The 112,908-nt window shown below is 53.6% G+C and overlaps 2 protein-coding genes across 3 annotated transcripts; both read left to right on the top strand.

Annotated features, from left to right (window-relative positions):
* Nucleotides 1-450: 450 nt before the first annotated feature.
* Nucleotides 451-44,984, top strand: QSOX1 (quiescin sulfhydryl oxidase 1). 2 transcript variants are annotated; one of them, XM_066261277.1, is made up of 13 exons: nt 454-806; nt 9,002-9,102; nt 23,063-23,108; nt 23,579-23,681; nt 25,851-25,941; nt 28,701-28,846; nt 30,321-30,455; nt 32,303-32,432; nt 35,605-35,727; nt 36,489-36,636; nt 40,999-41,178; nt 43,114-43,388; nt 44,181-44,984. In XM_066261277.1, exons 1-13 carry the CDS (start codon nt 542-544, stop codon nt 44,187-44,189), a joined length of 1,752 nt encoding a protein of 583 aa, XP_066117374.1. In that variant the 5' UTR covers nt 454-541; the 3' UTR covers nt 44,190-44,984. The 2 variants fall into 2 exon arrangements, with proteins under 2 accessions (XP_066117373.1, XP_066117374.1); XM_066261276.1 differs by having other exon boundaries at nt 451-806; nt 43,114-44,984.
* A 20,138-nt stretch (nt 44,985-65,122) lies between these two features.
* LHX4 (LIM homeobox 4) lies at nt 65,123-107,568 on the top strand. Its single transcript, XM_066261278.1, has 6 exons — nt 65,123-65,327; nt 82,456-82,627; nt 96,931-97,133; nt 101,586-101,740; nt 102,112-102,283; nt 104,286-107,568. Exons 1-6 carry the CDS (start codon nt 65,252-65,254, stop codon nt 104,678-104,680), a joined length of 1,173 nt encoding a protein of 390 aa, XP_066117375.1. The 5' UTR covers nt 65,123-65,251; the 3' UTR covers nt 104,681-107,568.
* The last annotated feature ends 5,340 nt before the right edge of the window (nt 107,569-112,908 follow it).

Consider the following 112,908-nt stretch of genomic DNA (forward strand, 5'->3'; position numbering starts at 1 on the left):
GCCTCAGGGGATGTGGCCACATCTGATCGTCGTGGGAGTCCTGATGGTCAAAGCCTCAGAGACTAACCTACCCACCAGCGTCTTTTCTCCCACCTGCTTTTAATTTACACGTCTTATCCCGTATTCCAACTCATTTCCGGTTGGACACAGGGGCCACCAGAGAAGTCAAATGAGCTCCCCAAGTCCCGAGCAACTACAGGAAAGCTGGTCCCGACCTCTGCCTGCGGACATCCCACTCCTTCCATTTAAGGGGTGTGGGGGCTCCAGGGCCTGGGCTGCACTACCGCCCCACAGGCCGGCCGGTGGCAGCGCCACTCTGACGCTTTGGACGAACCGCGAAGGGGGCGCTCTCGGTCCAGCCTGGGATCGGGCGCACAGGCCCCGCCCCCGCCCACTCCCTCGCCCATTGGCCAGCCCGCAGGGAGCCGGGGTGGGCGGGCGCGCTGGCTCCTCCCCACAGACAGAGGCTAGAGGTGCGGCGGTGTCGCCGCCAACCAACTCAACCGAAACTTGTGCGCAGTGGTGGGCGCAGCCGCGGAGGATGGGGTGGTGCAGCGGCTGCTCTGGGCCGCCGCCGTCCCTGCTGCTGCTGCTGCTGCTGTTGCTGGCGGTGCCCGGCGTTGGCGCGGCCCCGCGCTCGGCGCTCTACTCGCCCTCCGACCCGCTGACGCTGCTTGGGGCGGACACGGTGCGCGGCGCCGTTCTGGGCTCCCGCAGCGCTTGGGCCGTGGAGTTCTTCGCCTCTTGGTGCGGCCACTGTATCGCCTTCGCCCCAACGTGGAAGGCGCTGGCCAACGACATCAAAGGTGAGAAGCCGGGGGAAGACGGGAAGGCCCGCATCTCTCGCCCCACCCGAGCCGACCCCTCCCCACCCACCTGCCCCGCGGATGGCCCCTCCCATCCGTCCGGCCCGCTTCCCACTGCCCGCTTCCCTCGACCCATCACCTCCGCCCACCTCTTCCTCTCTGCCCCTCCCACTTCCCCTTTTCCACATCCCTCAACTCCATTTTTGCTCCTTCTCTACTGTCTTTGCTCTTGGTCCCTGTTCTGAGCTTCTCTCCCCTCCTCGCGGCCTGGGTCCCCAGACCTGCTCTGCCTTCCCCTCTGCTCCCCTGCCGGCTTTCTGTCCCCAGCTCAGAGACAGGGTCTCCTTTGTTCCATCTCGGCTGACACCTAGAGTTTACAATAGTCCAGCCTTGTGGCAGTCCCCTTCCTCTTGCTCAGGGACCCGTACCGCCTTCCTGCCAGGTTCCCCAGCTACTGGGGCATCAGTGCTGAGGAGAACAGGAACCAACACTCGCTCTGCCCCCTGCCCCCTGCCCCCACCTTGCCCACCCCCATGGCTAGTTGATCCAGCTGGTACGCAGACGTTCTTTCTCAGCTTTACCTTTGAGGCAGAGTTTTTCTGTCTCAGTTCTAGTCCCGCTGCATCTGCTGTCTCAGGCTCCTTAGTTTCCCATTCACGGGTCTCCTTAGTTTCCCATTCACGGGTTTAACCACTCTAACCGTATTGCTTGGATTCCAAGAGCCCCATCAGTTGTGAGATGCACCATTCATTTACTAACAGCCTGAGGGGTAGACGGATAAGAAAACCCACCCCTAAATGTAGTGAGTGAAAGGTGTCCCCTACTACACAAATGTTAAAATTTTTGAAAACTTAAGGCTTCTTAGTAAATATGGTAATAACAGTGAGTAGCATTTCCTGAATGCTACTATATGTCAGACACCTTTCTGAGTAAGTGCTTGACATACATCATCTCAGTTTCCTTTCCACTATTTAAAGGCCCCTGTGGTGTCACACACCTGTCTAGCCCACGCAGTAATTATTTGGGGGGGCACAAGGTAGTGATTTGCTTCTGATTTTCTGCCTCTGAATGTGCCTTCCTGACTGTGGTGCTAGGGCCTAGCAGGGCTCCTGATCTGAAATGGTCAATGAATGAGGACTGTGGGCATCTTAGGAAATGGGTGGCTTTCTTGGAGAGAGGAGAATTGGAACCCTGTTTCTCTGCTGTGCCACTGGTATTTTTGGATAAACTCAACTGTTTGTGGTCAAATAGCTCATTTGTAGATGCTAGTTTTCAAACTCGGGCTACCTCTTCTCGTGAGTAGCTTGTAGAGTTGTTACCGAAGTAGCCATATAGTCCTGGAAAGTTATTTTTAAAATAAATCAATAAACCATTTCATCTCCAATAGCCTTATAGACACTTGTCTGCATGCCTCTCTGGTCCCATCACCTGAATGTGCCATTTCTCAGCAGCTCTTCACACTATTTTAGTGATGTCAACACATCCTTTCAGGGCAGGAGGGAGAAAGAATGTGGAATGTGGAATTGGAACACCTAAGGGGACATCCAATGTTTAGGGAACTTTGTGGGCCTGAACATCATAAAAATCCTAGTATCATTTTCTGCTTTGAGGCTATGAGAGGTGTTGCCTGACCTGTGGTGGGGTAGTGAATAGACTGTCAGCCTCGAACACAGTTTGCTGATTCAAAACCCTGGACTTGCCCTGTCAAGGCACATACATGTAAGAAGCAATCAATGAACAACTAAAATGAAGCAACTACAATCTCACTTCCTCTCTATCTCTCTCCCTCTCTTTATGAAATCAATAAATAAAATCTTTTTTTTAAATGAGGTTTTAATGGCTGCAGATGGACTCAACATAGAAGATTCTTATATCTTGAGAGTGCTTAGTTTCCAGCTGACTCACATGTTTGGCCTCTTGCAACCCAGAGTTTTCCAATGAATTGCACAGCCAGATACTGGCCCCGCCCATTTCTGGATGAGGGTTGCCATTTGCAAAAGGGGTCTTTTCCCCAGTGCATGGAGTGACAGTCCCTAAAAAAAAAAGTAAAAAGAAAGCAAAAGGTAACCTCAGAAAGGAAAATGGGAGCATCAGAGTTAGTGGAGATGAACCATAGTCAGAGACACGTGAGAGGTAGGTGGGAAGTGGGGATCTCCCATGCGCAACCCCCCACTCCACTCCAGGGGGTGTTTCCGAGGGAGGCCCTGCTGAGAAGCCAGGTTGCTCTCCTGTCTTTGTTCTCAGGTTCCTTGAGAAAGTTTGTGGGCCAGCCAAGGGCTGCTCCCATGCCACCCTGGGCCATGGGAGCATGGTCCCTGCCCCCTGCCGATGGTATGGGTACCTTAGGAAGGAGCAGCAAGACTGTGGAAGGTTGTGGGGGGACAGAAGAATTTCCCAATCCTGCCCAGCTGGCCTTAGGCATTTAATTGGACTGGCTAGGGCTCATTTCTTCAGGGACTTGTGGGGTAGGTTCTCTGGGGCAGTGGTTGCCATGGGGCAGAGCACTCGTTTCCAAGGACCTGGCTCACCTTTCTCTAGTCCAGAGCAGTCCGTTTGCCTCACTGTCTCTGTGGGAAATCGACTGTGTTCATTTTAGAACTTCATTACTCTTTACCAGCTAATCAATCATCAGATACTTGTTGAATGACCTCTGTATGCAAAGCATTGTTTACATTGCAATTGTGGGAAATGGGCTTCACAAAGCAGGAAAATTGGCAGCAGCCAGAAGCTGTGTTTGAAAAGGGTCAAAGGAGCAGCTCAGTCATTTTTTGTTGCAGGATTTCAAGGAAGGGGAAAGTCACAGGTGGCTATCTGGTCAGCAAAAGCCTTCATTCAAGCAGTATATATTACACACTCCCTTAATTCCAGGTACTTTGCTAAGGGCCTTTACAGGCCACTGTTATATATGATCTTTATGAGAAAATATCTGAGCAATAGATTGTGTGTGTGTATTTTTTTACAGAAAAGTGATTTGCCCAGGATTACAGGAATGCTAGAGGAGGTCCTTGAACCCAGCTCCTTCTGACTTTCCAGAACCTGGGCAGGTGGAGAGTTGGGTGGAGGAGGAAGGGCCTCCAGGTGGGATACAGCCAGTGCAGACCATGGAGATGAGATTTGTAAGGCACAGGTGTCTGAGTGACAGTGAGCGGTGGTAGTTAGCCTCCCTTTCTCTTCCAGGGCCTAGAGCACCTGAGTGCTTGTACCCCTGAGATGCCTAGTGCAGAGCCTGGCATAGCTAGGAGCCTGCTGAACACTCATGCAGGCCAGTGACATGAGCCTCCCAGGGCTTGTATGGATGTGAGTGACTGAGCCTTCTGTTGGCACTGTGGTTCCTCTTGACTCAGACCCGGGTGTCAGCGAGGTGTGAAGGGTAGGGAAGGAATTTTGTTCATCCTGTGACCTCACTGCCTATAAGCAACAAGGAGGAAGAGGCGAGTGGTGACCTCAGAGTACTGGCTAATTCCCTGTGTCAGGACAGTTCCCAGAGACTTTGGTGGGGCTTTAGTTCTGACCGCTCGGCTTGACTGGTTCTTGGTGAGTCTGGCCCCTGCCTCATGGCCATTTTTCTTGCCAGGTGTGTATCATGCATCATCTGCATGGATGTCAGAGGTGGAAAGAACGTGAAAAAACTTGACCCATGAGGAAACTGAGGCCAGTTAACAGCTCTGAGCAAGTCTCATGGCTCTGGGTCCAGTGCCTCTTCCTGGATTTGTGAGTGGGGGCGGGGATGCTGCTTGTGACTCCAGAAATAGTCCAGCACCCCCTTACCACAGGGAGTCCCTCGGCCCCCCCCCAATGTCCACAGCTGTCCTGGACACATTTGCCTCCCTACCCTTCCCCTCTCCATTTGCTCTTTCACTCTGTTAGCAGGGAAATTACTTGGCCAAGGCAGTAATTACATAAGGAAATTTTTTTCTCCGCAAGGGCAGGACTGTACTGATCTATAGGTGTTAGGCCTGCAGGTATTTAAGTCACCTGACACCTTTTTGAAAAAGCCTCACTGACTGGGTGCTAGCCCTCTGACACAGGTGTTCGCAGTGGAGCAGCCAGCTGGGATCACCAGAGATGAACAGTCAGGCCCACGTGATTCGTGCAGGCCGGACCTTTATGTCATTATGGCTCATTAAGGTATTAACATTGATAGTCCTGAAAAACATTCCTCAGCCAGGACACTCCTGCACCTGACTGGCCCCAGCCTCTGCCCCCACCTCCCCCTGGGCCCGGGCAGGTCGGAAGAGGCCCTGCTTCCATTTCTTGGAGGTACAGGGAGTCAGGCTTAAAGGGAAGGAGGCATAGAGCACTCAGGAGCAAGAGGCTGGGATCCCAGGCATTACCTCTCCTTACTACCAACACCCCAGCTCCCTGCGTCTACTGGTAGGGAAGCCAACAGAGCAGCTCTCTCTCCTGTCTGGGGCCCTCTTGAGCAGATGGGCTCACATTGTGGGTTCAGCTCCAAGATTCACCATTGATTGGTTGTGTGCCTTGGGCACTGTATTCTAATCTCTGTTTTACAGGTGAGGAAATTAGGTCCCCAGATAAGTACCTTACTTTTCTCATAGGGTAGTTATGAGCATTAACTAGACTAGATCATTAAAATACATGGTAAACTCCTCTGCCCCCCGGGCGGTATAATATCATCCTCATTTAAGTAAGAGCCAAGTCTGTGATATTGACCTTGTGAGTTACAGAGACTGGTATGGAGCCAGTAGACAAAGCTGTTTCTACCATCTCTCTCCTGGAAGGTTGTGAGCGAAAATAGTAAGGTACTGTCCACACCTGTGAGAAGCCTGTCAGTCCCTGTTTGTTTGTAAAGTGGGGAAATGATGGCCACCTCCAGTGGCAGTGGTGGAGTGTCCCCTGGGTGCTCACTGAATGCTACCTTTCCCTTCTCTCTCCTCGTCTCTCCAGAGTCTTTGTGCCCCATTGGGCATCAGGCACTGACCTGGCCTAAGGGATGGTGACTTAGGTTCTTGTGGAGGGCAGAGCAGTTGCGGCCTGCAGCCCTTGGTCGTCCTGTGGGGGCCCTCACTGGTGGAACGCTAGTCTCCTCAAACAAGATGACCAGAGCCTTAGAGGCAGAACAGGAGCCAAGCTGCTTGTAGTCAGGTGGCCAAAGGGGGTGACCTGTGCTTCCCATGCTTTCCCGGGCCTTGCTTGGGCAGGAAAACTATAGAATAAAGGCCTGACTCTGTTTCCTGTGATCCAGGGCAAAACCTGGTACCTGGGTGGCGATTCTCTGCCGCATTTGCAGGTGATGGGCGTTGACCTCACCCCCTACCTGGACCTGGGGATACACTGAGGCCAAGAGCAGCGGCCCCAGCACCAGAGCCACTGAGAGCCACTCCTGGCCAGGGTCGGCTGTGTAGTCGGTCAGCAGTCCCCGAACACCTACCATGTGCTGGATAATGGGCAGGCTAGGCCGTGCAGCTGCAAAGGTGAAAAGGCAGTTAGGATGGACAGGCTTGTAACCATGTGGTAGAAATGCAGAGAGGGCCTTGAGCCTTGGGTCTGTAGGCAGCTCTCTTCCTGGGGGGGAACTGTGTTCAAACTGAGGTGTTTCTGACAAATGAGTTTGTGTGTGGAGGGGGTTGCTATAGTAGTGGGCTGGAGGCAGGAGAAAGTGACAGAGACTTGTGCTCTGGGGAAAGTGGCAGGTAGGCTGGGTGGGCAGGGGCCAGATGGAGAATGGCTTGTGGCCGTAGGTTTTCTTCTGAAGGCCATCGGGGCCACCAGACGATATTGAGTAGAGGGTGACACAGTCCCATTCACAGAAAGGGTCCTTGGGTGGCTGGGTGGGCTGGTGAGAGCAGATACTAGGAGAGGAGCGGCCTGGGAAACCTGCCCTCGGGGAACCTGCGGGAGGGTAGCTTAGTGGGGAGGTGAGTGAAGAACATAGTCCACCCAAGCCCACCCGCACTCCCTCCCACTTAGGAGGGAGGGGAGACAGGATTTGGAGGCCAGTTGGGACTAGCGGATAGGTGTGGGCTGACTGCCCAACTCTGCCCCTATCGGGCGGTGCCCACGCTGGGAGGGCGGCGGTTGACAGGGTAGAGCGACTGTCTGGGAGAGCCAGATGGATGCTGTCCTGAGCATGTGCAGTTTGTGCAGCCGAAGGGGGCGTGCCAGCTTGCAGATGTTTGGCTGACCCAAACTGCTGCCCTCGTGTGCCAGGGGAGCCAAGTGAGCTCCCCAAAAGAGCAAGATGGGGAAATGGCACGGTAGGATGTGGCCCACCTGTCTGTCCCAACCACATCCCTCCATCTCCTATCCCTCTTCCCTCTCCTCTACCCCCACTGACTCCCGATCTTGCCAGGATTCCAGAAGCTTCAGTGCCAAGAGTGGAGTGCCAGCAAAGGGAGAGGGGATGGAGGGCCCGGAAGAGAGAGGGTGTCGCCTCAGGCCTGCTCCACAGCCCTAGGCCCCTCCTCTGTGTCGCTACAGGAAGGACCAGCTCAGTTGCCGCACATCTTTCCTTTGAGGGATGGGGCAGAGGTGGTCTGGGAGGAGTCCTGCCTCTTTCTGCTCTGTCTTTTCCCGTGGAAGTGAGGGTAACACTCCTTTCTTTTTTTTTTTTTTTTTTTTTGCATTTTTCTGAAGCTGGAAACAGGGAGAGACAGTCAGACAGACTCCCGCATGCGCCCGACCAGGATCCACCCGGCACGCCCACCAGGGGCGACGCTCTGTCCACCAGGGGGCGATGCTCTGCCCATCCTGGGCGTCGCCATGTTGCGACCCTCCTGGGTGTCGCCATGTTGCGACCAGAGCCACTCTAGCGCCTGGGGCAGAGGCCACAGAGCCATCCCCAGCGCCCGGGCCATCTTTGCTCCAATGGAGCCTTGGCTGCGGGAGGGGAAGAGAGAGACAGAGAGGAAGGCGCGGCGGAGGGGTGGAGAAGCAAATGGGCGCTTCTCCTATGTGCCCTGGCCGGGAATCGAACCCGGGTCCTCCGCACGCTAGGCCGACGCTCTACCGCTGAGCCAACCGGCCAGGGCCTAACACTCCTTTCTTGAGCATGAAAGGTCATTGGGAGCTTTGACGCCTTCCAAAATAGATTTTTCAGATGTTGTAAGGAACAGGTTTGAGGTGAGGTAAGAGGTCCTGGCAAAGCCAGGGCTGTGGGAGGCAGCCCCGGCCCCTCCAGGCAGGCGCCCACACTGGCTTCTGCTGACCCCCAGTAGGGCCTGCTCTCCAGCCAGCTGATCTCCAGCGGGTCCCTCACCACCTGCTGCCTCTGAGTTGCTCACACAGTTCCCTGTCCACTCACCATCAAGGTTTCCCTTAATTCCCACCTTTCTGGCCAGGCCCATGCTTAGTCCCCAGAGCTGGTCTCCTGTGCCCAAACCCTTTAGAGCTCTGATACGTGGCATGACACCAGCCCTTCGCCACCTCACTGTCCCTGTGGTTGGTGTATAGGTATCCTGCCTGCCAGCTGGAGTGGCCTCAGTAACATGGAACTTTGGTGGGTGTTTAAGGGGCACCTTGACCTTGAATCAGCGCCTGGGAGGCCTGCCTAGTAGATGAGTTTGCTCTGTTTCCCAGATCCTGGCTGTGGCCCAGAGTGGTGCCATTGTTCTGTCTGCCAATAGGTTGCAAGGACATGTAGGCTGGGGCCTGACTCTGGGGCGCTGGTGCTCTCCATCCAGACTCCGGCCCCAGGGCTCTTTCCTGTGGCTCTCAGATTCCAGGCGCCTCCCCTTCCTCCTGGGACTGCCTGCCTCCATCTCTGGTTGGGGAGCCAGGCCCCAGCTCCCTGTGCTCTGCCCACCCAGGCTTGGCTAAGCGCCAGTTCCTCGGCTGCAGAGGCTGTCCCTGGGGGTCCCCTGGGAAGTCCCCGACTTCCCGAGGCGCTCCCTCTGCCTCACTGGGCCTGCTCCTCTCCAGAGGCCAGCAGGGACCGAGCGACGTTGGGGCTCTTCCCTGGATGACCATCTCTCTTCAGCAACTTCCCTATTCGGGCGAGCACAGATGCCGTACAAGACAGCATTGCTTGTGCTATTCAGCTGTGTTCCTGTCACCAGCGGAATGCAGAATAATGAGTAGATCAGAGGTTCTTTCTCGAGGAGGGGAGACCTTTCTCATAAGAGCTTTGGGGCAGTGTGGTGGGGCTTGGTGGGGGTGGGTATTGCAGTGTTGCATGGGGGAGGTGAGCAGAAGTGTCAGCCCCTCCTCCTTACCTGGGTGTCTTGTCCTTTCAGACTGGAGGCCGGCTCTGAACCTTGGTGCACTGGACTGTGCTGACGAGGCCAATAGCGCCGTCTGCAGAGACTTCAACATCCCTGGCTTCCCAACCGTGCGGGTGTGTGACCAGGAGGGGGGCGGGCTGGGGCGGGGGGCATGCTGCCAGCTGCTGCCCATCTGCCTGCTCTGTGGGCTTCACTGGTGCTCCTGGTCAGGTGCAGTCCCAGCCCGGAAGCACTGTCCTTTTGCTCAATGAGACAGGTGTTATGGAGGCGGAAAGGGATGAGAGTTGGGAGGCAGAAAAGAAGGAAGTTCGCTCAGTCCAGCAAATTCTCCCTTTTATAAGGGGAGAGGGCTGTGTGTGGGTGTGTTGGGGTGGGCAGATTTCAGCTCCCAGCTCCAAGGGGCCTCTTCCCAATTCCTCCTCCTCTTGACTTCCTGGCTTTAGATGTCTGACTTAACCCTATAAAACCCTGGTCCAGGCTCTGGCTCGTCCATGGCAGGACCAGACTCAGGTGGCTCAGTGGTCCCCCAGAAAAGGACCCTGGAGACCTGGGCAAGCCTCACCGTCATCAGGCAGGTGCCTTGAACCCAGGGAGCTCAGAAGCGGCTGTCAGGATGGCCTCACCCCACGTCACAATGCTAGGGTGCCTCAGGCGGAGCGGATCCCCATCACTCAGAGGGCTGGTGACATACCCAATGCACGAGGGCTCTGTCACCATTATCACAGCTCTGGCTAAAAGTAGCAAGGGCTTGGCCTACCACCCTGCCCACTGTGGGGCATGACAGCATAATTAACATCTGAACAACTTCCAAGGCGCTCCAGTGGGCGGCCGGCCGGGAAGCACAGAGTGGCAGGGCTGCCCGGATCTACTTACACCCTCCCCAGGTTCAGGCCAAGGGGCCCCAAACCCGAACCTCTGTCTGACTCCAGCTTTAAATAATTAGCCTCCTCCCACTAAAATGCCATCTAGAAAAAGTGGTTTCCTTTAAAGCCACTAATAATAATCACGAAATGCCTCTGAAAGCTGAAAGGCCACACATTGTCCCCAGAACAAGCTATCTCTGTGCTCAGGGGCTTTGAATTCCAAGCAGAATCGTGAGCCCTATCTCAACCTCATTATTCCAGAAGAATTACTGGAAAGCCAAGCTCCAGGCTCCAACAAGGGCCAGCTCCAACTCCACGGGACCTTTCTATTCCTCACGCACAGTGAGGCCTGTGGTTGAGGGTTTCCACGGCCCTGGAGAGCTCCCATCCGCGCTGCTGTCACCACTTAGGGTCAGGGCTCTGGCCCAGTTCAGCTGAGGCCGGGCTGGTCCAGGAACAGTGTGGTGAGCCAGCAGCTCTGGCCCTGTCATTTAAAGGTGGCAGTGGAGCGATTGTTTCTAAGTCACCTCTTTCAAGTTAAAAGACCTCCCTGGCAGGACCATTTTCCTATTCTTGGTCCCAAGATATGTAACTGAAAACATTTAAAAGATTTACTCCACAGGGCGAGATCGGGCGCTGTGCTCCTTGCTGAGCCGGGTGAGCAGCCCTGAGTGGGAGCGGTGGGAAACCAATGTGGCAGCAGGGGGTCCTTGCTTACAGGCTCTTTCCTCCTGGGGTTGGTTGGGAGTGGGGGTGCTCAGAACAGGTGTCCAGCCCCTTTCCAGCCCCCAGGAAAGGGACTGGCATGGGTACTGTGGCCAGGTCAGGACATCCTGTGGAGGTTCTATGGGGCCAGGCACGTGGGGCTTTCTGTTTCTGCCTGGGAGAGGCTTGGGGCTCAGTGGGCGTGAGAGAGACGGCAAAGCAGTCGGGTCATCCTCAGCCTACCCAAGTCACGCAGCGCACGCAGCACACGCAGCGCATGCAGCCCAGATGCCTCCGGTGACTAATCATCTCCTTACCCGCCCAGCTGACTGTGGGAGGGGAGCAGGGAGGGCCCTGAGCTGGTCTCCTTGACCTTCCCCTGCCTCCAGGGCAGTGCCTGGGTAGGCCAGGCCGGTTGTTATCTGTCCATTTCTTAAGAGCCCAAGAGACAATGGTGTGATCTCCCTGCCTCTCCTGGGAGCCTGCCGGTCAGTTTCAGCAGGGAGAGTGCCTGGTGGCCTGTCCTTGGGACTCTAGCCCAGGGCGCAAGTGGTGGGTCTAGCCCAAACTACTGGTGGGTCTCTGTCTAAGGCCCTGTGCAGAGGCTTTTAAACATTGTGTGACGTACAGTAAGGAGTACGTATTTACTACAGTGAGACCCAGAATTTGGTTTATCACAAATGTTTTGTAAAACAGTATTCTTACTAAGAGCTGTGCGCACTGATGCTTTCTGTTTTACTAATTTTTTAAAGTGACATGACTCACTAAATTGATTTTACTACTGACTGCTAGATTGCTTCTAGTGTTCGGAAGACACTGCTCCAACAGGGTCTCTGTCAACTGCTCTAGTTGACAGAGATTCTGGCCCATTGAGAGCCCCGTGCACCTGTGGGCAGTGTGCCTGCATGCCCTAGAAAGAGGTACAAGCCCTAGAGGTCGGCCAGGCTGCCCTGTCTGCCGCCACCTGGGGACTGGAGCCTGTCCTCACTCCTACCCTTAAAGGCTGTGAGAACGCTAAGATAAGGACACATTGAATAGGGCAAGGAGAGAATTGCTGGTGTGCTGGGGAAAGGCCCACACAAGAGTCTGGCCACCCCCAGTGACATATGTCATAGTCCCTTTTCTCTACCTCCTGCCCTTTGTCACCCTGAGCAAACAGTGAGCCGTCACCAGCCCAGCCTGTTTAACAAATACCTGGTCCTGCAGGGCGGGTCGACTGTGTCAGGGCCCAGCAGACAGAGCTGAGCCCAGCGAGGAGAAAACAAAAGGGACTGGTTTGTAGCAGGTTCTGGGTGGTGCTTGGAGACCTAGAGGCTGGAATTTCTGGGGGGAAGGGCTTTGCCATGAGCCAAGTTTGTGTGGTGCCTCATTGTGGTCAAAGGCCTGGCTGGGATCAAGGTTACAGGGAGTAGCAGTACGAGGGTGTGAGAGCACAGTCTCCCTCTTTGCAAGATTCTTAGTTGATAATTGATATACATTCAGATTTCAGCTCCACTGCTTACTGAATGTAACTTGGGAAGTGGCTTAATAGTGCCCCAGCCGCAGGCCTCAGTTTCCCTGTCGGTAAAAGTGCAGTGATAATATCTACCTGTTGAGTAAACAAGTGTGTTAGGCTTGCTGGCTTGTGCTTTGCCTGATTGGTGCATGAGCACAGGGCAGCACCACATGTGTATAGTCCCTGGAAAACTGCAGGTGCTTGCCCTCAGGGCAGCAGATTGTAGATGCGGGTTGCCTGCCACCATTGTGTGGGGCCATTTTTTGCTATTGTTTGCTGGAGAAGGGTTCCTCCCTCCCTGGCCTGTTTGCTTGTCAGCCCAGAGAGAGAGAGAGGTGGTCTTCCCTGCCTTCTTGCTTGTCTGCTGTTGCAAGACTCTAATAAATGGAATGGCCCCACAGTTCCTTTAGCGAAGGGGTCCCCAAACTACAGCCCATGGGCTGTATGCGGCCCCCTGAGGCCATTTATCCGGCCCCCGCCACACTTCCAGAAGGGGCACCTCTTTCATTGGTAGGAGGAACATAGTTCCCATTGAAATACTGGTCAGTTTGTTGATTTAAATTTACTTGTTCTTTATTTTAAATATTATATTTGTTCCTGTTCTGTTTTTTTATTTTAAAATAAGATATATGCAGTGTGCATAGGGATTTGTTCATAGTTTTTTTTATAGTCTGGCCTTCCAACGGTCTGAGGGATAGTGAACTGGCCCCCTATGTAAATAGTTTGGAGACCCCTGCTTTAGTGTCTGCCCCAGAACAGTGCGACCAGTAATTGTCTAGGTCCTGAGTGAGAACGGTGCAGAATGAAGAAATAAACTCAGAAGAAGGATGGAATCAGGAGGCCTCTGCAACACCAATAGCACGTCGCCACCCGCAAACCACTTTATTTATAGGGCAGGGCAGAGCAAAGTCATTAGCAAATCAAAGAGATCTCGGATACAAAGTCACATTTCTAAGGCAACCCAAGAATTCTCCCAAGTACAGCAAACCCTCCACCCTGCATAACATCTTAACTTCACAAAACGAAGGGTAAACATAGCTAACTTGGAGGTGTGGAGAAGGGCATGTAAATTACCTTTGCCAACTTAAACAAACAGTCAGAGATTGTGGGGAAGAATTTAGTCTTTAGCAACTTAATCAGGCAAGTGAGGTGGGGGGATGGGACGAGTACAAATACTCAGCTTCACAGCTAACATGGAGGTGTGGGGCAAAAACTTAGCCTTTAGCTTAAGCCTTAAACTGCGAAGGCTTTGCCAGCTTGCAGTCTCCCATAAGCATTTGCCCGAATCCAATCGGGACCCAAATGGTCATGCCCACCAGCCTTACACCACTTAATGGGATTGTTGCCAAGTATGAAATGAGATCTTATGTGTGGATGTGCTGGGACACTGTGTGGTGTTAACTTACTGTTCACTAAGTATTAGTTATCTTGCATCCTGTAAGTCCAGTAGCCATGGCCACCATCATGGCCGCCTGGCCCGTGCAGGTTCGCATTTCATTTGGACAGACGGTAATGAAACAACAGAGCCAAGAACTGCTGGGCTATTAACTTTAATCCTAGCTTGCACCTGGTGGGCAAGAAATACACAGTGGGAAAACACTTCCTTTTCCATTCAGGGCTCCCAAAGCCACTGATTTATCCAAATTTCCTAGAATCAAAGGTTTGTACCTCACCAGCCTTATTCACCTCTGTTCCCCATCTCCTTCTCTCTGCACAAACTGGTTTCTCCCTCAGCATTCCGCCATCTTGGCTGCTTTTCCTCCATGTGGCGTTTCTCTGTTCTCCTCTCTAATGCTAATCTCAGGAACTGAGAGAGAACAAGCTCCCGGTCTGTCCCATTTTATAGTGTAGAAATCAAAACCTTTAATCCAATATACAAACAAGGAAGGAGGTCTCTGATACAAAGTCACTTAGGGTGGGAAAACCTTAGTCTTAAAACTAAGCCTTAGGGTATAATGACCCTGCCTGCTTACAGCCTGTCCCCCACACCCAATGCAAACTATAAGTGAACAAACCTATACATCATATTTACAAACCTATTTGACCAACATTCCACCCCTTTTGTTCGCTTCACAATCTAAAGCACAGGTATACCTGCACAAGGAAATTAGGCACAGTACACAAATTACAACAACATGACAAATCATACAATTTCAACAATTACAAAGGTACATTTCACCAGTCTCTGAGCACTTTGCCAGAAGCACAAATTGTCCTTGGCCTTCTTTCTAGCCATGGGAAAACTTCCCTGGGCAGGGGATAGCCTCCAGCTAAGCCGTCCCCCACCCCCATCAGGGTATTCCCATTGTCCAAAATCTGTAAGTCCATTCATCAAAGGAGCCAGTGCCCACTCCAATCATAGTCCAGGAATCAGTCCACGCACATGGGGCCTCAGCCACCCCCCTCATCCCTGCCGTCCTGGCAGGTCTTACACTATCCCAAGGAGGAGCACGTGGCAATGGCAGTTAGCATTTCCATCTCTGCTCTAGAGAGCATGATGACATCCACCCCTGTGTCCCAAAATCGCAGGCCTACCAGGGTGTAGTAGGTACTCCTTGATGCTGGGCTCTCACCTTCTGGAGACTGCGGATCGCAACTCCAGCCCAATTCTCCTCATCCTCCAAAGAGGAACTGAAAACACCAGCTCCCGCTGCCAGGCTTAAGCCCTGGGCTGCCACCGCCTTCTGCTCCACAGAGCTTGCAGCCCCAGCCCCAGCCTCCTGCCGCTGCTGGCTCTCTACAATGTCCAGGGCAAGCTGCAACTCACGAATCTCTGATTCCTTCTCCAGTGGCTGCTCCATTTCTAGGCGAATCTTGCAAACCTGGTCAGCCTCCTCCTCTAGTGCTCCTCCAGCTCCAGGGTCAGCATCTGTTTCTCCCACATTTGCTCCATTTCCTTCCACTGCTCAGTTTGCAGGTCCTGGGCAGCCTCTTCCACAGAGCTCTCGGTTTCCTCACACATGGCTGTAAAAGTCAGCCAGCCTACAGCCCCCAAAAGGACAGACATGGGGAACCATAACATCAGCCAGTCCTCAACTACTCCACCGCTCAAAGGTGGTGGTGGCTCCATACTGAATTCCGAATCCTGCCACAGACTACGCCAAATGTAAAGCCAGTAGCCACAGCCACCATCACAGTTGCCTGGCCTGTGCAGGTTCGCATTTCATTCGGACAGACGGTAATGAAACAACGGAGCCAAGAACTGCTGGGCCATTAGCTTTAATCCTAGCTTGCACCCAGCGGGCAAGAAATACACACAGTGGGAAAACACTTCCCTTTCCATTCAGGGCTCCCAAAGCCACTGATCCGAATTTCCTAGAATCAAAGGTTTGTACCTCACCAGCCTTATTCACCTCTGTTCCCCATCTCCCTCTCTCTGCGCACAAACTCTGCACAAACTGGCTTCTCCCTCAGCATTCTGCCATCTTGGCTGCTTTTCCTCCATGTGGCCTTTCTCTGCTCTCCTCTCTAACGCTAATCTCAGGAACCGAGAGAGAGCAAGCTCCCAGTCTGCCCCATTTTATAGTGTAGAAATCAAAACCTTTAATCCAATATACAAACAAGGAAGGAGGTCTCTGATACAAAGTCACTTAGGGTGGGAAAGCCTTAATCTTAAAACTAAGCCTTAGGATATAACAACCCTGCCTGCTTACAGCCTGTTCCCCACACCCAATGCAAACTATAAGCGAGCAAACCTATACATCATATTTACAAACCTATTTGACCAACATGTCTCATTGCTCCTGGGGCTTATGGTGGCTTCTCTGTGAGCACTATGTTTGAGGAAGCCTGTCCACCAGCAGAAGCTGTTGAGTGAGTGTTTGCTGGGTACACAGCACTGTGCTCACCATTGTGGCAGAGTCTAAACTTGTAGATGTGGCCAGAAACATGAGAGAGGTCCAACACGAAGGCCCTGTCCACTGGGCCTCAGCTCACCAGCCAGCTGACAGGCTCTCCCTTGAGGGTCAGCAGACTTCATGGAGAAGGGGAACTTTTTCTTGGTGCCTGTAAGGCCAGTGGCCATGGCCATGCAAATTCGCATTGAATTCAGGCAGAGGGTAAAGAAACTGTGGAGCTGGAAAACGGTGAGCCATACCAGTTTATTGGAGGCTTGTAAAGACAGAGAAACCAAAAGAATGGGAAAAAAAACCCAAAGGAAAACCTGCTTTTCACAGCAGAGGGCAAGGGATCAGGAAACTAACCACACCATGCCACCTACTCCCTGCTCCTGGCGAGTCTCTAGCATTCTACCAGACTGTTCGAGTGGTGGCCATCACCCATTCTAATAGGGTATGGTTTCCTGGGTTGTCATGGCAGTTCTGAAGATGCTGCCTCAAGGAGGAGTGCCTGGTAGTGGCAGCTACTTTCTCCATCTGTTCTGGAGAGCATGATGCCATCCACCCCCTATGTCCCACAACTGCAGCAACCAGGCTACCAGCAGCTCAGTGGGTTTCTGCCTGAATTGTGCCCCCAACTCCATCAACTCTGCCTGGGTGTAAGGCCGGACCACAGAGTGCTCCACTACCTGGAGAGGAGGCTTTGCCTGCCTCTGAGGGACTCTTTGCTGTTGGGTCTTTACCCTCTGGGTGACCAGTGGTCAGGCTCTGAGTCCGCAGATGGCAGTTGCAGCTTGAACTTGCCCCTCAGAACACTCAGAAATGCCAGCTCTCGCTGGCTCAGAGCCAGTTTGTCAGCACGGCTCCTTTTTCAGTGACCAGTTCAGCTCCAGCGGCTGCTGGCTCTTGGCCTGAAGCTGAGACTCGAGCTCTTGGATTTGCATTTGTGTCTTTACCAGCTGTCAGTGCCAGTGTTCTGCTTCCAGGACAAATTGCAACTCGTGAACTTGTAATTCCTTCTCCAGCGACCATTCCAGTTCCAGGCACTGTTGATGCTCAGCCTGCATCTCACAGTGCAGCTCTTGAACTGATCAGCCTCCTCCAGTGACCATTCCGGTTCCAGGCACTGTTGGTACTCAGCCTGCATCACACACTACAGCTCTTGAACTGGTCTCCTCCAGCGACCATTCCAGTTCCAGGTGCTGTTAGTGCTCAGCCTGCATCTCACAGTGCAGCTCTTGAACTGATCAGCCTCCTCCAGTGACCATTCCAGTTCCAGGCGCTGTTGGTATTTAGCCTGCATCACACACTACAGCTCTTGAACTGGTCAGCTTCCTTCTCCAGAGACTGTTCCAGTTCCAGGAGCTGTTGGTGCTCAGCCTGCATCTCACACTGCAGCTCTCTGACCTGGTTGGCCTTTCTCTCCAGCACTCACTCTAGTTCAGGGGTCTCAAACTCGCAACCCGCCCACCAATTTTGTGCGGCCCGCAGACTAATCAAACTTCGTGGATCAGTCTGCGGGCCGCATGCGGCCTGTGGGCCGCGAGTTTGAGACCCCTGATCTAGTTCAAGCTGTTGTTGCCGCTCGATCTGCACACACCCTGGAGCTTTCGACCTGGGCAGCTTCTCGTACAGAGCTCTTGGTTTCTTCTTGCAAGGCTGTAAAAAGCACCCAGCCCATGGCCTCCAAAAGGAGAGCCAAGGGGAACCACATGCTGGAGAACAATGACCACTCTTACTGCACCCTTCAAGGGTGGTGGCGGCTCCATACCAGTCTGATCCAAATCTTGCTGGCTGTGCCAGATGTAAGGCTGGTGGCCATGCCTGTGCAGATTCACATCGAATTCAGGCAGACGGTAAAGGAACTGTGGAGCTGGAAAACAGTGAGCCATACCTGTTTATTGGAGGGTCACAGACACAGGCAAGCCAAAAGAAGAAAGGGAGAGAAATGGAGGAAAACCTGCTTTTCTCAGTAGAGGGCAAGGAATCAGGACATGAACCTCACCTTGCAGTGGCAGGAGCGTGATCTGCTCTGATCTGACCTCCCCTGAGGGGAAGCACAACCTCACAATAGTTCTGTCACATGCTCATGCACCAGTCACACCAAGTACTTAAAGCCAGTAAACTGGCGAGCAAGCCTAACACAGCCATTTCCCACATAGTGCCAGCAAACGTAGGGAGTTTGGCGAGGAGAGCAGGAGTGGGCACTGGGTAGGAGGTGAGCGGCAAGGCCCTGTGGGGAGAAAATGTGTGTGGACAGACTGGTCTGGCCGGAGCGGAGGCTCCAGCGCAGGGCTGAGGCCGTGCTGGGAAGTGGACAGCTGAGTCATGGCAGGTCCTGGCAGTGAAGGCTGGGAATGTGAACACTTGGTGGGACACAGAGGCCCTGGGCCATTACCTCATGTGGCTCTTGCTAGAGGGTAAGATGTCAGGGAAGGGGCAGGACTTGGAAAGATGTCACTGCGTCTGTCTGGGAGAAGGAGACAGGCCTTCTTCCTGCTGTGTCCTCCTCTGACTGCCCACATGTGGGAATGGTCACGCTCACAGAGCCTTGTGGGCTCACCGTGAGAGACTCGGGAACTGGGTCACTTTTCGTAAAGCTTGTTCTAAAAGCTCGGAGTCCGTGCCATTGATGGTCACCACTGGAAAGTGTGCTTTCTGTTTGGCCCGGAGGGCAGCTGCTCCTGGTTAGGTTGGTAAAGCTCTGCCCGATGCCAGCTGGGGACACGGGGGTTCTCCAGGGCTCTGAGGTCAAGGAAGACAGGAAGGAAAGGGACCGGGTGCTGACCACTCCCAGAGGAGAGAAAACTCGCTGCTGAAGTCCTAATTGCCTGTTTCCAAGGCACTGTGGTGGTTCCCTTGGGTAGGGCACACACCTCCCACAGCTGACTTAATAAGAGGACAAAAATGTGCCCTGACTAGATTGGACTGTGATTTTTACATGAGCTTCCAAGATGATCAAAGAACAGAGATTCTCGGTTTAACTGAACAGATACCTTTTGAGTACTTCCATGTCCCAGACACTGTGCCAGGCACTGTGGGGCTGGCAGAGGTGAGCAAGCGCTGGCTCTCCTGCCCTCCCAGTCGGGGAGGGGGTCGGGGGTCGGGGAGGGTTCAGGCTAAGTCCACTGTGGCTGAGGTGTAGGGAATGGGGGCAGCAGGAGGTGAGGTTGAAGTCAGATCCTGGCAGGCCTCGAATGTGGGGAGCTTGGACATGATTTACTGGCAGTGGGAGTTGTGGAAGGGAAGAGCTTTGCAGAATGACGTGATCAGACCAGAATTTTGCCTTAGAAAAGTGAGGAAGATGGTGGGACTGTGAAACGACTGAGCATTTAAGATTTCCGAGGGCATGAATTGGGGATAGGGAAGGACCATTATGCGGGCCAGGAGCTCGGCGGCCGGCCCTGGGCTACACGAGGCAGCTGGTCTCGAGGGCTGTAGCAGGGGTGTCGCAAGGATTAGGTCCACAGAACTTGTCCATGGCTGATGCGGGGCTGTGGGAGAGGTCACTGTTGGTTTGGGTGACAGCAAGGAGGACAGTCACTGGGTGAGATAAGAACTCAGGTGGAGAAACAGGTTGGGGGAGGGGCGACTCAGTCTTAGAAAGAGGGGTGTTGCCCCCGACACTGGGGAGGGCACCAGGGAGAAACAGCAGTCTAGGGACCAGCGAGGACCCGAGACAGTGGGATCAATCAGATGGCAAAGCTGTAGGTGACATTGACAAGGGAGGCAGACAATAGGCCTGTTTGTCCCTTCTCTCCTTTAGTCATTTATTCGGAAGCACAGGTGGTGCTCCTCCTTTATGACAGTGCCTCCTGGGCTGTTCAAACAGAAGAGTGTCATCATCGGACGAGTGGCCGTAGGGGAGGCTGCGGGCGGGAGAGGAGTCAAGGTCGAGTCTGGGACAAGGGCGAAAGGCAGGCCGGGAAGGTGGCCAAGCAACCTGGTCCGTGTCAGGCCAACCTAAGGAGGGTGGCGACCTGAAGGCAAAGAGTGTCAGGAAAATGTGCCCCAAAAGAAGAGCGAACCCTGGCCATTGGGGGAGGCAGGCAGCGACAGCATCAGACCTGGCAAAGGGAGCAGGATGGCCATGGGCTGGCCACAGAGGACGTCAGCTGGGTGGCAGAGGACACGCCACTGCGGGCTGGTTCTGGGCATGAAGAGAGGAGGAGCATTGGGGGAAGGAAGCAGAGTCTGTTTGGAGCATTGGGTTGCGCAGGGACTGGGCATTGCGAGAACTGGGGAAGGAAGGATGGCCACTCTGTTTCATTCCCTTCCTTTCCAGTCCTTTCTTTTTCTTCTTTTTTTGTATTTTTCCATAGTGAGAAGCAGGGGACGGGGGGAGGGAAGGCAGTCAGACAGACTCCCACATGTGCCCGACCAGGATTCACCTGGCATGCCCACCAGGGGACAGTGCTCTGCCCATCTGAGGCATTGCTCCATTGGTACCAGATCCATTCCAGCGCCTGAGGCGGAAGCCATGGAGCCATTCTCAGTGCCGGGGCCAACTTTGCTCCAATGGAGCCTTGGCTGCGGGAGGGGAAGAGAGAGACAGAGAGGAAGGAGAGGGGGAGGGGTGGAGAAGCAGGTGGGCACTTCTCCTGTGTGCCCTGAGTGGTAGTGGAACCCAGGACTTCCACACGCTGGGCCGATGCTCTACGACTGAGCCAGCCAGCCAGGGCCTCCAGTCCTTTCTTTAAGAAAACAACAAGCCTGACCTGTAGTGGTAGTGATAAAACGTTGACCTGGAATGATGAAGTCACTGGTTCGAAACCCTGGGCTTGCCCACTCAAGGCACATACGACAAGCAGTCAATGAATAACTAAAGTGGGGCAACTATGAGTTGATACTTCTTGCTCCCCTCCCCTGTGTAAAATCAATAAATAAAATCTTTAAAAATACAAAACAAAACACTCTTGAGTAGGAGGATAGGCATCTCTTTGTAGGCGTAGGGGAGAAACTGGCAGAAAAGGAGAAAGAGGAAAGAGATTGATAGGAAAAAGGTCATAAAGAGTGCGAGGTGCAGGAGCGAGAGGCAGGCGGCGACTTGGTTCCAGAAGTTGGTGGGAGCTTCGTGAGCAGAAGGGAAGGCTGGGTGAGAGCACAGGTGACTGGAGGGAGGTGAGCACCTTCCCTGTAGCCCTGCCCCTGGGGGTGGGTGGGTGGAGTTCCGGCATGCCCCTGGGCCACTCCTGCTCACTGAGGCTCTTGTATACTCCATGCTGCCCATGGCTGGGGCCTTCAGAGGGTCCCGGGAGCCTGCCTTTTTCATTTCTTTCTTTTTTTGAGGTGACATTGGTTTGTAATAGTATATAAGTTTCAGGTAGACAGCATTATAATTGAAGCTGCCTTCTGACTGAGGTTAAGTCCTGGGTAACCTGACGGTTGATGGAAGAGCTATTGTGTTACTTTGCTGTAACTGAAACTGACAGCTGTGGCCATGGGAAAGCCACACGGTATAAGGCTTCATGCCATCAGGAGTGTTTTATGCCCATGGCATGTGTCAGGTCTGTTGTGCCTGTATGTAGACGGAGCGCCATCTTCGCGGGTAACTACAGCTATAAGGATCTTCCTCTGGGTTTTTGGTGACCATCCAAACCACAAAAGAGGTGCATTTTTAATTTTGTTTCTGAGAAACAGTTTCAGTCCATAACTGCCTTCACATGCTTTTTCTGTTTGATCGCGTGTCGACCTCATGGTTTTGAACCTGGAACCACAGTGTCCCAGGTTGATGCTCTATCCACTGCACTACCATTAGTCAGGCTAAATATGTAGATATATGTGGCATATATTTGTGGATGGTTTTCACCCCCAGTGAAAGTTGATATTAATGCTCTAAAAAGAGAATCAAGTGACGAGCAGCATTAGGTCCAGGGGAGGTCCCAGGGAGCAGGAGAAGGTTGCATCTTTGTTCCTCAGGTGAGAGATGGGGGCAGGTGGCCCCAGGATTTGAGTTTTCTGCCAACAGATTGCTGGAACAAACAAGTGCCAGGTGATCCGTATTTCCTAGTGTTTAAGAAGTAGGCACAAGGGGAGGTGATGCCACCGCCACCGCTGTTGATGCAGTTAACATTTAGTGTCCCCTTACTGTTTGTCCCAGGCGCCATGCTGAGCACTTTAGATGTATTATCATTGACTCTTCACAGCAGTTCTTTAAGATGGATGTGTCATCATCATTTTAAAGATGAGAAGGTTCAGAGAGGTTAATGATTGCCCAAGGTCACACAGCCAGGGTGTCGCAGAGCCAGGTCATGAACCCATGCCTGGCAGACCCTATGGCCTGCACTTAGCCACCAGCTTGAGACAAGACCAAGTGGCCACGCTGTGGGAGGCAGAAGTCAGAGGTGGTTACCAGTGGCCCCAAGGTCAGGGGCTTCAGGAGTCCTCCTCCAGCCTGTAGGCGCTTCTCCAGGCTGTTAAGTGGCTGTCTGGTAGGACGCCTGGATCTGTTCCCACCGGCATGGGAGGGCGAGGCCAGAGCGCTGGCAGCTCTCTCGCCATTTCGTCAGGAGCCCAGATCCTGGGGAGCTGCCCTCCGTCCTGTCTGTCCTCTTACCCAAGGAGTGACAGGCGGCCTGGAGTGTCATTAGGTGGAAAGGGGCAAAGCAATGAGTTGAATTGGTCTCCCTGTAATGACTTCATTTATTCAGAGGCTCAGGCGCCTTTTAATAGGGTGGCATGTAGAGCCTCTGGTGAGCCAGGCTAGTTCTCAGGGCACAGAGATAGCAGCCTCCAAGCCCCTTTTCCAAGATGCGGGACACGGACAGATCACCTCAGAGGGCGGCTAACATTTCCCAGGGAGTGGTGGTGTATGAAAGGACTTCACTTTAGTTTTTCAGGTGGGTCTGCAAGGAAAAATAGCAGTGGTCTTTGTATTCATTCATGCAGTTACTGTCTTCCAGCCGCTCTGGGCTGGCTCTGGGACTTGGCCGACACCGCCCACCTGTGAAGTGTGAGCCACTGCACCAGCCGCCCTGGGCGCCTCAGACTGCGGGCTTGGGGCCAGGGTGCGAGGACAGTGGGGAGGATCTAGCTCTAGGAGCAGAGCCCTCCCCGTCCTGGTTTCCCCCATGGAGAAACTGAGGCCCACCCAAGTTCAGCGCCATGCCCAGAGCCGCCGCATCATGCTGTCCGTGGTGCGTTTGCTGACCTTTGCCTGTGTGTTTGTTTCCAGTTCTTTACAGCCTTTTCCAAGAATGGCCCGGGAGCACCATTGCCAGGTGGGTGTCCTGGCATGCTGTCCTCTGTGCGTGGTCAGCATCTTCCTCTCCCTGCTTCCCTCTTTTACCCGGGGTTCTACGGTGGTGAGTGCCCAGCTGAGAGCCGAATCTGTGTCTTCCCAGCTGTCCCGGAGCCGGGCTGGGACACGCCTTTTGGAAGACGAGGCTGATGAGCCCTTCCATTTTGGTGCATCCAGGGTTCTGGGAGGCACGTGGGTCGCCATGTTCCCAGAATTGCCCTTTATGTCAGGGGTTGGCATCCAGAGGCGCTGGTCAGACAGCCCCAGGTCTGAGGCACTCCTGCCCCCCGGGGGAGGGGTCCCCTGGTGTAGGTCAGGGCCGTGAGTGCGGAGGAGGACTGACATTCCCTGAACTATCAGCCCCGGGCCCTTTGTCTATGGGTGAATGGATGGGGCGCTGGATTCCTTCTGCTCCCCTTACGCCCTTCCCGTGTCCATCTTCATTCACAGTGGCCGGGGCTGATGTGCGGACGCTGCGAGAGAGGCTCATTGACGCACTGCAGTCCCATACGACCACGTGGCCCCCCGCCTGTCCCCCACTGGAGCCGGCCAGGTACTGGGGCCTGGGGCGGGCTTGGTGTGGTGTGAGCCTAGAGGCGAGAGGGTGGTAGGGACAGCAGGGCAGGGGACCCAGGCCAGTTCTTCCCTTTGCCTCCGGGACAGCTATCTCAGTGGGCCAGAGTTCTTCCTGTTGCTGAAGGTCCTGCCTAGGAGCCCTGTCTTCCTGGGGCTGACTAGCAGGTGCAAGGACCCATCCTGCCAGGCGGGAAGGAAAAGGGGCAGTCAGAACCTGCTGCTGCTGCTCACACATGTGCCCAGAGATGTTTGGGGATACAGCAGAATTTCATGTGATGTAACCTAGAGGGCGACCGGGAGAGTGGACGTGGGGAGGGAAGAGGGATCAAGGACTATTTAGAGGAGAAGGTGGCGGGGGCTGAGAAGAGAAAAGCCCCATCGTGTAACCTGAAGGTGGTCAGTTTATTTGAGCAATGGCTGTGATGGGGGGTGGGGAATGTGACTGCTCCCTGTGTTGCAGAGCGTCAGGCATGGTGGCTGGTGTCCTGTACCTCCCTGCCAGGCAGGCTTCCGGGATTGCCTCTTTTCTAAGAAAATGAGGTGCTGGAAATGCACCATGAGGGATGTGAAGAAATGAGAGACAGAGACACGGGCATTTAGCAGTGGAAGAACCGAGGAGGAGGGTGCAGGTTGGCCTGGCTATTTCCTGGGACCCAAACCACACCAAGACTACATGCTGGGTCCAGGGTCTCCAGGCAGCCCTTTGGCAGATAGAGGATTAAGAAAAATGGTAAAAGAGTCATGTGAGTCGAATTCATAGGTGCTGTTTTCTTTTTTTCTTTTTTTTAAGTGAGAGGAGGGGAGATAGTGAGACAGACTCCTGCATGCACCCCAACCGGTCCACCCGGCAACCCCCATCTGGGGCTGATGCTTGAACCAGCTGAGCTACAGGCTGAGAGAGGAGAAGAGAGAGAGAAGGGGGAGAGTGAGGGGAAGAGAAGCAGATGGTCGCTTCTCCTGTTTGCCCTGACTGGGGGATCGAATCCGGGACATCTACACGCTAGCTGATGCACTATCCACTGAGCCAACTGGCCAGGGTTAATAGGTGCAGTTTTCAATGTGCATGTCTGCCCCTCTGTGGGAGAGTTAGGGCAGGATACCATGCAACATGGGGCCAGTGCTGGAGCTCAGCCCAGTGACAGACAGCACAGAGGGATATGCCGGGGGAGGGGGGGAGGGGCGGGGCAGGGAGTGCAGCCCTCTGACTGGGGTACACTCTGGCCCCCACCTCTCTGGTGTATCTGTGCTGTCAGTGAGCTGGGCTCCAACCGTAGCCCCACATTGTGCCTTCTGTCTAGAGGTGATCACCACCATGTCACTGGACACAGTAGAGGGAACTAGGTTGTCAGGTTGGGGATAAAAGGAAGATGTAGTCCCCCAATTCTGTCTCACCTGCTGGGCTCTTACACATGTGTGGTCATGTTCTGCTTTTAAGTAGAGTAAGGAGACAAATCATTTTTGTGTTATGGAGTTATTTTCTGTTGAAACTTCAAAGTATGAAAACAATTGGTAGCTTAATTCTCTGACTTGGGGGCATAATAAAATTTGCCACCTTATTACTTTCTACCTAAGCTCCACTTCTCTGTGTCTTCATGTTACACTAAGGAGGTTGGGTTAAATAGCTTCTACAGGCTTCTGTATCCAGGGCGTTCTGATTCTTAAATTCCTTTTTTATGCCTACTCTAGGAGAGGAAAAAGCAAATCTCCCAGTTGGTAGGGACTTACCACAGAGCAAGGCTTGTATCTGGTGGGTACTAATCACCTGTCTCTTACGGGACCATCAGAATCCATATTTGCTAAGCCTGGGCCTTACTCAGAACATAGAGACAACTGGTCTCTAAGTGTCGCTTCCTAGTCCTCCCCAAACCACCTCCTGCTCACTCCTGACTCGTAAAGAGACAGGGTGGCAAAGCAAGTCAGCCAGGTGGGTGAGATGAGGAACCAGGGTTAGGTAAGGGGCACAGGCCTTTGAGACTAAGGGTTCTGTTTAGTCCCACTGGAGGGTAGGCACGGGGTGACTTCCATGAAGCCTTGAGTAGAAGGGGTTTGTGTGGCTGTACTTGTAATACGGTGTCAGCTGGTGTCACCAGCAGTCTTGCTTCATTCCCACCGACTGCAGAGTGACTGTCGGCCTTGTCTGTTGCAGGCTGGAGGAGATTAATGGGTTTTTTGCAAGAAACAATGAAGACTACCTGGCCCTGATCTTTGAAAAGGAAGGTTCCTACCTGGGTAGAGAGGTGAGCTGCTCTCAGGGTCCTTGTAACTCCCAGATAGGCCTTGGGAGATGGCCCACTGAGTTCCGAAGGAGGGCTGTCCCTGCAAATTGTAGAGTCTCTGTCCAGGCATGGGCCCAGGTCTGGACTGGGACCCTGGGAAGGTTTGGCACTCCTCAGCAAAGCTCTGTGCACTGCCAAACCCAGCACTGGCCTGACCCCTGCTGGGCAAAACAGGAGGTGCAGGAGCTGGATCTTTCTGTTTTAAAACCTTTGTATATTTCTCTCTCTTTTTAAATTGAAGTGTAGTTATGCAGTATTATATTAGTTTCAGGTATACAACATAGTAATTTGACATTTGCAGACATTTTGAAACAATCACCGCAGTTTAAGTCTAGTTACCATCTGTCACTAGACAAAGTTAATACGCTGTTACTGACTTTGCTGTACCTTACATGTCCTGTGTCTGTTTTTCCCATCCAAGTACTAACCAGGCCTGACCCTGCTTAGCTTCCGAGATCAGACGAGATCGGGCACGTTCAGGGTGGTATGGCCGTAGACTCCTGTGTCTGTTTTTATCTCCTTCATCGAAACCGAATTTGATAAGACCAGCTGCTTATTGAGCATTGGATTAGATTGCTGGCTCACATGGTCGCTAATCTTCACAATTAATAATGGTGATCATATAACAGTGACTCCGTAGAGCAGGGCTTTGAACCAGCTCTGCCTCCAGGGCCCGTGTCATTGCCACTCTGACCACCTTCTCGTACCTGTAGAATTGAAGTAAAAAAAAGAAAAGAAAAATGGCAGGGAGATAACATCAGAGATCATCTAATCTTTTATGAGGAAATAGGGGCCCTTACCAGGTGAGACAGGTAACACAACCAGGCAGGTTTGGAGTTCCACTCCATCGCTTACGTGGTATGTCACGATCAAGTTACTCGACTTTTCTGAGTCTCATATCCCTGTCCGTAGAGCAGCGAGCATTGTCTTTCTTCGGAGTATTGTTGGGACAGTCAAATAAGGCAGCTGGATGGGCGGCTAGCCCAGAGCTGGTGCTGTATAGAGGGCCCAGTCCCCTGGCCTAACGCAGAGAGTTGTCCTTGGCGCCGCCGGCTCGCAACCTTCTCCAGGCCATGTGGGGGCTTCTCCCGGGTTTGGAGCTGGAAGGGCCGGTGCCTGGGAGAAGTCTAGAGGCAGCGCAAGGGGACAGGAGACAGGAGACATGAGAGTGGGGATGAAATTAAACACCACTGCTGGCTCCAAGTGGCTTTACTGAAGCCCAGCAAGCACAGTGGACAGCCCTGTGCTGTGTCCAGGGCCCTTAGCCCTGGGAGGGGAAACAGGGAGATGGGGAAGGGGCATGGAGCTTGCTGAGGGGTGCCTGACCCTCCGGGTCGAGTCCAGGACTGGGGTCATGTCTGTCACATAGAAGTGATGGATAAATGCTCATTGGAATCAGTTCTCCTCCTCTCTCCCACGTCCCCTGAGGGAGCAGGGACAAGGGCTCCTCTAGACTGTGTCCATGAAGAGGTTCTCAGGGATGATTATTAGTTTGAGAGGCAGGAGGGCACAATGCCAAGGGCCCAGGGCCCAGGCTCTAGAGCCAGATTGAACCAGGAGTTCGAGTTACATAGCCTAGCTCTGGTGCTCACCAGCTGTGTGGCCTGGAAACAGGATTTCACCTCTGAGCCTCGGTTTCTTCACCTAGAGTAGGAATTTTTTTTCTTCATATTTTTCCTAAGTGAGAAGTGAGGGGAAGCAGTCAGACAGACTCTTGCATATGCCTGACCGGGGTCCACCTGGCATGCCCACCAGGGGGCAATGCTCTGACCATCTGGGGCATTGGAATCAGAGCCATTCTAGCACCTGAGGCAGAGGCCATGGAGCCATCCTCAGCACCTGGGCCAACTTTGCTCCAATGGAGCCTTGGCTGTGGGAGGGGAAGAGAGAGACAGAGAGGAAGGAGAGGGGGAGGGGTGGAGAAGCAGATGGGTGCTTCTCCTGTGTGCCCTGGCCGGGAATTGAACCCGGGACTTCCACATGCCGGGCCAACACTCTACCACTGAGCCAACCGGCCAGGGCTGAGTAGTTTTATTTTTTAAATGAATTCTTTGTACCTGCTGTTTGCTAGTCATCATTATGTACACTTTTATAAAATTAACCCGTTCAATCCTCTGAGGTCGGTATTGTTGTTACAATTCTGCAAGTAAGGAATTGAGTCAGGGAAAGGTTTATGCTGGTGGGGCCAGGATGAAAGCCTGGCAACTTGCGCCTCCTCGCCTGGTCTCCTCACAATGGTTCCTGTTTCATAGTGTTATTTTGAAGGTTAAATGAAGCAGTCTGTATACAGCACACAATACATACTCCATACATGTTACCTAATATTCTTTTCTCCCTATTTCTTTCTAAAAATAAAATCGTCATGACTCAATATGTTTTTCTAATTTGGAATATATATAGATAGGAAACCTTACAAATACAGTGTGAAATGCACCCACATTTTATTGTGCCACTTACAGAATGCTTGCATTGGAAAGACGATGACAATAAATTGGGACAGTCCTGGAAGCTGGGTGGTGCACACAGTTCCAAGGCCCCTCCTCTGGGAGTGCGTGGCCCTTGTCCCTGTGGGGTAGATGTGGTCAGTGGCCCAAGACTTTCACTCATCAAACAGTCTCTCCTTTGACAGGTTTAGGGAGGGTGGAGGCCGCCCCCCAGGCGCCTGTCCAGAGCCCCCTCTGCCCGATGGCTTGCCCCCAGATGTCTGACTGTCTCTGCAGGTGATTCTGGACGTGTCTCAGCGTGAAGGCATTGCGGTGCGCAGGGTCCTGAACACGGAGGGTGACGTGGTGAGCAAGTTTGATGTCACTGACTTCCCATCTTGCTACCTGCTGTTTCGGAATGGCTCTGCCTCCCGGGTCCCCGTGTAAGTGCAGCGTCCCTCTGCCCCCGTGTCCTCCCTCACTGTGCCCGTCCTCTCTCCCTGCCTAGAGAACATGCCCGCCTTTCACAGGGGCTGGCAAGTTCCTTCTCCTGCAAGTCTCCTGAGGGGCCGTGGGCAGGCAGGTGTCTGCCTGTGGAGTGTAGGACCATGTGGCTGCAGCCAGGAGAAGGGCCCGGGATGCTGGCCAGACCCTGGCTCGGGTCCTGCCTCGGCCCCCGGCGCTTGGGCACCATCCCCACCGCAGCCCTGGCCTTCCCCGCTGCCCCTGTTCAGACAGACGCATTGGCAGGCTGCAGGCCTGGCTCGCACTCAAATATGCCTGAATCTCCCTCCCTTTGGTTTTCTAATTGCAGAAAAGTTCATTAGGAGCCAGACAATAGCCAGTTCTAAAATGCCAAGAGAAAACAATCAGGCCAGCCGCAGCCCCTGTCAGGCTCCCGCTGCTGAATGGCCCGTTAAATGGCGCCAGATGGTGCCTCTGTGCCCTCCCTGGGCAGATGATGGATGTCGGCCTGGCCCTGCGGCAGGAGCCCGGGGGCTGGGCGCTCAAGGCTTGCTGGAGGTGCCCAGTGAGCTGTCCCTCTGGGCCATCACTGCTGCCCTGCTCTGAGCTGGGAAGGGCAGCCACTTGCCCCAGCCAGCCCAGTCAGCAGGTGGCCTGAGCCAGGCCTGTCAGAGCCTTCTGCTGGGGGAAGGAAGTACAGTGGCCACAAGGGGACAGTAAGGACTCACTTTCTGCGCAGGCCCAGACAGCTCTGGTCCTGGTGGGGAGAGGCGGCATTGTTTCCTTAGGGGGAGTTGGTGGAGGGGAAAATTGTTTGTGACGACGCTGCTCCTAAGCCATCTGCTTGTAGATAAACATCGGGCCAGGACAGCGGAGTGGAAAGCCATGCTTCCCGGTGCCAGCTCCCCCGGGGGTCCCCTCACACTGCGCTGGGCCTCACCTCCCTCCCCGGGGCCCTGCCCAGGAGACACCCCTGCCCTCGGCAACTCCTCTACCAGGAGAGGGAAAGGAATCTGAAGGATTTGAGAATTTTAGTGCTTTGGGGTTGTTGCTATTTTTTTAAAAAAACCACACATTAAACTCCCTTGACCTCCTTGGGGAGTAACGTCCCCTCTGGTCCCTCCAAGCAAGCTTGTGAGTGCAGCTGGCGCTGTCCCCAGAGGTGCTCTGACCCCTCACCTCTCCAGGCCAGGTTAGCTGCTTTTCCAGACAAGATTCTGACGTCAGACTGGAGCCCTGAGGCTTTGCAGAGCAGGGGCAGTATGAGAAGGGGTAAAGTGAGGCACGGGTGCCCTGGTTTTGACCTCGCTGAGGATAAGACCGATCACATTCAAATGTTTCTTACTTAACATTTCTGTCCCACGAGCCGCTGCCCGCTCCCGACGTGGCTCAGCTGTGAGGTCTGCTCCGTGATGCTCACGGCCTGTCCTCTGCGGCTCTCTCCCCGCGCAGGCTCATGGAATCCAGGTCCTTCTACACCACGTACCTGCAGAGGTTTTCCGGGGCCACCCGGCAAGCTGCCCAGACCACGGCTGCGCCAACCACCGCTAACACGGTAGCTCCCACCATGTGGAAAGTCGCAGACCAGTAAGACTACACTCAGTTTTCCTTACCCCTTCCCCACCCCAGTCTGTGAGCCTTTTCTCTGCTCACAGACGCCCCCTACATACCGCACACTGTTCCCTGTCATGGACTGGGCACAGATCATCCTGAGCCCTGATCCCCCAAGGGGTCCTTTGGGGGGGCCCCCCCTGGAGGCCGAGCCCAGGAGTGCTGTAGATGTATAGGAGCAACAGATTTCCTTGTATCCTTCCTGATGGAATGAATACTTCCCAATGTCCACATTCTTTAAGCTTAACTCTATCAAAAACAAGGAGAATCAGCTTAGAAAGATCATCTGTGGTCCCCACACCAGCTTCCCACCCCAGCAGTGGTTTCTTCAGCAGATAGTTTCGGGTGCCTGCTACGTGCTAGGCATTGTGAATATGGATTGTGCACACAGTCCCTTTACACCCCTTCTAGGAAGGCACCCAGCTTTACTTCGGCGTCTCTGGTGTCGGGGAGCTCACTACCAGTTGAGGTAGCCTGCATCTTTGTGTGCACAGTTGTAAGCATGAGAAAGCTACTCTATGCTCTATAGCTCCAAGTCTCTGAGACTGCTCTTGTGGTAGAATTCCTGTTTTTGGGGTGAGGTGACAGCCATTAATCTTTTGTGCAGGTACCCAGGGCATAGCCTGTGAGAGCTCAGAACTGCATTAGGAAGATGACCTCCATGGGCGGTGTCTGATTTTCAGAAGGAATTTGCATCACAACCTTAGAGACTTTAAGGGTAGAAAGTGCTAATGGAGAGATTTTTAGTAAATCAGAGGAGAAGTAAAGAGAGTAAGAGGTTTGAACAGTCATTATGATCATTCAAACTAGGATTATTCAAAGCATTCAGATGATAATAGCTGACAGTGGCCTCATAGGCCAAACTCTGGGCTGGGCACTGTCTGTACATTATCTCTTAGTCATTAGGCCACTCCTTCAGGCAGAACACAAGAATGTAGAGGTAGACTGAGGCCCGGGGACACCACAGCGGAGCAGGGAGTAAAGAGCTGGTGGTCACGGTGCCCACCCATTAGCTGACCTTGTGACTCCCTACAACTGTAGGAGGTGGGACGACCGAGGCCCAGAGCAGTTGGGGTGGCCCAGCCCCCGCCCGAGGTGGCTCCCTGTAGAGCTGAGGCCAGAGCTTGAGCTCGGGTCTCTGGAGGCGGCTAGAGAAGCAGCCAGCACTCCAGGAGTCCGCCCGTCAGAGCCCTGAGCCCAGAACCCAAGTGAGCATCGGTGCGCAGGGTACAGCAGCCCGCCCGGAGCCTGCAGCCTTCCCCCAGGCTGCATCAGCACAGATGTAAGTTGGAGGTCTGACACCTGTGAGGACAGGAGGACATCAGTCCCCAAGTAATACACACGCCACCCCCGCCCCTTCACCCCGCTGTGTCCAGCCTTCCAGAGAAGTGGTGGCTGGGTGCTCCTGCTGGTCTGTCTGTCCCCAGGGGTCTTCGTTCAGAACTGAGAGTAAAACTCAGCCTTGCCCTAGTGGCCTAATGAAATAAAACACGTTTAATGAGTCACAGGAGAGGCTGGCCCTGGACCCACAGAGGGGGATCCTCTGCTCCATGCCAGGAGCTGCTGGGGTTGCAGATTTGGACTCTTATTTAATCCTCTCGGCCTCCTCCTACCTGTGAGCTCTTTTTGTCATCCCCGTCTTACAGATGAGGAATTGAGGCTCGCAGAAGCTAAGCAATGTACTCAAGGTCACAGTTACTGACAGAACCAGGAGCCATTTACGGGACCCTGGTTCCGACAGCGGGGGCCTCCTCGGCCCTCCCTTTAGCCCAGCTGGCCCCATGGCTAATGCTCCATCTCTCTGCCTCCCTCTGCATCTTCAGCTCCAAGATCTACATGGCTGACCTGGAGTCCGCGCTGCACTACATCCTGCGGGTGGAAGTGGGCAAGTTCTCTGTCCTGGAGGGGCAGCGCCTGGTGGCCCTGAGAAGGTTTATGGCAGTCCTGGCGCAGGTGAGCAGGGCGCTGACCTCCGCTGCCCATTGGCCACATGGTGGGTCAGCACCAGCCCCGCTGCTCGCTCGGGAACTCTACTCTGGCTGGACATCTGGCCCCACGGCTGTTCCTGGCCACGTGGGCGGTGGCCCTGCAACCTCAGCCATGGCCCACGCCAGCCTGCACTGCGGGGACAGCCCTGGGCTGGGGTGTGGGCCAGATGTCCTGCGGATTTCCCAGCTGCTTCAGTGGCCGTGGCCGAAGTCATCCACCCCTTACTGAGCGTGGAGTATGGTGTCTTCCTGCCATGGTCACTGGGAAAGCAGGGTCCGTGGTTGCCACGGAAGGGAAGAAGCCTTTTATGAGTCTCCTCTGTGCCTCCCAGACACCGAGTGGAGTCCAGCCCAGGTCCCGGGCCCCAGCCTGGCCTTCCTTGCCCCTTTGTAGTTTCCTGCCCACGAGGCCGCGCTGTATAGTGCAGCTGCTACAAGCTGAGGGCCTGTGAGGGTGTGTGTCAGGCGGCTCCTCTCCCTTACTCACTGCAGGAGGGTGAGAGTAACCCCAGTTAAGGGCCCAGGCTCCTTGAAGGCCTCGCCTTCTGGCTGCTGGAATCCCAGGCAGGAGGAGGACAGGTGGGGATTTGAGCTAAGCTCTTGGGCCCCAGAACTGTGCCCTCTGCCATGCGCCTTGCTCCTCTGAAGCTAAGAAGTGGGCTGCCTTTCCCCCCTGCCTTGCCCCTGCCCCTGCCCCTGCCCCGCCTCCCTGTGCCCTCCTCTCTGGGTCCAGATCTGCGTGGTGCTCTGGCCACCAGGGGCCGCTGAGTCAGATCTGGGCTCCGGTCCCCTGACTGCTGACTCAGCCACCCGCAGACCCAGGCACTGGGTCTGAACTTATGGGCGCAGGTCTTTGGGCAGCTGGGGCTGTCGCCTGTGAGGGTGACCTGCGCCTGTCCCTCGGGAACTGTCTGCCAGTCTGCTCCCTCTGTCCCCCCTCACCAGCCTGGCCTTCCAGCTCACTTGGCGTAGTCACATGCACATGCGATTACACTGAGGACCCAGGAGGTAGCCAGGGCTCTCCAGTCTAAGACAAGACAGCCCTCAGCCCGTGCTGATAAGAAAGGCCTTTCCCCAGAGGCACTGTGAGCCACTTGGTCCCCAAGTCACCCAGAGAATGGGAGGAAGAGTCCTCGAGTGGTTCTGCAGACTGCCCTGCCTGACACAGGCCCGCCTCCCAGAGGGCTCAGTGGGCAGTGCTCTGGGGGAGGTGAGGAGGACACCCCACCCCCAGCTCGTCCAGTACGCAGGAATCATCCAGGGAAATTGTTCCTGTGAGCTGCTCACAGCCACTTTCCGTGTGGCCCGCGGCGTGACTGTCTGCCCAGCATGAGCAGGGGAAGAAAGGGGCCCAGGAGGTGCTGGGGTCGGGCAGAGGCTGCAGCCACTCCCCCTCCAGGACTCTGGCTGAGCCTCTGCCCTCAGCAGGGGCTGGATATGAGTTTGAGGTGAAGGAGCCCTCCCTGCCAGAAGCCAGGGCCCTCAGAGAGGATGGGGCTGGGCTCAGGCCAGAGGGAAGCCTGGCCCATGCAGGACCAGGAGCAGAGGGCCCGCTGGGGCCACCCTCGCACCTCCTGGAGACTGCGGAGTAGTGCCGCCCCCACCTCTTTTGGGCATCTTCTTCCTCAGTAGTTATCACAATAGCAGCTCCATTTCTGGAACTCTGACGGGGTGCCAGCCTCTTCCAAGTGCCCTTTGTGTATTAGCTTATTTGTATTTCTCATAGCCAAGCCCCCGGGGTGGGCCTCCTGTCACAGAGAGGAAATGGAGGCCCAGAGGAGTAAAGCACCTTGTCCCAGCCGGGGGTGGTCGAGCTGAGACAGGCACCCACGTGTTGTCTAACCTAGGTCCTCACCCAGTGCATGCATGGGGTACTGAGAGCCTGAAGGGTGGTGGTGCTCACTGCACCTCAGCCCCGACGGTCTGCCCTGCCTGTGCCCGTGGGAGGTATTCTGCGTGTCCTGAGGGTGCCCCCCTCCGGCCTTGCCCCCTGAGCAGGGAGCTCCTGCTCTCTCACAAGCGGTTGGCAGGACTCACCACTGGGTGGCGTGTGGTTATAGGGTTTCCCTGCTCCCAGCAGGGAGGGTGACTCCCTGTAGCCCAGAGCCCCTTAATTCATCCTTCCTCCTGACACCATGGCCTTCGAGGACGAGGTTCCCAGCCGGGATGACGGGCGAAGGTCAGAGGGAGGTACTGACTTGAAGCTGTAAATCTGTGTTGGGAGCCCAGAGGCCCGTGTGAGCTGACCAAGAGGGCGCGTGTCGGAGCCCAGGTTCTTTCTGGCCACTTCTCACTCCGGGGACATGTCCAGACCTAGAGGTTTGATAAGATTAGGGAATGGTCTTTACAGAGGACTGGATCGGTCAGCAGGATTTTTCTGTCTAGTGATAGTTCCCATCTGCAGAATCTTTCTTCTCTAAGCTGCTTTTCTGTGCTCGAATTCTCCTCTGCAGGTTCCTCGGTGCTGTCCTCCTGCCCTGCTCAGGCCCCCCCCCCCCCCCCCCCCCCCCGCCACACGTGCACACACACAGATCTGTCCTCCTCCCTGGAGTCCTTGTGGTTTTAAAGTGCTGATACTAATCAGATTTGAGCTGACTTATTGTCAGAGCAGCTTTCCGTGTTCCTCAGAGACTGCTGGGAGTTACCATCAAGATTGGGATCTTGGCTCTAAGCCCACGGGCTGCCTTGTCATGACTGGCAGCCTGTGGAATACAAATAGCAAATGGAAGGCCGTTTGCCCCTCGCCCCGCCTGCCGGCCCGCCAGCCAGCAAGTTAGCTGCTCTGTCAGAGACCACCTGAGGGGAGGCCCGTGGGGGCCAGGGCTCCTAGCAGCCCGGTGCCCATGGTGGCATGTGGACAGGGGTCTGTGCAGGAGCCTTTGTCTTGCAGGAGCCTTGGCCTCGAGAAGAGGAGGCCTTCTGGGTGCAGCCGCACCCCCAGCCTCTCTCCTCTCCCCAGCTGTGCCCCGTGCCTCACTGGGTGCCCCAGAGCGCTGGTGGTGGGGGGCCACATCTGTGTCTTAGGCAGGGTGCTTCCCCGCCTTGGCCCACTTCACTGCCCCCCCCCCCCAGGGACTAGGGGCCTCATGGGGGGGGGGGCGGGTTCTCATCTGCACCTTGCACTTGTGTCTCCCTAGTACTTCCCCGGCCAGCCCTTAGTCCAGAATTTCCTGCACTCCATGAATGAGTGGCTCAGACAGCAGCAGAGGAAGAAAATCCCCTACGGCTTCTTTCAGACTGCCCTGGAGAGCAGGCAGGAGGTGAGTCCGGGCAGTGGCGGAAGGGCCCTCCGTGTCTGTGACTGTGGAGTGGGAGTGATGCCACCTCTAACCTCCTCCACCAGTGTGCGTCCAGGGAGGAGCCAGGGACCTGGTGGGATCCTTCCATTCATAGGAAGTTACTGTGTATTGAGCATTCTATAAGCATAACTTACTTAATCCCCCAACATTAGTTCAAAGTGGATATTATTCCCATTTAGCAGTTGAAGAAACTGAGGTTAAGTAACTTGTCTAAGCCCATGCTGGTTGGGCTGGGATCTAAAACCGATTATGAGACAGCAGTTGGGACAGTTTTTAACTACTGTCCTCTGTGGCCTCCAAGCACTTCTGCTGCTGGCTCAGGGTGGGTTCTCTGCGCCTCTCCAGGGCGCCTTTCTGGGCCCCTGCTCATGCTGCTGTGTGCAGAGGAGCCCCTGGCAGCCAGCAGGAGGAAAAGCCACACAGATTTGTGGGATGTCAAAGCTGGAAGGAACCTCCAAGATCAGCCCCCCTCGTTGAACAGATGGAGAAGATGAGGCTAGCATGGGGCCGTGACTTGCTCTGCGTCACAGGTTTCCAGACCTGAGCCTCCTTTGGTGGGTGTAGCCTGAGGCAGGAATTCACTGTGCTAGCCTTATCCACTGAGAGGACCTCATTTGCGTCAGGGCCAACTGCGGACCTTTGAGTCCCCTGGGAGTTTCTCTTCTTGCCTCCCAGCCTCTGTCTTCTCTGTATATGCACTCACGTTCGTCTGTGTCCTGTAGGGAGCTGTGATCACCAAGAAGGTGAACTGGGTCGGCTGCCAGGGGAGTGAGCCTCACTTTCGGGGCTTTCCTTGCTCCCTGTGGGTCCTCTTCCACTTCCTGACGGTGCAGGCGACACGGCAAAGTGTGGACCAGTCACAAGAAGCAGGTGAGTCCAGGGCTTGCACACCTGTTCTGCCTCCATTGGCTCCTGCTGCAGCCTGATAGGGGATCTGTGTTTGCAGCTGGCTGCACATAACCAGAACAGCCCGCATGGGACCAGGGGGAAGGACCTGGAAAAGCCACCAGTCCAGCCCCTGCCCTGCCAGCTCAGGTGTGAGGCTTCTCCCTGGCTTTCTCAGAGCCATGAGCTTGCTTTGTTTTCAGTCTTCATGAAAAATGAGTGGTTCCTTTTTTTTCCCTGAAGTTAGAAGCGGGGAGGCAGACAGACAGACTCCTGCATATGCCTGACTGGGATCCACCTTGCATGCCCACCAGGGGGCAATGCTCTGCCCATCTGGGGCATTGCTCCGTTGCAACCAGAGCCATTCTGGCACCTGAGGCAGAGGCCATGGAGCCATCCTCAGTGCCCAGGCCATCTTTGCTCCAATGGAAGCCTTGACTGCGGGAGGGGAAGAGAGATAAGAGAGAACAGGAGAGGGGGAAGGGTGGAGAAGCAGATGGGTACTTCTGTGTGCCCTGGTCAGGATTCAAACCCAGGACTTCCACATGCCAGGCTGATGCTCTACCACTGAGCCAGCCAGTCAGGGCTGAGTGGTTCCATATTTTATACTCCGATAAAGGAAAGAACTGTATCTATTTCAGTTTTCACGGCCAATACCATGTACTTTGAACAATTTTATTGTTTCCCACTGAAAAATCATTTTCTAGGGGAAGCTGGGGAAACACCTTGCCCCTCCTGCCTCGTTCCCTCCCCAGCTGTGCGGCTGTGCTCCATGACCCGCACTGCCTCACCCCTCCACGTAAGGACCGGTGGGCATCCGGTTCCGTCCATACTTACCCAGGGACCAGGGCTGTATCCGGCCAGGGCTTAGCTGAAGGAGGCAGAGGCGGAGAAGAGTCCTATTCTTGGTGGGCTGTGGGACAGGTGGGCAGGCAGAGTGTGCCCAGGGCAGGAGCCAAGGGGGCAAGAAAGATGTTCGGAAAGACAGGAAGTGCTAGGTCTTTGGGAAGCACTGATTCAGGCAGAAACTCAAATAGTGTTCTGACTAGGAGATAAAGGCAGGGGGTGTTTATGAGAAGGGAAGGGGAACAGTTAACATCAGTAGGAGGAAGGCATTTCTATTGGTATGGATAAACTCACAGAGTGACGCTAATTCTAAATAATGTTTTTAATTTTCAGGCTGGTAGCCATTAGTCCAGTGGTCGTAATCTCTGCTTTTGTTGTCATCTTTGCAAACAGTTGTTTGGGACATAATAATGTTGCTTTAGGCCCATTCCAAAGATTTGAGACATAGTAAGACAGGCAATGGAGATCCCCTGGGATGGCATCTCCAACTCCATTTTATTTTATTTATTTTTCCAACTCCATTTTAAATTGGCTCCGTTATTCTTTCTTACAGTGGGAGTTGTTGAGAGAACAGGAGTTGAGCTAGGCAGGAAGAGCATCCCATCCCCGGCAGAGAGTGGGAATTAGCAGAGCTGCAGGGTGCGGGACAGCTAGCCAGGCACTGTGTCAGCCAGCGTTGACATTGACAGAGCGTCTCCAAAGCACCAGGCCCTACCGTAGCGGGGCGGGGGGGGTACCCCATACGAGATGAGAAGTCCCTGCCTCAAGGGGACAACATTCCTGGCAGAAAACGACAGTAAACAGACAGAGAGACCATTTCAGTTATGATGATGGAAGCTGTGAAGAGGACAGAGCCAAGTGGGGTACATGAGGTCCTAGAGTGGGGTGCTGTGTTTCGACAAGGAGCTGGGGAGATGACCCGGTGCTGACACCTGAATGAGAGGGAAGCAGCTGTGGGACATCTGGGAAGAACTTCCAAACAGAATTAGGTTGCGAGAGCCGCCGCAACCAAGACCACATACTGGGGGGCTTACACAACAGGTGCATTTTCTCACAGTTCTGGAGGCTGAGAGTCCAAGATGCAGGTGTTGGCAGTGCTGGTTCCTGCTGAGGCCTCTCCTTGGTTTGCAGATGGCCACCTTCTCCCTGGGTCTTCACATGGTCTTCACTGCATGCGTGATTGTCCAGGTTTCCTCTTCCAAGGACACACCCTAATGACTTCTTTTTAACTTAATCGCCTCTTTAAAGATCCTTTGTCTAAACACAGCCACATTCTGAAGCCCTGGGGGTTAGGGCTTCAACATATGAATTTTAGAGGATGCAAGTGAGCCCGTCACAGGTCAAGGGCGAGCAGTGCAGAGAACAGTCTGGCACGTGTGCGGCACCATAAGGAGGCCCGTGTGGCGCTGCCTGGGAGCGGGGAGGCAGGAGAGGAGAGGGACAGGCGGTTTGGACTGTGGCCTCAGCATGATGAGTAAGCAGGGCATGGTGCAAACGACAAATGCTTCAGAAAGGTGCCTGGTGGAGGGTGGGCTGCAGCAGGGGATTGTGGAGGCAGTGCAGCCAGCGTGGAATTTGTGGAACTGGTTAGTCTCGGAGAGGAGAGGTGGTGGAGGCCCAGACCAGAGCTGGGGGTGCGCATGTGGGGTGGGTGTTCAGATTGGGAATGTTTTGAAGGTAAAGGGGATGGGACTCAGCAATGGACTGGATGAAGAATGTGCATGATCTGGGACTCATGGTGGTCCCGTCCCTGGAGCTTTTGGGCCTGAATATTTGGCAGGTGATGGTCCTATGAGCCGAGGAGGAGGAAGGCTGGGTGCGGGGGGCGCAGACTAGGGGAAAGGGTCTTAATGGTCTGTGCCCCTTGGACATCTGGAGGAGAGTGTGACAGTGGAGTTTGGAGCTCTGGGGGAGGTCCAGGATAGTGGGGCACACCTGTGGTCATTGGCATGTAGATGACAGATAAAGCCAAAGGGCTGGGTGAGCCCGTTAGTGGGTGGGCAGAGAAGGGAGCTGAGGCCTGAGCTCCGGGCTCTGCATTGTCTGGACCTCTGGGAGCGGACCAGCGCTGACAGAGGCGACTAACAAGGAGCAGCCATTGCAATTTCAAGAGGGGAGTCCACGTAGAGTGTTTCCAGGAGATGTCAACCGAGCAGGTGCCGCTGTGTTGCTGGAACGGGAGCCCCCTGGCAAGAGCTGTGTCTGTGGGTTTGGGGCGAGACAGACCTGGCTGGATTGGGTTGGAGACAGAGGAGTGGGGAAGAAACTAGACGTTGGGGAGTTCACTGTAGCGTAACGGGTCCGAGGAGGGGTTTCATTATTGTCGTCGTTTTCAGCGGTCAGAGTGGTCTCAGTAAGGGAGGTTGATAGTGTGATAACAGAAGAAAACACAGTAATAAAATTTTAAAGGAGGGGAGAGGGTGGGGTACAGGGCATGAGGGCGGACAGAGGAGGTGAGGACAGCTGCAGAGCAGGGGCAGGTGAGCAGCTGGGGTAGAGCTGAGGGGCAAGGCACAGGTGGGGGTGGGCATGGTGGCATGGACAGAGCACAGCAGGCCAATGTCCCAGTGGATGCAGGGGTGGGACTAGAGTGGCATTTGAAGGGCTGAGGGATTTGCAGCAGGAAGGGGAGTTTGGAAGCCAAGCATCAGGCCACTTCCCTGTCTGTGGCCCTCGGGTGTGTGGAGTGAGAGACAGAGGGTTTAAGAGCGGCGGGGCGAGGGGGCAGCCCAGAGCCCAGAGCAGCAGGGAGGGGACTACTCGGACTGTGCTGATGCCAGTCCAGAGGGCCCTGTGGGAGGGCGTTGGGGGAGGGGAGGTGGACACACACTAGGGGACATGCAGGATTCCTGATGCTGTGCCCAAGGGAGGAGTCCCGACAGGGAGCAGGTCGGAACAGGAAGCCTAATGCAGGTGGGACCACGCTGGGCACGGGGGCTAAGTGGTGGGCACTGTGGTCCCCACCTCCCTCTCTAGCCATTTCTCAAGGAGTCTGATTGTCCTGTTGACATGTTTGGACATTAGCAAGTGACAAGGGCCTGGCTGGGTGGCAGAGGTAAGAAATTGGGTTTAGCCTAACCTGTGGTGGCTCAGTGGATAAAGCATCAACCTGGAAACACTGAGGTCGCCGGTTCTAGGCCCTGGGTTTCCCGGGTCACGGCACATATGGGAGTTGATGCTTCCTGCTCCTCCCCCCTTCCCTCTCTCTCTCTCTCTCTCTCTCTCTCTCTCCTCTCTAAAAGGAATTTTTTTTAAAAAAGGAAGTTTAAAAAAAAGAAATTGGGTTTAGGAGTTTGGGGTTAGGAGGAGAGGGAGTCAGCTCTAAATTGACCCTTGGAAGGTGAAGTAGGCCGGGAGACCCTGGGCCCCTCAGTGGATGGGCTGGGGTGGGGGTCCCTGTGCAGAGGTGACTATGGTGAGCCCGTGGAGGGGAGGGTGGGGGGCTGGCAAGGGCATTCTGGCTGGAGGGCCCCTGTTAGCAGTGTCCCCTCTGCCCCGCAGCCAAGGCCCAGGAGGTCCTGCAGGCCATCCGTGGCTACGTGCGCTTCTTCTTTGGCTGCCGGGAGTGTGCCAGCCACTTTGAGCAGATGGCCGCCGCCTCCATGCACCGCGTGGGGAGCCGAGAAAGTGCTGTGCTCTGGCTCTGGTCTAGCCACAACAAGGTCAATGCTCGCCTCGCAGGTAAGGGAGGGCCGCCTCCAAGGCCGGGGTTCACCTATAGAGGGGGGATGAGGTGGGGTACTTCGGAGATGGGGCACTCGTCCCCTAGGTAACACCCCATGTGTCACAGTGTTTCATAGCACGTAGAGCCTTTCACATGCTCTATCAGCCCTGCTGATGGATATCAGTATCATTAGGCCCATTTTCCAGATGAGGAAACTGAGGTTTTGATACTTGAAGAGCCTGGTTTTCTGATGCTCTTGCTCTTTTTCCCCTGTACTGGGGCCCCTCCCTCTGGCCTGTCGGGGTCCCTTTCTGCCTCCCTGTTCTGCTCTCTGGCTATTGGCCCCTTACTCAACCCACAGGGAGGAGAGAGCCAGGCTTTTCTACTCATAGGAGGGCTCTACTGATAGCATGTTCTGGAAAAGAACGACCAGGTCTTTCCTAGGAGTACCAGGGACTTGATCCCACAGCGGGAGGCCTTGTCTTCTAGTTTCCTCATTGACAGTGTTTCTCTTCCCCGGGCACCGCACTCCGATGGGTCCAACCGGCAAAACAATAATCTCCAGGGATGAGCAGAGCCGGCAGGTGGGGAGGGGCCCTCTGTGGACGGGAGCTTGGGCCTATGTGGGGGGAGAGAGGAGTGTGTGTGGCTGGGACAGACGTCCCAGCAGTGTGGGGGTGGGATGGGGGGTTAAAGGGGCCGAATGGAGCAGGTGGTGGTGCCAGAGGCTGCACTTGGTCTGGGTCTCCTGGGGCCTCCTGGTGGACTTTGAAAAGGAGACATGTGCCTCTCTCTCTTCCCACCTCCCCTCCCCACCCTGCCCTCCCACCAAATGCTCCGTCTGACCCTCTAGCCCTGTGACCTCCGCAGGCTCCCAGCTTGCCTCCGGGCCCAGCTGCCACTGATAGGCCAGGAGCTGGCGGGCCAGGAGCCAGGGCCTCTGTCTGAGGACCAAGGAGGGCTGTACCCTGCCCTCTCTCATGGGGGCCTTTCAGATCAAACTAATCACAGTGATGGGAGGTACAAGCTGCGTGCTCACTGACCCTTAGAAATGCTTGTCGCTCCCTCCCCAAAATAACCTAATCTGACTTCTACATCACTTGCTGTTGCCTCATTCTGGCCAGTAACTTTCTTTCCCTATTAAACCCTTTAGGAGGGGTGCCTCCCACATGAGAGATGGGCTGACTGGCATTCCCTGGCGACACTGGGCGAGGGGCTAGTGGCAGGCCCTCTGGGGCTCAGCCTGGGTTTGCCATGGTCATGGCCCTGCTTGGGGTCCCTGCCTCCTGGCGGGCACGACCACTTCCTGACTCTCCCTCGAGTTCCTACCCTGTCCAGGCCACCAGGTCTTCCATGCCCACCCCTTGGAGCCCACCTGGGGAGGAAACTCCCCTAACTCCTACCCACCCCGAAGGGCTGCAGTGGGCTTGCCTGGGGAATTACTGGGTGCCACATACTCTTGTTTCAAAAGACATTTCCCCTGTAATGACAAAAGCCATATATCTCCATGGTGTAAAACTTGGAAGATAACAGAAAAAGGCCAAGAAGACAAATACCAGCAGACCATCCAGAGACTGCAAGACAGGTCCTTCTGAGTCTTCTCACCCTTCCATGCCTGGTCTGGGGCTGCAGGCTGGAGAGATGTTGGCCGAGGGAGACAGTGGGTTCCTGTGGGGAAGCGACTGGAAGGGAGCTGTTTGCTTTCCCTTGGGACCCTGAGTGCTGGGGTTGGGGTTGGGGTTGGGCAGGACTACCCCTCACCTTGAGTGGCACCATGTGGGCGCTGGGCCAGGCCCCGTGCTAGCTAGTTCATCGCCTGCCTCGGCTCAGACCCGCCCCTTCCACGGTGAGCCCTTCTGCAGATGAAGCTGGCGTTCTGAATGGAAGAAGAACGTCTGGGCTTCTGGGTGGGTTCCATGTCCCAGCTAACCTGTGTCTACTTCTCTTCCCAGGGGCCCCCAGCGAGGACCCCCAATTCCCCAAGGTGCAGTGGCCGCCTCGCGAACTCTGTTCTTCCTGCCACAATGAACTCCGGGGGACACCTGTGTGGGACCTGGGCAGCATCCTCAGCTTTTTCAAGACCCACTTCTCCAGGAACAACGTCATCGTGGACCCCCCTTCGGCTGGGGCGGGCTCCCGGAAGGGCGCGCCATGGATGGCGGCCATCCCGCAGCCAGAGCTGGCAGCCGGAAATTCTACTCGGGGCCCTGCAGCGGCTGAGAGCATGGTAGGCCCAGGGACAGAGTTCTCCAGGACTGTCGTCCTGGATGTTCCGGCGGAGAGACTTGGGCCAAGCCGCCCCCCGGAGATGCAGGCTGGCCCCGGTGTGACCGGAGCAGAGCTAGGCCAGGGGCCTCCTGAGTACATGGCAGAGGTTCAGAGGGATGAGCTGGAGCAGCCAAAAGGGCAGCGACCTTTGAGGAAGCGAGACACAGGGGCCAAGCAGCCGGCAGCATTCCCGGCTGAGAAGAACCCCCGTGGGGGCCCTTTGGGGCTGATAAGGGTGGGCCGCAGCTCCAAACAGCTGGCCAACATCCCTGACGGGAAGCCAGAGGCTGGGGTCCCACGAGGCCGAGGCCAGTGGCTGCAGGTGCTGGAAGGGGACTTCTCCCACCTGGACGTCAGCCTCTGTGTGGTGCTCTACTCCCTGTCCTTCATGGGCCTGCTGGCCGTGTACACCTACTTCCGGGCCAGGGTGAGGGCCCTGAAGGGCCACGCCAGCCACCCCGCAGCCTGAACCCTCCCCCTTGGGAGGGCGGCAGGAAGGGAGCTGCTATCCGTGGGGCTCTTCCAGCCCCTTGCCCCCCTCCCCTCCCCTTGCTTCCTGTCCAGAGAAGTCCAGGAAAACCAGCGAACCCTCCTTGGTCCCTGTAGGGAGTGTTACAGAGACCTGAAGCCATGCACAGGGTCCCAGTTCATCAGACAACACGGCGGGGCGGGGGGGGGGGGGGATGGAGCAGCCTTGGGCAATGACAGGCTCTGTCCCTGGCCTCTCAGCACTGAATTCCTCTTTTTTCAGCTAATCTGAAGTCCTGCCTCACTCTTGCTGAAGCTTCAATGTCTCCTGCTTGGTCTTGGCCCCAAATTGGGGGCAAATGAGCCACAGTTTCCAAGGCTTCCAATCAGAGGAAGGTCCCCGGGCTGAGTGGGCTGGATCAGAACTCCTCACCACGTCCCAGGGCCCATCCATCCCTCTCCCTTCTGGACACGAAGAGGCCTTCACACCGGACTGCCTCTGGCTCTCTGCGGCCTGCGTCTCCGGCCCCTCAGTCCTCCTGGGTGGCGGGGAGCTCTAGGGTAGGGACTGGGAGCTTGTGGAAGTCCTGCTGGCCTCTCAGGTGACATTTATGGGAGGAACACCTCAGGCTGGTCCTTTCCAAACCTGTGCTACAAGAAGCGTACAGGTGCTGGATGGGTGATGGTCACTGGGCTCGGCGGGGTTGAGTGGCTGGCTGGGCAGGGCCTGGTGAAGAGGCAGTGTGGAATCTAGGTTAGGGCTAGAGGCTAGGACCTGCGGTGCCTTACTCTGGGCTCAGCTAGGAGAAGTCAAGTGAAAAGATGGTCGCTTCAGGTGTGCTTTGGCTTTTCTCCCTGTGCTCACCCCTCTGGGAGCGGGGTCTTTGTTGATTTGGTCTGCAAAATAGATGCTAATATTTGAACACGCAGTCTGCTGCAGTGAGTGGGGGGTCATCTCCCTCGAGCGCCCACCTCCTGCCATGAGGTGAAGGGGCCCAAGGGAAGGTGACACTGTACACGTGCTCGATTTTCATTCTGCCCCCTGCTTGTGAGGGCCGTGGAATAAATTATTTTTGTTAAGGCAGCACCCATGTGTCCTGTAACTTGCGACTTGGAGACCTAGTGCCTAGGTCTGGACAGAGTGTGCAAAATCTATTCAGCCAGACGCGATCTCCCCTGGCTCACAGAGCTCCTGGCCTGCAGGGGACAAGGGACCCGGGTCACAGCCCGTGGGAAGGGGCCTCCCATGGGCACCAGGGCGGGCCTTGGTGGGGGGCAGCCCCGCCGCTCCCCCGGGCACCTGCCAGCTGCTCTCAGCTCTGCGGAGGCTGGCCTGTTGTCCTGCGTCTCCAGCTCCTTTGGGAGAACAGGGCTTGTTTGTAAGGGGCCAGGCTGGCTGCTCAGCAGGGAGGAGTCAGCCAGATTAGAGGGCCTGCCCCTAATCCGGGCGGCCAGGTTTTACAAGGATCAGAGCAGCTGATAATGAACCTCATTAAGGGGGAGCAGGAGCCGCAATCCGATTTGGGGTTTTCTCTTTGACATCACTCTGCTCAGATGGTCTGGCTCTGGATGGAGCAGGTAGGGTGCCAAGCATGCCCCCCCTGCTAGGGCAGCTAGGGCGGGGCTCGAGTGGGGGATGGCAGCGGTCAATCCCCCTCCCTGCCATTGTCAGCCCCGTTACCTCCATTACCTTGGTGTGACCTCTGGTGGATCCCAGCCGTAGCTGCTCTGCAGGCCTCTCATCTGTCCGAGGGTTCCTGTCTGTGTCCCTGTGGAAGGAGGCTACCACGGGCCAAGACTACTGAGTACACCTGCCCCCCAGCCCCGTGCTGACACAATGCCAAGTGCAGAGGACTCCCAGCTCCAGAGCTGCAGTGACCCTGTTTTCTAAAACCAAGGTCAGGTATTCAGAGTTAGGGCCCAGCACAGGGTGGGTCTCCGCCTTCACAGAGGCCCATCTTCCTGCCCGTTCCAGCCCCTCTGATTGATAAACAAGGGGTGGGCCTCCTCCTTAGCAGGCCCTGCTGCCTTTCACCTTGATTTCCCCGGGGCTCTCGGCAGCATCGATAAACCGCTTCGCCCACCAGCTGGTCCCCTCCCCCATCCGTCTGCCAGGCCCGAGCTGGGGCTTCTGTGCCTTGAACGCTCCAGCCACCTCCATTCAGGGTGGTTCTCTGCACCCTGAGAGAGCGCCCACCCAGGAGAGGCCTCAGGGAGGCCCACACAGTGGATGCCTCAGCCTGAGGCCTCAGCCTGGGGCCAGAGGGAGAAACCTCATCTGCCTGGGATGCTCCCTGTGGGGGTGCAGGGCCTGTGTCCTAGGGGAGGAGGCCGGGCACTGGGCTTTGAAGGGAGTGTTAGCAGGGAGAGTGAGAAAAAGGGCATCCCAGGCATAGGAGCATGCTCATGTCACCGAGTCCAGCATAGGAAAACGGTGAATACAAGAAAATCAAAGCAAAAACTAAAATATATATTTAAAGGCGTTTTTCAAAGTTGCACTAGCCTAGAAGCTGGGAAAAGCAGAGAAGAGCCGTGTTCCCCCCCTGCTGTAGTGGAGCCTGTACTCTGGAGGAAAGTGAGAACTGAGAGCTAGCGGTAAGTGGTGGTGGCCTCTCTGGGACCCCAAGGAGCAGGGCCGTGTAAGGACCACAGCCTGAGGGGTGCCTACCTCCAGAGGTCTCCTCCAGGCAGGGGAGCCCCCAGAGAGGTGGCCCGCCTCTGGCCTGGCTTCCCCAACAGCCTCGGCACGGGGCGGCGGTGGGGGGGCCCAGGAGCAGCCCCGCCCCCCGGCTGCGGGGTGAGGAGTGGGCCCCTGGGGACCCAGACAGCCCTGGCGCTGGAGGAAAGTCCCAGCAGTTGAAGGAGCAGACCTGGTTCCTACCCCTGGCTGCCCGCTCACCAGCTGGTTCTAACACGTGGGTGCACCATCAACCTCTCAGGCCTCAGTGTCCTCACCTGTGGGTGCAGGCTGTAGACTCCGTGGCTGCCTTTCCCTCGCCTGCCTTGCTCTCAGCTCAGTGAGAGGCTGTGCCTTCAGGGCCTTCCAGAAAGGACTGCTGACTAAAGGGAACTGCAGCCTCTGTGACCTGTGTCTCCACAGGACAGCTGTGGAGGGGAAGGCTCACTCAGGCTGCAGCCCATGAAGAGCATGCTGGAGGCCTCCCGGGCCCCAGCATGACCTCCCTCTCCCCGAGACTGCCTCCCTGAGTCTCTTCCAGGTCCCAGGGAAGCTGCCAGTGGCCTGCCCCGTCCCAAGCATCTCCTTTCCGCCACCCCCTCCCATTTTGGGGCCACCCTCCTATGAAGACCCCTTCCCCTCCCATATTGAGGCCACCCTCCTATGAAGACCCCTTCCTTCCCATTTTGGAGCCACCCTCCTATGAGGACAAGGACTGATCTCCCCCACTCACACATTCACACTCACACATACTCCATTTTAACAACTAAACCAAATTCCAAGAACAATTTAATTTTTACCCCCAGCCCCCTTGTGCCTGGCTTGCTTCCTGCTACGTCCTGTGTCTGAACCACCTGGGCCCTAGCTTCTCCCCAGTGTCCAGCCTGGCCCGGCTGTCCCTGGCACATGCTTGCTCCCTTCCTTGCTGCCCTGGGGGACCATTCCCACCCCAGAGAGACGACAACTGCCCATCTCATTCCTCCCGCTCCACCCCCGGCCTTTGCCCTCCAACCCGGCCCCAGCAGTGCAGTCTCCTAGTAGACAGAGGCCCCATGCATATGGGATCTCAGTTCCTGGAGCCTCGGCGACTGGCCGTCTGTTAATCACAGAGCAGGTCTCCTTTGCAAGCCTGGGGCCCGGCCCTGGAGGACAGCGTGCCCAGGAGTGGGGTTTGATGGCCCCCAGGAAGGTCTCAGAAGTTCCCAGGTGGGTGGTCCAGGCTCTACTCACCACGCTGGCCCTTCCCCGCAAGGTTCACCCACCTCTGCCCGGGGTGTGTGTGCAGGCGTAGGTCACAGACAGTGAGGGAAGAGTATGGAAGTCCCAAGGCCATGGTGGGGGACCCTCTGCCAACCTGAGGTATTTTCTCCTGCAGTTCCTCTGAGCCCCCTGAGGACAGGGACAGCCAGGCAACCCTGGCAAGTACTTCTCTGCACCTGAATGTCTTCGTCTGTGGAGGTAATACAGACGAAAGGTGTGGTTAATAGCACCTGGCACATAGTAGGAGTTCACCATCTGTTGTTATTAATACCCTTAGCCTTCTCCTAATAGCCAAGGGCCAGGGTTGGGATAGGGGTGGACTTCAGAGACCCAAGCAGCCAACGCTCCTGGGGTTATTGTGAGTCCTACCCAACAGATGGCAGATGACTGCATATTGGAAGTGGCTTGGCATCGGGGGAGACAGGGTACCCTTCCTTGAAGGGACTTAGTATTATTCCTCAAAAGCAAAACCACTATGCTTTCAAAGTCCCTTATTCATCTGAGTCCTTTTGCATACTTTGTTCTTTTAAAATAATTAGTTTCGCTCATTGTTTTCAGTAGGCAACACATGCTTAGGCATTCAAAAATTAAAAAGGACAGAGTGAATTGTCTTTCTCCCTGCGTCTCCCGGCCAATCAGGTCCCCTCCCGGGCAGCCAGGGGCACTGCTGGTTCCCCGAGTGTCCTTTCAGACAAGTTCTGTGCAAGTAAGACACATACTCTAAACACCATTTGGCACGGTGTTCTCTACACCTCATACTACACCTTGAAGACCCTTGCATCAATTGCTAAATCTGTTTTGGGGGAAAAAGAGAAAAGTAGGGGGCTTGCACTGTAAGTTTTTAAAGTGTGATTTTACCATAGGAACAAATGACCAATGGATAATAAGGGAAAGTTCAAAGACAGAGCCATGAACATATGGAAGTGTGAGCGCTGATAAAGGTGGCATCATGAATCGATGTGACAGTCGGTGATGAGGACACTGGCTCAGTATATGGAGAGGAAGAAAACTGGATCTCTGCCTTGTACCAGAGATGGACTCGGCATGGAGGGAAAAACCTCAACATGAAAGACAAAAACATGATAAAGCTAATAAAAGATTTGGGAGCATATCATTGAAACATAGCAGTGGGATAGCACTTCTTAAGACTCAAAATGCACCAACATCATAATGGGGAATTTCTGTTTATTGGAGGGTCCCATAGGCCAGTGGTCGGCAAACTGGTTTGTGAGCCACATGCGGCTCTTTGGCCCCTTGAGTGTGGCTCTTCCACAAAATACCACGTGCGGGTGCTACCTCGATAAGGAATGTACCTACCTATATAGTTTAAGTTTAAAAAATTTGGCTCTCAAGAAATTTCAATCGTACTGTTGATATTTGGCTCTGTTGACTAGTTTGCCGACCACTGCCATAGGCCAGTGAGCAGAGAGAGTACAGGCTGGGAGAAAATACAACATCTGAAACTGCCCTTGTCATCATCCAATGTAGACCCAATGACAACGCTGTGGGGAGGCCTGGCAGAGGGCATTCCATGCCCCGATCAGGAGGGGACAGAGCTAGTAGGTGAATAAATCCAATGACACTGCAGACAAACGACTGTCAGGCCAGAGGCCAGACCCTCCCCCACCCAGGGTGAGGGGTTCCAACACTTGACGGCTCTGAGATCAGCCCCCTTCGCGGCCAGCCACCAGCCCTAAAGTGTGTGTGGTAAAACGGACAAATTACCCTGACGAGTTCCAATTTTCACCCTCCAGGAGCCCTTCCGCAGGCCTAGTCCAGATGACAAGTGTGAAATGCGGCCTTCATGGTGGATTACCAGCTGAAGGAAGCTGTCGCCTCCAGGCGCTGGGAGAGAGGGGGGCAAGTTCTGTTTCTCCCTGGGAGAGTGCCTTCCTGTGTCTAGCCTGTGGCCTGAGCGACCCTCACTGTCCCCACTGCCCTGTTTCTGTGGCTGAGAAGGCAGAGTCAATACTGTGTATATGTGTTTTGGAGGATGGAGGACTGGCCAGAGCAGGCCACGGTCACTGGCTATCAGACTATGGGGCAAAGAGTGCTGGTCCTCACACTTTGTCCCCCATCCGGAGGAAAGCTTTGGGTGGGCTTCTCCGGAGGGGCAGTAACATGCCAGACAAACAGTTACCTGTGCCCTGCTCTCAAGGGGCGTGGGGCCTTAAAGGGAGACCCACGCGGAAAGGGTTCCCTTGCATTCAGCCTGTAGATACATGCCCCTCTGAATGGCTGGGGTGCTCTGGGTCCCTGGGGTCACCTCGTCTTTGGGCAGGGAAGGCGGGTCAAGCAAGAAGAGCAGGGGTTCCCCAGTATATTAGCATGGGGCCGGGGGGGGGGGGAGACCAGCCAGAGCAGGGGCCTGAAGGAACAGTCTGGAAGTCTGGACAAGATCCTGAAGGCAGGAGGGGATGGTGGGGGGTTTTAACAGGAGAGGGCACAGTGTTGGGGATTTTTTATCCAGGTGTCCCTGGTGTGAAAAGTCCAGGCCTGAGGGGCAAGTTCCTCTCAGCCAGGACCCTGTCAGTGGGGCCTGTGGGGCCCCAGGTCTCAGGCTGTCCCGCTCCGTGGGCCTTTGTGTGCGCCCTACCCCTCACCCCAAGTCCTTCCCCCCAGACTGCTGCTGCTCTAAGTGGCCCCTCCTCTGAGAAGCCTTCCCAGACCCTCCTCCTTCCTCCTCTCTGTGGGAGGGCTGCAGCCTGTCCACCCCTGTGGCTGTTTGTCACTCTGGCTGCTCCGTTAGTGGCTGATGGATGCATGGCCTCCACACTCACCAGTGAGTAAAACACTTCCTGACTTTGCTGGGACTGAACTCCTCTGCCCCAGGCTGCCTAGGCTCGCTCTGCCCTGCACTCAGCATCCTACAGAGAGGAAAGATACCAAAACGTGGGTTTTTTTTTAAGGATTTTAGTTTATTCATTTTAGGAGGGGGAGGAGCCGGAAGCACCAACTCCCATATGTGCCTTGACCGAGCACCCCTAGGGTTTCGAACCAGCAACCACAGGGTTCCAGGTTGACGCTTTATTTATTGCGTCACCACAGCTCAGGCGAAAGATTTTATTTTATTGATTTTAGAGACAGAACAGGGGAAGAGAAAAGGGTGGGAGAGGAGCAGGAAGCATCAACTTCCAGTAGTTGTGCCTTGACTGGGCAAATCTGGGGTTTTTAACTTGGCCACCTCAGCATTCCAGGTTGATGCTTTATCCACTGTGCCACTGCAGCTCAGACCCAAAAGGTATTTTTAAAAAAGCATTTAGGTTCTCAGAAGCACCATGAACTTTGCTCATTGGTAGACCCTTTCTGGTGAGCTGCCGTGTTCACAGGGAGGCCAGGTGCCCGCAGTGCAGGGGTGCACAGACAGAAATCTGCAGGAACGGGCTGGGCTAGGGGTCCCTTCAGGTGCTTCCAGTCTGAGGGTCTGGCCCGGAGGTGGGGTTAGGAGGGGCCAGCCCTTGGGAACTAGAGAAGCAGCAGCGTCGGAGCCCTGGTCCAGCACACTGCGGGCTCACAGGCAGGGACCCCCAGCCTCATTCCAGCCACAGCGGCCGAAGCATCTGTGTGGCTTTTCCTGTGTCTCTTGGGTCCAGGTCATCATCCCAGGTTTTCCCTTTCTTCCTTAGCTCTCCTCACAGGGACGTCGTGCCTTATGTAATAGAGTCTGCAGAATGCCCCGGGGAGAGCAGGAAGTACAGGAAAAGCCAGGGCCGATTAGGGGGAGAGGGAAGCGGGGCCCTGACAGCTGTAACCATGAGGATGCAGCCAGTGACCACACCAATGACAGGTCGGACAGCCTAAGCAGGCCTGACAGCCACCGAGGCCACTCCACTGGCAGGGAGGAGACTTTCGGCTCCTCCTCATTCCTGGGCCCTAGCAGGGGATCCATCACAAACTCACTCTAAACTCACTCCTCTGTCCATTCATAGAGCAAATGTTCATGAAGACGCCATCATCTGCTGGGCCTTGGCCTTGGAGCTGGGGATGTAATGGTGACCGGCACTGCCTCTCTACTCTCCACCATCAGGAGGTGTATAGAGAACCGGGCAGGACTTCACAACAACCTTAATTACCTTCAGCAGAGCAACTCTTGAGGGCCAGGGTCTAAGCACAGTGTTTCACGTGCAACCCTGAGTGCAGTGCTCTCCATTTGTCTGTGGTTGAGTGCCTTGCCCAAGGTCTCTGGCGTTGAGGCCTCCTGTAAGTGAGGCACTTTTGGAGAGTGAAGCGAACCAGTCTGGGGCCTTCTCAGAGTCGCCCGAGAGGTCCCCATGACCGGGTGGCTGGAACACGGTGGGGGCGCCCAGGTCCTGTCAAGAGCAGGAGCGTGTTATCTGGGATGCTCTTATCATGAGGAGCACTGGGACCTCCAGGAGGGGCCTGTCCTTACTAGCAAAGGAGGTGGGTGGGAGGGTGTTTTCGGGGAGCAGGGGCCTTGTCAACACTATTTGGTATGTCCGAGGCTGGGAGGCCTGGGCCCTGGAGACTTGAGGAGCCTCTGCTGGGGGAAGGAGGGAAGGCCATTGGCAACACCAGCCAGCCTCCAGGACTCACCCAGTGCCTTCAGATGCTAAACCTGTGCCCGATAGCTGGGCAGAGACCCGCTGGAGCTCACGTCCAGGCACAAGTCATCCTGCAGAGAGGCCTGGGCTGTGGGGTGTGGGCAGAGGAGGCCTGGGCTTTTCCCATCAGCCCTACATACAACATGACCAATAGACACACAGCCTAGAGACCAAACATCTCTGTTGCCAGCACACCTCTGTTTCTTCCTTCCCTCCCTTGAGGTCTTCTCTTTCTGGATATCCGGTCTCCTGCCCTACCCCACAAAACACAAATCCCTTGCTATTTGGGCTAGGGCAACCACCCCAGCCATGTAAGTACACAGTTTAACCTTTGGTTTAAAGGTTAAGCTCACTAGGGGCTGTAATTTTGTGTCCCCAGGGCGCTCAGTGGGCCCGAGAAGAGCCTGTGAGAGGAGGGTCCCCTACACTAACTAGACTGTCCATGTCCCGGGCCAGTGACAGTGCTTTATCCACCTCCGTGTCCTCAGAACTCATTCTCTGCTGCATGTACTTACGTTTTCTCCTTGTTCTGGAAACGGTGCACTGTTCTCTTTGGGATACACTTCAAGTGTTTAAAAAGTTATGTTAGGCAAATGAAGTAATTTTATAGTCAAAAACTGAGGCAAATCACATCAGGCTTTTACTGATCCTTATGAAGAAGAGGCGGGGCCATCTCTTTCTGGGGCAGTTGGGCCTCAGGGCCCAGAGGAGAGTCTGGCGGTTGCGACTGGCCTGCGCATCAGGGATCTTGGGGCCATTGTTGCTGGGAAATGGGGAGCCGGTGAGTGGGCCTTCCCAGAGTCGCAGATCTAGACCCTTCTGCCAAAGCCTGGAGCCAGCGTGAACGCACGAATACACGCTGAGAGCTAATAACGGCCCTCCGCGTTCGAGGAGCTCTTCGTGCGCTCACTTACTTCAGCAGCGCGAGGGCCACACAAGGTCCATGTTGTTATTCTGCCCACTTTCACGTGAATCTGTTCCACCACTTGCCATTGCATCACATCACTTTATCACTACACGTGGTGTCCTCTAGTGCCAGCTGCTCATGTTCTTCTGGCCCCACCCCTGGTTCCAAATGGCGCAGAGTCAGACCCTGCCTCATGCGTGTCCTCACCTTTCTTTTTGCCCCTTCACTCACCGGATTGCCTTCTCCCTTCTCCACAGACCCAGATCCTTCCTGCCTTCCAGCCAGCTGACCGCTCCGTGTCCACTGGTCTCTCCCGCGCCTGACCTCTGACCTGCCTGGCCCTGCCCCAGAGTTAAGCAGGGTAAATCTCCACCTCTGTGGACAGCGGGGTCTCCGTGCTCTCCTGGCCACTTTCAAAGAGCATGGGGGCTGTGAGTGGTCAGATGAGGGTCCTCCAAAGGCAGGCTGGGGGGCAGGAGGGGCACAGGGGCCCCCAGAGGCCACGGCCTGTCCCCCCACCCCCGGCTGAGGGGCAGAGCTCACCAGGCTCTGGGGTGGAGGTGCTGGGCTGAGCTAATCACCTAAATGGACACAGGCTGTTGAGAGACAGGCTCTATTCCCTAATAGAATTTGCCCTCAAGTGCAATTTAATTTTCTCTGCGGCGGTCTCCGGCCCCTCTGCTCCCCTCCCCCAGACAGACCCTCAATCCCTGGCTTCCAAGGGGGCGCAGAGCACCTTCTCTCAGTGGAACGAGAAGAGGGGCCTCCTCCGGCCTCTGTCCCAGTCCTCCTCCTTCGGAGCAGCCCCCAGCCCACCCTCCATGCCCGTCCCCAGCTCCCAGCCTGGACGGGACGGACACTCTGACTTTCCTCTAGAGCCTCCTGGACTCAGCTGTGACAGCCATTCCGGCCGTCACATCCTCACCATGAAAGCAGACGCTTCCCCTGATCTCTGGTAAGTCCACATGCTTCGAGAATTCTCTTTGTCCTGCTTAGTGTCTGAGGCTTGGAGGGGAACTAGTCCCAAGGGGAGCAAAGGAGATGGAAATGGGAGGGTCTGGGACCATGTGTGCACACACTCGGGCCAGGTGGAGGACAGAAACCAGCTCAGGACCCAGTGCTTTGGGACAGAGCCCGGGCCCAAGCTCCCGAGCACCCTAAGGACCCTCTTGGCTCACCAGACCTCTGCTGGTTTTCCCTCCATACGTCCAGTACTCCCAGACTCCATGCTCTGACCCCTGACTGCTCACTGCGGGCATCGGAGGCTGTGCAGACCCGGGCTCTGGGCTGTCCTTTCTTCCTCCTGCCAATTTCTGGGTAGAAGAGGGGGAGCCTCGAGAAACTGCTTTCCATCTCATTCTCTGAGACCCCCTCGGGCTGTGATGGGGGCCTCGGGGAGGTCACTGCAGGTCCATGCACTGTAGAAATGGGGTGGGGACCACAAAGAGAACCCTGGGAGGAGAGCAGAGGACACGCGCGGCACCCCTGGGTTCAGCTGAGGTGGTGCTCAGGGAGCCAGGAAGCCTGCAGGGCAGAGAGGTCCCCTGACTGTCATTTCTATCTGGCCGCCCCTGGGGAGGGAGCACCAGGGTTTCTTTTTCTTGGCCATCAAAGCCCTGAAAAGAGCAGAGGGCGGGCTGAGCATGAAGGAGAATGAATGGGTGGCAGGTCAGGGTCAACTGCAAGGGGGAGATGGTCATTCCTCAGGCACAGCCACCTGCTCTGTGTCTGCCACGTCTTGTGCAGCTGAGGTCTCCATCAGCGTGGGAGCCCATCTCTCATGGGGCTGTGTTTGGGAGCACCCTCCCCCCATTCACTCAGCAAACACTCCTTAGTGCTCTGCTTGGTGCCAGAAACTGTGCTGGGTGCTGGGAGGAAAAGGGGTGCGTGCACGCCTGGAACGGCGCCGTCCAATAGGAACATAACGCCAGCTGCTTACGTAATTTACAATTTCCTGGTAGCCAGGCTACCAGAAAACAGAAGTGAAATTAATACTGGGTTTTCTTTAACTCAACACATTCAAAATATTATTATTCCAACATGTTATAGAAGTTTTAAAAACTTTTTAAGCCTGACCAGGCGGTGGCACAGTGGATAGAGCATCGGACTGGGATGCAGAGGACCCAGGTTCGAGACCCCAAGGTCGCCAGCTTGAGTGCGGGCTCATCTGGTTTGAGCAAAAGCCCACCAGCTTGAACCCAATGTCGTTGGCTCCAGCAAGGGGTTACTCGGTCTGCTGAAGGCCCGCGGTCAAGGCACATATGAGAAAGCAATCAATGAACAACTAAGGTGTTGCAATGCGCAATGAAAAACTAATGATTGATGCTTCTCATCTCTCTCCATTCCTGTCTGTCTGTCCTTGTCTATCTTTCTCTCTGACTCACTCTCTGTCTGTGTAAAAAATAAAAAAATTAAAAAAAAACTTTTTAAATAATTTTTTAAACATTTTAAAATTTACAAATTAAATAATGGGGTGGCATTGATCAATAAGAGTACATAGGTTTCAGGTAACATTTCTATAGTGTTTGAACTGTTGATTGTGTTGTGTGCCCATCGCCCAAAGTCAAAACATTTTTTGTTACCGTATATTTGTCCCCCTTTACTCCCCTCTCCTCGTCCCCCTCCACCAGTAACCACTTCACTTTTTTCTGTGTCCATGCATCTCATTTTAATATCTCACCTATGTATGAAATCATATAGTTCTTAGCTTTTTCTATTTACTTATTTCACTCAGTATAACGTTCTCAAAGTCCATCCTTGTGTCATAAATGGCAACATGTCATCATTTCTTAAGGCCAAGTAGTATTCCATTGTATATATGTACCACATCTTCTTTATCCAATCCTCTATCGAGGGACACTTTGGTTGTTTCCATGTCCTGGCCACTGTGAATAATGCTGCCATGAACATGGGGGTGCACGTGTCTTTACATACCAATGTTGTTGAGTTTTTTGGGTAGACACCCAGTAGGGGGATTGCTGGGTCAGATGGTAGCTCTATTCTTAATTTTTTGAGGACCCGTCATATCGTCTTCCATAATGGCTGTACCAGTTTACATTCCCACCAGCAGTGAATAAGGGTTCCTTTTTCTCCACAACCTCCTCAACACTTGTTATTACCTGTCTTGTTGATAACAGCCAACCAATGCGAGGTGGTCTCTCATTGTAGTTCTGATTTGTATTTCTCTAATAGCTAGCAAAAATGAGCATCTTTTCATATATCTATTTGTTGTTTGTATGTCTTCATGAGAGAAGTGTCTAAAAAATCTTAATGAGATATTTTACATTCTTTCCTTCGTACCAGGTCTTCAAGATTTAATGTGTAATTTCCGTTTATGGCACAGCTCATTTCTGAGTGGCCACATTTCAGTCCTTAGTCGCCGCCTGTGACTAGCGGCTATGGTATCAGAGAGTAAAGGCTGAGAGCATCCCCACACGCAGTGTGGCCCATAGGCCAGCAGCATAGGTGTCACCTGGCTACTTGTTAGAAAGGTAGACTCTCAGTTCCCGACCCGCTGAGTCAGGATTTGTACTTTAACGGAACACGCAGGTACACAGTACCTCTGAGGAGCACAGTGTGCAGGGCCGGGGAACTGAATGAACAGTCACAGCGTGTTTGCCCGAGGAGCTCTCCACAGTGTCTCTCACAACAGCCCCTTCTCAGGAGAACCGTCCGAGGATTATCCCCCCCCCCCGCCCCATTAGCGCAGGTGAACAAAGGCTCTGAGAGTCACTGCTCACAGCTACAAAACTCGGATGGAGAGAGATCCAGGATTCATATCTTTACACACACCCCCAACGCTCTTCAAATATTTCTTCCTTGACCATCAAAAGTGGCCATAGTCACGGTGTCCTGGTCTCTTCTCTGTGGGCCAGTGTTTTCAAGCAGAAAACTTTGGAGACCCAAGGGCGAGCCCCTTCACGGTGAGCCAGGGCTGGGAAGAGATGTGAAGGTGCTGAGTTCCTATCCTTATCCACTAAAGAGAGTTGACATCTAAGGGGATGTCTACGTGCCAGGCCCTGTGCTAATAGCTGTAGCCCTCCTGTGACAATACTATCAGGCAGGTGCCATGACACTAACCGCTATACAGTTCTGTACATGGAGGCTCCCAGCAGGTCACACTCCAGCTGGACACTGAAGTCCATCCTCTTCCAGAGTTGGGAGTCTGATCCCGGCCTCACCACTTCTCGTTGCACGACCCTCCTGGACTGGGCCTTTCTCCTGTCATCTCTGCCCACATCTAACACATCCGCATCTTTCGGTCATAAGTCAATTCCTAAGAGCAAACTTGCTGAGTTAAGCTCCTCCAGTAAAAACCCTTCGCCAGAGCGTGACGGGGTGTTTAATATGTTAGCCTTGACACCTGCGGCTATTTTTACTGGAGCCAGGCTGGACTTGCTGCCCTTCCTTCTCCCCACATCTAGCTGCCTCTTGAGCGGCTCTGGGACTGAGCTCCACCTTCCTGCCTTGATTCCTCCCCTGAGCCCTGGAGACTGAAGAGGGAAAACAGGGAAGGGAGAGAGGGCCTCAGCTGGGCAGCCTTGGAAGTCCAAATTCTTTCATCAAATAAACTTACAGATTAAGTCAGCTTTAAAAACAAACACAACCTGGCCCTGGCCGATTAGCTCAGTCAATTCAGAGCCTTGTCCCGAAACAACAAGGTTGTGAGTTCAATCCCTGGTCAGGGTACACATGGGAAGCAACTAAAAATGCACGACTAGGTAGAACAACAAATGCTTCCCTTTCCCCTCTCTCCCTTCCTCTCTCTATTTCTCTAAAAAAAAAAAAAAAAAGTGAATAAAAGTGAAGTCCTGGCTGGATAGCTCTGGAGTGTCATCCTAGAGCACAGAGGTTGCCAGTTCAATTCCCAGGTCAGGGCACATACAGGAGCAGCTTGATGTTTCTGTCTCTCTCTCCTTGCCTCCCTCAAAAATACAAAAACATGGCTGAGCAGGTGGTGGTGCAGTGGATAGAGCATCAGACTGTGACACTGAGGACCCACGTTCAAAACCCTGAGGTTGCCAGCTTGCGTGCAGGCTCATCTGGCTTGAGCATGGGCTCACCAGCGTGAGTGCGGGATTATTGGCTTGAGTGTGGGATCATAGACATGACCCCATGGTTGCTGGCTTGAGCCCAAAGGTTGCTGGCTTGAGCCCAAGGTCTCTGGCTTGAGCAAGGGGTCACTCACTCTACTGTGCCCCCTGGTCAAGGCACATATGAGAAAGTAATCAATAAACAACTAAGAAGCCACAATAAAGACTTGATGCTTCTCATCTCTCTCCCTTCCTGTCTGTCTGTCCCTACTCCCTCTCTCTGTTTGTCACACACACACACAAAACCAAATCTAAACAACAACAAAAACACAAAAGAACAAAATTGCAGGTTGTGTGGGCAGAGTAGCTTCTGAAGAGAAGACAAAATTGGGTGTCTTGGTGTGAGGTAGAGGCTGCTTGGGGAAGCGGGCAGAGAGATCAGAGTCATCTCATTGTGTCCGTGGGTCACTGTTAGTAACAACTGCCAGAGTGACATCCGAGTGTCTTCTGTGGGTTGAACATGGCTCTGGGGTTTAGACGCATTATCTCCAATCCAACAAGGACCTATAACATAGGGGGGTTAGGGTTATCCCCATTTTGCAGATGAGAAAAATGAAGTTGGTAAGATTAAGTGACTCGGATGTAGTATATCAGAGGGCTCATCCCGGGGGGCCCTCTCCCAGCCCCTTCCCAGGTGTACCTCTCTGTCTCCTCCACTTGGTGGAAAAGACGCCTGTTTCCATGACGGAGTGGGAGCTTTTTACTAGATAAGATTTTACCCGAGGAGCAGTGCTGGCACCTTGATCTCAGCTGCTGACCATGTGTTAAGGGCAGTTTTCCTCTGCCCCCCAGGAGGAAAAAAACCCCAAATGCCCCCAGGATCATGGGCTTCTCTCTTTCCCAATTAACATTTTTAGGAGAGAAGAGCTCCCAAGTTCAGGTCTTTACCTGAAAACATCCAAGAGACTTTCTTGTCTCCTGGTTTTTTCTATAAAAACAAAATAAGAGAAAGGAAAACAGGCAAACTATTACCGAGGGGGGACAATAATGATGCCAGCCACGTTTCTAAGGAAAACCTTCCTAGGTGCCTCTGGTGACCATCTGTGAGGTGAGGAGGTACTATCCAGCCCCCCACCACCACCCAGATAGCCAGTGAGAAGGCAAAGTAAAGAAACTACAAAAGGTTACCCCAATTAGGATGTATCCAAGTCGATATTTGAAGGCAAGACTCTGAGCCCAGAACCCAGTGTTGGCTAACCCACTCTCCAACTGCCATTGGCTCAAGGAAGGCAGGTGCACCTGGGGGATTTTGCTGACAGTTTCACAGGAATGCTGGGAATCCTGGAGCAAAGCGAGCTGTGGATGGGCTATACTTGGCGCTCCAGGTAATTGTCACCCGTGGTCTGCCGTACACTAGATGCTCAATAAATGCATGAATTAAGGAATGATCTATTATACCCTATACTTTTAATGGGAATTAAGGAGAATAAACCCTGAGATTAGAACAAGACCTGATTCCCCGATTCATTGTCCAGCTTCCCATGCACACCGGCCATGCTTGGACGGGATGGCTGCACAGGTGACTCTCGAAGCACTTGGCCTTGCCTGGTAATGTGCTCTACACAGACCCACCACCTGGCCCTGTCCAGGGACCTTCAAATAAGAGTTATTTGATGCTGCTGTTGCTGCTGCTGGCAAAGATAGAGCCAGACTATCTGGGACTATATCCTGGTTCCACTGTTTACTTACCTGTGCAACCTTCGGCACATCATTTGACCTCTCTGTGCCTCAGTTCTCTCACCTGTAAAATGGAGATAATAATAGTACTTTGTGAAAAATGAAACGAGTTAATACATTTGGAGCACTTTGAGCAGTGCTGGCGCTATGTCAGCTGGAGTCACTTTTCTTCTTCCTCTGAGGGTCCCCGTGCCCTTTGCTGATTCTGTTTCTCAGCCACTTACTGACTCAGAATGTTTTCTTGAGAGTTAGATGCCTAAGTACAGGACCATCTCTTTTCCATGTCCCTAAATTCCTGTGTCAAGGACACAGGGCAGGTTTAAGATGAGCAGCAACTGCCTTCTGATCAGTATCTTATGGGGGGAGAGACCCCTGCAAGGTTCTGGGAAGAGAAGGAGACAAATGACAAAGTGGTGGGCTCACGAAAGGGACCTGTGACAAATGACTGGAAGGACTGGGTGGACAGATGGAGAGGAGCAAAGGCCCCTGTCCTTTTATTGGAGAACTCCTTGTGGTTCCCTGAACAAGACAGTGGCTCCCCAGGGGCTGGGCTGAGGGTTGGTCTCCCTGGCTCTCTCTGCTGGGATGAGTAATATGGACCGGGGCAGAGGGTCTATATCAATCTAGCCCAGCAGAAAAATGAATGAAAATTGAATTCCCCAAGGAGAATTGGGGAGCTGTTATCCAGACAGAGATAAATCAAAGGATGCCACAGAGAAGGGGAGAGCAGGTTTCCAACAGCAGGAGAATAATTAAGGAAACAGTTTCTAAATGCAAATGATCAAAGAGCCTTTGAGAGGAATGAGGACAAGAAGGAGATGATTGGAGGTAGGGTGACGGGGAGCAGGGGTGGTGAGTCTGTTCCCCAGGGGAAAAGGGTCTGCGGGCTCAGGATTGCTGGCGTCTGGGGGCCAACCCGCCCCCTTGGGGAAGCTCCCGCAATGGGAGGGTGAGGAGACTCTTTCGTCTGCCATGCTGCGTGGAAAGGGCACCAGGTTGACAGTCACAGGCTGGGTTTAATTTCCAGTTGGCTCTGCAACTTCTTAGCAGTGTGACCTTCGGCAAATCACTTAGCCTTTCTGTTTCCTAATAATCATACCCAAGCCCAGGCATGATTGTGAAATCAAATGAGACAAAATAGGTGGGAGAACTCTGAAAACAGTGCCCAGTCCTGGGCTAATGTACACTATCATCATTTTCCTAAATTGAGTCTCTGGAGATTCTTTCCTCAGAATTGGGTCCACTGACATGTTGGGTTTGGTTCCCAGAAATGCAATGTGTAAGTGTCCAGAAAGTACTGGATACTCTCAACCGACTTTTTGACCGACTGTCCTGACATAGCTGAGACCTGGGGAAAGCCACCTCCTGTGGTGCCTACCCTCCAACCAAACCATAGCCAAGAGCCACAGGTCTGAGGTCAGCTCTGAAGACTTGCTCCTAGGTCATCTGCCAGCCCTGAGTGGCCTTCTGTGAGAAAACCCCACTGAGTCAGCACAGAGGTTTATGTCCCCTCCGATCCCCCCCCCCCAGGGTCTGCCTGCGGGATGCAGTTATTCCCCATTCTCTGGGGACAGAGACTAGCTTAGCCCCTGCTAGCCTCAGTTTTTCCATCTACCTAGTAGGTATGATAATACCGCTTACTGAATTGTTGCAAGGAATAGGCCATGTTAGTGGATGACCTTGGGAATGGGACCCAGTTCATACCAGGAGGCAAATGCCTCTGAAGAAGTCCTGGAATGGGGAAAGGGCATCTATCAGCTGGGCTGCTGACCACAAGTTGCAGGGCTGAGGGCCAGGTGGGCCCCCCAGGGCTCTTCTGCCATTGTGTAAAAGTGACAATGGCCTCCCCTGCATCAGCACGCTGGGCACAGGAGAGTCCCCACCACAGTAATGCTGCCCCTCACCCAGTGTCGGGCTAGTGCTGTGAAAGAGGGCAGGTTCATATCTGGGAAGCAGGAGCTGCAGAGAGCATTTAAAAATATATAATTCCAAATTATCAAAGTAATTACATAGGCTCTACATTTCACAGCATGTCAATATTTTATCTTTTAATAACATTACTGAAAAAAAATATAACCACTTTACAGAAAACCTGGGAAACAGAAAAAAGAAAAGAATTTCACAATACATCTCCCCAATAATATACTTTTTATCCTAACACATTTTTGAATAGCACTTTGATATCTTTCCTTTCAGTCCCCCCCCCAATTTTTAGAAACAGTTTTTATCAGCTTTTTTTTGTTTTATAAAGTAATGTGCTTGTTGAGGAAACTGAAAAAAGCAAAAAATAAAAATCTCCACTGTACAGATAACCACTTTTATATTTTAGCACAGTTTTCCATCAAGACTTTTCTTTTTCAAATTAGCTTAATTTTATTTTTTATATTATTTTTTCCACCCTTCCTAATAAGTCTCAACATTACTAAATATCTTCTGTTGTATTTTCTAATGGCTACCTAATATTCCATTTTATTTACTCTAATTTATTTCATAATCCCCTATTGTTGGATATGTAGATTATTCTCTTTTTAAAACTGTTATAATCATCCTTGCATTTACATCTTTATAAATATTCTTGATTATTATTATTATTTTTGTAGCTACATTTCTAGAAGGTTTGGGTCACATTTTTAGGCTACAAATCATATTGCCAAAATACCATCAGAAGATATTGTCCCTTTTTGTTTTCCCACCAGGAAATTTTCTTCTAATTTCCGAACACCCGCACCAACAATGGGTATTATAACTGCTAACATTTTTTTCCATACCAATAGTCATACAATATTGCATCCTGCTTTTAAAAAATGTAGTCTTCATTCCCATGTTGTTAAATTTCCTAATTATTTTCAATAATTGTATAACATATTACCAAGCAAATTCAGTATACTTCACTAAACACCTTTTATTTTGTTGGGTATTCAGTTTGTTCTCCAAAACGTAATGCTCTACTAACTTCTTCATGTATGAAACTATTTTTTCAAATATTACTTCCGTGTAGTAGACACTCAAAAGTGGAATTACATGAGCTAAAGGGTATGAAAATTTTATGGCTTTGATACATATTGCCAAATTGCTTTCCAAACAGATTTAAGAGTTTATACACACACCGGCAATATTTGTCAGAGTACCAGTTTTGAAGCACCTTCACCGGTACTGAATTCTCCCATCCCCCAACCCCCACAGTCATTTAACAGACAAAAAGAGGTGTGTACTGTGATGTTTTGTTTTGTTCTGTTTGGTTGCTAAAAGAGGCTGGCATTTCCCCGTGTCTGTTTACTAGTTATACTTTTGTAGAAAACATTTTGGGAAAAACTGAAAATGTCATGGGCTTCTTTGCTTTTTTTCTTGGGGACTGGAGTCATCTCTCAGGTAAACAGGGAAGAAATTATGCCAAGCCAGTGCCAGTAGACATAGAAATTACTGTGACATCAGTGAAGACAAATTCTAAGCGCAGACGGTCACGCCATCTCCCCCTACCCTCATGCTCGTCCCTCTCCAACCCTTGTGTCCCTTGTTTGGGAACAATGTCAGGTGGAAAAAAAATAGCAGGGGACGCACGTAAGGCTGGAGAGGGTACACAATCTTTCCTCCCACCCGGGCTGAACCCCACCCACTAGGCTGGGAGGACACGTCTGTCTGCATCGTCTGTCTGCATCGCTGGAACGAAACTCAGAAGGGGGGTGTCGGGGGTGTCCCGAGGGCTGGAGAGCTGCTGTGTCCTGCGGGCCTGTTGTTGGGTTTTCCGTGCCTGCAGTCAGGCGGTGCGTCGAGTATCTGATCAAGCATTAGACCTGTTCCAGCAGTGGGCCTTCTGTTTTATTTCCTCCAGGACTTGGCGTTGAGAATTTAAGCGTTTATCTGTTTTGTAATTAAGTAAGCAATGCCCGTCGACTGGTTAGCCCCAGGTGTCCGTGTGCGCGCTGCCACCCTACGGAGCACGAGGTCGCGAATTGTTCAAAGCGCCCGCGGTTGCGGTGGTAGCCTGCGACGCGGAGCGGTCTCTGGGGATCGCGGGCAGAACCGCGCGGGAGGCCCTGCCGCCCACAGCTGCGGGGCCCCGACCGGGCCAGAGAGCGCATAGAGCGGGCTGCAGGCCGCGACGTGCCGGGCGTGCCCCGTGGGCCCGCGCCCCCCGCCCCGGCACACAGTCCCTGCCCGCCGCCCCTGGCCTGCTGCTGCCACTGCGCGACTCACACGTTCCGGGCGGAGCGGAGGACCGCTGTACCCGGCCCACCAGCCGCAGCCAGATGCCGGGAGAGAGCAAGGGCTAGGAACACCAGCAGGGAAGGAATGGGCCAGAAAAGAGGAGGAGGAGGATGGAATCATCTGATTGCCGAACGCTCGGTCCAGCGGAGAGAAGCCGCGGACCAAGAGCACGGAGGGGAAGACGGTGCCGTGCGGTCCCGGCCACCAGGGGGTCCGCCCCGCCCTGCCCCGCCCCTGGTCCCAATGGGGGCGGGGTGGACGCGAGCGTGGACAGGAGCCAGAGCCCCTGGAGGACCCTCGGAAACCTGCCAGCCCCGAGCACGCCGTCCCAGACCACCTGCTGCCGCTGACAGGACCTCCCGCTGTATTTATACTCGGGAACCGAACTGAACCGCACAGCCGGGAGCGGTGGGGGTGGGGGCGGCCTGGAGGCCCCGCCCTGCTCCCTGCTGCCCCGCCCTCCGGCACCGAGGGGCCCCACTTGGGGCGCCAGGACCCCCACTACTCCCGAGGTTCCCTGCTCGCCGCCGGATGGGGGTATCGGCTGGAGGGCGGGCCTCCCTGCGGAAAGCGACGTCACGGCCGCTCCTGCAGTGTGAATGAATCAAAATGCCCGGGTGACCGCGGCCTCCTGAGCGTCCGGCGCACGAAGGGTGGAGGGGGAGGGGGAGGGACGCGGGCGGGGGAGGGAGGAGGGGAGAAAAGCCAGGGCTGCAGCAACAGCGTCTCAACCGGGATGTGCACCAGCCCGGGAGAGCGAGATCAAAGGGATTTGAAACAGACGGAGGACTGGCGGGGGGAGGGGGTCGGCCAGTCTGTGGAATCCTCCCGGAGAGGCGGAGGGTCCGGCTTCCACCGTGACTTCTGCGGTCTGGCTGGGGTTTTTATTATTTTTTTCAAATTTCTGAATCCAGCTTGAGCGAGCGAGAGAGAGATCTCCGTAGACTGCGACTCGCTGGCTCTTGCTCCGAGATGATGCAGAACGCAGCTGTCCCCGCGGAGGGGGCTGTCAAGGGGCTCCCGGAGATGCTTGGTGTGCCGATGCAACGTAAGACAACCCCCTTTCTTGCTGATTTAATTTAATAACAAGACAGCCAGCAGCTCTGGCTGGTGCGGGGCGGGCCGGACGCTGCGCGTAGCATGGACCGGAGGGGCCGGGCGGGGCGAGGGGCCAGCGGCCCGGGCGCAGAGGCGGTCACAGGGCAGGAGCGAAGGGCCTGGCTCTTGGCTTTTGGGGCCGAAAGTGAAAGCCTTCCAGATCATAACGGAGGCAAGCCGAGGGTACCGAAACCCACATCTCCAGCCCATGCCTTTTCTAGGACCATTGGGGAGAGTGATGTTTGGGGACACCGGCTGCAGGGCAGGCCCGGGGGTGGGGTGGTCTCCCCAAATCATCTTCGCTCCCACCCCCAGGGGCTACAGTCAAAGATCCCAGTACAGCTATAGCAACTTCACCCTAGCTGGCAGAAAGTTGGAGAGCGCGTCCCCCGCTCCCCGGGGCTGGCAGCGCGGAAGCCCAGGCCAACAGTTCTGTCCCCAAGCACAGAGCGCGCGCGCCTGGTGCGTTCCCGGCTGCCGCTGCCTGCAGAGCCCGCAGCCTGTGCAGCCGGGCTGCCGGCTCCTAGAGACGAACTCTACTCGCCATATTCCATCTAGTCAAGGAATGCAAAGGAGGGAGAAGCACTATGAAGTTGTGAACTCAGAGAAGAGCCTTTGTGCACGTGAGAACAGGGTCTCAGCAAGTCTGGGACTCCAGAGAGAGAGACAAGGGTGTGTAGGTGTTTTGCTCGCCCTCTGGCTTTCTTTCCCGCGCCCAAAATTAGCAAGACAGCGGGAACTCTGGGCGTGTTTATCTCAGGTCTGTGTGTGTATAGGTGTGCACGCAGGATTTTCCGGAGGGAATCTGTCTCTGCCCCCCCCACTCCCGAACTGAGAGTCTGCAGTGGAGGATCTGTGCGGAAGCGGGAGCAGGTCCTGGAGCGTCCGCTCGTGGCAGGGGCAGCGCTTGTCCTGCCCTACAGGCTGGCGGGCTGTTTGGAACACCTCTAGGCACCCTGGAGAGACGAAGGGTTCCTTCACTCGGCTTGCCAAGGGGCTGTGCTTCCGCCTGCGACTTCTTTAGTGCAGCAGTAGCTACATCTGTAGGTTTATTTTAAGTAAGGACCGGTTCATCCAAGGATGCTGCCTACCTATGAACTAGGGCGCACGAGCGCGCCCTCCTGCGCCCTGGGTCTCCATGGCAGGGTTTCTGTCCGGGCCAAATCTCGAAACAGGTTGGCAAGCATGTGTTCCCGGCTTCCCGGGAAGTGTCTTAGAAGGGACTAGAGGAGCATGGCTTTACCGAAACCTATTTAGTTTGTTTCTTGACTACATTTTGCAGTTATCCTTTGCGCCTAATTCTGTCAGCTGTTGACAGACAATTCCACGTCTGCATGGTGCCTTGAGGAGTTGGCCCAGGTGTGTCTGTAGAAGGTGTTGGGTGTTCACTGCCCCCCTTACTGTCCTTACCCCACCACAGACAGGGAAGGAGTGGCAAACACAAATCCTGGCAAAGGTTCTCCAAGTTCCTAAACTGATTGCAAGTCCTTAAGTCAGGGGAGTGTGTGTGTGTGTGTGTGTGTGTGTGTGTGACTGTGACTTTTGTCCTTGTTATGCAGTACTCTGTGCTTTAGTATATATACTGCTCACAAAAATTAGGGGATATTTCAAAATGAATATGAAGCTATAAAATATCCCCTAATTTTTGTGAGCAATATATTGGTGGTCCATACACAGCCAGGTTGGACTACAGTGAGGGACAGGTAGGGCTATGCTCTGACAGTCTTTCTCAGTGGGATCCCACACCTCTCTCAAGTGGTCTTAGTTTTTGTTTCTCTTACGCAGAGACAACTCTGATTTCTATGTCAGAGACTCGATTTCCTAAAATGCCTAGAACTCGCCTTCAAAGCTACAATTGGCCAGGGCTTCAAATCTGGGTTGGAACTCTGAAAAACTTCATGGGGTAGAGAAGGGGACTCCTCCCGGGTGGCCCAAGGAGGCAATGTCCAACCAGGAGGGGGTGGTCTGTCATTACTTTTGTTGCGCCCAGGTTCTGTGGCCTAGGTTGGCCTGGGAGATTTGGGATGCAACTTTTCTTTTTTAGGATATGAGTGGATCACACCCTATCCCATTGCAGCAAATCTCACCGCTGCCTTTTGAGCTGTTGGTGTTTGCAACTGGGCATAGGCAGGGCTGGGTCCCCTCACACACATACACAACAGTTCTCTTTCCTGGAACAGGGTGTTAGTGACCTAAGAACTCCACGTAGCAGTGGGGTGAGGGGCAGTTCTTGGGCCTCAGAGAGAAAGGATAACAATCCTAGGCCAGTGGGTGTTTAAACCTGGGGGGTAGGGAGAGTGGACCACAGAAAGGCTCTCCAGTAGGCGGCTCTCACACATGTACACACGTTCTGGCTCCTTAACCTTGAGCCACCACACTTGGAGCATTTGGGGGTTCCGGCTTAGAGATCCCCATCCTCAGGGCCTCTGGTGCTCTGGGGTCCAGGGTATTCTTTTGCTTATTTGAGGATGGGTGAGGTGCACTCATTTCAGAGAAACATTGCCAAGTACTTTAATGTAATTTTTCTTTCTCTCAGTGGTCCTTTCCCTTACACTGTGTCCCCCACCTCACACCACTGCTTGCTCTTGGGTAGATGTGGTTCACGGGTGGCCCCCTTCCTGCTGCCCAGCAAAGAAATGGTGGCCGTCAGGGTTTGGCTGCTCTGACAGCCCCGGGTGGCCAGATAGGCCCCTCCACCCCCACCCCCACCCCACTACCACTGGGAGGTTCTGGGACAAGCTGGGGGAGGGTCTTCATCGGTTTGAGGGAGAGGCCTGGGGCAAGAAGCTCAGACAGAATTGGGTGAGAGGCAGCTGGGAATCATCCCGGAACAACCTGGGGTAGAGAAATAGAGCCCCAGCCCCTTAAATCATGGTTGGTTGGCTGGGTGCTGGCTCCTGCCTCAGGCCAGTGTTTCCTAAGGAACCCAGAACTCCGGCTCCTGGCTCCGGGTGGCAGGAGAGCTGTTTGCAGGAGGTGGCACTTTCCGGTCACGTCCAGTTAGAGTGGAGGGTCCCTTTGAAAGGGTTCAGTGGTTTTTTTTCTACACCAGGTGGATAGGTTCAAAGAGGGACTTGTCCTGATCCGTGGGTCCCGGTTACTTGGACCAGGATGTAGAATCACAGGTCCCTCAGGGTCCAGGCATACCTTGCCTCTCTCCCAGCATCCCCTCTGCCTTCCTCGGAGCGGCAGGAGGGTCAGGGTCCGGGTCCTCACCCTGCCGGACCGGGCAGCACTGGGAGGTGGCGCCTCCTCGGACCTCTCACCTCCCGGGTTAAGCAGTTCTCCGCCCCCGCCACGCATCTGCCTCCTGAGGCCTCTCTAGCGGCCAGGCTGACTCGGGACAGTGCGGGACACTATGGAGGTGGGCGTCCTGTCCACCCTTGCCCACGTAGTCTCCGGGGCGGCAATCGAAAGGACAAAGGACAAGGGACACCTGCGGCCCCGATTGCCCGCCCGATTTCCGGCCCGATTGCCGGCGGAGAGCAGGGGTAACCCCGGGCGGGAAGAAGGAGCACACGGCCCGGTCCAGGCTGGGGCGGTAAATGGGGACCTGCCCGGCCGTCTCCCGTCCCCTCCTTGTCTCCTAAAATTCCTACTTCTTGCAGCTCTTGTGAACCCCGAAGCTGTATTAGATTTTGTGTCTGGTGGGATCTGGGCGAAGGGATTCTCTAGGGCGCCCCACTCCCCTTCCCTTGCTTCCTGGGGCTCCCGCGGGCGGTAGGTCCCCCGGCACCTCGGTCCCCGCTCCCCGCATCCCCGGCCTCTGGCGGGTCACTTCGTAAGGGGAGGGCGGCCTCGCCGCCCGGCCGGAGTCCCCGCCAACTCCGGAGCAGCGCCCCGCTCTCCTCTCAGCCCTCGCGGTGCCGGTGAGGGTGGGGACAGAGAGCCTCACTCAGACATTCTGACAGACTCCCAAACAGACACTCAGACCGCTGCCCGAGGCCGCGAACCCGTTCCCGCGGCCCAGACAGAGTCTCAGGGGCGAGCCGACATTTAAAGGTCAGACTGGGGGCCCCGCCGCAGACCCGGGCGGCGCGGGTTGCAGTTGGGGTCTCTCACTGCGCGAGTCCCGCAGCCCGGAGCCAGGGCTGCGCGCCCCCCGGGGGGAGAGTGGGGATCCCGGGTGCCCGCGGCGGCGCGTGGCCTCGGGCGGGGGGTGGTGGTGCGAGGGCTCCCGGGGACTAGCGGCGCCAGCCCCCTGGGTCCCGGCCTCCGTCAGAGCGGAGAGGAGGCCGCGGGGAGCCCTCGGGGAGTCGCGGTGCTCTCGGGGGAGGCTCTGATGATTTAACTCGGACCCGGAGCGGCCGCCGGGGTGGCCGAGGGTGAAGGTCTGCGCTGAGCCGTTCCTGGCGTCCCGGGAAGACAGAAAGAGGGAGCAACGCCGAACCCGGGCGTCCTCTCGCTCGGCCGGGGCTCACGGGAACGCAGGGCCCGCAGGGCTGAGGCGAGCGCTGGCTTCATTCTGGGACCGCGACCTGTGCGACCTCGCGCAACCGGGCAGGACTCCGCCCCGCGGGCAGGTGCGGGCCCGGGTGGCGAGGGGTCCCAGGGACGCTGCGTTTCTTCTCCTAGAGTTTGCCGCGCATCTGCCCGCTACGCTGGTCCCGGCGCTCTCGCCACGTGCGCCCGGGAGTTTGGAGGGCCCGCCGGGGAGGCGGCGCGGACGGGGCGCCCGGCGGGGAGAGCTGGCTTTGCGGGCGCCGTGTCCTGCGCCCCGTAGTGGATGAGAGGAAGTGGCTGCGAAAGGGGCAGATGAAGGTGGAGGCCGTGCCCACCGCACCCCGCACTCGGCATTCCTGCGCTTCGGCCCTCTTCTTCCATTCTCCCTTTCCGGTTCCTTTCCTGCCTTATTCTCTCCGGTTGTCCCGAGCGGGTTGGAATTGGCCAAGCCTGGGACGCAAGTCCTGCGGCTTTGGAGCGGTGGCAGGGACTTTTTATTTCAGTGGGGAGAGGCGCCCAGACGGGAGCGCGGACAGCGCACCCAGCTAGGGGAGGCTGGGGGGAAACCCTTTCACACCAAGCGTTTGGGAATACCAAACTAAACCCCGGTTCCAGCGGCACCAGTCCTTTGGTGACCTTTTAACCCTCGGGAAGAAGTTCTCCCTGGTTGGGAGCGGCGCCTCCTGCCCAGAGCCTGGCGGTGACCGGCGGGTACAAGGGATCTGCGCGCCCTGCCCGAGGCCGCGGCTCCCTGCTGTGCGACCCGCGCTGAGCGGACCGAGGAGAGCGCTGGCGGGCTCCAGAGAGACGGGGTCTCGACCTGGGCAGCCAATAATGTAAATTCGAAGTGGAAAGGGAGTTGATGACACTGTGAGCCAGGGAGGGCGAGGTGGTCGCTGAGGGCAGTTGCACCGAGGGTCCCAAAGGGAGCCGCAGCTGGCCTGGGACCCAGTGTCGGCTTCAGTCGGAGGCTCAGAGGTTGGTTTCATCCAGGATGGGACCTGGTAACCATCATCATGACCATCATTACTTTTTTAAATAGGCAGGGAGAATATCTTTTAAAAGGATCTGCAGGGTGAAACTCATCAGGAAGGAGAGGGAATTACTAGCAAAGCCGGGACAGGAGGAAGCCGAGAGAGGCAGGAAATTAGAGGACGGAGGACCAGAGCTAGGTGTACCTGCCTCTAGACCGGCCAAAAACAAAGCGGGGTTAAGGCAAGAATGCACGCTGAATGCTCTGGGGATTAGAGCAACCCGAGTCCTCGAGATGCCCTGGAGACCGCCTACATGGCCGCAAATCCCAGGGCCAATTTTCTAAAAACCAAGCCCTCCCAGAGGTGAAGTGGGGGTGGAAGGAGGAGGGAAACCTGCAAAGCAATTTCCTTCCATTGAGCAGACAAAACACAGCCCACAAGGGCGTCTTACACGTGGAACAGTGACCTGATGACCCCGCTGACCAGGTGTAGACAGCCTCGAGTCCTAAATATTTCTATTGTCCCAACTTCCCACTGGCCTCGGCCTTAGTGCCCTTTCACTCCGTGCTGCAGTCAATTAGTGACCACTTAGCACCGAATTAGCAGACAGAACCCGGGAGACGCCCGCCTGTGCTGGGGAGGCGACAGTGGGAGTCGCACCTGCAGTGGGCCAGGGATGAAAAATTAGTCACAGGGACTAACTAGTCTTTCTTTCTGTCACATCGTTAAGAAAGCTCCCTTGAGCTTCTTGTTTTAGTCAGGAATGGTGGGGATATGGTGGATTTCTCTGGCGGGGAAATTAGTCCCCTTCTCCAGATTGAAGACTTGTGGATGGGGGTGGGCTAGTGGCATTGGATGGAGGACCAGTGTCATTTCTTTCAATTAGGGAAATTTATCAGGGTTAGTAGAGCTGAGGAACTTTGGAATGCATAGAGGCTTGGAGCCACTTTAGCTGATTGGAGGAAGGAAAGAAGGAATGGAAGGAAGGAAGGAAGGAAGGAAGGAAGGAAGGAAGGAAGGAAGGAAGGAAAGAAGGGAGGGAGGGAGGGAGGAAGGAAGGAAGGAAGGAAGGAAGGAAGGAAGGAAGGAAGAAAGAAAGAAAAGAAAGAAAGAAAGAAAGAACTCCCCACTTTGGGAGACCTGGGGCTGGAGACAGACAGAGCGGCTGTTTGCATTGCTGTGTAGACTGCTGGGTTGGGGGATGGCTGGGGAGTGGGATTTTGTGATGATTTTCTCTCTCTTCTCTGGGGTGAGTGTGAACAACGCTCTGACACAGATGTGAGTGAACAGGGTCTACTGCTTTTAGTAAATTCCACTGTGGCTTGAATGTCTTCCTCCTCTGTCTTTCCCTCCCTCCCTTCCTCTGATAAATCTTTGCAGGAGGAACTCGGGGTTGTGCCTGAATTCGCAGCAGAGGGGCTTCTTTGGGGGTTGAGCACCCAGCTGGCTGCAGAATGATGAGGTCCCTCTCTCAGCTTTCTAAGGGGCCTGGGAGGCAAGGGCCGTTTCTGGGTTCAGGACAGAAGCGGCCCTGGAGCTGGGCTATTGTTTGTGTAGGAAGAAATCAGCTAAAAGATTTTATAGGAGCCCTGATCAAAATGGAGCACGAATCAACCATTTTGAGGCACTGCTGCTGGGGGTAGGTGGACAGGTTGGGTTTAATTGGAGAAATTGAAATTGATTCACCCTCGGAAAATGTCCTGTGGGTTAACTGTATTAGTGGCGGACTGGACTGGAAAATCAGCTTGGGAGGCAAGCCCTAGCTCCTGTTAGAATTTTGGTGAATTTCTTTTCTGGGCTCTGCCCACCCCCTTTGCTCCATCAGTCTGGGTCTAGCCACAGATGCTTTACTGCAGAATCTCACCCCTAAATGTCTTTAAAGTATAATTTGCTTTCATTATAATATTGGGGGGTGAAGGAATTGGTTCTGGGAATAGCTTAATAGAGACATAACTTGCAGCCAAATTAATTGAAAGTTTCTTCCTATGAGAGGGAGATTGCCAAACATATGGAATATTGCTACAGAATGAGACATGAGAAAAATACACTGTGAGATGTAGCAATGATTAAAGGTGTCAATGGAGTGAACTGTCGAGGTGTGTCTAGAGCATTTCCATAGATTGTCATGGATTTGTTTGATGTGAATTTCCTGCTTTATTTGCAATTGCTGAGAATATTTGATATCCTACTGAGGATTACAAATTTTGTGTCAATGTATAACCTAGAAGATAATCCTATACCTGCAAATCCATATTTACATTGTGTATTTCCTTACCTAGAAGACTCCTATTAAAAGGTTATCCAAATTCATCCTTAAAATGGTAACATTGAAACTGTCCCCAGGATACTTTTGAATTTGATCTTTTACTGAAGAGGTTACTATTTCTGAGCCGTCTAAGCAGAGAAAGAACAAAGCAGAATTTCCAAGGGACCCCAAACCACCAAAAGAAACAAACAGGACCGCTGGTGGCAAGGGTTCCAGAGAAGCTGGGGAAAGGCAATGTTAGGAGCGATCACTTCTGATAAGAGGAGAATTTTCTGATTTTTTTTTTTCTGGCTGTTAATCATTCGTCAAGAAAAATAGAAATCGCTAGAAGTTAGATAAGACATGTGTAGATTGGTGTATTTTAAAGTATGTAAGTGAATATAATTGTAATAGAGAATGTGGTTTACCTTAAATGTAATGCCAATTTTTTATTAGACTTTTCCCAGTGCTTTTCTGGCTGGCCCAGATCTCTGTTTAATTCTGTCATCACCATCACCAAAATACCATGATGTTCAATGTGCCTTTTCACCTTAAGTTTTAAAGAATTAATATTGGAATTTTGTGCCTCAGCAATGATGTTTATGAGAGTATGCTTACTACTAGCTTTTAAAGATCCCTTAAATGGAAATTTATTAAACATTTTGGTTTCTTTAAGATAGATATAGGTTTAGAATAAGGGGAACTATATCTTTAAAAAGGAAGCTATAAATTGTTCAATAAAAATGAATGGTCTTTAATAGGAAGATGGCAAATAAAGAGCAAGGAGGGAAAAAATAAACAGACCCTTCGAGTCAACGATTTGCAGGTGAATCTGCATCCTCCCCCTCAAGTTTGCCCTGAAGGTGGACAGCATGGAGGAGTTAGCCCTCGGTACCATCGGGCGCAATTATCAGGTGATACTAATGGGCTATTGTGAGCAGACAACAGGATTTTATCATCTGTGGTGGAGGTGGTGGTGGCAACTTTGAATGGGAAAGTTTTATTTTTGAAATATGTATGTATCCAGTGGTAGAACTTCTAATTTATTGAATTGTAGTTTAGCTATACCTCTGTTATATTTCTTAGACTGGGATATTCCAGAGCTTGGGTGTAAGTTTGGGCAGCCATGGTGCTATACTTCGTCCATGTCCATCCGTCTGGAGCCCTTCCTTTGATATCCCTTAGAATTGGTCGTTCCCAGACTACATCACTAAGCCCCCACTGAGTATCCACCCAGCCTGCCTTTTAAAATCATCTTCTTTCTTCAGTACTGGGAGCCTTAGGTCGGGAGCAACAATGTTTGCCATTGGCTGTTGTTTTCTCTTATACTTGGGGAAGGAATGGAGAATTCCAAGAAAAAACATTTGCATAATATTTTTATTGCCTGTGTGTTTCCTTAAAGCCCATTGGCTTCTCCTTTCCATTTGCAGTCAGTAAAGAAACTTAACAAATAAATACAATTATGGACTTTGGGGACCATACATTGGCCAAATGTTATTTAAGACAGAGTTCAAAAAATGACTTATTCCTGCAGTGAAGTCACCACCAGCAAAAGGATTTGGGGCAAAAGCCACCAAACAGAGGTGACCTTGGCGAGCAAAACTGGAAGCTTCAGTCTTCCATCAGCCCCACTGTCTGTCCCAAAGAAAAAAGGTTCCAGCCCCAGTTTGGCCTCCAGCCATGTGCCCTCCGAGGCAGGGGTCTTTTAAATGTAGAGGATGACTGTTGACAAGATCCCTGGGATGAGTCAATGAGTTTGCAGATTTTCTAGTAGTTAACGAAGTTCGGAGTGTTGGCAATCTTAAAGACTGGAGCCGTGGTTCCCATTTTGCAGATGGAACCGCCCTAAGTGGGCTGGAGTGCTCCTGGGGGTCCCAAGAGGTGACCAGGTTGACAGTATTGTGAGCTCCGTGAACTGAGAGACCTGGAAGCATCTTCCAGGGACCCCTATCCTGAAAGAAGCAAAGACAACCTCGTCCTGTGCACGAGGCTGTCAAGTGAGACTGTGAAACAAAAGAAATGCTGTTCGTCCAACAGGCAGTTTAAAAAGCAATGCCTCGTGGTCTGTCAAAGTCTAAGTTTTACAAAATACAAATCTGATCTCACAGTGTGGTTTAATGAACATTATTCCTATCAGTACAAGAAAGAACACTTAGTTTTACAAACATGAAAGTCTTCATCAGCATTATAATTCCTTTCGGAAAATCTGAAACTTTATTTCCCCAGAAAGATGTACATTTTATTTATTTGCACTTTCTTAACTACTACATTTTAGAAGTCCTTGTTAAGCATGTTGGTTCTAGTCTTAGTCTCTTTAGTGAAAAAAAAATTTTTTTCCCCCTCACTTTGTTGATCTTCTGTGACCAAAGAGATCGAAAACACCATTTTTCAAAGAATTAAAATCGATCAAACAAACAAACAAACCATCTCTGAAATGTTGCCCGGTGGCCCTGGTTCCTTGAGAGCAGTTTCTTGGAAATGAAGAGACGTGAGCGGGGCATACAAACGCACAATATTTATTAGAGACCACTAGAGGGGTATGGGCTATTTGGGCTACCACAGACCACATCAGACCTGTTTATAGGTCCTGCTTACCAGCTTCCTGAAACTTCACTAAATGGAGGAATTTGGGGAATTAAAATGGAATCTATTTTCGATGGGCCACTCTGAAAAATGAGCCCCCTGTGCCCCCCACGGCAGCACCTCTGGTGACTCGAGGGCCGGGCACACTGTTGTGGGTTTTATGAACTTCCTCGATGAAGAAGTAGATTCCAGCTTTGGGCAGAGGGTTTTTAGCCACTTCTTATCAAATAAAAAATAATCACTTTTTCACTGGGCATTTAGATGCATCCGAGAAAAATTCTAGAAGCCTCAAATAGTAATCTGAACTCAACCCATTCTTACCTGAATACATTGCAGTGAAGTGAAGTGAGGCCGTTGGTGGCCCCAACACCTCTGTTCTCACCATTCACAGGAGGGGAGGAGACGAAGGTCTGGCAAATTTGCCCTTCTGTGGAGCGCAGAATCAGCCGGCTTTCTTTATTCCAAAAACACCTGAGCCCTTGTAATGCTGCAGGGTCTGCTGTTTATACTCTGGGCTTCTGCTGATTAGAAGGGACGCATGCCTTCCAGATGCTTTAGAACTAAGGGGATGGAGAGGAATTTTGAGTGTTGTGGTGTGGGAGGGCAAAGGAGGGGGAAATAGTATGTTGGGAAATTCAGCATGAAGTACTTTTGAGATACTATATGTATATATATAAATTTATCTTGTTGGTGAGGGGCCATGAGAGTGGAGAAGGGAGCTGACCATTGAGCTCAGACAGGGACTATGGAGCGAGGTGTCTTATTATCTGATGTGAGGGGCTGGTGGTGTTATTTCCATTTTACAGATAAGAAGATTGAGGCTCAGAGAGGTTAAACTCTTTGCTCAAGATCCCATACAGGGTAGAAACAGGATCTGAACCCAGGAGTGGCAGACACTGATCTGGGATTGATTGTAAGCAATTTGGCTGACTTAAAGATGTGAGGGTCTAAACTCTACGTGGAAGGGAAAACTTTCAAATCCCCCAGTCGTTTTCCAAAAAGAGTATTTGAACCAAATGTGTCCTGTCTCTCCCCCCACCCCCAGTCCCTGCCAGCTTTCCACTGCACTCCTGCTCACCAGGGGGACCATCCCCCATTCAGGGCTGGCTAGAATGGGCTTTTCTCCAGAAAGGCAATGCCTTAGCCTGTGTGTGAGGATGCGTGTGCATGCACGTGTTTGTGTGTATGTGTGAGTGTATCTGTGTTTGTGTTAATGTGAATGTATGTGTGCTAAATGTGTGAGTAGACGTGGACATGTCTGTGTGTCTGAATGTGGTATGTATGGGTGTCTTGTGTATGTTTATGTATGTCTCAGGGTAATCTCTGTGATTGGGTATGTTTCCCTATGTGGTATGTCTGTGGGTAATTCGTCTGTGTGAGTATGTGTCTGTGAATGTGTGCATGTACACACACAGCCGCTCACCTTGCGAGGTTAGGCCTGTGCCTTCAACCATGTCACTCTACAGGCCAGCAGGCTGGGGACCTGGGGGAACAGGACCCGCCGGGGGGGGGGGGGGGGAGCGGATGCTACTGTGTGGCCCAGCGTCTCCGCAGATGCGCTGGCCACTCCAGGGTGTTGTGGTCTTTTGTGCCCGAGTTGACCCTCTGCAGAGTCCCAGCGAGAGCACCACCACAGAACACTTGTGTGCGGATAAGCTAAAACGTTTTCATTTTAAATGAAATGACTCCTCACATCAGGAACTGAGTTTGTAGATCAAATGCTGTCTTAGTGACTTGACTCCCAGGGTCTGCTTATATTCCAGTCTTTAAAGTGGAATTTTGTGATATCACATACTGGATGAAATAAGTTGACTTTGCTAGGGATTTTGAAATCTTCTTGCTCCTTAGAAACTTTGACCACAACTTTATTTCTGCTAGGAGACCTATGTAATCTCTGTCCTGTTCAGTCTCTCCAAATTGTAAAACAATAAAATAAAAAATTATTACTTTATGGTAAGTTTTTAAAGGAAAGACTTGTGTGTTTGCTTTTTGAACATTTTCTAGATAGATTACATTTCATAAAGATCTAAATAATTACATGGAGCACTGTCACCTTAAGTGTGGGACCTGAATTCACCCCCCTCACGCGCAAGGGTGAATCTGAACTTGACAAGTGCCATCAACAAGCTGGTAAACTGCTGGGTGGAGGGTACCAGCCGTACAGGGGCTCCTGTTTCCAGGTCTCCCCAGGGCACTAGGCGTCCGTAGGACACATGCATACTCTGTCCAAAGGACCTAAATCCGTGCCTCAAACATTTCCATTTGCCCAATTGTTAAGGAAATATTAAACGTTTCCATTTGTCCTTGTCACTGTGCTTTGAGATCGTCTCTTTGCCTCCGTCTCTCCATAAAAGGGTAGGGTAGAGCCAGCCAGGTGAGGTGATGCCTCAGACCTCTCCATCTCTGAGGAGGGTTAGTTAGCCCACCTTAACACATGAGCGGTTCAAATCCTGGCATCCTGCTGTGGGACATTGGGCACTTTGCTTAACCTCTCCCAGGCTCTGTTTCCTCATCTGTAAAATGGGGATGATTATACCTTCCTCACCCAGTTGCATGGATTATTGAGGTCATATGCATTCAGGACCTTGCACGGTTAGTTCATAACAGACTCTTGATGCCTGGATTTACAATTGCCATTTCTACATTATCTTTGTTTTAAAAATTGTTCTCTGCCTCTCTCCTTACCTCCCCCCCCCCCAATCTACAGTGGAGAAGGTTTTATTTTGAATTAAAAAACTACCCTCAGTATGTGGACCCCGGTTTGGTCCCAAGGCCTCCCTCTGAACACCCCAAGTTTAGGCAGCTCAGCCCAGTCCAGCAGGAAGCCTCCCCTGCAAGTTGGCAGCTGAAATGGCTTGTCTGCTTTTAGTGCCGTTCCTAAACGTGATGCTGTCTCGGCTTGCAAGCCTGAGACTCCCTGCCCGCCCTTCCCTGCATACATTAGCCTTAATGTATTCTCTCTTGAATACTCATCATATTAAGGCTCCCGCTAGATACCTTGCTCGAAATAAATTTTATGGGCATACATCCTCGCCCTCATCCCCGTGCATTTGCTGCCGGGAGGAGAAATATAGGCGCATCTTCCCTCCCAGACAAGGCCAAACAACAATTAGGTGGGAATCGGCGGCCTCTGGCCCCAGACGGCGAGGCGCGGGGAGGGAGCGGGCGCGCCTGCAGGGCTCGCCCAGCGCCCGGAGGATGGTCCTCCGTCCGGTCCTCCGTCGGGATCTCCAAGGGTGAATTTGCCTCTACTGGCCGGCCGGCTCCCTGGCTCACGGGATTGCAGCCGATGTGCTCGCACAAGACCGCCCACCCCCAGCAGGTGGTGCGCCCGGGGCGGTTGCCCGGCACCGGAGGCTGGGGTTAACGCGTTCCTGCGCTCTGCCCCCGGTTGATCGCAAACCCCTTTCCTGAGCCCGGAAGGCTTCTCGGTTAGATATGTCCTCCCCTCCCCTGCAAAACGATGCCATAGCATCCTTCCTGCCACCCCTTCCTCACCCCCTGGCCCGGCACCTGCAAGGGCTCAGACGCAAGCACTAGAGGGCGAGACCCTACCCCCTTGCCCGTGAGCACCCTCTTCACCCGGACGGCCCCTCTCTTCTCACTCCCCCACCCGCGGCCTGGGCTTGTCACACCAAAGGAGCTCCTGGTTATCCACCCATCACTCCTCACAGTCTCACAGTGTGAATCCAGACCTCTCAGCTCCTAAGTCCCTTTGCACACCCAAACCCTCCCTGGCCACTCTGGGGATGCCAATTGCTGATTATTCCTGGAGAGAGGCAGCCGTGCGGTTGAATTAGCACCTGCCTAGAGGCAGCCCCCAGCCCCACACCGTTGCTTTGTGCTGTGGGCACTCTCTGAGCCTCCAGGGGGGGATCATAACCTTAAGGCAGGCGTTCCCAGGAGGGTTAATGAGCTCAAGCCAGTGGGCTCGTCTGTAACTTTCCTTTTCCCTCAGCCCCAGTCACACCACATCTAATATCTGGTTATAGCAATTACTCCTAATAAGCCCTTATTGAGCACCAGCTGTATACTGGATGGTTTGATTGTCTTCACAACAATCCTATGCGGTACTAGATCATCATCACCCGCACCCTCCACTGCTTTTACAGGTGAGAAAAATGAGGCAGAGAGAAGCAAAGTAATTGTTCGAGGTTAAAAAGCAGAGACAGGACCCAAACCTAGGCAGCCTAGCTCCAGAATGTGTGGTCTTGTGTGCTCTCTAACCTCTTCTGAGATGGAAATTCGTATAGTCATCATGTGCTTAGCACTTTGGCTGGGCACATGCCAACCCCTTGGTAAGTAGCTACTGGTTGAACAATTTCTTTGTCATGGAGGAAACGTTTTGAGATAGAAAAAAAAATCTCATACAAACTGAGATAGGTAGCAAGTGTCCAGTCTTCCCATATCTTCCTGAGTGTGCCCCCTGGTAGTTTTCATGGGGCATTTTGGTCAGAGAATGAGGTCACAGGGCAAGGCATCCAACATCTGATTTTTAGGCAGAATTGGTGGCTGCCAAAGCCATGAAGGGTACAGGATGGGGTTGGGGTTTAACTGGGTTCAAGATTGACATGTGAATACAGAGCTCATAGTGACAGTGCAGTGACTGTCCCGACAGCCTGACTGTAAGTTTTAGATAGAAATGACTTAATACTTGGGAAAACATTCTCCCTACGTAGGTTTAGATGTGTTTCCCTCAGTGCATTGAGGCTAATTCCCTTATGTTAACACTTTTAAATTATGTCACAACGAACAAACACGACATGAATCAAGAAACGCATGTGACTCCTGAGAGATTTGGTTTTATGACTTTTGACATTTTGGAGTGTGCAGGAGAAACTAGTGAAGACATGTTTCAAGATGAGCTTCTTAGAGAGGATTTGATCAATTACTAACATCTGTGATGTCACTCTTGCGTGCCGGGCACTGTGCTAGGCAGTGAGGATACAAGGCTGAGAAAGAAACACTAGTCCTGCCCCTAAAGGATCCCACCTTCTTCATCTTCTTCTTTTTAAAAGATTTTATTTATTGATCTTAGAGGATGGAGAGAGAGAAATGGGGATGGGAGGTGGGACGCATCAACAGTAACTGCTCCTTCTATGTGCCTTGACCAGGCAAGCCTGGGGCTTTGAAGCAGCGACCTCAGTGTTCTAGGTCAAAGCTTCCACTGAGCTACCACAGGTTTTAAAATTTATTTATTTTTATTGATTTTAGAGAGAGGAAGGGAGGGGGAGAGAGAAACATCAATCTGTTTCTGTATGTGCCCTGCCTGGGGATTGAAACAGCAACCTCTGTGGTTCCTGAACAATGCTCTAACCAACAGAGTGATCCAGCCAGGGTAGGGTCCCACCTGCTAATGGGAAAGACAGGGTGTAAACAAATAATTAGCAAAAGGCCTGACCTGTGGTGGTGCAGTGGATAAAGCGAGGACCTGGAATGCTGAGATCGCTGGTTTGAAACCCTGGGCTTGCCTGGTCAAGGCACATATGGGAGTTGATGCTTCCTGCTCCTCCCCCTTCTCTCTCTCTCTCTCTCTTTCTCTCTCTCTCTCCTCTAAAATGAATAAGGTCTTAAAATATTTTAAAAAATAATTAGCAAAAGTCCTAATAGATGAGAAACACTGGGGTTGTCAGCTTCTCCCTGTGCCGTATTAGGAGGCCAAATGCTTGTATTTTTAAAAAATGTTTTTTGTTCTTAATTTGTTTCCTTCTCTTTTGGGAGGGAAATGGCTAGAGATGCTATCACTATTTACTCATCCAACCATGGAAGCCTGACCATTTTATATATTTTGAAACTAGTGACTCAAAATCCCTTGGTAAAGATGAAATGGCAGAAGAACAGGCCTTGGATAGGAAGTCAGGCAGGGCAGCAAGAACAGGGAGGGGTGATGGTTAGGTCAGTTGCAGACAACAGAATCAACTTTCACTATTTAGATGGAGAGTGGTCAGTTAGCAGGTGTTAGCTGGCTTTCATCTCCCTGGAGCCAGCGCTGGGCCAAGCTTCTGGGAATAACTCCCAGAGCCAGAATTTCACTGCCTCTGCCAGGATCAACCAACCACAGACCCTCACAGCCTCTGCCTGCTCCACTCCCACACCATGGGAGCCTGCACGGGGGCTGTGCCTGCATTTAACTTAGTTCTGAATTTAGGTCCCTTTTAAGTACATCTGATTGGTAGACTCTAAATCGTATTGGGAACCTGAGCTGCAAGAGAGTCTGGAAAAGCAGTTTCTGGTTTGTCTGTCTGCAGCACAGGAAGGCTCAATAGAAGAGGAGATGTGGTTGGAGCCCATCCACGGTATCCACTGCAGTTCATTAAAATACACTCAGGAGATTCTCTCAAAGCACCTCCCCTCGAGGGGTGCCCTCAGGCCTGGATCTCCATCACTGCTCACGCCCCACACAAGTCATGTGCTTTTCCAGCCCGATAGCCTCTCAGTTCATGACCAGGCAGGGCTCACTTTGGGGCTGATGTCTAGAGCCCAGGCTCCACCCCGTATAGAAAATGTCATGGCACTAGAGGTGGATGTTGTTGGGTGTCCCTGGTCTGTTGGCTGTGGAATTGCAGCTGGCATTAAGGGGGTTAGCAGGTGCCACTAGCCTTGTGGTACCCTTAGAAACACTGGCAACTCCTTCGGGCCAAAGTCTACAGGGCACAGACTGAGTTTTAGCGCCCTTGGCCGAGCCTTTGTGGAGGCTGGCACAGCTAGATGTGTCAGCCCTGGGGGCTTGGGCGAGTCCTTTCCCACCACTGGCAGTTCATAGCGAGGTTGGGCCAGTTTGCCATGCGGTGCGTGCAGAGGGCTCACGCAGCCCTGCTGTCCTCTCCCCACAGAGATCCCCCAGTGTGCCGGCTGCAACCAGCATATCCTGGACAAGTTCATCCTGAAGGTCCTGGACAGACACTGGCACAGCTCCTGCCTCAAGTGCGCTGACTGCCAGATGCAGCTGGCTGACAGGTGCTTCTCCAGGGCCGGGAGCGTCTACTGCAAGGAGGACTTCTTCAAGTAAGTCAGGGCCCGGCGCAGTAGGCAGAGGGGCGGGAGCTTGCAGTGCGGTGGGGTGTGGTGGGGTGGGTGGTGGGTCCAGAGGCTGCTCCGCTGAGGTCCCCCTTGGGATCACCAGCCCCGTCACTGCCCAGGTTGCCACCTCCCTTGAGCTCTGCCAGGGAGCCGTCAGTGACAGAGTTCCTACAAATCCTAAAAGGAATTTCTTTCTGTCCTGGTGAGTGGGTGTTTCAGGGCCCTTGGCTGTATCATACCTGCAGGTGTTTTGAGGGTCCTGTCCTGATTCTAGAGGAGTCTCGGTGGCTGTGTTTCCCTAAGTTGCTTCATGGGCTTCTGAGGTTTGGAAGACTTGTTTCTGGTAGGGGTCCAGCTAGGCTCTGCCATTGTCATCACTTTTAGTGGAACCTGACAATCGGGCAGTTTCAAGTGATGGTTAAGAGCCCAGACCCTGCCTGGGTTTGAACCTGCTTATTAGCTGTGTGCTTTTGGGCAAGTTGCTTAACTTCTCTGTGCCTTGGTTTGCTTACCTGAAAAATGGTGTTCATAATAATAGTTCCTACCTCATAGAGTTGTTATGAGCTTTGAGTCAGCCTGTGTAAAGTCCTTAGGATGGTGCCTGGCACCTGAGTGTTAGCTTTTCGACTGCCCTCGATTTTTCAATCTGATGTTGAGTCCACCAGAAAAAAATCCTTTTGGAGCTTTGGGTCAGGGAGAGGGGACCTCCTAGAATTTATTTCTGTGGCATTTCGTCTGGGACTTCTCTCTAGAATCTACTGCCTGAGGCATTTAGGTTGGGGTCTCAGCTGATGTGGACCCGCTGATAACAGTAAAGCCAAGAGCAGGAAGTGGGGGCCGTCTACCAGTGGCACTGCGCCCAGTGTGGATGGGTGGTGGGTGTGTGTGTGTGGGGGGGCTGGGGCTGGGTGGGGGGCTCACCAAGGCCTGAAAACATTTGGCAGAGTGAGCAAGCCCCGAGAGGCAGTATGCATCCTTCTGAGGTTGTGTATTCTGGAGACGGGAGGAGAAGCGCCAGTCCTGGAAACGTAATGCCATTTCTTCCAAATCTCCCCAAAGGTTTAAGGGCAGGGAGTGTCGTTTGTATTTCTGAGGATTCTCATTTGTGTGTGTGTGTTTGTGTAATATGAATAGAAAAGCCCGTTTAAGATCATCTTGGTAAAATGGGGGCTGCCTCCAGGGCTTGTGTTCAGAGGCAGCCCCGTTGTCAGTCACCTTCACACTTTGGTCTAATATGCAGCTGTCTCCGTGCCAGTGTGCCAGCGTGCGTGTGCCTGTGTGTGTGGTAGCTTGGGTGCAGGTTTGGGAGAAGTAGTGATGAGGAGAGAGGGTCCCCCTAGACTGAGAAGGTGCTTAGAATGTGGGATAGGGAGGGATTAGCACTGGCTTATGGGCCGCAAGCTCTCGACCAGAAATAACAATGACTATCACTCACTCAGTCTGGTACCCAGCCTCCCTGATGGGTGCTCTGCTCCTCATGACAGCTCATTAATCGTCCCCAGGCACCTGCTTTCAAATGGTGCCCCAGGGCTCAAGTGCAGTGGGGTGCTGTGAGCAGAGAGAACACGAGGTGGGAACAAGGGGACAGGGCAGTCCTTGGAACCCCAGGTCTCTCCCTCAATCGCATGCTAGGCTGTAGAAACGGGTTCAAGTGCTGGGTGCCCTTAGGAAAGTTTCTTGACATCTCTGGGCTCCATTGTCATCTTCAGGAAAAATGAGAATGATGGCTGCTTTTGAAAACCTGGCACACTGGAGCATCTCCTGAAGGGAGTGATTTTACCAGCAGAGTGCTTTAGGGAACCTAAATTCTCTGCACCTTGCACCTGAATTCGCCCATCAGACCTCAGATGGCTTTCAGCTATGGGATTTGGAAGATGCCTGGTCAGATCTAAGAACTCCTTCTCTGTGCTCCTTGAAGTAAACGAAAAAAACAGAATCACGACTGTAATGTGAAGAGCGTCCCCCTGGGGGCGTGTCACATCTCGGAAGTTGGGGGAGGATTGAGGGGAAAGTTGGAGGTCAGCTTTCACCTCAGGGAGATGTGGTAATACTGGTGATTGGCAGCAGAGGGCGATGTTGGTGTGTCAGAGGCAAAGAAGTATCATGGAAGATTGTACTCTGTGGTTGTTGCATTTTTCTTTTGGCGGCTGTTGAACTCTGTCTTGCTCAGTGACATTGTCTGCTTTATGTTTTTGTTTGTTATTGTTGCTTCTCGGGTCCTTGGCTCCCCGTTCTCCAAAGGAAATAAGATTCTGAGGCGCGGGAGGAGAGCAGTGTGGTTTTAAGGCTATATAATTTCACCCACAAGCCTAAGCGCCAACAGCTCCTTGCACTGCATTTGCTAAGCAGGTCCTTTCGGGACTGTGTGCCCAGCATGTTGCTCGTCCCCTGTCTCCCAGCAAAGGGACCAGGGTCCATGGTGGTGAGGGGGCAGGGCTCTGGGAGTAGGGCTTCCGGGTTCACTTCTGGGTTCCCTCCCGGTTACTGACTGGGTCCTGGGAGGGCCCGACAGCTACCTTGCTGTGAAGCGCGGTGAGGACAGGCCAGGTTCTCCGTGCTGGGTGCCCTTAGACAACTTCCTTGACATCTCTGAGCTCCAGTGTCTTCTTCAGGAAAAGAGCAAATGCTCTTGGAAGCCCTGGAGCATTTGTCAAAAGGGAGTTGTTTTACACACAGAGCAGTTTGGGGAGCTACTCTGCTCACTGAATTCTGGACCTATTCCCTCAGCTGTTAGGAAGCGGCCCTTCCAACACACAGAGTTGCTAAAGGGGGCAGATGGTGTGTAAACTGAGCCCACCACAAGGCTGGGTGCTTTATCAGTATCTCTGGGTCCTGGCCCTGGGGGCCACTTGACCCACAGCCCTTGAGGGTCCTTCGATGCTGGACCTGTGCTGGCTTCTGACCTCCTCCCCTCCTCCCCACAGGTGAATTCCCATTCAGATGGCTTTTAATGGCCTAGACGCCCTCAGGTGCCAGTGGGTAGACTGGCAGAGCGAAGAGCACAGGGCAGTGTGTTGGGGAAACCACGGGGTAAAGGTGCCATGTAGAGTCACATGAGGATGTGGAAAACAAACCAGCTATCATGGTGACACTGAAACAAACATAGCTGTAGAATCAAAGAGAGGGTCACAGCCATAGACTATTGAAAGGGAAGCACGGCCTGTAGGGGCATTCCAGGCTGGTGGGGCTCCCGGCTGCACCTGGCTACCAGGGCTGTGAGCTCACTTCTGCCTGCCTGAGGGTCGTGGGGAAGAGACAGAGGCATTCGGAGGGTGACTGTCACTCCAAGGGGTTCCTGTCTAGAACATCGTGCTTTTCTGTGGGTGTCTCCCCGCCCCTGAGGCCCTCACCTGCCTGGTGGGCAGAGATGGGCACTGTCGGGGACCTGGCGGGACAGAGGGCTTCTGTGTCACTTGTCAGGGGGGAGCTGTGCTAGCTGCCCGCCCAGCCAGGCAGTTCCACGCCTCCCCCAGCCAGTCAATCTCCAGGCAGTCTGCAGGGCTGCCAGCCAAGGGCAGGTAAGAGGCGTCCTTGGAGCTTGGAGCCGGGAGCCGCTGATTTATCCCTGCGGTTCAGAACAGCCTGTTTCAGCTCGGCACACTCTGCCTTTGGCCCGGCTGCAGAGCCGTTTCTCTGGCTCCTGTCATGTTTTCCCTAGTGCCCTTGGCCCTGTCACTCCCGACCTGGGCCTCCATCTGTCAGCTGGGCAGAGGCCCACAGGCTATGGGCTAACAACCTCGGTGCAGTGGACTTGATAGAGGAAGCGGGAGCGGGGTTTGAATCCAGGTTCAGTGTGGATTTGGGGCTTTAGTCCTCTCTGAGCCTCGCTGGGCCATCTCTAAGAAGGATGGCAACAAAAAAATTTCCTTTTTCGAGTGACTCTGAGGATTGAGTGTGATGAAGAAAGTGTTTAGTTATCAATATTAGTAGCTAGCTGTTCTTATTAAGGTCATGAAGGTGTATCTGCACAGGAAGAGAATAAACAAGAGAGGGAGGCTCTCGGGCTACAAAAGGCCTTGGGCCAAACAAGGGGTGGGGGTGGGAGGTGGGGGCCTGTGTCCAGTGGCAACAGCAATTAGGGGCACTGCCCCCTTTCAGTGTGAGTGGGGCCATCCATCCTGTGTGGTCCAGAGCTGGTGGCAAGAACTGCACCCCCAGCTTCCCTTCCCAGGGTGAGGTTCCCAACCCTGGCCAGAGGGACCAGCCTGTGCTCATGTGACCACCTCTGGCTGGTACCTTGTTGCTCCAGGAAGAGGCTCCTTCAGTTCTGGGGTTGTTTGTGGGTTCAATCTGGGGCCAAGTTCTTGTATAGCTGCTTGTTATTTCTGATAACTACATACTTGTGAGGCCACACACATGTACACACACACACACACACACACACACACACACACCCTCTAGGAAAATATGCTTAAGGAACTCACAGGGGGAGGGTCCCTTTGATGTGTGATTTTCCATAATTTCTGAATAGTTTATTGTCTAATTCCTTGCTAAGCAAATTAAACCTTTTAAGGTAATGATCAGATGGTGCAGATAGTGGCTGTGTGCGTGGACATTTATAAGATTCAAACACACTGGTGGGACCAGGCCCACAGTCATTTGCAAAGACCTGTAATAAAGGCAGAAGCAATTACTTAGCGGAGCGGCTCCCCCTGGGACCCGAGGCTGTATATCAGGGGGGAAAAGTCCGTGATGATCTGTCTGTCTGCCCTCCCAGAGCCGGGTCTTGTGACATCTGTATACCTGCGTCCCAGAGACTTTGCTGCTTGGGGGAATCTGGAGCCAAGTAGTTGCAAATCAGTCTGGGAGTCAGATGGCACCTGGGCTGTGGAAATGGGGTCCCCAAGCAAAGAGAGATCCAGGTGACATGGGCATGGGAGGTGTGGACCAGCGTCTTTGTCCTAGAAATCTCCCCCCCCAGCCGCGCAGCCCCATTTCCCCCCCACCTACCCCACCCCCCGCCAAGTCACAGGATCCACCTCCAAATGCGCTCTTATCCATCCTCCCTGACTCTGTCCTCTCTCAGGCCCCCGTCACGTCACCTCTGCACCCCTGCAAGCTTCCCCAGTTGGCTGTCCTTGTTCCTGGGTCCCCCTCGGTCAGTCTCTGTCATCCTCCAGACCTATCCCTGACCATGTTGCCCCTTGGCCTCCTGAGATGCCCAAGCTCAGCACTCAGGGGCTGCAGTGATCTGGCCTGACCCTATTTCCTGCTGACTCTCTGGCTGAGGTCACATGGAGGGGACTGTGAGAGCCAGGCTCTGGGTTGTTGCTCAGGATCCTGGAGATCTGTCTGTGCCCCAGGAAGCCCCACTTGAGGGGATTGGACTCTGTAGGCAGTGATGGGCCAGAGCAGTGGGTGAGCCTGGGGTGTGGTGGTGTGGCGGTCAGATGGGGCTCTGCCCCCAAAAGTCCGTGCTGCCGCCTGTCACAGCGCCTGCCACACCATCCTTGTGAGTCCTTAGCTCTTTTTTTTATTACTGATTTTAAAGAGAGAGGAAGGGAGACAGAGAGGGAGAGGGAGGAAAAAAAAAAAGATAGCAATATGGATCTGTTTATGTATGTGCCCTGATTGGGGATCGAATTGGCAACCTCTGAGCTTTCGGATGACACTCAAACCAACTGAGCTATCCGGCCAGGGTGTCCTCAGGATTTGAGGGACCCAAGAATCACCAAGAAGTCTACAGTTGAGGGCCAAGAGTGTCTGACACCCAGGGTTTCCTGAAGAGTGGTCCTTGGACAGCCACAGTAGGGATGCTGTGGAGGGCTCCATAAGTGTGGACTCTGTTTTAGCAAACCTCCCAGGTGGCTCTCCTGCTCGCTGTGATCTGGTACCAGCTGAGCTAAGGCCCTGGCAGGGAAGAAGGAGCCTGGACTAAGGAGGGCAGCAGGGGAGGGAGGAGAGTGTGGCTGGGCTCCCAGCCTGCTCCCGGCTGTGGGAAGGGAATAATGATGCCCACCTGCAAGGGCTGCTCTGGGGCTTACCTGAGATAGCTCACCTGGCATTGCCTGGTGTGTGCTCCATGCTTCATGAGTGTTTACACAAATCGAGGGAGGGGACCAGATTCTTCTGGAAGAGGGCCGGATCGTGCCAAACCCTAGCAGGCGAGGAGAAGGGTGGCTGAGGGGAAAGGAGAGTTGGCTCTGGCTACTTTTCTGCTACTAACTGAGCTGTGTGATCTTGGGCAAGTCACTTCCCCTCTCTGGGCCCCAATTCCCGCCTGTGTGAAACGAAGGTTGGACTAGATCACTGGTGTTAAAGCTTTACCAGCAGCGCAAGATAATAGTGAATGTTCGTGAAAAAGAAAAACATATTTAAAGCCCTAAATACAAAGCAGAGCACTGTGGGGCAGCCCTGGTGGGCCTGGGAGGTGTGTGAGTGAGTGTGTGGATGGGGGGTGCTGGGTCCCCACTACCCAAGACTAGAACATTCCCTGGTGTTGGGCCTTCTCCAAATATGGCCCCTGTCAATGTCTGGAGAAGGCTGACCATTCTCGGGCAGAACTTTATGTGCCCGTGACATGGCTCTGGTGCTGATATATGCTGGAAATATTAGTACATACAGTAACAGTAAATATCAGCACCTTACCTGTCAAGTGTGCTGATAGATAAAAGAAATACACGTAGGGAAGTGTCAGCTGGGAAAAAAATATACGGCCTGCAGTAAATCACCACCAAGCAATTAAAGCATAAAATTAAGTTATGTGCTATTTTGTTTCCTCTGGACAGTACACTGTGCTGCAGCAGCTCCCACACACAGGAGGCTGGCATGGGCCTGGCCTGGCCTGGCCCCCACTGACTGCCTCCCAATGGCCAAGGGCAAGGAAGAACACTGGGTTCAAATCCCAGAGCCACTGTCTATGGCTGTGAGGCCTCTGGCATGTTCCCTACCCTCTCTGAACTTGTTTTCCCATCTGCCAACAGGGGAAGATATATTAATGCATATCATAAGCGTAGGTCATTCATTATTCATTCACCAGATAGTCACAGAACACATAGTCTGGGCCAGACACTGCGCTAGGCACTGGAACAGAACAAATGCAGCCCTTGCTGACCTTCTAGAGTGGGGGAAAGACAGTAACAGACAAGATGCCCTGTGTTTCCATTGGAGATGAGTGTTTTGGAGAGGGGCGGCAGGGCGATGGTCACGAATGCCCCTGGAGAAGCTGGTGGAAGGCAGACCTTCAGAATGGGCAGGTGTGAGCCACACAGGTGTCTGGGGAAGAGTGCTCTGAGCGGAGGCAGCACAGGGCCCGGAGCCGGAGCCGAGGTAGCTGGGGCGGGAGCAGGCGAATGGCTGAGTAGAGGCCAGAGTGTCGATGGGGGCCACAAAGGGGCCATGACCTTTACTCTGAGCAAGAAGGCAGCCACTTGGAGGCTTAGAGCAGGTGGGCTATCTGGTTTGACTCAGGACCTCTGTGATGATTGTGTGGAGCATGGAGGGGGCAAGGAGTGAAGCCAGGAGGCCCCTTCCAGTTCGGAGGCGGTGTGGGTGAGGGTGATGGGGACTGGACCAGCAAGGCCGCAGTGGAGAAGGTGAGAAGTGGTCCAACTCTTGATGTCATTTTTGGTAGAGCCAGCAGGATTTGCTGACACATCAGAAGGGGGTGTCCTAAGCTTTTGGCCTGAGTGGTTGGAAGAATGAAATCACCCTCTTCCTCGGGAGGAGCTGGGTTTGGACATTCCAATACAGGTGCTGAGCAGGCCCTGGGATGCACGGGTCTGGAGCTAGGTAAGAGGTCCGGACTGGGGGTGGCCCTGGAATCCCCAGGGGGGCGGAGCAACAGGAGGGTGGAGGGTGCCGCAGGGGGTGGAGAGGCTGCCAGGGTGGAGGGGTTCAGCAGAGGGTGGAGAGGCTGCCAGGAAGGAGGGTGCTGCAGGGGGTGGAGAGGCTGCCAGGGTGGAGGGGTTCAGCAAAGGGTAGAGAGGCTGCCAGGGAGGAGGGTGCAGCAGGGGGTGGAGAGGCTGCCAGCCAGAAGAGCAAGGAAGAGCGGAGCCTGAGAGCTGGTCCTGAGCCCCAGTGAGTGCAGCTCTGTGGAGCAGGGAGGGAGGGGCCAGTGCTGTTGAAAGGTCAGGGGAGGCATGTGCATGCATGTGTGAGTGTGTGAAGAGCTTTATTGCAGGAACTGGCTCATGTGAGTTTGGAGGCTTAGAAGCCCCAAGATCTTCAGTCAGCAAGCCAGAGACCGGGAAGAGTTGAGGGTGTAGTTCAAGTCCTAAAGCCAACGGGCTTCAGACCCGGGAAGAGCTGATGTTTCAGTTCGAGTCCAAGGACAGGTGCAGACCAGCGACCCACTCCATGCAGTTGGCCTGGGCAGTTGCCTCTTGCTCTTGGGAGGGTTTCCCTTTGTGTTCCATTCAGCTCTTCAACTGATTTGAGGAAGCCCAACATCGGGAAGGGTAATCTGCTTTATCTGGTCTGGTCCACCAATTCCAATGTGGTTTTCATCCAGAAACACTGTCACAGGCACACTTGGGGTCATGGTGGGCCACATATTTGAGCACCCTGTGCCCAATCATTGTCAACTTGACACTTAACCACCAGAGTGGGTTCAAGAGAAGAGCTGGAGCATGGACAATGGGGACCCTGCCTCCAGACCCCTCTTTTGAGAACTGGGTGGTAGATGGAGGGAAATGGGGGGGATTTTTTAAGCAGCAGAAATAATAGCATGCGGTGCATACGCCGCTGGGCAGGACCTAGCACGGAGGAAGATTAATGACACGGGAGGCAAAGGAGACAGTTGCTGGGAGAATCGTCTTATCAGAAGAGAAGGAATGGACTCTGTGCCCAGGTGGGCAGCCGGCCTTGCCCTTGACCATGGACGGTCCTTCTGTGGGAAGCGGGAGGTGGGCCGGCGGGTGTGGGGACAGGACGGGGAGCATGGGGCAGGTCTTGGTTGAGGCTCCTCTTTCCTCCAGGGAAACAGGAAGCGGGGTCACAAAGCTGAGAGCAAGGATGGAGACCTGAGAGAGAGAGGGTGGGAGGCGGGGAGAGGAAATGGGTAGGGGTGTTTGTGGTTTCCCAGGAGCTCTTGAGGTTCGGAGTGTGCATTTAAAGTGAGCCCAGTCGTGGAGGTGGTGTGTGTCCCTCAGCCCTGTGCAGACCCCCGCTGCTGGGTGGAGAGGCTGGGGGCTAGACAGCGGGTAGGGAGCTGAGGGCGTGTGCAAGGGGGGAGTGGTCAGAACGACCTCCACGTCTGTCTTCTCTGGGGAAGACGGTGAGGCCGGGAGGGGGTGAGGGACAGTGAGAAGGATGAACTAATCCCTGCCCCAAGTTGCAGGATCCTGGGTGTGGGGTGCTGCAGGGAGGGAGCTGGCTGGACAGGAAGGAGGTGACAGCCGCATCTGGGAGGGCTGGAAGTAATTCCTGGCGCTGCTGCAGTTCTGGGTAGCAACACGGTCTGGGGTAGACTACGGTGTGAGCAGCTGAGGCTCCATGGCAGCCACGGCCTTCAGGAGAAGAGGTCGAGGAGTTGAGAGGGCAGGGGCAGGAAGGGAATGACGGCAGGAGGGACAGGGATGGTGACGGCTCGCCGAGGGATGAGGGGGTAGTGCTGTGGGCGGCAGTGACCGCCACAAGGAGGGTGGCGGGTTGTAGCCGGAGGGCTGGAGGTGAGGCCTGAGATGAGGCACCCACAGGGGCACACAGGGGTGCTGCAGAAACGGGAGCTGTGTTCATTAACCCAGTTTCGGTGACCAGAATATGGTGCCTGGCCTGGTCACAGGGCAGACTTGAAACCAGGAATGTACCAGAACCTCTGTGGTGTAGGGTTTATGCGCGCCTGTTTCTAGATGGTATGGTACCTGCAGGGGCTGTCTGTGCCCTCTTTCTGCCGGACCTGGACATCCTGACCTCGAGAGCTGTCCCACCAGGCCTCTCAGGAGCAGGAGGGGTGGACAGATAAACAGGCAGACAGGTGCTAAGGCTGAGCATGGGACACAGGCCGGGCCACTTCCTGGGGTCAGGAGCAGCTTCCGAATGTCACAGTGATGTCTGGTGCACTCCCCTGCCCGCAGGCCCAGGACCCTGTCTCCTGGCCTAGTGGTAGGAGCATGAAGGTGGTATGACTGTCAGTGTGTTGGGGTGGACACCCCAGGAAGTGAGGGCGCCCAGGGAAGCCCCAGAATTTGAATTTCAAGCCTGAGAGCTTCATGCTCAGTAGCTCAGAGCAGCTGGGGACACTTGAGGGACAGGATCCCTCCACTCAAGTTCTAGTCTAGGGAAAGGGCTTAGTGGATTTTGCTGCTTGTGCCTTTGATGCCCGCTGTGTGCCAGTTGTCTTGTTAGTAGCACTGAGTTCAAAGCCTGGTTCTCACCGCCTGTGTGAGCTGCGGCCGGCACCCCCCTCCCCCAGTCTGAGCCTCAGTTTCTCATCTGTTGGAAGGTATCACCTGGCAGATGGGTCATTCAGGAGACAGGTGTGAAATGGCTGTGGTGAGGACAGCAAAGCCAAAGGAAAAGTTTGTTTTAGGGCACTGTGGGCCTCATTTCAACCAGGGTTCAACTTCCTTTTTAGAAAAGCCTTTGTTAGGAGCTACCGTTACGCCATCAATCCTCCGACTGCTTTGGACACGTGCTTTAAGGAGCAGTTCTGGCATTCGTTCATGTGTGCATCAGTTTATTCACGTGTTCAGTGGGTTTCTGTTGCTTACTCTACACCAGGGGTCCCCAAACTTTTTACACAGGGGGCCAGTTCACTGTCCCTCAGAGCGTCGGAGGGCCGGACTATAAAAAAAACTATGAACAAATCCCTATGCACACTGCACATATCTTAAAGTAAAAAAACCAAAACGGAAACAAATATAAAGAACAAGTAAATTTAAATCAACAAACTGACCAGTATTTCAATGGGAACTATGCTCCTCTCACTGACCACCAATGAAAGAGGTGCCCCTTCTGGAAGTGCGGCGGGGGCTGGATAAATGGCCTCAGGGGGCCGCAGTTTGGGGACCCCTGCTCTACACTGTTAGCATTGCCAGGGATGCTGGTCTGAGAGAAGTAACACGGATCAGCTCTGCTGCTGCCTCTGGCATGTCCTGGCCACGGGGCACCAGATTGTCCTGCTGAGCAAGGCCAGTGTGGTGCGCACTGCCATGGTCCAGGCACTGCACACAGTAGGTGCTCAGCGATGGGATGCAGGGGAATTGTCTGGGTCCTGGGAAAGCCCCAGGAAGCCTTTGCCGTGGCCAGTGTCCAGCTCAGCCCCAACCCCTGCACCCTTCAGATGTAGTCAGGCTGGTTAGACTGTTGCTTCTCTATGCAGCAGCAAAGTTCACAGATAGACCTGGTTTTGGACCAGGGGATCTAATCATGGCAGTCTCAGTATGCCTGCCACAGCTGTGTAGTTTGCCCAGGCTGTGGATGTGACTACTGGTCCTAGATCCGAAACTCAGCCCGTGTCTCCATCGTCGACACAGCCCCACAGGACCGCAGCCTGCTCCGGTCCCCCCACTCTGCGTGGGGTGGGGTGCCTCGGGCTGGGCCACGCTGCGGGAGCCCTGTGGGCCCAGGGAGTGCACACAGTCCCCTCAACGAGGGTCCCGCTGGCTGTGCCGCAGAGGGGCAAGGTAATAAGGACCAACTTCCACTTACCATCGGTATAAATCCCACAATCAGGAAAATTGCTTCAATTGCTAAAAAACGCTGGTGGGAAAGTCCATTTATTTTTCATTTTTCTTGTGCACTTGCCACCCTCATGCATGAATCACTGTCGGTATGCAGATTAAATTTATACCCCCGTTATCCTTCATGTCTCTGGGGCGCTGGTGTCAACTGGGTTTCTGGTTACTGAAAGCCACTGTCTGCCACTGTCTGCTTTGTGGTGGTGTGGCCCACTCTGTGGGGGAGGCCACACTGGGGGTCCCCGCTGTGTCCTGGAGTCTCCCCTCAGCCCTCCCCACTTCAGTCTCTCCCCCACCCCCACCTTTTGGCCAAAAGACAGGACTTGCTTTTTGGGAAACTCCAGCCTCCCCCAGAGCTGCTTCTGTGCCAGTGTTTGCACCTGGATCTTGGGAGGTTTGTTCAGGGGGTTTTGCAGGGAGCATGGTGAAGGCACTGTTTTATTTGGAACACCTGCCTTGAGGATTGGCTGGGACTGGATGCAGAAACTACAGGCATTTAAAAAAAATGCTCCTGTAGCACATACCAGGTTGGGCTAGAGTCAGCTTACAGTTGTTTGTAGGGAAAATAAAAACAGCACAAGGATAAATACTTTTGTGTACTCACAACTATAACCTACTTTTGCCCACCGTTGCACTGGCTTCCTTCCTCTTTGCCCACAGCCCGAACACACACACACACACACGCACGCACACACACACACACACAGGCTTCCTTCCTCTTTGCCCACAGCCCAGACACACACACACACACACACACACACACACACACACACACACACACACGGTGCAGCCGGGCCGCCTGCCTTCCTCTGGGACACTGGCACTGTGCTCAGACAGTAGCTGCTGAGGAAGCCCGGCTCTCACCGTATCCTGGAGGACGCAGCACGTCCAGAACTGATCGTGTGCTTTGTGCTCCGTCCTCACATTTCTGTGCTCATCCACGAAAACATGCTTTATTCTCTGACTTAGGAGTTGACATGTGTTAACTCCATGTTTCTGGGTCGGACCCCTTTGAGAATCTTTTGGAAGCGCAGGCCCCGCTCCGGATGCACGATTTTGAACAACTTGGGCGTGGCATACAGAGCCCTGGCCCTGTCCTACTTGCTATAAGGAGAACTGCTCCATGCACCCCCGCCCCCAACAAAACCAACAGCCATTCTAGGAGGGTCCTTCCAAGGCAAACACCGCAGCCCTCAGACCCCGGCCCACTTCAGATCTCATCTCAGATCGGCAGTCCCCTGGCCACACTCCTGGCTCTTTTGGGGTTACCCATCTAGACTCAGATCCCCCATTTCTTAGTGATACCATGCCCCTGGGAAGGGGCTTCTGAAGCCCCAGCTAGCCACGGCTGCTCCAGGTCCTGACAGCCCCCCAGCAGGTATCATTACTGCATAAGAGACCCATCATTCTGCATTAATCTGGGATTCATCATGATAGCCATGACCATAATTAATTTATTTGGTATTAATGTGGATGAAATATGTACTGTCCTTTCAGGGGAAATCAGGCTGCCTATAAGCATTAGTTAAAAGGACCATTAAAATCAAACCTTCCCCAGATCCATTAGGCAAAGTCTTTCATCCTGAAGAAGATAAAGTTGTGCTGTGTGAAATGTCATGAATAATTAGGTTGATTGCTGTTTTAAACTCTGCCCCTGCTTCCCAAGCCCCTCCCGCCTCCCTCCTGAAGGGGGCAAGGCTCACCTGCAGCTGGGTGCACCCCTCCATCGCCCACGTCTACACTGGCCCAGGTTGCCTGCTGACCTCCATGGCCACTGGTATGGCTCTGTGTCTAAGGCCAGAATGGGCAAGGAGCTTAAAGGACCCCACTGGACTGTATTTTCAAGATGTCCAGGTCTCCCTCCCTCCCTAACCGTGGCCCAGGGAGGCTGCAGGTGCCTTCCTGTTGCTGCAGTACTGGTCCAAAGTGGTATGGATGAGGGAGGGGCCTGAATCGGCATTCTCCAAACAGAGCTGCAGACTCTCTGCCCTGAATGGTGCAGGGACAGGAAAATGCACTTCCTGGGTCCACCCTGAACCACATCTCGGGGCCTGGGCCTGGGCCTGGGATGGGGCTGGGGGCTGGCTCGGAGGGGGCACTGAGGTGAGGTGAGTGCCGGATGGAGGGGCAAAGTGGGAGAAGAGCGAGCCCTGCTCTGCTGCCCAAGCGCAGTGTCTCTGGAGCTCCAGGTGGACACGGCCACACAGGGTCCTCCAAGGGGGAGCACGTGCAGAGTTTGGCAGGCTGCTTCATGCGCAGCAGTGTGGGCACATGCAGTCGCGCCGTGGGCTGGTCCGCTAGGCCTCACCGTGGAGCTGGAGGAACCAGGAGGCAGAGGGTGAAATGACCTACTTGGAGGGGACTGAGGTCCCCCTCGGTCCCAGGTGAATGGATGTGTGCTAACCGGGCAGCTTGGAGCCCTGGGGGGGCCAGCCTTTGGAAAGGCACTGGGGACCCCAGTTCTGATCCAGCCTCTTCATCTGTGGTTAGAGCCCAGACACAAAGCAGTGAGGCCAGTCAGAGGTGGGGAGAGCAGATGATCAGCACTGGGTGGCCTCCAGGTTGCTGTCCACAGACACTGGGAGCAGTGGCACGAGCTGGGCCGGTGGGCTGTGGGAGGTCGCTGGACACTCCCTGTGCCCTAACCCTCCCACGGTGCCCCCACAGGCGCTTTGGCACAAAATGCACGGCCTGCCAGCAGGGCATCCCCCCGACCCAGGTGGTCCGCAAGGCCCAGGACTTCGTCTACCACCTGCACTGCTTCGCCTGCATCATCTGTAACCGGCAGCTGGCCACGGGGGATGAGTTCTACCTCATGGAGGACGGACGGCTGGTGTGCAAGGAGGACTATGAGACGGCCAAACAGAATGGTAGGTGGCACTGCCCCGGAGGGGCCTCCCCCAGACCTGTGTCCAGGCCCAGCCCCTCAGCCCCGCTCACATCCGCCTCCTCTGGGACCCACTGCCACTTCCCTGTACGGAGAGTGTACCTCAACACCCACCCCTCCGGCACCTGCGGGCCTCAGGGGAGCTTTGCTCAGGTTAGGGTGACTGACGGCGCACCTGCTGTCCACTCCGGGCTCAGGAGCAGCCAGGGGCCTTGTCGTCATCTTGGTGGCTCCTTGTCTGAGGCAGGGCTGGGAGGGTGTTCTGTCTGCAGTGGGTACTTGGGGACGTTGAGTCTTGTGTCTGGGGGTGTATGTTCACCCTTCATCCCCACACTGCAGAGCCCGCAGCCACCCGGAGCCCTGGTGCTGGCCTCAGTCACCCCCAGAAATGTCTGCTCGGACTGCAGTTAGCTGTGCCCTACCCCGCTCAACTAATGGGACAGGGGCTTCCGGTGATGACTCGGGCCTCCCGAAGCCCCTGATGCGGGCGCAGGTGCTCAGCCATGTGACTCCCACCCACCCGCCGCCCCTCGCAGCTGCCCAGGGCCCCTGTCCATGGCCTGCGGCACAGCCCAGGCCCACTCTGGTGTCAGGCCCAGCCCTTAGCCACACCTGGAAAACCTGCCTTCACCTGGGCAGGCGGGCAGCAGCTGCTCGTGCCCCAGGGCCATGTTCTTGGGCGGCCCGGCCTTTCCCGGGCCCAGACTGGGCTTGGCCCCCAGCCCGTCCTCCGGCTCCCCTCCGCTCAGGGTGGCCCGCCTCCTGCCCACCCGCCTGGGCCGCCCACTCACGCCTGTGTCTGCACGGGGGGGGGGGGGGGGGGGTGCCCTTCGCCGGTCCCAAATCGGGCATTTGGCCACACCCAACCTCACGAAGTCACAAAACAGATGCACAAACTCACATAACACCAAGGCTGTCTGCCTTTGACTAGGATTTTTATCAATTCAGGGTGTCACTGTGGAAAGCAGCTCTCATTGACAGCTCTGGGCTTGATGGAGAAAAAGCAACAATTTCATGTATTTCCTTCTAGAGCTTTCCTGGGCCCACAGGCATGTGTTACATAGATCTGATCACCACTTGGAGAAATCAGTTTTTCGTGTAAGCAGTGGTGAGGAGGCCGAAGTAACCCCCGGGGTGGGCGGGGGTGGGGGGGCACGTGGCTTCGGCAGGTGGGCGGGGCCTCTGCACTCTCCTCCCACCACCCCAGCTCGGCCTCTTGGGGGTGGACAGGCCTTCAGTCCCAGGCTCTTTGCCTTAATGTGTTTATCTGCTCTGGCTCCTTAAAATTCACTCAGTGCTGTTGCTTTGGAGTCAATTATGATGTCACAGAAGATTAGGGCATCCTGTCAGGGATAAACCATCAAAACAGATGGGCTGTGTGATCCCAAGCTGCCTTTGGAACTCTGATGCCCTTCACTGGAGATCCTAAGACTGCACGACCTCCCCTGGGGCCGTGGCGGCTGCTTGTCAGAGGCCTCATTTGGGCCCTGAGCACTGGGCCCGGCGTCCAGTGCGGCTGTGAGTGGTTCAGGGCAGGGGAGACCAGCTGGGCGGGCAGCAAGGATGCAGCAGGTTAACACTTATGGAGGATTGTGTGCGTCATGGCAGACCTCAGTAGCACCTGGAAAGACACTGGATTTGGCATCAGAACCTTGTGGGCATCTCTGCTGGGTCACTAAGTCGGGGTCCTTGGCAAGCTGTGTAACTGGTTGAGCCTTGGCTTCTCAGCTCTCAATGGGGGGGGGGGGATAGCACTGGCCACACAGGGCTGTTTCCTGAGGCTTAAATGGGATAAAGAGCGTGGAATGAGATGTTAAACGAGGGTGAGACCAGTATGGAGAAATGCAAACAGGGAAACGGATCTGCTTTAGGTTTTCAGGGAGCTGAAGGTTACACAGTATTTCTCATGGGTTCCCCCTGTCCCGTCAGCGAGGCAGGGGCCACTCCACCCTGTGAAGCAGGGAGACCCCGAGTGCCGTTGGGGACCCTTGTGTGCTGTGGATATTTGGTGCTCTGCTTTAATTCCTCCTTGCTGCTAATCTACACCCTCTTTCAGGCTTACCCTTGCCTCCCTCTGCTACACAAAGGATCTAGTATAGCTATTTGTATCTTAGTGTGAATTATTTTGTTCATTTGTTACATCTCCCGGGTATTTGCATTTTCAATATAATGAGGTTGCGTTTTGTGCCAGGGACAAGTGCTAGGAGACCCTCCATATTTCAAAACTAACATATTTTAAGGCTAATTTCCCCATAGGAATTAATGTAAAAGTAAGGGAGGGATATATTCTGGGAGCACATAAATCCATAACCAGTGGAATGTATCTTTGCCTTAATGCTACTTTTTATTTTCTCAGCTCCCTCTCTAATACCTCACAGAATGCTCTCTTCTAAATTAACAGCCTAGGGTATCATGGTCTTGCTTGGCCTTCCTCATAGCATTTTATCACATTTAACTTCCGTACCAAAGTTATTGATTTTTGGGTACATTTTTCAGCATAAGCACGGTCACCGCTACTTAATGAATACTTGGATGACATTGTTATAGGATATAAAGAAGATTTTAAATTATAATAACAGTGAATGTTAAAATAACAGCATAATAGTCCCCATAATCGCAAGAAGAAAAGTCCTGTACACGTAGACAGTGCGGAAGCAATGTGCCACCAACCCAGGATGGTGGGTACAGCCGGTGGGGTGGCCCTCTGGCTATGATGACACAATTCTAATTCACTAGGGCAACTGACTTTGAAATTAAGCAATTCTTGATGAGTTAAAATTTTTTTGGTGGTTTCATTATTTCAGACTTTATAGGTAAGAGACTATAGAGCAGCGGTTCTCAACCTGTGGGTCGCGACCCCGGGCGGGGGTCGAACGACCAAAACACAGGGGTCGCCTAAAGCCATCGGAAATATAAATATAAATATAAATGATAAATCAGTGGCTTTGGGAGCTCTAAATGGAAAGGGAAGTGTTTTCACACTGTGTGTATTTCTTGCCTGCTGGGTGTGAGCTAGGATTAAAGCTAATGGCCCACCAGTTCTTGGCTCCATTGTTTCATTACTGTCTGTCCGAATCGAATTCAAACCTGCATGGGTTAGGTAGGTGTGATGGTGGCTGTGGCAATGGCTTTAGGCGACCCCTGTGTTTTGGTTGTTCGACCCCCGCCGGGGTCGCGACCCACAGGTTGAGAACCGCTGCTCTAGAGGTATTTTAATATTTACATAAAATATGCATTTGATGCTATAAATGTGGGCAGAAGGATTAAGTTCTTAAGACAGAATTTAAAGAGTTTGGAGGTTTTCCTTAGTACCTGCCACTGCGGCTCCGGAATCCTTCCTCTTTGCATTCAGGACTCCAGGGAGGGCCCTGGTGGCTGAGGTTCTGCTGGAGGAGAGAGGACCTGGGGCCTTGTCCCCCCTCTGCTGCGTGCACAGGGCCCACCTAACACACCACATGCTCAACAAAAACCCAGGTCCTCTGACTCCAAGGGAAACCTTTTAGAATTGTTCTGAGGGTTGTATGCCCCTGACAGCTCTTGGATCAATGCCAGGCACTCAGTAGGCACTTAATAAATGCTGGTTATTGCTGTTGTTCCTGAGGGTTTTCCTGCATGGAAGGGAAGGCGGGAGTGCGACAGGGACACCGTCAAGGACACTAACGGGAGGTGCCCCGAGAACCCGGTGGGCCTGGGACACAGTTGTCGGCTTCACCCTTGATGGGTGTTCAGAGAATTTTGACTGTGAGCTACATAAGAAACTCATCCACATCATTTCGGCTTAGCACACGTGCTTTCACAATGAGTGCTGACCGCGTTTCATGAAACACTCGTGGCCCTCATCCACCCCACCCCACCCCACCATCTCATGTCCTCAAAGCTCTTTAATCCACTATATGAACTTCACAGCCCCCTAGTGGATTGACCCATCATTTATGAACACTTGTAGATGACCGGTGAATGTGCAGGCCACCCCTCCTGGGAGCCCAGGGAGCCTGTGGCAGAGGAAAGGCGGCCACAGGCAGGACCTGATGGCAGGAGGGGCAGAGGTGTGAGGGACAGCCCAGAACCCAGCCTGCACCCTGGCTCACTCACCTTCGTGGTGCTGGGAAGAACTCACACGGAGGTCCACTGCAGGGTTAGGCATGAAAGGGAGATGCATGGCATTGTACATCGCCAGTCCGAGGAGAGCCCGTGGTGGCTGGGCTGGCAGGGGCCAAGGCGGCCGGAAGAAGGAGGACGGTGTCCGCACGTCTCAGTGACCCTGGAAGGCCTGTGGTGCAGGAGTGGGCTCCACAGGTTTGGGATCGCTCCGTCCCGACGTCCACCATTTTGCCCCCACTGCTCGGCCCACAGCAGGCAAGATTACATGAGGAAAGGCGGGGACACACCCGGGAGCTTCGGGTGGGCCGAAGCCAATCAGGGCCTTTCACTGCAGATGACTCCGAGGCTGGAGCCAAGAGGCCCCGGACCACCATCACGGCGAAGCAGCTGGAGACGTTAAAGAACGCCTATAAGAACTCCCCCAAGCCTGCCCGGCATGTCAGGGAGCAGCTGTCCTCAGAGACGGGCCTGGACATGAGGGTTGTGCAGGTGAGGCTCCAGCTGCCCAGCCCCCGGGGCCCCTTTGCCACCTGGAGACCTGGGCCCAGTGCCACCCCTGCAGGGCCTGGGGCAGGGGTGGATGGTGTCCTGGGCCAGTCCTTGTGCCTGTGCCCTCTACACGAGACAGGGAGAGGGGCAAACAGGTCGGGCACTGATCCTGTTTGGGAGCTGGGCTCAGGGCCGGCCAAATTGGAAACTTCTGAGGCTCAGGCAGAGGGTGTTCTGCGCACATCGCACTCCTGGCCTTGAACTCTACTGCAGCTTCAGTCGCTGTCTCCAGCCACCTGTCTCAGGCACCCTGGGGGCTGTGGCTTCATGGTGGGCACCCTGCGAGTGTGCTCTGTGTGCTTGTGTGGCAGGTCTGGTTTCAGAACCGAAGGGCCAAGGAGAAGCGCCTGAAGAAAGACGCCGGCCGGCACCGCTGGGGCCAGTTCTACAAGAGCGTCAAGAGGAGCCGTGGAGGCAGCAAGCAGGAGAAGGAGAGCTCTGCGGAGGACTGTGGGGTTAGTGACAGTGAGCTGAGCTTCCGAGGTGAGCAGGGCTGGAGGGGCGAGGCCCAGGCCTTAGGAGAGGCCCTTGGGAAGCAGTAATCCTGGGTGTTCAGGGGCAATCTTTCTTGAGGCCTTGATAACTCCCTCCTGAACCCAGGCAGCAGTGGGCGGGGACATGGCAGTGACCCTTTAAAAACAGCGAGAGCTCCTCCGCTGGGCTGTGAAAGTGGGGTTCCCTAGGACTGTGGGCCAAGCCCCCCTCCTTTCCTGTGACGGGGCACCCCCTCACCAGCCTGTGCAGCTGTGAATAGAACTGGGTCTCAGCCTGTGCCCTCAGCCCCTCTGCAGGGGCCCTGGCTCCCTCCCGGGATTCCCCAGAGTGACCCCTTTCTCCTGTCCTGGTGTGGGGGGGCATGCTTACCAGGCCCTTTGCCCTGCGATATCCTACTGTGAATGCATGAGAGATGGGGACCAGCCTCCTTCCTGAGCCCCTGCCCCCTCTGCGCACTTCATCCTGTCCCCCACCCACAAAGGCTTTGCAGCATGCGCTGTGTTCAGATTGGTGCATCAGCAAAATTGCAAATGACTGCATGTTTTGGATCATTGGGTTGTTTGCGAAGAATAGCCTTAACTTCTCTTACACTGAGTCCTCACGTGGAAGGCCTTCTGTTGTGGGAGGAGGGAGAAGGATGAGCTGGGGTCGGAAACTAGGTTTCCAGTTGTGGCTCTATCACACTCACTGATTTACTTCTCCTGAGCCTCAGTTTCCCCACCTATAAATGGGGAGTTACCACATCCTTGCTTATCTCACAGTGTTGTTGTGGGGATCAGTGAACACAAATGATACCCCAGCACAGTTTACACAGGGAGCCTGTGGCTCCCACAGAGGGCCCTGGTCCTATGGGATGACAGGTTTAGGCAAAAGGCCAAATAATGGCCATTTTACTGTGGAGCTGAGCCTTCATCTTCCTGCCCCCTTTAAAGGGCACGTGCTCCCCTCCCCTCTTCTTCCATTTTCATGGGTGGAATGAGGGCAGGTGGTCGGGGGAGCCCTGAGTGGGAACTGCTGCCCAGCCCTGGGTGGGAACAGGCCAGCGCAGGGTAGAGGGTGGCACTGGCTGCTGCCAGGAGCACGCGCCCTGAGGGGACTGCAGCTCAGCCTGGAGGTCTGTCCCGAGGCCCTGGGGATGGCCCAGGGGTCTTCTGCTCACCTCTAGGCCTCGTGCCAGGGCTGGGAAAGCCATGTCATCTCATCTGAGCTGCTGAAGTCAGTGTCAGGAACACAGAGGACTGTCAGGTCTTGTTTTGTAGCTCTGTTCTGTTGGGTGCAGGCAGGTCCCCAGGGCAACATATCGTTGGTCTCTCTGGGTAATTAAATAATCCTGTATTTCTTAAGACTAAAACTGCCCACATCTGCTGGAAAGATACCTTCTTCCAAATGGCAAAGATCCCATTAGATCCCCTTAATGAAATTCTGTAAGAAAAAAAGTCCATTTGTCATAATCAAGTCAACACTGTCCCCAGTGAAGACCTTGTTAGATGGAGAAACCAAGTCCTCTGATACGGAATCTCTTTCCCAGGTAGGCCGGAGGGTTTTGTACACATGTCTAAGACTGCTCCCAGCCACCCTTACTATTTGGGCCTGTTTTCCACCCAGCTAACCCAAGCACTTGACTCAGCTTGAAAACTCTCAGATGAAATCTTGTCAGCAAAGTTCCCACCGTGCTGTGAGGCATTCAGAGTCCTCAGTGTAGCCAGAATCTTAGCACCTGAGTGACATGTGACCAATGCACTCACCAAACGCTGTCCAGCCATCCCGGTCCCGGGAATGTAGTCTCTGTAGGGGTTTCTTCTGTTTTTCCCCCTTGACATGGGTCAGTCTTTGGGTGCCCGGCTGACATGCTGGTCTCTGACCCCTGCTTGGCAGTGGGGCAGCTGTCATCCTTGGGCTTCTTTTCTGGTCGGGTGTGTTCCTAGGTTGTGAAGAACGGGACCCTGGAGTCCTGGCGGCTGACAACAAATCTCCGTTCTTTTGTCCACAGAGGATCAAATTCTCTCAGAACTTGGCCACACCAATAGGATTTATGGCAACGTGGGGGACGTTACAGGCGGACAGTTAATGAATGGGAGCTTCTCCATGGACGGGACAGGACAATCCTATCAGGACTTGAGGGATGGGAGCCCCTATGGGATGCCCCAGTCTCCATCCTCCATATCGTCCCTGCCGTCCCACGCTCCCTTGCTCAATGGGCTGGATTACACGGTGGACAGTAACTTGGGCATCCTTGCACATGCAGGGCAGGGAGTGAGCCAGACGCTGAGAGCCATGGCTGGGGGACCCACCTCTGACATCTCCACAGGAAGCAGTGTAGGCTATCCCGACTTTCCGACTAGCCCGGCCTCTTGGCTCGATGAAATGGATCATCCTCCTTTTTAAACATCCGTCCTCCCCACCATACCTGTCCTTCTGGCTTGAAAGCCTATCTTCAAGAATCAAAAGAGACTTGCCTTTTTAGGAAGAAAAGTGCGCCAAGGTGAACGTCCATTGCTTTCAATGGAAGTCCTCTGCTGATCCCTGGGAGGTCACTCGGGCGCTGTTCCCCTGGGGAAGTGGTGGGGGGCGGCCTCCTCTCAGAACACAGCACAGGATGCAGAGCCCAGAGCGCTAGGGTGCTGGCTTATTGGCTCCCTCTCCCACCCGCTTCCAGGCTTTGGCTGCTCAGCGCTTGGGAGCACAAGGTGACTGTGAGGCCACCCTGGTCTTAGGGCCTTCTGCTCCCACTGGTGTGTGTCATGAGATGCCTCTCAAACCAGTGCTCTGGCCAGAACTGAGATTCCTGTGGCAGAGACATCATAGCCCTGAAATATAAGAAAGGTGATTTCTGGACCACCCTTACTGAACCTTCACTTTCAAAATAAAACAAAGTCACTTACTAAATGTCAGTGGAAACTCTGATGGCCACAGTTCGATATTGAAACATGCCCCGTCCTTTTTCTTCTGAAAATTATGACTTCTTCCCTCTCCAGAAGTACAAACCAGAGAATACCTGTCCGTTCTGGTTTGTGAGAAATCCCTTCCGCGTCACTGAGTCCACCCCTGATGGCAGGAAGTGGTTTTCCTTGCAGGTGACTCTGAGGCTGGAGCTGAGTGGCCTTGGACCATCACAGCAACTGCCTGATGAGTCCCCTTGGAGCACAATGTGCCTTTTTAATTTGCTCGTATCATTTATTCCACTAGACAGGCTGTTGGTTACAAAATGATCAAAGATAAAATATGGAGAGAACAGAATGACAATCAGAGAAAACATTTGTAGACCCATTTGGATTCCAAACGCGCAGTCTGTTTAGCCAAATCAGCAGATGCCAGCCTCCCAGAGTCCATTCTCTTGCAGGGTGAAATGATACTGTTTCGAGGGAGTTGGTTTAGATGAGTTTCCACCCGCACCTGCAGCTAACTCTGTCCAGCCCTTAAGAACGAGAGCTTTCTCTGCTGTGCTAGCCGACTCTCTTGGCCTCTTCGAAGTCCCAGCAATGCTTTTTGACCCATCTGGGTTGGGAGGAATCATTTAGGAGCAGCCCTAAAATTGTCGAGAGGGTTCCAAGTGGTCCTTGGGCTGCATCTCCCTGGGTTCCGAGTTGCCGGCTGGCCTTCTGCCAGGCCCTGTGGCGCTCCAGCCCTGCACCTGCTCGGAAAGGGGAGCTCTCCAGCCTGTGGCAGTGCTCTCAGCTCGCAGGTTTGCAATAGCACATCACCAAGCCCGAGGAGAGGGCAAAGGCAAGGCCTCGGCCTCCCTGCTCTGTGGGCTGCGGCCCTGCGACAGACTGCACTCCAGTGCGGGACAGCACTGTGACTGGTGCTGTGACTACCACTTCAGGCACCGCCCCTCCGAAGTCAGGAGGTTCCCCCTGTGCACGCTGGAAACTAGCCAGGGAGCACTTACTCCAGTCCCCTGGGAAGCGGTGGTTTTGCCTGACCTGGCCTCCTGTTTCTTCAGATCATCAGAGTAGGGAAGGGTAAGAAGGCATTGCTTTTCTTTCACAGGATGTGATGGGGTCCAAGATCCTAAGGGCCCTTTCTTCCATGTCTGTCACCATTTGAGGACCGCAAAGATTTAAGCGTGTGCTAGGCAGACTCAAGGAAGAAACAACCCTTCCTCTTTGGCTGCTGCATCTTCTGTAAACGTCTTTCCAGAACCAAACTACAGTCAATTAAGCTCCTTTAAAATACACTGTCTGTAAATTCCTGGATCAGTCTTCAGGCCACCTTTTCTCTGATCAGTTTTGTAGTGCACCCTTATTTCTGGATGTGCTGCAATTGTTGTGACTTTTGCTTGGGAAGTTTACAATGTAGGTTTTCTTCTTGAGGCTCCTGGAGTAGAGGTGATGCCGGGTGAAGCCCAGAGAACTCCCAGTAACGCCAGCAGTGGGAGAGGCGATGGACACACAAGGTAACGAGCCACGTGCCGCTGTCCTTTTGGAGCACAGACTCTGAACACACTGTTCCTAGCAGGCTGCTCGCAGTGCACAGGAGAAAGAGACCATCCTACCCAGGCCACTGTCGCAGCTTGACTGCTTGACGCAGGAGCTCCTGGGACCCCAGAGGTGCTGCCTATTTGTGGGGAGTGTAGTACAGCAAGGGCAGACTCACCCGAGGAGCATGACGCTCTGTGTAGCACTATTTTTAAGATCGGATGACCTGTTTTGTCTGTGAGTTAATGGTGAGAGATGGGACGCCTTTCTCCACCATACTAGTAACATGTCTCCTGAGGAACCCAGTGAGGACAGCTGGTGTGGCGAGAGCTGCTTTGGTTTTGGTGGGGCGGGCTGGCTGCATGAGCTTTTGAGAGCACTGGCCATAAAGCCAGGACAGTTGGGTTCCCCAGAGAGCAGCAGACGCTGGAGCCCCACATAGAAGCACAGCCACAAGAGGCCTCAGATTTAAGTGGATCTCCTTGCAGGCAGGGTTAGCACTATGGATGGGCTGGTGCCACCAATGAGCCACCACGTGCCAAGACTGTTCCTTGGCTCTTTTGTGGTTAGGAGATGGCGAACACGGAACATGACCTTGAGATCCCCCCAGGCATGCCTCTTTCGCTCAGCGGTCTGCGACCTGGGTGTGAGGTGCTGCCTGGGAGCTGTTCCCCCTTGCTGAAGTGACATGGATAAATTTTAAAAATGAAACAAGACCTTCTAGAGCTATTTCCATCATTTGGAGCTGTCTTTGGCTCTAAGAGAGCAATTAACCAGCAACATTTGTCTGCAGTACCTGGCTGATAGACCTTAGGGTAGGAGGTTTCTGAATCCAGGAGCAAATTAATAATTAAACCCAACAACACCCAAGTTCCCAGAAGTAGCTGGTATAAGCAGAATGGGGCTTGTGGGGCTATGGAACAATCTATCTTTCCTAAACGTAATAAAACCTCAGAAGAAATACCCAATGCAGGGGCTAAGCTGGCCCACTGGGTAAATCACACTGTTGCCAAGACTAGCCCTGGCCCTTTCAGGGACTTGCTGTGCAACCTGAGGCACACTCCTTTCTGTCTCTGTGCGTTCTTTCTCCTTTCATCTGCTAATTACAAATATAACGTAAGGTGAAAGTCAACTACCATATTGATAACATTATTCCTGCAAACTAATAGAGTGAAACGTCAGGGAAAGAGGACAAAATTAAGACCTGAGAAAAGTATTTAGCAGTGTTCTTAAAAAGTTTTTTTTTTCTTTTTGGTCAACATAAAACATGGAATCTAGCAAGATAATTGGAGGCTATCTGATCGTCATGATTAAGTTCACTTTGCAAGAAGTATAAGTAATCTCTAGAACAGAAGCATCTCTGAGCATGTCAGAGCATCTCTGAGCCTCCAGCTGAGCAAAAGCTGTGTCACGGGCGCTGGTGCACCTACCCCACCCTCCCACACGCCACTCCTGACAAGTTGGTTATAACCATGGAGATAATGACCATAACTCCTCAGCCAGCAGGGTCTGGAAGGACTGGGGACGCTCATTTTTAAACATTGCACTTTAAAAATTGGAAACCGTGAGATGAAGAAAAATTCAATTAAGCGGAAATGAGTTTTGTTTTATTGCCTGCTGCTGAAGGGCGCTGGGCATGCTGAAAGCGAAATGAAAAGCACATCACTGGCTCTCTCTTTCTTGGATTGGTCAGTTGGCCCTTTCTGCAGTGGTTGCTCCAACTGCTCTGCCACGGTGACAGGAGCCAGAGAGAGAGAGCTCAGCAAAGTCATCCCACCCACACTCTGCTTGGTAGGCCCACGAAAGCACAGTTTCATGCTGCTAGCTCTGGGGAGGAGACAGCTGCAGGTCTGGAGGGGCGCCAAGCACTTCTCTGCTTAGGGAGGCAGAGCTCAGGTGCACAGAGAAGGACACCCCGCTCTCATCTGCTGCCCACCTAGAGACAAGAGTCATTTGTAAACCCCCTCCCCCCCCACTCGAGGACTGTGTTCAGCCAAACGGGCAGGTCTAGGGCCGCAGGACCTCGGATGCTGCTCTGGACCTGCATTCAGACCTCAAGGCCCCATATCCCCTAAGCTCTGGCTTGTTGCCCTCACCCTTTGCAGTGTAAATTTTGTACAGTGAAAAGAAATGAAGTCTCATTTGATGGAAGAAAAAAGAAAAAGGAAAAAAAAAAAGGACCTGCCCATCCTTATTTATTGCCATGTGACTGGAACGCAGACGCTGGTGCGTTCGTTTGTATATGCCTCCTGTGTGTTGGCATGAGATGTGTATGGTAAAACTGTCAAATAAATACGGACGTTCTTTACAAGCTGATGCGTCCTGCTTCTCATTTGGTTTTCTGGAAGTTTTTTCTCTTGACCTAAATCAAATGCAAAGGTGTACTGACATGGGACCCTTTCATCACCAGAAGAAAACCCAAAACACAACTCTGAATGCCAGAGCTGTTTACAACCATAAATACCAGAACTGCTCAGTGAAGACTTAGAGAAAATTCCCTGAGATTTCTCATAGCAATTTGCTGGGGCTCCTAGACAATGGGTAGAGAAAAACCCAGTGACCACATTCCTTTCAGTTTCTGTTTGTCCTTCACATTTAATACATTTTCTCTCTTGAGAAAGTGTGTGTGAATGTCTGCTCTTGGGTGAGAGGTGGACAGAGGGGCAGAAATACCGACTCGGTCAGTAGGGAGCTCAGACAAGCTTTTCTAGGGAAATTTCCACCCAGACTTTCTCCGCAGGAGGCTCTATTAGTGCAGGAGCTGCACTTTGGTTGGAATGGAAAGAGCAACAGCGAGTCTTAATTCACAAAAGCCACAGACTCCCGTTAGGGCTAGGGTCCCAACTAGGAAAAACTAGAGAGTGCTTTTCCTATTGATTCGTGTTTTGTTTGATTGAAGAGAGGATCCAAACGGAGGTGCATTGTCTATTATGGTAGCTAGTAGCCACACGTGGCTATTTACATTTAAATTGCTTAACATTAAAAAAAACCGAAAAGTTTAGTTCTTCATATTAGCTATATTTCCAGTGCCCAATAGCTACATGTGGCTAGTGGCTGTTGCATTTGGACTCATATAAAATGCTTCTATCACTGCAGAAAGTTCTACTGGACAGTGCCAATGGAATCTGGCTCAGGAGAATGGGAAGAGAAAACTCATTCATTGCCTATTTAGTTACTAGTTATCCAGGAGTACTTGGTGAAGGATTCCGAGACTCCTCAGATGGTGGTAGTGACAACCGTCATATCCTGTGGGACGTGTTTGGGTACAAAGCATGAGGCTGGCCTATGGCCTCTGAGATCTCAGTCTAAGGATGGACCCAGGTTGTTGGAACTCCACCGAAGTCTCAGACTTTCTTTGTGCCCACAGTCTACTCAGCGAAACAGGAAAGGCAGGGCCTTCCCAGGACCTCCACTGAGATTCTTGGAGGGCTTAAAAGTCTTTTTGTGGAGACGCCAATCTCTGCTATCACAGGAAGGAATTTATGGTCCTTTGCCAAATCATCCCCCGTGGGAAATACTTTCTAGGCTGAGAAAGACAAGGGGCCTTACTGGGTTACATACCAAGGAAGGCTGAGGATCCGAGGGACCTTCCTGGGTGCAAGGGAGGGTGAAGCCGAGAGCACCGTTTGGGAGTGGGGTGCTGGTGGAGCAATACAGGAGGTGTGCACATGTGTCTTCCCTCTCTCAGTCCCCTGGGTGGCTGTTAGGGAAATTTGCCAAGTGGCTATGAAGGCTCTGTTGCTACTAAATTTAATCACTCATCTGAGCACTCCTACAGCATTCATAATGGGGGCTGCGGGCTGCGCCAGTGTGTGCACTGTGCACCATGTCTGCAGTTTCCCATTCTCAAACCCCATGCCCAGCCTGTCTCACTGATGCTGCTTTCCATACATGAGCAATCGCGTGGAGTGGATCAGCTGACGGTTCAGTGGCCTGTTTCCACTTGGTGCTCTCGTGCACCCTGATCCCACCACCGCGCTAACCTCGCAACGTTTGCAATGATCAAATGAGTTCTCAGCTCACAGAGGAAGGAGAGGGTCTGGTCCTTCATTATGGTTTGGTCCCTGGAGACCAGCTCTCAAGCAAGTGGTTCTCTTTCTGACACTGGCTTTTCTAAAGGACAGCTGCTTAGAGAAAAGTATGGGAAAGAAATCACCAGCTGGGAAGAAAGAAATAGAACACCAACTTGGGAGAACGGAAAAGGCTTGACAGTGCTAACACTGCTGTCCGGGCCTCCTCCTCCTCGGGCCAGGACTCCACCCAGCTCAGGTCAGAAAAGTACTAAAACGAGATCAGAAGCAAGTCAGGAAGTTTGTAACTAACCGACTGCCAAACCAGAAGTAAAGTCATAAATGAGCCTCAATGCTTATATTTCCTTAGACTTGAGACATAGTTTAAAAATTGTCCTTTGCAATCTAAACAGAAATGTGTTGTATCCCTTTGCCATACCTCTTGAGATGAAAGCTACTCCAGTCTGTCCTTCGGAAACTAGGCGTCTCCCCCATATCCTCTGACGGCTGGGCAGTGAGTGGTGGGCCAGGGGGCAGCTGTCCCAGGGAAATAAGCAACAGTCAGCCACAGATGCTGAGGACACACTGGGGCTAAGGAGGGAGGGGAAGAACCCAGTGTTTATTAAATGGAGCCAATCGCCAGGAAGAGGAAACATTTTATCATCCTTCTAAAAGGAGTCATAAAAAAACATATCTAATATATTAAATAAAGGTCTTCAAGTCATCAGCTCCTGCCCTGGGAACGTGGATTACCTCTGTTCAGAGAAAAGCAGGAGTGCAACCTTTGTCTCGTGACTTTTTGCCCCTTTTCCTCTCTCATTTCTGCCCAATGTGCTGTCAGGATTTTCCTTTAGAACCCTTTCCTTTGGCCCTCTCCCCGTTGAACACAAAAGTGAATTTAGGTATGTTATTAACTGAGACGTTTTATCTGTAATGAAACGAACAAGTCACAGGCTGTCCCTGACAGTACGCCCCTGTCCTGCCCAGGGAAGGGGCTCTGAGGAGAGAGGTGCTGCAGAGCAACCTGCACTGGCTGGGCTGTCTAGGGAGCCGGGGAGAATTTTTGTGTTTTTTTGTTTGTTTTAAGATTTATCTTTCTCTTCCTTGCTTGCCAACTCTGGATGAGGATCTCCTTGTGGCTTGGGAGGGGTGTGGGGATTTTGGAAAGGCTGGGAATTATCTACTGAAAGATAAAACAGACCCCAAAGAGTAGTCTTGGCCCACACTTGGGAGTTACAAATAAGCAGCTGAAACCCCCCCCCCCACACAAACCCATTAAAATGGTAAATAGGTTTCAACAGATGGCATCATGCAGAGCCCAGCAAGAACCTGGGGTTAAATCTCATATTTCAGTCACCTGGGACTGGCTTATTATTCCGGAAAACAAACATCTGTAAAGTTGCCAGTTCCCTCCCCTCCTCTAAAGTGGAGCCCTTGGCCAGCGCTCACTGGCCAGTGGAAGGGTGGCTGCCTGCAGACAGCAACCTAGGGAGCTGAGAGTCACTTTTTCGACACCTGTCAACTGCAGGGCTTAAAGCTCACTTAGGCCAGAGGAATACGATAAGCAAGAACCTATATTACTGATGGGCCTGGACTTTTATACTCAGTATTTGTGCTGGCTTTATTATTTTTTTAGAATCATTTTAACATTTAATGCTTCTCAATTAAAGTGATTTCCTGGAGTGGATGCCAAGCTTCCTTTAGAATGCGCATTAACCACTTTCCCTATCGGTAGTTAAAGGCACTGAGGGATTTAAACAGCAATCCACAAGTCTGTTCAGTCAAGGTTTGGCGGAATAAAGCAGATTATAAACAATAATATATGTCTTTCTCTTCTTTTTCTGGAAGGGTTCCAAACTCACAAACGGAGCTAAAGTGCTATAAACATCCAGGACTAAGCCTTGGGCTCTACAAATGTACTCCGTGAAAGCCACAGGCCCGGGCGGTGCCACTTTTTATCCTGTGTGTGTACGTGCACATGTACTTTAAAAGAGCCTTTTATTACACAAAGTGTCCATCAACTGAACTCACCTTCTAAATATTAAAATGGAAACCAGGATTGCTACATAAGTGTGAGGAAAAATAAATCCTGGCTGCAGTGTGGGTGATGCATCTGCGGCTACAGCCCCAGGCCGCCCACTGAAAGTCACCTGTGTTCCCTCACGGCCTCAGTCCCCAAGTGCAG

This window comes from Saccopteryx bilineata, chromosome 2, assembly GCF_036850765.1.
Source record: "Saccopteryx bilineata isolate mSacBil1 chromosome 2, mSacBil1_pri_phased_curated, whole genome shotgun sequence".
NCBI lineage: Eukaryota > Metazoa > Chordata > Mammalia > Chiroptera > Emballonuridae > Saccopteryx > Saccopteryx bilineata.

Excerpts from the sequence above, each read along its gene's own strand:
- QSOX1 (XM_066261276.1), top strand. The coding sequence starts at position 542 with ATGGGGTGGTGCAGCGGCTGCTCTGGGCCGCCGCCGTCCCTGCTGCTG. Across the intron at positions 807-9,001 it reads GCTGGCCAACGACATCAAAG|ACTGGAGGCCGGCTCTGAAC; the intron begins GTGAGAAGCCGG and ends TTGTCCTTTCAG. Across the intron at positions 9,103-23,062 it reads CTGGCTTCCCAACCGTGCGG|TTCTTTACAGCCTTTTCCAA; the intron begins GTGTGTGACCAG and ends GTTTGTTTCCAG.
- LHX4 (XM_066261278.1), top strand. The coding sequence starts at position 65,252 with ATGATGCAGAACGCAGCTGTCCCCGCGGAGGGGGCTGTCAAGGGGCTC. Across the intron at positions 82,628-96,930 it reads TGCAAGGAGGACTTCTTCAA|GCGCTTTGGCACAAAATGCA; the intron begins GTAAGTCAGGGC and ends GTGCCCCCACAG. Across the intron at positions 102,284-104,285 it reads CAGTGAGCTGAGCTTCCGAG|AGGATCAAATTCTCTCAGAA; the intron begins GTGAGCAGGGCT and ends TTTTGTCCACAG.